Here is a 144,179-nt window from a genome sequence, read left to right as displayed (position 1 = left end):
AATACCTGTGGACCCCCACCAATCCATCTCCACCAATACGAAGCAAATGGATGCAGAGTGGTCCTGATCCACCACCTCCTCACACCACTAAATACTCATTATCTTGGGCACTGCCCCTTACTCCACTGATTGCTGGCAAACGGCCCTTTATTAAATATTTCTAAGCCGCAAGATACTTTTCAGCATGACCTCTCTTACGGTCCATGCTTGTTCATACCCCCCCTGTTACAAAGTAGCAAGACACGCTACTCCATGTTGCTTTTTTTTTTTCGCAAGTTTTTTTACCCTCTTTACCCTTCTCCCCCTCCTGCACCACCAGTCCATTGACTCAATCCACCTCTCAACTAAAACCTCCAACACAACAGGAAAAACATTGTCAGACCCAGCGACCGAATCAAAACTGTACCATTATACCTATGGAAGACCACTAACTACGACCACAGAAAACATACCTTCCTCAACAAGTTAAAAAAACAACTCTCCTACCCATCAAATCCAGTCAACAATCAACAAAATGATTAATATATCATCTCTAAATGTTCGTGGCCAAAACTTCCCCTTCAAGAGGTCCCTTCTCCTGAAAGAAACTCGCTCACTATACGCCAACGCATTTTTCTTACAGGAAACACACTTCGCATCAACCAAAGCTCCAAAAAATGGTGTCATTACAGCTATAAAGGACTCTCTCCGATTCCACCACATCTCAGAAACAGCAGACCCTCAAGGTTGCTATCATATCTTGATCTGCAGAATCAACAAAAATCTATATACCTTGGTCAATGTCTACGGCCCTAATACCAACCAACTAAAATTCTACAACAAACTTCAATCAATCATCTCCTCCCAAAAACAAGGCAGACTTCTCATCGGTGGAGATTTCAACATCATCGGCAACCCACTTCTGGACTCTTCCTCCAGCAAATGCTCCTCCAAACAAAACTTCAACCAATTTTTTCATAACAACGATCTCTATGAAATCTGGTGCTGCCAACACAGCACAAAAAAAGATTACACCTATTACTCCCCATCCCATCTGTCCTACTCCAGAATTGACTTCTTCGTCATAGACAAATGGACCCTACAACATATAACCTCCTCAAAAATTGGCACCATAACATGGTCAGACCACACTCCAATCCTTGACAACAATCAACCTTCTTCAAACCCTCTAATTTGGAGACTGAATTCGTCAATACTGAAGAACCCAGACGACAAAAAAATGCATACTGGATACGCACAACATGTTTTTTTAACTTAATGACACACCTGATATCTCTATACCCACATTATGGTCCACTTACAAAGCATACATGAGAGGTATCCTCATACAATTAAATTACCGCATCACCAAACAAAGAACCCAAAAATTGACCAACTTCTCACGTCAATTAAACTAAAAGAAGAAATGAGCAAAAAAACCCAAGTCCTTCCACATCTACTTCCCTCACCTCAGACAGAAATAAACTTCGATCCATTCTACTTTACCAATACGACCTTAATCTACAAAAAATGAAGGCAAAATTCTATTCTCTAGGCAATAAGGCAAATTCACTACTAACTAAAATAATCAAACAAAGACGCCTAAAATCCAAAATCAATAATTAATGTAAAGTGCAGCGCTAAACCTACAATCCCATATATAATGATGAATATAAAAATAAGTGCTAAAAATCTGTGCAAAATGTATACCTGTGCAATGAGTAATACACAATACAGCACTAAACATAAAATCCTATATATAATAATAAATATATAAATATGTGCAAAAAAGTGCAGATATAATAAAGTGCAATACGTGTATTCCCACCGGGAATATTAGAAGTGTTCAAAGTGATAGCAATAAATAATACAAAATCACTGCAAATATATGTTACTCAAAATAAGTCCATATAAGAAATAGTGTCCAAACAAACAAAAAAAACTCTCAATCTTCATGCATGTGATCACAAGTGTCCACACTGTGTGAATCCAAACAATGGCTGCAGTGGCCCCTCACCTCCTTGCATAGACCCCACAGGGTCAGCTTGCCTTAGGATAAAACACCACTCTGATGAATCTCCGGATCCTCCCCAGACTCATATACTCTCTCAGCAGCCTCCTCCTCGGTTCATATATAGACAAAAAACTCTCATAGTGTAAAGCTGTATTTTATTATATATATATATATATATATATATATATATATATATATATATACAGTATATATAATAAAAATGCCCACTCACATTAAAATCTTCAATCACTATACCAATCTTCAATCTTCAATCTTCTATACCTCATGCTATGAATTTCCTGCATGGGTATTTCAAATATGGCCGTCACCGCGCTCCCAGAATCCTCCTCGCGTACCAACCCAGATGCACCACAAATCTCCTAATACGCCCAACATCTAGAGGAGGAGCAGGCCTCCCACACCTAAAATCGTACTACAATGCAATTCTTCTTGACCAAATATACTTTTGGTGGCACCCAACAAAAGAAAAAAATTTGGTCCACAATGGAAACACTCCCATTTCTCCCGCTCATACCATGAAACCTACTCTTAATACCGCCGACATCCCACACCTAAAACACCCATGTACCCAAGCCTCCCTACAAGCCTGGTATGATCTCTTAACTACTAAATTCGCTGATACTAAACATATCCCCACCCCAATTAACATACTACACTTCATTACGCCCTCAGATTTATTACAATGGGAAAATTGCGGCCTAACAAAGAAGACCTCTACACAGACCACAAGACAAAAGTCTTTCCAGATTCTTGAAAACAAATTTAATCTGCCCACCACTGAATACTTCACCTACATGAGAATAGCTCACTGCTTACAAACAAACGAAAAATATACCTCACTTCACAAAAATTCCTACCACTGCATACCATTTCTTTAACAAACCACAATACCCGGGTAAAGGTATTTCCACCTTCTACACATACACAATAAATTCACAATTTATCCTACAAACTACATCCCTAACTAACTGGGGGAAAATCCTCTCACAACCAATAACAACACAATCATGGGAAAAAGCCTTAAGCATCACCCATAAATCTTCTTGATGTAGCTCTCATTGGGAATCGTACGTAAAAATTTTACATCAATGATACCTAACACCCGCTAAACTCTCCCTATACTACCCACAACATTCCTCCTCTTGATGGAGACAATGCAGAGAAATAGGTTCAACACTTCATACAATATGGGCATGCAAATCACTCAGATCCTTCTGGAATAGTGTCTTCCAATTGATTGCACTCCTTCACATCGGAATTGACAACTTCCCTCCGTGACTTCCGTACCATCATTATCCACACATTATCTGCAGAGAAAATCAATATCACTAAGCTATGGAATACTACTAAGATCCCTTCCCTCACATCATTGATAATAGACCTCAATTTTCAATGTGACATGGAAAGAAGATCCGCCCTTAACAACTCCACCCACGATACATTTATTCTCCAATGGTCTCACTGGCTACAAAATCCAAATTGCTCTGTAAAATACTGATAACCTAATTGTAAACTATCTTGACCACTATGTTCAGACCCACTCTTCCCCTCCCTATCCTCCCCTTCATCCCCTCTCTCTCCTTGTTCTCCATCCCTTCCCGATCACCTACACATCTCAACAGGGTTCAGATTATGCCGAGAATACCTCTCATGTTAATGCCATATACACCACTATCAGTCCCAGCCAATTGATGGGGAATATACTTAATACTATGTTGTATTCCCATATTTGCTGATGAACCGTATATGCCTACTATGTTATGTCATAAAACCTTTCAATAAAAATTATTGAAATTAAAAATAAAACATTGAAAAGACTAAAATACTTAATATATAGATTTTATGTTTCTTTAAATTCTAATTAAATGTAAACAGCAATTACACCCCTATAGAAAAGTGAGTAAATACAACTAAAGTGGTTGTAAAGGTTAAAGTGGTTCTAAAGGCAGAAGGTTTCTTTTTACCTTAATGCATTCTCTGCATTAACGTAAAAACCTTTTGCATTCAGATTCCCAGCCCCCCTTATACTTGCCTGATCCCAATCTCGATCCAGAGATGCACATAAGAGCAGCGGTTCTCGCCACACTTGCATTGGCTCAGAGACACAGCCAGTGAGGAGGGAGATGGGGTGGGGCCAAACTGTGCTCTCTGTTTCAATGGGAATACAGAGCTGGCTTGATGGGCATACAGAGCTGGCTGTCAATCACAGCCAGTGAACCAATGAGGAGAGAGGGGACAGGGCTGAACCATGGCTCTGTGTGTGAATGGATACACAGAGCAGAGTCTTGGGAATGAGCATATTGGAGGCCCATTGAGAAAGCTGCTTGCTCTGGAGGCACTTAGCTGGAGGGAGGTGCCAGGATTGGGGTCCCAGAAGAGGAGGATTGGGTCTTCTCTGTGCAAAACCACTGCACACAGCATTGCATGATATTTTTTTTTAATTTCATTTAATATCACTTTAATGCATTAATGCCTGTATTATGGTAAAAAACCTTTATTGTGCAGCTCACCCCCCTGCCATAATTCTTACCCGGGCCCGATCTCAATCCAGCGTTGTGTACAGGAGCATGATGGATGCTCTTTCTCTCCTCACTCCTCCTACTCACTCAGAAACAGCAACAGGAGCCACTGGCTACTACTGTTGTCAAATAGTCTATGAGGAGGGAACAGGGTAGGGGCCGAATCGTACTATATGTGTTTGAGTGCCCCCATAGCAAGTGGCAAATGACTAAGAGGAGAGAGGAGCCAGGGCTCCCAGCAGTTGACCCAAGAAAAGGAGGATTAGGGCTGCTCTGTGCAAAATCAGAAGCTGAATTTGTGCTCCCCTCATCCCTCCCTTTAGTCTTCTGGGGCATGTGACAGGTCCCAGAAAACTACGGGAAAATTCACAAGGCTTGACACTACTCACGCATGCACAGTGGCTATCAGACTGTGAAGCCACAAGCTTAAGATGCCGGCGCTGGGGAGTGAGGACAACTGATAAAACCGGCTGCAGTGAGTACACCGCTGGATCGAGGGACAGGTGAGTGGGTGTTTTTTTAAAAGTGAATAGCTACAGTTTTTGTAGCTGCTGACTTTTTTCTTTTGTTTTGTTTGACTTGAGCTTTAAGCCTTTGTGGTGACTCTGAGAAAGGGAAAGAGCATGAAATATGTTGGTGGTGCTACTTTTTAAGTATGGCATCTGCTTCTGTGTATATTTTTTTATATATACATGAGAATTGAAACTGTGTCCAGTGAAACCACATCTTACGGAGTTCTCTTTGATTCTTTAAAAACATTGGTCAGATCTTCCATTTTCATTAAATTATTTAATGAATACCGTAATCAGTCATTGCCCTACTGTCAGGGGAAAATAATTTTTCCATTTTACTGGAAACAGGCCCTTGCAGCGTCAATCAAACAAAACAGTTTGTCATCAAGCTACTCATCTTGCACAGGTATTGGACTGTTGCAAAGAGGAAAGTCCTTACAGCCTTTATGTTTTTGGTAGGCTGAAAGTGTCAGCTTTGATTCTTGGTAAGCAATCTGCCCACAGAAACTGGGAGATTTATTTTCACTCTGTGAGAAAATGGGGAGACAGAAAGTGTTTGATAAAAGTGCAACAGTCAGAGCATTGCATTTATCTTCAGAATGATGATCCTCTTCAACCATATGTGTATGAGACATTTCCACTTTTGCATATCTCCTCAAAGTGTCAGTAGTGTGGGGGGATTTTTCTTAAAGACATTTTCAAACTATGGGGTGAGATAAACCCCTCAAGTACTTGAGTTTCACTTTTGCACACCTTGAAAGGGAAGTTACAGTAGCTTCTAAAGCCTAGTATATACAATCAGAAAACTGGCCGAAAAATTGATCACTCAGTTTTTGAGAACTGACCATGCCATTTCATGTAAAATTTTCCGAAGTTACATACGCAAAAACTTTTCTCGTACGATACCAGAATGTACAATTTTTGTTTAATCAGTACAGTATTTTTCCCAAAAAATTGAGAAGACCAAGACCATGCATGCTCAGAAACCGAAGAATACAATACAATACAAAACATCACTTCCGAAGTTGTATTCTATTCTATGAGAATTTTCATAACTTTAGTAACCACTTCATTTTCAATATGAGACTACCTTGCAAGAAAAAAAAAAAACAGATGATCATTTGTCTGATATTAAGACTTCTCATTTAGATCGATCATGTGATTTTAAAGTTTGGAATAGACATGAAGCTTATGCAAAACTTTAGGGACATATGTTTCAGGTCTAGAAATGAAGAAAAACAAATTGTCCATGTATGCAGCTACCTTATGAGCCACTCATATCCACACCTACTCTGTCCAGTGTGGAAGAATGCATGGTCAGTGCCCTACAGGTATTATCCATGACCTCATTTCAGGGTATAAACTTAACTTGATTGTGATATTATGCATGATAAATGAGGGAAAGAGAGTTATGATTTTAGCAAAACATGTTTTAGATAGGTATTTAGAAGAGATATTGGTCTATAGCTGGTACAGATAGATGGATCCTTATCCTCTTTAGCTACTTCATTTATATGGGCACATACTGTATTCCTAGGCAAATGGTGGCCTTGTAGAATTATAGGCCTTAATAAGCAATAGAGAAAGGCTTCCATTGGAAGAGTGAGTCTATCTGGCCCAGGAGCTTTCTCAGTGGCCAGCAAACATTCATCTGCAGTTATCAGATCCTCTGTGGAGTCCCATTCCTGGGATGTTAATTTAGATAGTCCTGCCTCTGTGAGATATTGGTCTATTAGGTCATACTATAATTGGAAGGAGAGTGGTGATATGGATCAAGAAAATTAAAGAGAGATAGAATAGAGCATGCAGGTACACATAAGGGTTTTGAATTCTCTATAATGATCCACTATATCAGCTGACTGTACATTTAGAGTCTTGAGCTGTAACAATTTGAGGTATAAATATCCGAGTCTACGTGTCGCTAAGAGATTGCACTGGCAATCAGCCCAAAATGTTGCTGAACTTGTTAAATCCACATCTCAAGAGAGCAACATTTTTGCGTAAACCTCTTTTAAAGGTAGGCTATTAACCTGGTCTCGAACTAAGTGAAGCTCTACTGCATTTGCCACTGCCGGGGATTGTTTGTGAGTAGCTTCCAATAACTGTATGTGAGATATTAAGATAGAAAGTTTGTCTAAACGTTCTTTCTTATGTTTGGCTCCAATTTGGATTAGTGTGCCCTATTACCACACTTCTCAGATCCCCAAAAGCTCATAGGCGAGAAGTAAGCCATTGAATTGATAGAAAAAAAAGAAGAAAATAAATTTCAAGTTTGGCTGTCAACCCCTCGTCCTGTCTCATTGAGTCATCATTGTCAAGGTTTATGCAAGGTGTGTCCTATCATGATGGTAATTGCCATTGGGCATGATGCAAGAGGAACATGATTCTTGATATGATTGCCCTTAGAGAAACATGAGGGATGAGGAAATCAATTCTAGAGTATGACTGATGCGCTGATGAATAAAATGTATAGTCTCTGACATGGTTATGTTGAAAGCTCCATACCTCAATCAATCTTTCCTCAAAAAAGATTATTCTTAAAGAGTCTAAGAAAAAAGTATGCCAGTTGTCAGGCTCCCAGTGAGACATCTAAAATCACCTCCCAGTATCATAAAACCTTTACAAAAGTTTGAAAAGTTGGTTAGACATTAATCTAGAAATTCCTATTGATATATATTAGGAAGGTACGCATTTGCCAAAGTACAGGTTTGCCCATAGATCTTACCCCTCAGATTCAGGTATCCGCTTAATGCATCCTCCATCTGATCTTCATAAGGTATGAATCTGGAAAACAATTACAGAGATGCCACAAGACTTTGAGTTAGTAGAGTAACTGCAATATAAGAGAGGAAATCTAAGATCACCTAATTTCAAGGGTTTTTCTCCATTAAAGTGTGTCTCCTGAAGACATTCAGATTGCACCCTCATTCTCCAGAGCTCTTGTTTAAAGATGGGACCTATTTCCTGGGTCGTGTGAGAGATGGCAATTTCATGGGGCTCATTTTCTACATATAGAGGTAGCAGCGAGAAAGATTTAAGGGGAATTATTGAAGTATGTATCAGAGAAAAAAAAGGATGCAAGTAAAACAAAAAAATGGCTAAATTTAGCCAAATATCCACATCTCTATACTCTCACTGAAGGTGTGCAGTGTGGATTGTCCTATGAGGGGAAGATGGTAGACCAAAGGCAGTCAAGGAGTTAAGAGCCAAGCCTACATGCATCAATGGTCAAATCTCATGATAAGAAAATCTAGTTTCAGTAGTATCTTACATTACATAGTTACATAGTCTGGCTGAAAAAAGACAAAAGTCCATCCAGTTCAACCATATAAAAAAAAAAAAGTTATAATCCACAACCACAGTTGATCCAGAGGACGGCAAAAAAAACAGCAAAGCATTTGCTCCTGCAGCGGAAAAAAAAATCCTTCCTGATCCCCCGAGAGGCAATCGGATATTCCCTGGATCAACTTTACCTATAAATGTTAGTATCCAGTTATATTCTGTGTATCTAAGCAATAATCCAGGCCTTTTTTGAAGCAATCCACTGAGTTGGCCAGAACTAACTCTTGAGGGAGTCTATTCCACATTTTCACTCTCACTGTTAAGAAACCTTTCCGTGTTTGGTGATTCAATTTCTTTTGCTCCAGACTCAAAGAGTGCCTCCTTGTCCTCTGTGATGACCTCAGGGTGAATAACTCTACACTGAGTTCAACATATGAACCACTGATGTATTTATACATGTTGATCATATCCCCCCTTAATCTCCTCTTCTCAAGAGAGAATAAATTCAGTTCCTCCAATCTTTCCTCATAGCTGAGCTCCTCCATGCTTCTTATCAGTTTGGTTGCCCTTCTCTGTACTTTCTCCAGTTCCCCAATGTTCTTTTTGTGAATTGGTGCCCAAAACTGAACTACATATTCCAGATGAGGTCTTACTAATGATTTGTACAGGGGTAATATGATATCTCTCTCTCTCTGGAGTCTATACCTCTTTTAATACAAGAGAGGATTTTGCGCGCTTTAAAAACTGCAGCTTGGCATTGCATGCCATTATTAAGCTTGTGATCCAGCAGATCTCCCAGATCCTTCTCCACAATTGATTCCCCCAGTTGTACTCCCCCTAGTATGTATGATGCATGCATATTCTTAACCCCCAAGTGCATAACCTTAGATATATCAACATTAAACCTCATTTGCCACATAGTTGCCCAATTAAACAGCGCATTGAGGTCGGCTTGTAAATTGAAGACATTCTGTAAGGATGTTATTCCACTGCACAGCTTGGTGTCATCTGCAAAGACTGAAATGGGATTTTTAATCCCAGACCCTATATCATTTATAAATATATTAAAAAGTAAGGGTCCTAACACTGAACCTTGGGGTACACCACTGACAACCCTAGACCATTCAGAGTATGAATCATTAACCACTACTCTCTGAATATGATCTTTTCTATTTATTTACATACAGATTTTTCCAGGCCTGTAAACTTTACCTTACACATTAGCCATGTGTGGGGAACTGTGTCAAACACTTTTGCAAAATCCAAGTATACCACGTCCACTGCCACCCCACTGTCCAAAGTTTTGCTCACCTCCTCATAAAAAGAAATCAGACTTGTTTGACAACTTCTGTCTTTCATGAATCCATGCTGTCTGTTGCTTAAAATATTATTTTCCAGCAAGAACTCATCTATGTGGTCTTTTATTAAACTCTCCAGTATCTTCCCAACTATAGATGTTAAACTAACAGGTCTATAATTACTTACCCCTTTTTAACCACTAGGGGACCGCCCACAATACATATACTGCTACAAGGCGGCCCTTGTATGCAAAATCATGTATATAAACGTGATCCTGCATTCTGGGGTAGGGGCATGTGACCGCCCTACCCGAAGCACCGATCGCGGCCACGGGTGTCAGTCACCAGGTCCCGGATGGTGATTACCATCCGGAGCCCAGCGATTGCCAGCAAGCACTGACGGGGAGGAAGGCTGCATTGTTTTCAATGGAGCTCTCCTCCCTGTCAGCTTTCAGCACACTGTTCCGGGAGTTCAGCCTTCCGGAACAGTGTGTAACAGAGAGGTACACCCCCCCGCCCCCTAGTAAAACACTCCCCTCACACAGTTAACCCTTTGATTGTCTCCAAAATTAACCCCTTCCTCACCAGTGCCATTATTATAGTGTCAGTGTTTTTTTTTTTTTGCACTGATCACTGTATTGGTGTCACTGGGGATGTCAGTGATCCTAAGTCAGTTCCCCCACAGTGTCAGAATGTCCGCTGCAGTCCCGCCATAAGTCGCTGATCACCACTAATATTAGTATAAAAAATAAATAAATAATCCAGTATTTATACTGCCATTTGTAAACGCATTAACTTTCACATAAACTAATTAATTTACACATATTGGGAATTTTTTTAGCAAAGACATGTCACAAAATACATTTTGGCCTAAATTTATGACGAAATTTAGTTTTTAAATTTTTTTACTTGACATGTTTTATAGCAAAAAGTCCAAAATATTTTTTTTTCTCAAAATTATCGGTCTTTTTTTTATAGCGCAAACAATAAAAACCGCACAGGAAATCAAATACCACCAAAAGAAAGCCCAATTTGTGGGGAATAAAAGGATGTAAATTTCATTTTGGTGCAGTGTTGCATGACCACGCAATTGTCAATTAAAATAACGCAGTGCCGTAACACAAATCGAATATGTAACCGCTTTGTGACCTCCCTATAGCAGACATACTGCTACAGGGTGGCACAGGTGAGCAAAATCACATACAGTGGGGATCGAAAGTTTGGGCACCCCAGCTAAAAATTTGTATTAATGTGCATAAAGAAGCCAAGGAAAGATGGAAAAATCTCCAAAAGGCATCAAATTACAGATTAGACATTCTTATAATATGTCAACAAAAGTTAGATTGTATTTCCATCATTTACACTTTCAAAATAACAGAAAACAAAAAAATGGCATCTGCAAAAGTTTGGGCACCCTGCAGAATTTATAGCATGCACTGCCCCCTTTGCAAAGCTGAGACCTGCCAGTGTCATGGATTGTTCTCAATCATCGTCTGGGAAGACCGGGTTATGTCAATCTCAAAGGTTTTAAATGCCCAGACTCATCTGACCTTGCCCCAACAATCAGCACCATGGGTTCTTCTAAGCAGTTGTCTAGAAAACTGAAACTGAAAATAGTTATTATTATTATTATTATTATTATTACTACGAGTTTATATAGCGCCAAAGGGTTTGCTCAGCGCTGTACAATAGGGGGGACAATACTTGGCACAGTACAACAACAACAAACAATGTACGAGGGGTAAGAGGGCCCTACTCTTACGAGCTTACAATCTAGGAGGGAGGGGGTAAAAGGTACAGTAGGAAGTGGCTGAGGGGGATGAAGTGGTGGGAGGAATGAGGGAGGATGGCCGTTAGGTGAGGGTGGGGTAGGCTTCCCTGAAGAGATGGGTTTTGAGGGAGCGCCTGAATGTGAATAGGGAAGGCGACAGTCTGATGGATTGGGGCAGTGAGTTCCAGAGGATGGGGGAGGACCTGGAGAAGTCCTGCAGTCGTGCATGGGAGGAGGAGACCAGGGAGCAGGATAGAAGGAGGTCCTGTGAGGAGCGAAGGGTACGGGTAGGGTGGTACTTGGTGATAAGGTTGGTGAGGTAGTCAGGGGCAGTGTTGTGAACGACTTTGTAGGTCAGGGTAAGGAGTTTAAATTTGATGCGTTGGGCAATCGGGAGCCAGTGGAGGGAGAGGCAGAGGGGGGTGGCAGAGGTGGAGCGGGTGGTGAGGTGGATGAGTCTGGCAGCTGAGTTCAGGATGGTCTGGAGCGGGGAGAGCCTGCACTTGGGTAGGCCAGTGAGGAGGGAGTTGCAGTAGTCAAGGCGTGAGATGATGAGGGAGTGTACTAGAAGTTTGGTGGTGTCTGGGGTGAGGAAGGAGCGTATCTTGGCAATGTTGCGAAGATGGAGCCTGCATGTGTTTGTGAGTGATTTGACATGCGGTTGGAGGGAGAGGTTCGCGTCAAGAATGACGCCAAGGACTTTGGCTTGCGGGGCGGAAGTGATAGTGGAGTTGTTGGTGATGATGGATAGGATGGGGGGGGGGGGTGTTGGCAGGGGGAAAGACGAGAAGCTCGGTTTTGGAGAGGTTGAGCTTGAGGAAGTGTAGCGACATCCAGTCTGAGATGTCATTTAGGAGGTGAGTGATGCAGGCGGAGATAGTGGGGGTGAGGTGAGGGGTGGAGAGGTAGATTTGGGTGTCGTCAGCATAGAGGTGATAGTTGAAGCCGTGAGATTGTATGAGTTTGCCCAGGGAGGAGGTGTAGATGGAGAAGAGAAGGGGTCCAAGGACAGAGCCTTGGGGGACCCCAACAGAGAGGGGGAGGGAGGGGGAGGTGGCACCATTGTAGGTGACACTGAAGGAGCGTCGGGATAGGTAGGATGAGAACCAAGAGAGAGCAGTATCTCCGATGCCAAGGGATAGTTGACGATCACAAAGCTGGAGAAAGCTATAAGAAGATAGCAAAGCGTTTTCAGATGTCAATATCCTCTGTTCGGAATGTAATTAAGAAATGGCAGTCATCAGGAACAGTGGAAGCTAAAGCAAGATCTGGAAGACCAAGAAAAATATCAGACAGAACAGCTCGCAGGATTGTGAGAAAAACAATTCAAAACCCACATTTGACTGCACGATCCCTCCAGAAAGATCTGGCAGACACTGGAGTTGTGGTACACTATTCCACTATAAAGAGATACTTGTAAAAATATGGTCTTCATGGAAGAGTCATCAGAAGAAAACCTCTTCTACGTCCTCACCACAAAAATCATCGTTTGAACTTTGCAAATGAACATATAGACAAGCCTGATTCATTTTGGAAACAAGTTCTGTGGAGCGATGAGGTTAAAATTGAACTTTTTGGCCAGAATGAGCAAAGGTACGTTTGGAGAAGAAGGGGCACAGAATTTAATGAAAAGAACCTCTGTCCAACTGTTAAGCATGGGGTTGGATCATTCAAGCTTTGGGGTTGTGTTGCAGCCACTGACACAGGGAACATCTCACGAGTAGAAGGAAAAATGGATTCAATAAAATTTCAGCAAATTTTGGATGGTAACTTAATGCCATCTGTGAAAAAGCTGAAGTTAAAGAGAGGATGGCTTCTACAAATGGATAATGATCCTAAACACACCTCGAAATCCACGGGGGATTACATCAAGAGGCGTAAACTGAAGGTTTTGCCATGGCCTTCACAATCTCCTGACCTCAACATAATTGAAAATCTATGGATAGACCTTAAAAGAGCAGTGCGTGACAGACAGCCCAGAAATCTCAAAGAATTGGAAGACTTTTGTAAGGAAGAATGGGCAAAGATACCTCAAACAAGAATTGAAAGACTCTTGGCTGGCTACAAAAGCGTTTACAAGCTGTGATACTTGCCAAAGGGGGCAGTACAAGATATTAACTCTGCAGGGTGCCCAAACTTTTGCAGACGCCATTTTTTTGTTTTCTGTTATTTTGAAAGTGTAAATGATGGAAATAAAATCTAACTTTTGTTGACATATTATAAGAATGTCTAATCTGTAATTTGATGCCTTTTGGAGATTTTTCCATCTTTCCTTGGCTTCTTTATGCACATTAATACAAATTTTTAGCTGGGGTGCCCAAACGTTCGATCCCCACTGTATATATATATATATATATGTATATATATACGTGAATCGCCCTCAGGTGGTTTTCACACCCCTCCCAGATGGCTTCAGATTGCCCATCAGTACACCAGTAATCACATTTAACCCCTTGATTTCCAGGAAGACTCTCATACACAATAAACCTCTATTGCTAGTATAGTGTCAGAACGGATTGATATCTTTGATCAGTTCAGCACTATACCAGCGTTCACATTAGTATAGCATCCCCAAAAATGCAGCATTAGCGGGATCAGCCCCGGCACCTGCTCGCACCTGTGTTTAGCCCTACGCTTACCTCCCCCCCCTTCTCCCCCAGGAAGTGCAGTGCCAGTAGGTCACTGTCACTTGATATATTGCACACAAAACCGCAGTGTTCGCAGAATCAGGCCTGATCTGTTAGCACTCGCCGGTAAATTTTGATGACTCTCATATGCAGCAGAGTGCCAGTACTAGTGCCGCGCTACCTTTTGGTGAACTGGTGAGCAGTCAGTGGTCTAGTACATCCTGGTCTTTCACATACCTCTTAGATTGTAAGCTCCCAGGATCAGGCCCTCCTAACCCTCTAGTATTGAACTGTATTGTTGCTGTATTGTGTCCCGTTATATTGTACAGCGATGAGCAAACTGTTGACGCTATATAAATCCTGTATAATAATAATAATAATATTAATAATACCAGAACTACAGTATCACTTGGTGACGTGGCAAGTCCCATAAGTGCAGTACAAGCTGGTACGGTGGCAAGCACAAGTATTGTCCCACAACCACCAAGAATTTGCACACAGGCCCGTAGAGCCCCTAGTATCCTTCCGGATGTGCGTGCAAATCCCGATTAGCAGCCCACAAATTTTGCAGCACCTGTACTTCCCCCATTCACTGCCCAACCCGGAATTCAGGTGGAAATAGCAAATTTAACTCCTTCCCTTGATTTTTTGGAGCTGTTTTTCACGGAAGATCTGTATGCATTGATTGTGGATCAAAGCATTTTATATGCACAACAATGTATCGCCGTCAACCCAAATTCAAACCTTGCCAGACCATTTGCATGGAAACTCATTACGGTTCCGAATTTATATTTTTTTTGGGCCTAACCCTCAACATGGGCATTACTAAAAAAAATGAATTGCGGTTGTATTGGTCCACAGACCTGATTCATTATATTCCTGTGTTCTCTGCTGCCATAGTCAGGCATAGATATGAGAGTATAATGTGTTTTATGCATTTCAACAATACACTCTGTCGTCCTCGAGGTGACCCTAAATTTGACCAGCTCCACAAAATTCAGCCCCTCACAAATTACCTTAACCAAAAATGTGCAGATGTCTATACTCCCCAGCAAAAACTCTGCGTTGATGAGTCCCTCATTAATTTTTCTGGCCGCCTTGCATTCAAACAATTTCTCCCCAGCAAGCGTGCCAGATATGGGGTCAAGATGTAGAAGACCTGTGAGAGGACAATAGGCTATACTTATAAGTTTTGGATTTGCGAGAGAAAAGATAGTCACGTGGAGCCCCCCGGATGCCCAGTCTACATGTGGAGTAGTGGCAAGATAGTTTGGGGCTTGGTGTCATCCTTTTTCCATATGAACTACCACTTTGTGGAAATTTTTATTCAAGCGCGCCACTATTTAGACATTTGTACAATCTTGGAACTGGTGCATGTGGCACTGTGTAACCTAATGTGTGCCCACCATTAGAAGTGGGTGGATACAGGGTGGTATATTCTAATGGTGGGCATACCACACACTTTTTATGGCAGAGATTTCTTCTCTTTTTTTCATTCAGTCCACAGGCTGCATACAAAAAGAAACAGAACATAGCATATATACCCAACAAGGGCCAGCGAGGTACTGGTACATCACTGGACTTTGAATGGTTATATCAGGATGATGCCTACAGCTGCAGGCATCATCCTGGTATCATTTTTTTCAGCTGACAATCGGCTTTCATGTAAAAGCAATCCTAGTGGCTAATTAGCTGCAGGATTGCTTTTACGAGCAGTGGGAGACAATTTCCCCCCTCTCCACCGCTGCCTTCCACGGCCTTCTTGGGCAATCCCGTGCCATCAGGGGAACTTGAGAATGCAGCCGGTGTTTTTGCCAGCTGACCATAGAACTGATTGGAGACCGAAATGGTACCAATCATCTCTATACTCTAAGAAATCGGAAGCTAAGAGCATTTCATCACTTCAGTTTCGCAGGATATAAACAGCGAAATTTGTAAATTGGGAAAGCATCTGATCACACCAATTTTGGTTTGATTGGATAATGTAAGGGCAGAGGAGATATCTAAAGTCTGATAGACCCCAGATTTCTCAAAACAGATTATATGACAATGCCCATTGAAGTTATAGGAGATATTTGCATTCCCTGTGATAGCATTAAAAGTGATAAAAAAAATTAAAGGGATAATGTAAAAATAATAAAATAAATCAAAATAACTTTAAAAAGAAAAAGTACCCTTGCCACCCGTGCACATGCGCACCTGCGTTCGTGAGGTTGACCCTGTGCCAGTATGGAAACAGCAGTTGCACCATGCATGTGAGGTATTGCCACAAATGTCAGATCAAGGGCAGTAATTCTTATACTAGACCTCCTCTGTAAATCTAAAATGGTGGCTTGTAAAGGCTTTTAAAACGTTGCCTATGGATATTAAAAATGTATACAGTTTGTCACCATTGCGCGAGGCATGCACAGTTTTAAAGCATGTCATGTTTGGTATCTATTTACTCAACATACCATCATCTTTTATATTTCACCAAATAATTGGCCAATATATTGTGTTTTTGTGCAGTAAAAGTAAAAAAAGTGTAATTTTGTTTAAAAAATTGCGTTTGAAAAATCACTGCGTGAGTACTATGTGACTTAAAAAATTGCGGCACCCACCATTTTATTCACTAGGGTGTTTTCTTTAAAAAAGTATATAATGTTTGAGGGTTTAAATTAATTTCCTAGCAAAAAATACCATTTTTTTTTCATGTGAACAAAAAGTGTCAGAAAAGACATGGTCTTGAGGTGGTTTTAAGAGTGAGTGATGTGTGGCATAAACTTCTAATGCTGGGCATAAAATGCCCCCACCCCCCAAAACAACCCCTTTTTGGAAAGTAGACACCCCAAACTATTTTCTGAGAGGCATGTTGAATCAATAGAAGAATTTATTTTTTTACCATAAGTAATTGGAAAATGACAAACAAATATTTTTTTTTTTTACATGAAATTGTCAATTAAATGATTTATTGCTTACACATGCCATGGGTATATGTGGAATTACTTCCAAAATAAATTCTACTACTTCTTCTGAGTATGGGGGTACCACATATGAGAGACTTTTTGGCAGTCTAGCCAAGTACAGGACCCCAAAATCCAAGAAGCACCTTCAGGCTTTTAAAGGGCTTTATTTCCTCATTACACTTGCTGACTACCTATCACAGTTTCATGGCAAAGCGCAGCTAAGCAGCAAGAAAGCTGCAGGTGCACTGTGCTGCAACAGCAGTGTGGGTAAACCACAGTGCATCAGTGTGAAAGCAGCCTTATTGGGGGCTCAGGACAGTAAGACTTTGTCTGCATTTAGGGGTTTGGGGGTAGTAAGACTCCATAGTTGAGATGTGTTTTTACCACACACCCCAACCACTGATGTGGTGTCAGGGATTGCAATGGCTACCTAACCCCATGTTCCAGGGGGCCCATATGGCCTCCCTGTCACATTCTGTTTTACACTTGGACAGGAGTGGTGGGGGTGGCATATACAGGAGCCAATCCCCCCCCCCCCCATTTTCTTCCTGTAACTACTGAAAACCTGATTCTCCTCCTCTCCCTCCTGCCATTCAGTGACTGCAAAAGGAAAATGTTCATTATGCTATTCAAAATATAAAATTCCAAGTTCTGAACCATTTCATATGATTGTGGCCCATCTGTGGTTATTAAATCACTCTTCAAAATGTTCAGCACCCTTGCTATAAGGGTTGAAATGAAAGAGATAAAAGAGTCCCTTCACTGTCTAAATGCAAGAGTAGATACTATGGAAGCTGAGTATGCCAATATGTAAAAGTGCCTGTCTGCACTACAGTGTGCATGTGAGCAACAAGATCAGCAATAAGATCAGCAACAAGACCATTTGCTCTCTTTTTGCTATTACATCAAAATGATCTCAGGAATAGAAGTAAATGAAATAACAAAAAAATTGGGGGGTTCCTGAAGCATAGCATACAGTGTATCTATAGTGTTCAGTGCAAGTAATTCTTAATACAGTTCTAAACTGTGACATATCTACAAAAAAAGTTGGATGGGATACAACATGTATCAGCCCCCCTTGTAGTGCAGAAATGTCAAGGGCTAGAGACATTTCTACATTATTATATGCTTAAAAAGGAAATCTTGAGTGAGGCCTGTGTGAGAGGCGCTATTGAATACAAGGACACCAATATACAGATTTTCTCAGATGTATCGAAGTGTACATTACATTTGGAAGTTATGCTAGCTTTGGGAGCGAGTTATCGATGGGGTTTTCCATTTCATCTACAAATTCAAGAAGGGAACCATACTTTTTTTCTTCAGACACCACAACACTTACCCGACCTTTTCAATTTTCTAGAGGTTCCTCTGCTGTTGATTCCAGACTGGATGATGTTTGATCTCCCAGCCCCTCCTTCATTTTGACCTTAAACATCTCTACCACCTCAACAATAGATGGTCTATTATGTTGCATAAAGGCCTGGCAGTGAAATAACTGTCTTAGTGGCTAGGGACATTCACTAGTTTCAGGAAATTCACACGACAGTTGTTTTTTGTGTTTTCTCTTTTTTCCTACTCCCCCTGTGCTGGCACCCTACAGTATATAGTGCTTATGTGGAACTGGTTGCAATATATGTGACATAGGATTTGGTCTAACACTTACAATAGCATGGTATATATCAATGGGTAAGTGGTGTGTTTTTGTTCTGTTTTTCTTTTTTGTCCTTTTCCTCCCATTTAGTTTCTGCAGTATGTTATCTACTGACTGTTTTGTACAATAAGAAAAAATATTAATATCAATTATATAGCAAAACAAAGTGTTCAATAATTTGCCTTGGATTCAATTAAGTGAAATAAGTATTTGTTTATAGAATTCTAAATTAAACTAAATTGCACTGCTTTGTTTATTTAAAAATATTACCTACAACACAAACATATTGAATAAAATAATCCTTTTCTCTGTGTTGGAAATATACTGACAAGGAATTAAATATTTACAGGACATGCATGAATGTACCATTAAATTGAAGAATGCATGATCATTACAAAAACACAATTAGATAAAATAATCAGAATTGGATAGGGTTACAATTCAACCATTGCAGGCGAAGTTAAAAAATTGGATCTTTAAGTTGTGTTTTTCTAGGAGGATGACTGTGGTATTAGAGTAATAAAAGCAGTGCAAAATAAGATTGAGTAAACCACCGGTTCAATTAACTATCCATGTTTAAGAAAACATGAAAAGTGCTGAAACATAACAAAAGGACTTGTAATTAGTTTTACAGAAGAATGGTTTAATTAAACTTCAAAATACATTTATGTTATTAGTAAGAGCAATTTTCCAAGGGTCATTAGAATTAGTTTTATTACGGCCTTTTATTTCAATTCTATCTTTATACAACATATGGCACATGCTCATTTATTTCTCAGGTAGTTTTATGAATTCTATCAAGAACTATCTTTAAAATATAGGTTTTTTTAATATTTTATTTTACTTGGGTTCAGAATTAAAAAAAAATCCATATACATTTGAAGCACTGAAGCATTGCATGTAAATATAATGGCATTTCCAGCCAACAGGTGGTGCTCTAGATTTCATATAATTTATTTACCTTTCTAAGCTGTTATACAAAAAGTCTATGTTTACAAAACAAGCAAAGTATCTAAAATTCTACTGTTCAAATCATATAAGGGTATACCAACATCTCCTATGCATATCAAGAAGAAATCCACAAGATAAAAACAGGATTTTTAAGGTATACATAAATTACCTATATATACAGTGTGTAATATATACACAGTATCTCACAGAAGTGAGTATACCCCTCACATTTGTGTAAATATTTTATTATATTTTTTCATGTGACAACACTGAAAAAATGACACTTTGCTACAATGTAAAGTAGTTAGTGTAAATTTTCTGTCCCCTCAAAATAATGCAACACACAGCCATTAATGTCTAAACCGCTGGCAACAAAAGTGAGTACACACCTAAGTGAAAATGTCCAAATTGGGCCCAAGTGTCAATATTTTGTGTGGCCACCATTATTTTCCAGCACTGCCTTAACCCTCTTTAGCATGGAGTTCACCAGAGCTTCAGAGGTTGCCACTGGAGTCCTCTTCCACTCTTCCATGACTACATCATGGAGCTGGTGGATGTTAGAGACCTTGCGCTCCTCCACCTTTCATTTGAGGTTTCCCCACAGATACTCAATAGGGATTAGGTCTGGAGACATGCTTGACCAGTCCATTACCTTAGCTTTCACTTTAGCAAGGCAGTGGTTGTCTTGGAGGTGTGTTTGCGATCATTATCATGTTGGAATACTGCCCTGCGGCCCAGTCTCCGAAAGGAGAGGATTATGCTCTGCTTCAGTATATCACAGTACATGTTGGCATTCATGGTTCCCTCAATGAACTGTAGCTCCTCAGTGCCGGCAGCACTCATGTAGCCCCAGACCATGACACTCCCACCACCATGCTTGACTATAGGCAAGACACACCTGTCTTTGTACTCTTCACCTGGTTGCCGCCACACACGCTTCACACCATCTCAACCAAATAAGTTTATTTTGGTCTCATCAGACCAAAGGACATGGTTCCTCTACTATGGGGGCTCTTAAAATTAGAGAGTTAGGAACTACAGAACAGTGGGGTGCTGTGACGAGGCTCTGTAACTTATGCATGTATTTGCAAATGTGTGCTAACTAAACCCCTGTTTTTAACGCATACTGTTAGGTTAATTCAGTTTGTTTGCAGGCTGGATGGCAAGTTAGAGCTTGGAATTTTTCTTGTTTTTTGTTGGTTGACATGCATCACCCTTCCACGTGCTCCTTGCTGTGAAGGCCAGTTATAGACTGGGGCAGTGGCCATTTTTTGTACTGTTCTGAATGGAACCTATTCTGTTAAACCACTGTATGGTCTTGACCACCGTGCTGCAGCTCAGTTTCAGGGTCTTGACAATCTTCTTATAGCCTAGACCATCTTTACGTAGAACAACAATTCTTTTTTTCAGATCCTCAGAGAGTTCTTTGCCATGAGGTGCCATGTTGAACCTCCAGTGACCAGTATGAGAGAGTGAGAGCAACAACATCAAATGTAACACACCTGCTCCCCATTCACACCTGAGACCTTGGAACACTAACGAGTCACATGACACCGGGGAGGGAAAATGGCTACTTGGACCCAATTGGGACATTTTCACTTAGGGGTGTAACCACTTTTGTTGCCAGTGGTTTAGACATTAATGGCTGTGTGTTGAGTTATTTTTAGCGGACAGCAAATTTATACTGTTATACCAGCTGTACACCCACTACTTTACATTGTAGCAAAAGTGTCATCTCTTCAGTGTTGTCACATGAAAAGATAGAATCAAATATTTACAAAAATGTGAGGGGTATACTCACTTCTGTGTGATACTGTATATACACAGTATATATACAGTTGCAAGAAAAAGTATGTGAACCCCTTGGGATTACGTGGAGTTTTGCATGAATTGGGCATAAAATGTGCTCTGAACGTCATCTAAGTCACAACAATAGAAGAGCACAGTCTGCTGAACATAATACTACACAAATATTAGATGTTGCCATGGTTTAATTGCACATAACATGTAAACATTCACAGTGCAGGGAGGAAAAAGTATGTGAACCTTTGGACTTGATAACTGGTTGACCCTCCTTTGGCAGCAATAACCTCAACCAAACGTTTCCTGTAGTTGCAGATCAGACCTGCACAACGATCTGGAGTAATTTTGGACCACTCCTCTTCACAAAACTGTTTCAGTGTAGCAATATTCTTGGGATGTCTGGTGTGAATCGCTCTCTTAAGGTCATGCCACAGCATTTCAATCGGGTTGAGGTCAGGACTCTGACTGGGCCACTCCAGAAGGCGTATTCTGTGCTGTTGCAGCCATTGTTTTGTTGAATTACTTGTATGCTTTGGGTCATTGTCTTGTTGCATCACCCATCCTCTTCGGAGCTTCAGTTGGCGGACAGATGGTCGTACGTTTTCCTGCAAAATGTCTTGATAAACTCTGGAATTCATTTTCCCATCAATGACAACAATCTGTCCAGGCCTTGAGGCAGCAAAGCAGCCCCAAACCATGATGCTCCCTCCGCCATGTTTTACAGTGAGGATGAGGTTATGATGTTGGTGTGCTGTGCCTTTTTTTCTCCACACATAGTGTTGTGTGTTCTTCCCAAACAACTCAATCTTGGTTTCATCTGTCCACAGTATATTTTGCCAGTAGTGCTGTGGAACATCCAGGTGCTCTTTTGCAAACTCCAAATGTGCTGCAATATTCTTTTTGGACAGCAATGGCTTCCTCCGTGGTGTCCTCCCATGTACTCCATTCTTGTTTAATGTTTTCCTTATTGTAGATGTGTCAACAAAATGTTAGCATGTGCCAGAGGTTTCTGTAGGTCTTTATCTGACACTCTGGGATTGTTCTTTACCTCATGCAGCATTCTGCGCTGTGCTCTTGCAGTCATTTTTACAGGACGACCACGCCTAGGGAGAGTAGCAACAGTGCTAAACTTTCTCCATTTGTAGACAGTCTGTCTTACCGTGGACACATGAACATCAAGGCTTTTGGAGATACTTTTGTAACCCTTTCCAGCTTCATGCAAGTCAACAATTCTTGATCGTAGGTCTTCTGAGAGCTCTTTTCTGCGAGGCATGGTTCACATCAGACAGTGCTTCTTGAAACCAGTAAACCCAAAACAGGTGTGTGTTTTTTAAGGGGCAGGACAGCTGTCAGCAACGCATCCAATATCATCACACTGATTGGAGTCAAGGTTGGCTCACTCCTGGCTCCAATTAGCTCTGGGAGAAGTCATTAAGCTAGGGCCTCACATACTTTTTCCTCCCTGCACTGTGAATGTTTACATGTTATGTGCAATTAAACCATGGCAACATCTAATGTTTGTGTAGTATTATGTTCAGCAGACCGTGTTCTTCTATTGTTGTGACTTAGATGACGTTCAGAGCACATTTTATGCCCAATTCATGCAAAACTCCACGTAATCCCAAGGGGTTCACATACCTTTTCTTGCAACTGTATATATATATATATATATATATATATATACACACACACACATTGCGTGTAAATATATATACACATACAGGTGCATCTCAGTAAATTAGAATATCATCAAAAAGTTAATTTATTTCAGTAATTCAATTCAAGCATTTCTTTCTTTTGATTTTGATGATTGTGGCTTACAGCTAGTGAAAACCCAAAATTCAGTATCTCAAAAAATTAGAATATTACAAAAGGCTATTAAAACAAGGATTTTTTTATACAGAAATGTTGGCTTACTGGAACGTATGTCCATGTGCAGTATAGCATGCTCTCAATACTTGGTCGGGACTTTTTTTGCATGAATTATTACATGTTAATTGTGGTATGGCATGGAGGTGATCAGCCAGCCTGTGGCACTGCTGAGGTGTTATGGAAGCCCTGGTTGCTTTGATAGTGACCTTCAGCTCATCTTCATTGTTGAGTCTGGTGTGTCTCATCTTCCTCTTGACAATACCCCACAGATTCTCTATGGGGTTTAGGTTAGGCGGGTTTGCTGGCCAATCAAGCACAGTGATACCATGATCATTAAACCAGGTATAGGTACTTTTGAGAGTATGGGGAAGTGCTGCTGGAAAATGAAATTGGCATCTCCTAAAGCTGGTCAGCAGAGGGAAGCATGAAATGCTCTAAAATTTCCTGGAAGAGGGCTGCATTGACTTTGGACTTGATAAAACACAGTGGACCAACACCAGCAGATGACATGATCCTCAAGTCATCACTGACTTGAAACTTCGCACTGGACCTCATGCAACTTGGGTTCTGTGCCTCTCCACTCTTCCTTCAGACTCTGGGACCTTGATTTCCAAATTAAATGCAAAATTTACTTTGGACCACTGAGCAACAGTCCTGTCTTGTTTCTCTTTAGCCCAGGTAAGATGCTTCTGACATTGCCTTTGGTTCAGGAGTGGCTTGACACAAGGAATGTGATAGTTGTAGCCTATGTCCTGGATACATCTGTGTGCGGTAGCTCTTGAAGCACTGACACCAGCCGTAGTCCACTCCTTGTGAATCTCTCCCAAATTCTTGAATGGCCTTTGCTTCACAATCCTCTCAGGGCTGCAGTTATCCCTTTTGCTTGTGCACCTTTTTATACCACACTTTTTCCTTCCACTCAACCTTCCATTAATATGCTTGGATACAGCACTCTGTGAACAGCCAGATAGCAGTGACATCACTGACCATATAGTTATATAGTTAGTCTGGCTGAAAAAAGACAAACGTCCATCCAGTTCCACCATTAAAGAAATAAAAAAGTTATACAGTTGCAAGAAAAAGTATGTGAACCCCTTGGGATTACGTGGAGTTTTGCATGAATTGGGCATAAAATGTGCTCTGAACGTCATCTAAGTCACAACAATAGAAGAACACAGTCTGCTGCACATAATACTACACAAACATTAGATGTTGCCATGGTTTAATTGCACATAACATGTAGACATTCACAGTGCAGGGAGGAAAAAGTATGTGAGGCCCTAGCTTAATGACTTCTCCCAGAGCTAATTGGAGCCAGGAGTGAGCCAACCTCGACTCCAATCAGTGTGATGATATTGGATGTGTTGCTGACAGCTGTCCTGCCCTTAAAAAACACACACCTGTTTTGGGTTTACTGGTTTCAAGAAGCACTGTCTGATGTGAACCACGCCTCGCAGAAAAGAGCTCTCAGAAGACCTACGATCAAGAATTGTTGACTTGCATGAAGCTGGAAAGGGTTACAAAAGTATCTCCAAAAGCCTTGATGTTCATGTGTCCACGGTAAGACAGACAGTCTACAAATGGAGAAAGTTTAGCACTGTTGCTACTCTCCCTAGGCGTGGTCGTCCTGTAAAAATGACTGCAAGAGCACAGCGCAGAATGCTGCCTGAGGTAAAGAAGAATCCCAGAGTGTCAGCTAAAGACCTACAGAAATCTCTGGCACATGCTAACATTTTTGTTGACACATCTACAATAAGGAAAACATTAAACAAGAATGGAGTACATAGGAGGACACCACGGAGGAAGCCATTGCTGTCCAAAAAGAATATTGCAGCACGTTTGAAGTTTGCAAAAGAGCACCTGGATGTTCCACAGCACTACTGGCAAAATATACTGTGGAGAGATGAAACCAAGATTGAGTTGTTTGGGAAGAACACACAACACTATGTGTGGAGAAAAAAAGACACAGCACACCAACATCAAAACCTCATCCCCACTGTAAAACATGGCGGAGGGAGCATCATGGTTTGGGGCTGCTTTGCTGCCTCAGGGCCTGGACGGATTGTTGTTATTGATGGCAAAATGAATTCCAGAGTTTATCAAGACATTTTGCAGGAAAACGTACGACCATCTGTCCGCCAACTGAAGCTCTGCAGAGGATGGGTGATGCAACAGGACAATGACCCAAAGCATACAAGTAATTCAACAAAACAATGGCTGCAACAGCACAGAATATGCCTTCTGGAGTGGCCCAGTCAGAGTCCTGACCTCAACCCGATTGAAATGCTGTGGCATGACCTTAAGAGAGCGATTCACACCAGACATCCCAAGAATATTGCTACACTGAAACAGTTTTGTGAAGAGGAGTGGTCCAAAATTACTCCAGATCGTTGTGCAGGTCTGATCTGCAACTACAGGAAATGTTTGGCTGAGGTTATTGCTGCCAAAGGAGGGTCAACCAGTTATTAAGTCCAAAGGTTCACATACTTTTTCCTCCCTTCACTGTGAATGTTTACATGTTATGTGCAATTAAACCATTGCAACATCTAATGTTTGTGTAGTATTATGTTCAGCAGACTGTGTTCTTCTATTGTTGTGACTTAGATGACGTTCAGAGCACATTTTATGCCCAATTCATGCAAAACTCCACGTAATCCCAAGGGGTTCACATACTTTTTCTTGCAACTGTAATCCTATACCCACAGTTGATCCAGAGGAAGGCAAAAAAAAAAACAGCAAAGCATGATCCAATTTGCTCCTCCAGGGAAAAAAATTCCTTCCTGATCCCCGAGAGGCAATTGGATATTCCCTGGATCAACTTTACCTATAAATGTTAATATCCGGTTATATTCTGTGTATCTAGGAAAGAATCCAGGCCTTTTTTAAAGCAATCCACTGAGCTTTTTTTTTTTTTTTTAAATAAGTAGTGGTATTATATACCCTATACTCATTCATGTAGGGGCCATATCTGGGGGCCCTGTTATTAAAATTATTATAAAGGGGGCTTCCAGATTCTGATAAGCGCCCCTGCCCACAGAATCCCACAACTACTGGTCAGGATAGTGGAGATGAGGCTCTTGTCCTCATCAACATGGAGAAAAGGCAACCCTCCCCCATGTTGAGGGCATGGTTCAGGATGGGGGGCTGCATGCTTGACCCACCCTTACATGGCCAGCCAGGCTGCATGCTTAAATTATTATTATTTTTTTTTATTTTTTAAAAAGGGAGAGTGCACAAACCTATTTGAAGGTCCCACAAAATACAAAGAAGACCCTTGGAGAGGGTTTTTTTTAAATAAAGAAGAAGTCAATGATGTTGCTGGTATTTTTAAAACCTCTATAAATATAAGTTTTGCTGCAGCATCACAGATATGTGTCCCTTTACAGGCAGGATTAAGGCATGCCCAACATGCATGCTATTTAAAGGAATTTTGATATTTTTAATGTTTCACTTTGAGCATTTAAAAAAAATCTATGCTCCTGTCTGAATGGATTTCTTTTATATTTTTTTTATTATAAATATATGTTCCCCAGGGCAGTGCCCACCCCCTGCTCCTCCCATGCTATTTTTTGACCCCCCCTTGTCTATTAATCTAGAAAATGGGCATTTTTTTAATATTGATTTGGTACCCATTGATTTCAGTTTACTATCTGAACTTCTTTGAAGTTCACCAAACCCTGTTTGAACCGATCCCCGAGCATTTCACCTCATGAATAATGTTCACTTTGCAAGGACGTTTTTCCACAAAGCTTAGTGAATAAGATGAAGTGCTACTAAGCTCTGAGGCAAATTCTGTTGCAAAGTAAAACCTTCAATACAATGTAAACATCCTTTTTGCCTTTAGTAAATATCCCACAGTCTAAAGGTAAATGGCATCTTGCCAGAGATTGGCAACATTTTGTAGTATTCAGTTTGCTGTCACTAGGGTGTGTAATCCTGATTTCCTTGAACTTATCCTGTTCTCATTTCTAACTTTGTTATCTTTGTTCCTAGATTCCGTGGCATTGTCAGTTTCCTTTTCCTGTACTCTTGTTCTGTCTCCTGGTTCTTGTCTGTTCTCAGTTTGTCTAGATTTCCTTACCTTTCTTTTCCTGATATCCTAGATACTGCAATTACTAGCTTTGACCTGTTGAAATACTTAGATCTGATCATTTTCCTGACAAGACCTTACTAAAATTTCACCTGCCCTGACTTCTGCTTTAGTATTGACAAAGTTCCTGCTCAACCCTTTGGCTTACTTAGATGCTTGACTCTGATCACTCATATCAATGACATTAGGCTACTCCACAGTATGGTAGGGGGTGCAGGCTGATGAGGAGGACTGCAGGTGTAACTTGGCAGCTGTAAGCTCTAACATGTTGAGATCAGTAGTTCCACAGCACATATTGCGTAAATAGCCTATATTAACTGTCAGAAATTACCATTCTTTAGTCTACCTTGTGAAATAGGGATTGGTTAGCTCAGTAGTAGATGCACTTAAAGTGAGTCTACATCTGTCCAAACGGCATGGAACCCCACTTATATGTAATCAAAAAGCAAAGTAAAGGTTCCAACAAATATTCCCATGCAGGGGATTTTCCAGCTTCAGTAAAACAACCGTTTACAGAAAAAGCTGAGCCACCTGGCGCTCTTGTAAGCAGCACCTCTGCTGTCTTTACACTACTCCCTCAGACCAGCTCATTCAGCTCTCGTGACTCACTCAGCCTTGGTTACAGCATGTTGCTGCACAGGCCCACCCCTGGCTTTTAGATAGGGGTTCTCCTGACACCCCAGGCTCTTTCACTCCTCTGAGACATACAGATTCCTTCAGCTTCCTGGAATCTCTCCTAGTTGCCTCAGCTCTCTTAGTCTTCCACACTCTTGGAGTCTCTCAAACTCTCTTGGCTATTTCAACTCTCTCAGTCTAATGGGCATTGAATCTCTCCCACATGGAGTGCTGTCTCTCAAGTAGATCGTCTGTTTTCAGATGAGAGTACACCTACCTCCTGACTGGAGACTTTAACTATTCCCAGTTTTTCATTATAAGAGTCATGTGCACTTGGACACTAACCCTGCTGGTCTTCAACAAAATCCCACTACTGGGTTGCGGATTTCTTCCCTCCCAATGCACTTTAAAATATCTAAACTTCGAATTCTAATCCAGTAATGCCAAAATCTAGAGAAAGCTGTAAAAACAGTTTTCTCCACTCAAAATTGATACTCCAGAGTCCCACACTCTGCTCACATGCAGACCCTGTGTCCTTTTTCCACTGGCAGGGCCTTGCACTGTCACAACCTTTAATGATCTTCCAAGAGCTGTTCTCATTTAGTCATTCATGCAGTCACTGTTTATGCTGGATTATTTAGGTAACTGACTTTGAGAGTCTGTACCTCATACATATCAACAGAATCCAACTCCTTAAAAAAAAAAGAAAAAAAAACACGTTTGCAGTGCCCTCCCCCTCCTACATTCCAAGAATGAATCGCTTATTATGTGCAGGGAATCTCAAAACAAGCAGTATTACTTACCTATCTCCCTGCTCTGGCCAGCTCCAGCTACCTTCTCCCCCTCCCAAAGCTCCACTTTATGAGCAGAGCCTCATCGGCACCAATACAGGGACATTAACCCTATATTGTACATTTTGGAGGCTGAAATGGGAGTGAAGCCAGTTGCAACTTACATAGGGAGGCAGGACACTGGTGGAAAGTGCTAGAGGCACCCTGCTGGAGCAAGAGTGAGGGAAAGTATTTTCTCCTTAATATTCTGTCCTAGTCATAACCAGCAATTAACCTGAGAAGTGCTAGGGGCCCTTTTTAGAGAGTTGGGTGTTAAGAATAATTTTTGCATTTAGGATTCCTATATCCACGTATTACAGGCATCAGTACCATTGTTGCAGTTATTATTGCATTTGTGTAAGAATTGACTACTATCTTTGACTAATAGTTATGTGTGACAGACATGTTCCTTGGGAGTATTTTTTAAATATTTTAGCTGTACACCTTGGGGGAAATTTTTTCTAGGAGACTAGACAACAGCGCATGATATTTTTATATGAAATCTTTTTTTTTAATGTTTCCTGTGCTTCATATTTTAGTCTTTAGGGAGGCAGAATGAAAAGATAGCATGGATATCTTTTCCATATTTAGATTTCAGCTCTAAACCCAAAGAGGCATATTACCTGCACTAGCCTACAACCAAGATGAAGGTCTGAATGTATATTTTCTTTTTCAACAACTCTGTATGAACACACATAAATCTTCTGCTAATCCTGTTTTTCTAATAAAGAATCTCTATCAGCAGATCAGCTGTAGAAATGTTTCTTTGAAGAGGAACTCAGAAGGAGGCATGAAACATTCAAGTAGAAATGCAATGTGTATTTCATCTAGTTAATCACAAGCTGCAAGCATGAAAGCAAATACATCTGAAAAAGCTATGCACACCAGCCAGTCTATGTATATTAAGTCCATATAGAATACAAAACTAAGCTCCCATGTTTTATTAAACTACAGCCCAATAGCCAGGACACATGAATATGTAAATTTTTATTCACATCAGCTACACAAAGTCCCAGGGTAGTTCTCTCTATAAACATTAGAACAGTAAGGATTTATTTGACCAACCTGAGAAGATATTAGATCAACAAGCCACATAATTTATTTCCATCTTAGCAGCTTTCTCTGTTTAATGTCCATGAAGAATTTATGAATGAAACTTTTACTGCCTTTTACACCTAGAAGCAGCGCCTTCTTTAAATATCTTATGTTTGTATAGCCATGGTTGAGCTAATGCTCTAAGTAAACCATTATGTCTGAACTAAGACCAGAATTACCTTAAAACCCCTCTGTCGCTAAACAAGAAAAATGAAACCAAAGCCAGTCTGTAAAGGAAGATGAATAATATTTACCTGACAATTTTTCTCTTGCTCTGTTGCAGAGCTATGGCTGTGCAGGTAAATGACACTTCCTGATGTGTCAGTTGTTATAACTCCTGCTGTGTGGTGTGGTTGTTAAAGAATATGTAAATCTAATATGTGAAATCTTTGGTGTTCTTGTTCTAGTCCCTCTGCTTTCCTATTAAAAACTAGCCACACTAGGTATGAGAGCCCAGTATGGTCAGTTTTCTGGCTGTACTGAGAACTCAGCCTGCTGTCCTCCAATGCTAAAATTTGTGCTCACACACCCTACCTTATCCTGCACATCAATTCACTGGGAAGATCAGTATGCTACTGTTTCTTCTCAGCTCTCTAAGCTCTGTATGTAGATGAGAACTGAGTGTATGTGATTACATTTTAAACTGAATGGGTTATTTTACAAGGTTCACATATACTTTAACTGCTGGTCACTACATCACTAAAGGACACAGCCTAACCAAGGCCACACAGCTGCTTTAACACTTGGCCTTTTAATTGTGTAGAGAACTAAACAGCATCACATTATATTTTTGGTTAAAAATATGTTTCATATACTTTCTCTATTTGCACAGTACACATACTGCAAATCCTTTGAACAAAGTCCTATGGACTTGTGTGAGCCCCAGTAGTGGCAAAACATTAAAGTTTTGCTGTGGTCTCTACAGCAGAATGTGCTAGTGCACTGTGTGTTGGTACACCAGCGTGTAGTCCACACCTAAGAAAGGATGCCTATATCCCAGCTGGGTTTGGTAAGCGTTGTTATCCCATTAAAAAAAGTTCCAGTCAATGCACCTTGCTGATAGGATCACCAAGTGTTATTTAAATGAACAGAGACTATATTTAAAAAAAAAAATATCACCATTGATGTGAGATCAGAGAACTGAACAGATCGGGATACAGTGTTGGTGATTTACTAAAACCTGGAGAGTACAAAATCTGGTGCAGATGTGCATGGTAGCTAATCAACTTCTAACTTCAGCTTGTTCAATTAAGCTTTGACAAAAAACTGGAAGATGATTAGTTTCTATGTAGAGCTGTACCAGGTTTTGCAATCTCCAAGTGCGTGGGGTTCCCTCTAAAAGCCTTACCAGGCATTATAGGCCTGGTAGGACTTTTAAGGGGAACCCTACCTTTCAAAAATGGACGGGAAAGGTGCATGGGGTTCTCCCTAAAAGCCATACCAGGCCCTTGGTCTGAGCACAGCCCTGGCAGGGCAGGAAAGGGGGGACCTGATCGAGCACCCCCCTCCCTGTGGCTTATCAGGCCACGTGCCCTCAGCATTGGGGCAGTGTCCCCATGCCAATGGGGATGAGGGCCTCTTCCCCACAACCCTGGCCCGGTGGTTGTGGGAGTCTGCTGGCAAGGGGTCTCTTTAGCATCAGGGTAACCCTTTAAATAAGGGGACACCTTGATGCTACCCCCCTCCCCTTGTGAATAAGTAAGGGGTACTTGTATCCCTACCAATTCACTAAAAGGTACATTTAGAAAAAATAAAGCTGCCAGATTTTTTAAAAATTCCTCTAATTGAACAAAATCAAAACAACAGTTTTTGACGAGTCCTTTAATTTAAAAAAAAGCCAAAAAAAAAGAAAAGGTTCCCTCTATGTAATCCATGGTCAATCATGGCATCCAACATTGTCCCAATGGCACCAACTCACTGAAATAAAAAAATAAAATGAAGCCCGCTGACCATCGGCACTCAACGCAGTATTACGGGTCTACCAGTTGCCGATCATATGTAGACAAATGAGTGGAGCTAGCAGTGACGTCAGCGGTGACAACATGATTGATGATGGATTACATCGATGAAACCTTTTTTTTTTTTTACTTTTTTTATTTAAAGGATTTTTTCAAAAGTCTGGCATCTTTATTTTTTCTAAATTTAAATGTAATCTCTACGCGCCCAAAAATTAGAAGTCAAAATTTTATCGCCATCTGGTCTAGAGGAAATATACATTTTAAAAGAAAGCGCTAATTTTAGCTTGGGATTTCAACATAGTACTGTCAGTAGAATTTTAAGAGACTTAAAGGACCACATTCTAAAAAAAAGGCTAAACATCAGGATGCAACTGGATCAGTTTCATCCTCATCCTCTTACACCTGTACATTCCCTATGGACTAGAGCAATTTTTACATTTATGCTGTGGACTTGTTTGTTCAGCAATAACTTAGGATAACAAAGTAATACATCCAGTATATTGTGTTTTAAGGACAACTGAGGATTTCTCTTCATAATAATGTCTTGCAAAAATGATTTATTTATGAAAATCCTACTACAACAAAGTACCAAAACTAAAAAAAAAAACCCTTTCTTTTCTTACCAATGTTAGTATAAAAATGAACCATGTTATTGTAGATACAAATATATACATTTTATTCTGTAATTTGTCTTGTATAAAACTACCTTAAAATTATAATTCTGGTACAAATTGAACACATTATTTAAATATATGAAATAGTGTTTTTTTTTTCTTTCAAATTTGCACTTTTTTAAAAGGTAACACTAAAAAAAATAACAAACAGAACAAAAAAAGTTTAATTATTACTGAATAGAAATGAACAAAAAAATAAGCAGGAAAATAATAGTTGAAGGGAGTAAGGTAAGAAGGAGTTATTATGGCTGATTAATATAAACTAAGAGTTAATAATGGGTTAAAAAAACAAAATTTATTTTTTAAAAAAATGTATTTTTTTCCAGTTTGTCAGGTTGCTTTAACTGGCAGCATCTGCATTTCAAAGTTTATCCCTTTGATCTGTGATGAAAGAAACAGTAGATACAAAAGTAATAATGTTACTTTGTATGTTTCTATTCCATATCTGATTGATAAACACTAAGACAGACAGCCATTTTTAAATCAGCAGCTGCAAGAGTTGCTTTATGTACACAGTAGCTCCAGGCTTTGATTAGTCAAAGAGTGAATTTCTGGAGGTGGGAGGGGGTCTTGGCAGCAGGGCAGAAAGACTGGATCTGCTACACACCTCCTGTGTACAATGATGATTTTTGTTAGGCACTTGTAGCACATCCAGTATTCTAGTTAAAGTGGAGTTACTCTCAAAATTGGAGGCTGCACTTATTTGCTTACCCCCTCCTCCACTGCCATATTTGGCACCCTTTAGGGGGAGCGGGCATCTGGTTTTAACAGGTACTCACTCCCACTATCGGCTCAGTTTGTTGTAGCGAAGTGAGATGGAAGTTCTGCCCCCTCCTCCCTCCAGCAGTTTCCTGGGAACTTTCACAGGTCCCAGGCGACTGCTGGACCAAGTAGGAGGCTCAGCGCGACTCGCACATGCGCAGTGGGCACCAGGCTGTGAGGCCACAAGCAGTTTGGTGCCCACAGTTGAGATTCGGGCACTGTGGAGGAGAGAAGGGGAGAAGGGACAGCGCAGGTGAGAACATCACTGGACTCTGGGAAAGGCAAGTGTGTGTTTATTAAATGTCAGCAGCTACAGTTTTTGGAGATGCTGACTTTTAATAAACACAAAAATGTCTGGAACTCCACTTTAAAAGAATCACCACTAAAATGCACAATATGATTTATAGTGATTATGCCCCAATAGTTATGTCACTTGTTTTTAAAGAAGAGGGAAAGTGAACAAGTGAAGGTTCTCATTACATTTAAAATGAAATTCATTGTTTAGACAGTTTATGAGCACTAAAATACAAGGGTTTTTTTAAGGAAAATGAGACCCATTTACCCTATTTTCACGTGTATGCGGATTTCAGTGCATTTTCCAGTTTGTAGAAACACACTACAGTCCATTTAACATGATTTCCTATGGATCTAGTGCACATATGTGCGTTTTGAGCCGCTGTGGATTTCTGAAAGGGTGAGAGACTTTTTTCCCGTCGCAGATTACGTTTTGCGTGTAATAGATGTCAATGGAACTGCAGCAAAAATTCATGCAAAACACATGTACATGCATTTTTGATGTGTTTCCTGCATGAAAACAGACACCTCCTCCCAGTAGCATTAAACACATCCCAAAAAGTGCAAAGCACTTTAAAAAATGCATTAAAAACAAAAATGCGTGTGAAAAAAATGCAAAATGCATTCGGAAAATGCATGGACCACAACCAGTATATGTGTGAACCTAACCTCCGACAACCCTTCAATGTTTCAGCACACAGTATGTTCTCAGACTGTAGTATTGCTTTTGTAAAAAAATAAACAGGATTATTGAAACAGTATTAATGGAATTCTATGAAAACCTTTATAAATTTAATCTTCCTGATAATTTTAATCGAAACACACTATGAACGGAGCGCTTAACCAAACTGACAATAAAAGGAAGCACTCAGACTAATCAAGAAGGGTAAAGACAAACATAGCATCCCACATCATTTTTTCTCTGTCATGGTAAGAACATCATGGACCTTTCAGTAACAGCGATAGAGCACATCACAAAAGGGTCCCTCACAGACAATGAAAGATTTTTGTGGTTGTGTAGCAGGCAGACCTTTTAGATATATACACTTGGTACCCTTTCTCCTCATGGGTTGAAGGAGAAAATTGATGTCCACGCTACTGTATGAATCAGTGTATCCTTTCTCTTTTTTTCTTTTTGTTCCATTTCTTTGTTATTTTCAGTAGGATTTGTATTGCATATTATTATGGTAAATATAATTTTTATCTGTGCTCCTTTTATTTGTTTGAGTACATGCATTTTTTTTAATCCTTGTTTACTCCTGGATGGTCAAATGTATTTTTTCCCAATGGGGTTGTGCAAATTCATACTGGGGCCTTTAGCATATGTAATGCTATTGTTATCAGGAACATTTGATTTTCATCCAGGGTTTTTTTTTAGGGGTGGTAACAATGGATGACTCAAACCCTGGGTTCTACCTATTTAAACTCCCTTCCTGCTGGCTTTCATCACCCTTACGAAGGGGTGTGCTCGAAACATGTAGTCTATTGGTCTCAGCAAACCAGCAAATGTATTTTTTTGGCTTCCAGCAAGCTCTGGATTTGTGGGAATATACTCAATGCATGTCCACACCAGTGGAGTCTGTGAGAACCCTGCTGCCAGTACTTTGATGCCACTTCTAGTTTCCCAAAAATGTCACTTCTGGTCCGTGGCATAGCCACTTCTGGGACCCTGGTGGCTGCTGGATACACTTGCCTTTCCCCACACACCTGGATGTCACCTGGCTTCTCAATCTGCCTAATCATTGGTGCCAATGAGTCATCTATCCAGGACCAGTGCTGCCTACCCACCTGTTCCATCCAATGTGTTTGACTTCTGGGCATCTGCACCGTCTGCAGCTAAACCCTACTGAACTGGATCCTTTGCATGTAAGCCATTGCTTTTAAGTATTCAATAAAACAGTGACTGTTTTATTTTCAACTCATCTTTATTGGTTTTAGGTTAACAAGGAAAACAAGTAACAGGGACATCCACAGGTCCATATTGGTACATACATTGATATTGTAGGTGTTGTTAAAAGAGGCAGAGAAAAAATAAACATATAGTACAGTATAAACCGTGGGGGGGGGGGAAACACAGATAGTACATAATAACAAAACATAACAAAGTACCAGTCATATCTGCAATATTATTTTTCCATCTGAATTATTATATTCCAATAGAGTAAGAGCCATCAGATTTTAACTGTGCATTTAGGATGCCGTGCCCATAGGTGCCAGGTTTTATGAAATTTGTGGTAAGATAGATGGGATAGAGAGAATCTCTTTTCCATTTCACGTTGAAAATTGCGACCACTATTGTTAAGGATGGGCACTCTATGGTTTTCCATAGGGTTGTTATACTATTTTTGGCTGCATAGAAGGCTTTTTATGTCCTTTTCCATCTTTATAAAGTTCCATTACCTTGTTACGCCGGACTTTTGACCGTTCTTTTCTGATCCCCATGGCTCAGTATATAGCCTAGTCAGTGCTTCCACGTAAAAGCTAACAAACTCATTGACCATTTATACACTGACACAAATTGCAATTTAAAAAGCCACAGGTGTGGGACATTAACCTCTAATTGGCATTTTAACCCATGTGTGTCACTTTGTGTGTCTGTACCGAGGCCAAACATTTCAGGGTATGTAAACTTTTGATTATGGCCATTTGGGTGATTTCTGTTATCATTATGATTTAAAAGGAGCAAAACAACTATTTTGATAATAAATGGCTTCATATGATCATCATCCTTCAATCAAAGAGCATTTTTTGGCATGATCACTCATATTTTCAATATCAATGCCAAAATTTCAGAATTTCTGCCAGGGTATGCAAACTTTTGAGCACAACTGTATCTAGGCATTTAGAGAGGGGTTTGTTAGAGCTAGGGTGATGGATTAATCTGATCTTGTTTTTGTTTCGTTGTTGCTTAACTGCCCTGGCTACAAGAGAGGTTGCTTTATTGTTTAAGGAGTAGTATATAGCTTTAATTTTTCTTAAGTTTAGGTCATACTTGTACATGAGGAGGGATCAGAGTTTCTCCCTTTCTTTGAGTAAGGCATCTGAAGATTGTTGTGTAGGATTTCTTTTGTTGGTTAGTTCCTTTGTTTCAATGGAATTTAAGAGTTCTTCAATTTGTTGTCTTCTGTGAGTAGAAACTTGGGAAGCGATTTTAATGAGCACTCTGTGCATGAAAGCTTTGTATGTCACCCATAATGTGCTATTAAAGATTTCTGGGGTGGCATTTGTCTGAGAGAAGAGGTCATGAGCCACAGCAATTGTCTTCTCATGATTAGGGTCCACCAGGAGTGAGGAGTTAAATCTCCATGGTTTAGAGAGTGCTGTTTTATTATGGACGTACAGGCAGATGTGGATTGGAGTGTGGTCCAACCAGGTGATAGATCCTATCGAAGATGTTGATACACATTGCAGGGTCCATTTATCTCTTAGAAAAAAAGTCTATTCTGGAGCAAGATAGTTGAGAAGGAGAATAGTATGTGTAGTCCGTTTCTGCGCCGTGTTGGCATCTCCAGATGTCGAATAGGTCGTGTTCATGGAGGAATTGATTGAGACTTTGATTTTGGGGATCTTTTGGTCGAGGTGGTATGCATTTGACTGTTTCCCACTATGTTAAAGTCTCCTCCTAACCAAACTGGCTTCTATGAAACAAGGCCAAGTACTGACAGTAATGCCTTAAGGAAACTATGTTGATCAGAGTTAGGACCATATACATTAACCAGTGTGAGGGATATGACTTCAAATTTACCTACGAGGATATGGAAACGACCACTGGGGTCAGCATATTCCGCAGAGTGTTTGAGAGAGTCTTTGATGAGTGTCTTCACCCCATTTGTTTTTTTGTCATGAGATGCAAGGAATTTTCGTAAGAAGTGTTTAGGGTTGTACGTTGGAGTTTTGGATGTTGTGAAGTGAGTCTCTTGGACAAAGATGATGTTGGCTCACTGTGCCATCATTTCTTTGGTTAGGAGAGATATTTTAAAGGGGGAATTAAGACTCCTGGCATTAATATTATTATTATACAGTATTTATATAGCGCCGACAGTTTGCTCAGCGCTTTACATTATGGTGGAAGACAGTACACGAGACAGTACAGTAACAATACGATTCAATAAAGAGGGGTTCGAGAGCCCTGCTCCTTGGAGCTTGCAATCTAGGAGGGAGGGGATAGTGGTACAGGAGGAAATAACTGTGGGGGATGGAGTGGTTGGAAGAGTAGAGGAGTTCAGTATTAGCTGAGGGCGGGGTAGGCTTCCCTGAAGAGAGAGGTTTTCAGAGTGCGCCTAAAGGTGAGCAGAGTAGGTGATAGTCTGATGGATTGGGATAGGGAGTTCCAGAGGATGGGGGAAGCCCTGGAGAAGTCCTGGAGACGAGCATGGGAGGAGGAGACAAGGTAGCTAGAGAGTAGGAGGTCTTGTGAGGAGCAGAGAGTACGGTTTGGGTGATATTTGGAGACAAGATTGGTGATGAAGTTTGGGGCAGTGTTATGAATGGCTTTATACATCAGTGTTAGCATTTTGAATTTTATCCGTTGGGCAATTGGAAGCCAGTGGAGAGATTGGTAGAGGGTGGTGGCAGATACGGAATGGTTAGTAAGGTGGATGAGTTTGGCCGCAATATTCATGATAGACTGAAGAGGGGATAGCCTGCAGTGAGGCAGGCCAATGAGGAGGGAGTTACAGTAGTGGAGGTGTGATAGAATAAGGGAGTCAATGAGTTGCTTAGTGGTTTCCGAAGTTAGGAATGGTCGTATTTTGGAGATGTTGCGGAGGTGAAGTCTACATGAGTTTGTCAGCGATTGGACCTGGGGCTGGAAGGACAGATTGGAGTCTAGGATGACACCTAGTACTCTGGCTTGAGGGGTGGGACTGATGATAGTGTTGTTGGTCTTGATGGAGAAGTCAGGGGGGGGGGGCGAGGGCTGGAGGGAAAACTAGGAGCTTGGTTTTGAAAAGATTTAGTTTGAGGAAGTGGAGTGACATCCAATCCGACTCCTGCTGACTACTACCTCTTGTTCTAGTGTCTATTAATTCCCAGCAAGAGATGACATGTCCAATACACTATATACAAAATAATACAATTGGGCGCATGGCTTGCTGATGGCAGGATAGGTCATGTCTTCTCCAGTTCCATCACTACATCAGCCCTTCCAGCACCATACAATAACTTTTATGACGCTTCCCCTGGGCAAAATGAGAAGGAGGAAACTATCAAGGTCCTACCTTTCCTCAGGTCTTGTGCTGCTCCATGTGCTGGCATCCATCTTAGGTCTGCAAAGCATTGTGGGATACTTTATGCTTTCAGTCCTCTGCGGCTCCTCCCAGGAGGTGGCGGCTTAAGTATGCTGTTTGCAGCTGTCCATTGCATTTGTGTCCTGTCTGTTGCACAGCAGCAAGCTCCTGTTCAGTTAACTCTTTCTCTCCTGGATACCGACTCGGCTTTGGCTAAGACTCCTCCTGGCTTCTGACCCCGACTCTGGTGACCATTCTTCCTGGCTTCTGACCCCGGCTCTGGCGACCATTCTTCCTGGCTTCTGACCCCCGGCTTTGGCTTCAATTCCCGCTGGTTCTCGACTTGATTATCCTGGAAGATGACCTCGGCAGGAGTACTTCTGTCCTACCAAGTCATCCGCTGTTGCTGTCAGGCTTGCATAGACTCTTGCCTTGTTTCTGTGTAAATAAACCTACCTTTAATTGCACCTCCTTGTGTGTCTGGCTCCTCGCTCCCTGACAGAAACCCACAGACACCTCAGATAGGCCAACTAATCAAAATGACAGCAGGATATGCACTCTCTTCTGACAGAGCAGAGAAGAGAGAATAATGGTGGCAGCGGCCTCTCTCAAGGGTCCTCCACACACAAGACACCTGCTGGCTGACCACTCTACTCCCAGAGCCTCTAAGTTCTTGCTGTGCCCCAGAACTGGGATTAAACATTGCAGCTACTGCCTGGTCATTCTGCCTCCAACTCTGGGCACTCTGCAGCCACTTCTCCCTCTGACACAAGGAACCACACTCTGCTGTAGCAAGGGACTTTGGATCCAGCCCTCCTCTCACTCTCAGCTGCCTCCTCTTCTCAGAGACCATCTGAAAGAGAGACAGTATATCCAAGGTATGAGACTCCCCATCTCTCAGAATGCACAGAAAGGGTTTGACCTCCCCCTTTATTCACACTCCCTCCACGTGCTGCTCTGGTACAGTTGTTGACAGTCTAAGCCCCTTTACCAACACAGAGCCGTTCACCCAGCTCCTATGGCAATGCCAGATCTTTGACATTGGCATTAGATGTGGAAGATTACTTAAAAGCCTATATATGGTCACTGCCGGCTAGATTGGGTTTGATTTACTACAAGAAAATAGACTTTGCACTTTGCAAACTGCAGGTGCACTTTGCAAGTGCTCCAGATCTTAGTAAATGAGGCAAAGCTTCACTTTTCAAAAAATAACCAATCACATGCAAGGAAGAGAAAAATAATCAGCATTTTTACTTGCACATGATTGGATGGTAGAAGTCAGCAGAGATTCCCCTCATTTAGTAAGCTCTGGAGCAACTTCATTTGCAGAATGTACGGTCTATTTGTCTTTAGTAGATCAGCCTCTTAGATTCCCAGACCTGACACCACTTACAAATGGGAGGTGAGACTGATGAAAACGGATCTTAACAGAGTTGATGCTAAAGTTATATAATTGACCTCTACTGTTCTATTCTTTCAAAATACAGTCACACTACATAACTAGGTGCTCCATGAACACACTGTGCAACACCAGATTCTCATCTACCACATTGATGATTTCAAAACTTGGAGCAGAAGAATTTGATATCTATGTCAGGGGGCTCCTTGACACTGTGCTCCTGAAAGATTTTCCCTCTGCCCTTAGTTCCATCTTTAACCAAATGATGCAGAAACATCAGGACTCTGCTTTGGAACTTATTAGAGCACACTGCACTTATAACCCTGGACCCAAAGATGCCACCGGTCTGAAATATGCATGTGCCGGGTCTATTATTTCAAAGTGAAGGAAGTTATCATAGTTGTTACCAGGTCACAAGACAATATTGTGTTTAACAGAATGCCTATCCTGTTGCTACATGATCTCTTACGACACATGCTGAGCATGGGGGTAGTGGCATATAATTTTTATATTTATTCTACAGTATGTGCTGACCTTGGCAATTAAGAATACTCTAACTGTAAATTCTAGACCTTTTTTATGAGAGTTTGGAACAGGACAAGGTTTCTGTGTTATATCCCTAGGCCTCCCTCTTCCCCCAACAGGCTTTTTAAGTTGTTTAGTAAGGTATTTTTTAGAATTTTTGCCCTATTGCGCTTAACTACAGTGTATTTCTCTCCTTGTGAAAGATCCCATATCATTATACCTCACTTTACCTAGGTACTCCCCTGTTAGGCTTCTACCCCTAGTAGTTCCCCTAGTCTCTACCCTGTCAGGGCTCATCTTATTATATGTCCATTTAATGGAAACTGCTTTAATGTTACCAAAAAATTCTCAAAGATTTTTATATGAATCACACAAGAATTGAGTTGATTTGAAAACTCATACAGAGGCTCTACTTTTCCTACCTTTTGCAATAAATACTATACTCAGTGAGTCCATTTGGAAATTACGCTACTTAGCCTTGGCTTTTTATAAAAATCTTGCGTATATAATCTTAGAAACTCAAGGTGATTGCTTAGGGAGAAGCCTTTTTGTTACGTTTTCCTCGTATAATTTGATTTATATGATTGCAATCCTCTACTTTCCTAATCAGGGCCAAGAAGTTTCTGGATTATTGTCTCTCTCCGGACTCCAGACTTCTGCCACAGGAAGTGTCCAAACTGATAAGAGGCATGGAGGAACCAAACTGATAAGAGGCATGAGGTGCTCAGCTATGAGGAGAGATTAAAGGAACTGAGGAGATAAAGGGAGGATTTGATCAACAGGTATAAATACATAATACATATAACAACAAAACAGGGAGAGAAAGAAAATTTATTGAAGCAGTCCAACATTAATCTGTACATGACACCGAATTGTGGGGGTACAAACCAAAAATCTGTAAAATCTAGTACAGTGCATACCCGAAAGAAAAATCTCCTCCACATGTAAACAGCGAACAGAACATTGATGGATAAAAATTTGCAGCTTATATGGAGACCGCCAGCTTGAAACATGGCCAATCTGGCATGAGCAGCTATGTGCTGCACCAATCGCCTGCAATGCCAGCTCCCAAGCAATCCCCGATTGTCAAGGTCCTACCTTTTCCCTGAGGTTATGTTACTCCATGTGCTGGCGTCCATCTTGGATTCTGCTGTGCATGATGGGAATCCTTTTTATGCCTTCAGGTCTCTGAGGTCCACCCCCCAGAGGGGCGTGGCTGATGACATATAAGCCTGTGGCCCGCACATGCTCTTTGCACTTGTGTCTTGTGTCTTGTGTCTTTGTGTTACTATTACTCTGTTCTGACTCTCGTGACTCTCCTGGTATTCTGATTCGGCTTGTGACTTGACTATTCTTTGTATTCTCCTTTGATCTGACCCTCTGTTGCTGAACCCGGCTTGTGACCTGTGATTCTCGTCTGCTGTCCTGTACTGGTTTGTCCTGTTGTTGTTGACCCCGGCTTGTCTGACTACTCTTTTGTTTCTTCCACCAGCTACACGCCATTGGCGGCGGCCATTACCGCAGCTGAGGTGTCTCGGGGGCCGCGACCTGGTTCCTGGCTGCATCAAGTCCATTCCCACCATCAGGGGCCCTGGTGAAGGGCAGCATGGGACTTATACTCCGCGCCCTGAGGGACTTCGGACTGTGGGTGGTGGTTGTCGTCAGCCAGTGCGTTACATTGTTAGGCCTGCCTGTCCGTTCCTCGGCTCCTGCCCTGACACCGATGCACAACATCAGTCTGGGACAAACATGGGATGAAAGAGAGGCTTGGTAAACAACCAAACCTCATCTTGGATGGTGTATACTCGCACATGAGCCAATAGAAGGGCCCACCTAGGCAATAGAAAAAGCCAAGGGGAGGACCCTATGTGTGCCAGGTGGAAAGGGGAAAGACCAAAACATCAGGGACAACCCTCAGGAACACACCCACAAATAATAACAGAAGCACGCAATAAAACTCCAAATATATACATATGTATCATCAAAAAAATTGTCAAACAAAAAATAATGAAACATCTGTAAATGGCATACATATAGCAAAAGTCAAATACTAACAAGAATAATTGCTAGGGAGCATGGTCTGGACATGGCTGAATAGAGACGTGCCACATCTGAGCTCTCTGCATCTCTCTGGCTTTTCTCCTCTTATCTATGGCCATCTTTAGCAGCATGCTCTCATCTAAGACGCGAAGGGCAAAGACACCTCCCAAAACTCCCCGGGGGACCGGATCTAAGGTGGAAATTCAGCACTTTTTTGAAAATGGCAGTTCTGGTAAAGCTCAAAACAATAGGAGTTCTACCTGAACTTTACCACAAAGCTGCTCTATTGAATAGAATCCCAGACTGTTTTTCATGCATCAGACAAACGTGTGGTCCATATGGAACAAGATCTCTCCCCACTGGAACTTCACGAACTTGGATAACTCCTTAACTCCTTCCCAAGAACCTGCTCTTTCCACTCTTCCTTTCCTAGTTCAACCTCTTCATTACCTCTGACTCAAATTCACCAACCCTCAAGAATTCTTTCATTGTAAAAGGCCCTCTGACACCAATATTTGACAATCCTTGCTTCAGACCTGATCTGCAAATGACTGTATTAGCGACCTTGTCCTGGAAATACTGTCCCCAAATGCTCCATTTTCTTCCTGATTACACCATAGCTAGGGCTCTGGCTGTCTTCCCTTTATCCTCTTTATCTAGTCACAACTTGTTATCCCTCTCGCAGATCACATGCATTCCCAATAGACTTAAACCGGATACCCTGTTGCAGGGGCGGACTGACAACTCATGGGGCCCCCGGGCAATAGGGGATCATGGGGCTCCTGTGTCCTTGCCCAAACTCAAAAAAGCCTATGAAAAAGGTACCAGGGACATCTCATGGGGCCCCCTACTGACCCAGGGCCTTCGGGCAGTGCCCGAGTTTCCAAATGGTCAGTCCGCCCCTGCCCTGTTGGTGTCCGACTCCACTTCTATTCTCAATCCACCACCCCTGACCATACAGTTTCTTGGTTGTACGGCATGTTTAGAGAGGGGACCTCCAAGGAGGATCATTTGTTCATCTCTAAATTGGAAACATGTCTGAATTTCATGTTTTCTATTGATGACTGGAGAAAATGTTTTATCTTCACACACAAATTTTCAATGTCCTTATAATATCTTGAATCTCTTCTGATATTACATCTATGGTACAGGACTCCAGTTGACTTACATGCATGTTTCCTTTGTACATAATTGATGGGGCTGCCGCCTTATTTCCCTGTTTTGGCAAAGTATTTACCTCCTAAAATTCCATGTGTGTCTCTGATGTTCAAGCCTCTCATAAGGTTAACAAATAAACACAGCGCCTCTAAGTGTGTACTATAAGGGTATTTAGTAGAAAAAGTAGTAACTCACATCTTAGAATTTAAAAACAGGCTCATGGGTAAGAGGGTGAGATGTCTGTAGCCAGATGTTGTTGTTTGTCTGATCCAGAGAGGAGATCGATTGAGTTCGTCAGCAGGTGGTGCTGTGCATGTGCAACATGGATGGTAAGCCTGGTGGAATCTCCAAGGTGTCTGCGAACAGATGGAGCTGTGCATCTGCAGCATGGATGGTGGAGCCTGGCAGAGTCTCCAAGATGTCCGGAATCAGCACATGTGGCGACTGACGTCATCAAAATGTGAAGCATTTCTGAGCATGTGCAGGACAAAATGAGTCCAGGCTCGCTCTTTCATAAGGCTGCCCATTTGTCAATGTTTCCTGGGTCCTTCTCTAAAATCAAAAAAGGCATTTTGAGACATTGCCTGTTGACTGCTTGTGTTGCCATCTCTCGCCACTGGAAAATTACTTCTCCTTTACAATGTTTTGGAGTGAGCTCAGATATTCAACATCATGGCAGCAGAAGACAGCAATGACCCGGAAGAAGTCTGTAGTACATAGACTTGTTGGCGGCATACTGTATAGTGATAATTTTTGAGCCTTGGTTACGCAGTTAATTACACTTTTCCCATTTCTATCTTTGAGAGTTTCTGGGAATTTTGAAATTCCCAGACCATTTCTTTAATTTAGTGCCAGGGTAGATCCTCCATTTTGTTTCTGATTATCCCTTCACCCTGGTTCTATGCCTGGTTCTCCTTGCCATCTATTCCCCCCCCCCCTTTTTTTTGGCTAGGTACCTATTTACGATTTTCCTCATGGCCTGCATTTGCCTGTAGAAGGTCTTCAGCCTATAAACCCAGCTAAACTATTTTCAATATATTTGTCTTGTATTTCTTTATTCTATACAATTGTTTTGTGCATCGCACAGAATTTTATATTGATACCTTGACATTCTTTGACTAAAGAGTTATTTGACCAAAATAATGCAATTGTTAGAAGCCCTAATAGTCACTTTCAGAATACTAAGCTCTTCTTTTTTAACTGCAGACTAATTAGCAGATGTTATCTGATGCAGATGTGTACTGCAAAGTACATGGTGATTCCATATTATATTGATCAGAACTGAGTGATTCCATATTTTTTCCTCTGCTTGATCTGCAAAAACAGTTGCAACTGACAACAGTTTTCTTTCTTTTTTAAGTGTTTTTTATTTTTTTTTTTTTTAATTTAGTCATTTATTAAATTTTTCATGTTAATACAAAAACCCAGAAAGGGAAATAATTCTCATACGAATAAACATTTATAACATTTCTACCTTTCCCTTACTAAAAACTCTTTTCTTTCCCATCCCACTATTCCCCCTTCCCACCCCTCATCCCCCCTCCTCCCCCTCTGCAGACTCTAACCCATTCTAATCTCTTGAGGCTTGTTAATTTCTTTGCTAACATCCTAGTTCATATTTTCCTATATTTCTCTTTCAATCCTGCTCTTTCCCACTTTTCCCATCTCCTAAAATAAACTCTCATCCTATCTTCCTGCATATGGTATGATTTTTCCATTCTACCTATCTGGTTTACTCTATTAATCCAGTCTTCCTCCTTCGGTACCTCAGCTTTCCGCCAAAACTTGGGTATCAACCCTTTCGCCGCATTCAAGAAGTACCAGATACCTGAATCTTTATATTTATTTACAGATGTCTCCACATTGTGTAGGAGGCACGTCGTTGGGTCTAACCCTATGTCAATTTCAGTTATTTCTTTAATCAATTTGACTATTAACTTCCAAAAAACCTGGATTTTCGGACATTCCCACCATATGTGAAACATCGTGCCCATCTCTCCGCATCCTCTCCAACACATATTTAAATTTTCCCCATTCATCTTGTGCTCTACACTTGGTGTAATGTGCCATCGTGTGACACACTTATAATTAACCTCAACCTCTCTCATACTAACATTATCGTGTATCAATCTAAACATCTTTCTCTGTCTATCTTCATCAAACCCAACTCCCATATCCCTTTCCCATTTTGTGATAAAAATTAACTTTGTGTTTGTGTCTAATTCTGTGAGTATTCTATACACTTTAGAAATACCGTGCTTCCCATCCCTACGTGTCTCTAACAACCTTTCAAACATATTCCACTCCTGTTTTATTCTCAGGGGTTTCGGTAGATTTCCAATAAAACATTTCAATTGATGATATTTCCACTCGTCTATTCTAATAAAAATATCTCCCTTCTTCTCTATTAAATCTTTAAGTGGTCTCAATTCCCCCTCCACCAAAACATCTCTCAGTTGGGTGTCCTCCTTTCTAAACCATCTCCCTGATATCTTATTCTTTCCCGGGGGAAAGTACTCAGTATTTGTGAGAGGCATTAATATAGAGTTAAATTCCCATTTCATATTTTTGTGTAAATTGTCCCATACCCTAAAAACATTTAAAGTATAGGTACTTGTGCTTTCTTTAATTCCCCTGAACTGTGGTGGAACCCATATCATCTGACTCAGTCTAATGCCACTAAGATCATTTTCAATTGTTACCCAACTTTTCCCCTTATAGTTAAATGTCCAGTCATATATTCTAGCTAAAACCACTGCTTTATAATATCTCTTGACATCTGGGAGACCCAATCCCCCTTTCTCTTTAGTCCTACTCAAAGTTTCATATGCTATTCTAGGTTTTTTATTCTTCCATATGTATCTTGTTAACATTTTTTTCATTATCTTAAAGAAGGCTTCTGGGATTTTAATTGGTACCATTTGAAATCTATATAGTATTTTGGGCATAATTACCATTTTGACTAGGTTTATACGTCCTATCCAAGATGGATTTCCTCCTTCTAGTCTTTTTAAGTCTTCCCTGATCTCATTTATCAAAGAGATATAGTTTAATCTATACAAATGCTTAGATGAGGCAGTGAGTTTTATCCCTAAGTATTTTATTTCTTTTTCTTTCCATATAAAGGGGAAATCTTTTTGTAATTTTTCTTTTTCACTCTTTGGTATATTAATATTCAGGATCTCTGTTTTCGATGGATTAATTTTTAAATTTGATAGTTCACCGTACTCTTTCAGAATCTTCATTATATTGGGGAGAGTTATTCGGGGATTCCCCACATAGAACAGTAAGTCGTCTGCAAAAGCCGCTACTCTATGTTCTATGGATTCTATCTGAATTCCCTTTATCGATCCACTATTTCTTATTATTGACAGCAGGGGTTCGAGTGATAATACATATAGCAGAGGGGACAGTGGGCAGCCTTGTCTTGTACCATTAGACATTCCAATGGGTTCTGATCTCTCCCCATTTACCGTGATGATTGCAGTAGGCTCTCTATATAATTTACTTATCCATTCCCGCATTCTATCACCTATCCCCAGCGCTTTTAAGTTGTCCATCATAAAGCCCCAGTCCACTCTATCAAATGCCTTTTCTGCATCGATTGACAAGAGCACCACCGGGGCTTTCCCTTTTCTACTTTTCTGAATAAGCATCAGGGTTCTCAAGCCGTTATCTCTACCTTCTCTCCCCGGTACAAAGCCCACCTGGTCTCCGTGGATCCATTCAGGCATCAGATCCTTCAACCTGTTTGCTAACACCTTTGCATACAGTTTAGTGTCAGTATTCAATAATGAGATAGGTCTATAGCTGGAGCACTGAGATGGATCCTTTCCCTCCTTGTGAATAAGTACCACATGGGCCTGTAGGGATTCTCTCCTCACTTCCATCTCACCTCCTAGAGCATTCATATATTTCTCCAACTTGGGTAACAGTACTTTACTAAATTTCTTATAATACTTAACTGTATAGCCATCCGGGCCTGGGCTTTTTCCTCCCCCTGTGCTTTTTAATGCTATTTTAATTTCTTCCTGGGAAATTTCTGCGTCTAGGAAGTTCAGCTGTGCTTCACTTAGTTTTGGTAATCCCGCATTTTTTAAGTATGTCATCTTTTTTTCATTAATTCCCTCTTGAGCTTCTTTTAGGGGGGCTTGGGGGCTAATATTATATAACTTTTTGTAATACTCCGTAAACACTTTAATAATCTCTTTATTTGAATGGACCAACTGCCCCTTTGAACTTTTTATCTTTTCTATATAGTTCCTATTTTTCTTTTTATTCAAAGCTCTCATTAGATATCTTCCTGGTCTGTCTCCCCATCTATATCTCTCATTCAAAACCCTGTTGTATACTCTTCTCTTCTCCTCATCCATCAACCTCTCTAGCTCATCTTTTTTATCCAGTAACTTCTGTCTCGTATCTTTTGTTATTTTCTTCTTATGGATCTGCTCCAAGTCCGATATTTCTTTTAATAGCCCACTGACCCTCTCTCTTCTCTCCTTTTTCTTCCTTGCTCCTGTCGCAATCAGGATTCCTCTTATAAATACCTTATGGCTTTCCCAGACTGTAGCTATCGATACTTCCTCTGTTTCGTTCTCCTTAAAGTATGCCTTAATCTCTTTCTCAATTTTCTGAACTACATCCTCATCCAGAAGAAGAGCCTCATTTAATCTCCACCCCAATCCTCCAGTCCACCTTCTTCCCCATCCCATTTTCATTACGACCGGAGCATGATCCGAGAACGTCCTTGTCTCTATGTCAATTTTAACCAGATGATCTATAAGTTGGTGGTCTATTAAGATGTAATCTAATCTCGAGTATATCTCGTGTGCATTAGAGAAGAAAGTATAGTCTCTGTCTTTCATATGCGTTATTCTCCAGGTGTCCACTAGTTGATATTCATGCATCACTTTTTTCAAAGCTCTCAGAGATCTACTCCCCTCTCTTTGCACAGAAGAGGTATTATCCTTTTGTGGGTCCATACAGAAATTTAGGTCTCCAGCTACTATCAAACGCCCTTTTTTAAATTCCATTAATTTTTTCAACAGGCCCTTCATATACATCTCCGGGTTTTTATTAGGGCAGTATATATTGGCTAAAGTGCACTCAATCCCCTGAAGTCTACCCTTTAAGAATAAAAACCTCCCCTCCGGGTCGGTTCTTCTATCCTCCAGCTCAAATCTCATATTCTTTGCCAGACCTATTGCAACCCCTTTTGCTCTTTTAATTGGAGAATCTGCATAGTACCATATTGGGTAGTGTTTGGATTTCAATTTCACATTTGCCTCTATCTCAAAATGCGTCTCCTGTAAAAATACCACTGATGTCGCCCTATGATGTAACTCATTAAACAACCTAAATCTCTTCCCTGGACAACTCAGCCCGTTCACATTATACGTTATAAACTGTATTTCTTCCATCATTCCCAATTAACTCCATCTCTCTTCCAGATTGCCTCTTCCTCTTTATCCCTTCTGTCCTGCAGAGTATTAACCCAATACCTCCTCCCCTCCCTCCCACCCAAATCCCGTCTCTTCCCCCCTCCCTCCCAGACCACCCCCCCGCCCCACCCCCCCACCCCACCCCCTTTTAGGCCTTCTACCTGCCTTTCAATCATTTGTGGTGAAGATACCACCTTTGATTTTTTGTTTAAACCTTGGGGTTGAACTCCTCCCATGTACGACTTACCCACCCTCCAACCACCACCAATTCCCTCGCTTCCTTAAAATTTTTTAACCTTAACGGGACACTTTGGGGAGAAAGTTAGGGGACAAGAGAAAAAAAAAAAAAAAAAAAAAAAAAAAAAAAAATACTCACTCTATCCCAACTAACTCCTCACTACCTCCCCCCTACCTACTTCCTGCCATACTTCTTTTCCCCCAATACCTATTTCAATCTCTGTTTCCCACCCACTAATCCTCATTCTCTGCAATTCCAGTCTGTCACAGAAGTCTCTTAAGTCCTCGGGAAATCTCATGTATGCTGTAACACCGTTCTTCCATCCGATCAGACACTCTGGGTTACCCCATCTATAATGGACATTTCTTGCTCTCATCTGCTCTAACAGGGGCCTCAATGCTCTTCTTCTCCACAAAGTCTCGTACGATAGATCCGCAAAAATCTGGATATTTATATCTCCATAATTAATAGAAGTTCTTCCTTTAATCCTTCTCCAAATCTCTTGCTTATCTCCATGATTTTGCAGCTGAACAATCAAATCTCTTGATTTTTCCTTCCCGATACCTTGTTGGGGCTTTCCTGATCTAAAGACTCCATCCAGTTTAATTACCTCTGTTTCAGGTCTATCCATAATATAGTTTAACATTTTACAGACTTTTTCTTGCAGTTCTCCCCCTTTCAGGATATCAGGGAATCCTCTTATCCTCAAGTTGTTTCTCCTAGACCTGTTCTCATGTACTTCTATTTTATACTGCAGTTGTTTTTGCATATTCCTCATCAAAGCGGACCTTTTTCCTAAGTCTGAAATGATATGGGTATGTTTGTTGATATTTCCCTCTATTTCTTCCGTTCTCTTTAGCAGATGCCCTAGATCCTGACGTATATTTGTCATTTCTTGCTTAATAGTTTTTTCCAAGTCCTTGAACATTACAGTCATCTCTCTTTTGTTCGGCACTTGCAAATCTTTTTCAAGATCTTTCCTCGCTAAGTTTTCTGTCCATTGTTGGCTACTACTATCCAGACCTATTGACAATCTGGGGCTATTCTTCAAGGTAGTTTCCATTTCCCCCTTTTCATTTCCACTATAGGCCCTTTCTGGAGTCGCATTACCCTGGGAAGTAAATTTTTTAATTGAGCCCGTCTGTGACCCTTTAAGCCCACTTCCTTTAGCGCTTTTATTCTTCATATCTTCTGCACTTAGTATAGCTCTTAAAACAGCAGGAGGCTTTAGGCAGTATATTGGGGTATTAATATTAAACAGTCTCTGCCACTTTAACACTTCATTTTCTTATTTCTTTTCCCAGGTCTCTTCTGTAGCCACTTAGTAATTTCTCTTTCCCTTTTCAATTCTGTTTTCACTTTTCCAATCCCCTGGGAATCCCCTTTCTCTCTTTGTTGGTGGTTAGCAGTCCTTCCCACAGTTCAACACAGTTACACAATTATATGTGGGATCATACATATGGACTCACCCTCCTTCACTTGTTCCCTCACCCAGTGAGTCGACTCAGATCTTCAGCCGTCCACTCACCGCACTCATCCAATGTCTCTGGGGGATTCCTGCAGGGTCTTCTGTAGATTTATGTGCTCTGTCGCCTTCCACTCCTGTGCTGCTGATGATTTTATAGATTTACAGCCGGCATCTCTGTTCTCCTGTCAGGGAGCCGGCGTTTGTCAGGGAACCGGCCGGCGCCTCTGTTTCCCAGTGCGGCTTTGCGGCTAGCCAGCGTGGTCACGCCGCTCTGCTCCGTCTCCCCGGCAACCCGACAGCTGGTCCCAGGTCTCCGCGATACAAACACCGCCCGGAGCTCCGCATCCGCACTCGCCGTCTTCTCCCCTCAGCACGCCGGCACCCTCTCCCCCTGGGGACCTCCTCGCTCAGGTAGGGCTTCGGGCATTAAAATGCTCTCGTGGTGGTGGTCTCCTCGTGGGTTATCGGAGAGCACTCACATCGTGCTCTCCGACGCCGCCATGTTTAGGCTCCTCCCCTGTATGAAAGTGGTTTTATACTCTGGTTTATTTATACTCTGGTTTCTCTTCAGATCGTATAAATCTTTCGCCTTTTAAGTGTTTTTTAAAGCCAGAAACTTTGTATGTTAAATTAAAATAGTTTTGAGGCATGATGTGATTAGTTTTGTTCTACACAATTATACAGTTGAATGAACATTTTAAAAGAGTGGTGATTCCATACTTTTTGCCACGGGTTGTATTTTAGCAAGCATTTAGAGATGCCGCACATTCAGCATATATGTTTAACATAAATATGCACCTATGTGTCTTTCATGCCAGGACATGCATCCATATACCCTATATTCTAGTCCATTTTATTCATCATCCTCTCCTTTTAGCAGTTAAATCTTCCATCTGATATACATTTTTCCTTGTTTACTGAGATGTAGTGGAAGCTGATTGGTTGACTAAACACTTTTGATCTTGTTAAAAAATATTCAGATTTTCCTTTGAAATGCCTTCACTTCACACTTCCTGCAATTATTGATAATAATAAGGCCAACTGTAGTGTTTCAGCACACAATTGCCAATTATTCATTTTACCAATTAACATAAGACTTGGATGTTTAAATACTACAGTTGGTATTTTATTTTGAATAGAATTAGCAGAGGAAGAATCTGCCAATTCTATCAGTCTCAAAGAATTTCCTTTTAACTCCTTCCCTCCGGTTGCACTCACACATGAGGACTCTATTTATATGCACTACTGTGCAAAATTTTTAGGCAGTTGTAAAAATGTTGTAAATTAAGAATGCTTTCAGAAATAGAAGTGTTTTTTTCCAGTAGCAGTTTTAATAGTTTATTTTTTACCAATTGACTAAATGAAAAGTAAAAGAAAAGAAACCAAATCAAATCAATATTTGGACTGACCACCCTTTGCCTTCAAAATAACATCAATTATTCAAATCTTCTAGGTACACATGCATACAGTTTTTGAAAGAATGGCAGGTAGGTTGTTTCATCTTCGAGTACTAACCGCAGATCTTTTGTGGGTGCAGGCTGCCTCAAATCCTTCTCTCTCTTCATGTACTCCCAGACAGACTTGATGATGTTGAGATCATGGATCTCTGGGGGCCAAACTATCACTTCCAGGACTCCTTGTTCTTCTTTACACTGAAGTTAGTTCTTAATGACATTGGCTGTATGTTCAGGGTTGTTTTCCTGCTGCAGAATAAACTTGGCATCTTCCTGATGGATAAGTGCTGCCTGTATTTCTCAGCATTTTTTTGAGGACATCATTGATCCTGACCAAATCTTTAACTTTATTTGCAGAAATGCAGCCCCAAATTTGCAAGGAACCTCCACCATGATTCACTGTTGCCTGCAGACACTCATTATTATACTGCTGTCCAACCATTCAGCAAACAAACTGACTCCTGCAACACCAAAATATTTAAAATTTTGACTCATCAATCCAGAGCACTTGCTGCTATTTTTCTGCACCCCAGCTACTGTGTTTTTGTGCATAGCTGAATTGCTTAACCCTGTCTTCATGCTGGAGGTATGGCTGTTTGGACGCAATTCTTCCATGAAGACCACTTCTGCCCAAACATCTCTGGACAGTAGATGGGTGTACCTGGGCCCCACCTGTGCTGATGGCACTGCTGGACATCTTCCGATGTCAAAGGGAAGTAAGCAAGATATATCTTTCATCTGTTGCCTTAAAGTGGAGTTTCAGTGAAAATAAAAAAAAATAAAAGTCAGCAGCTACAAAAACTGTATTTGCTGACTTTTAAAAAAACAGACACTTACCTGTCCCTCAATCCCACGGTGTCCCCCCGCAGCCTGTTTCACTGGCCGCCCTGTGTTCCTGGCACTGACATCTTCAGTGCGGGCACTCGACTGTGATAGCTTGCGGCTTCACAGCAGGGTGCCCACTGCGCATGTGGTGCGAGTAGTGCTGCGCTTTGTGAATGGTCCCATAGTCTTTTGGGACCTGTCACATGTCCCAGAAGACTACGGGGAGTGAGGGGGAGAAGACAACTTCTGCTTTCCATCACCTAGGTGATCACAGTGGAAGTGGGAGCGGGTACCTGTCAATTTTGGGTACTCACTCCCCAAAGGTACCAATCCTTAACGGGGTTTGGTGAACCAGTCCTTAAAATGGAACTTTTGGGTGGAGCTCTGCTTTAAATTTCCTCAGTGGATAACTGCTTCCACGGATTTAAACATTGCCCTTTTTTTGTGCCTCTTCAAAAGAGCTTGAACAGCATATCTTGAAATCCCAGTTTGCTTTAAAATGTTAGCTTGGGAGAGACCTTACTGATGCAATGTCTACTTGCTGTGGTCAGTCTTGCCATGGCGTATGACCTGTGACATGAAACTGTCTTCCACAAGCTCACATTAGTAGCAGATTTTGGCTGTTTCTCACCCAGTTTTAGGTTTCCTGCACAACTGTTTCTGTTTCATTTAACCACTTGAGCTCCAGAAGATGTAACCCCATTCATGACCAGGCTATTTTTTGCAATACGGCTCTGCATTACTTTAACTGAGAAATGTGCAGTCATACAACTCTGAACATAAATGAAATTTATGTCATTTTTTTTCCCACAAAAATAACTTTCTTTTAGTGATATTTTATCACCTGTTCTTTTTTTTGCGCTATAAATGAAAAAACACTGACATTAAAAAAAACACTTTTACTTTCTGCTTAAAACATTTCCAATATAAAAATGTAAAAACTAAATTTCTTCATAAATTTAGGCCAAAATGTATTCTGCTACATATTTTTGGTAAAAAAAATCCCAATAAGCTTATATGGATTGATTTGCACAAAAGTTATAGCGTTTACAAATGGTGGTATATATACTAGAATTTTTTTTTCTAATACAAGTAATGGTGGCGATCAGTGACTTATAGTGGGACTTCAATTTTGCACCGGACAGTCTGACACTAACTGACACTTTGTGGGAACCAGTGACACTAATACAGTGATCAGTGCTAAACATATACACATATGTCACTGTATTAATGACACTGGCTAGAAAGGGGTTAAACATCTAGGGCAATCAAAGGATTAATTGTGTTCCTAGCCAGTGTTTATGTATTTACTATGTGCTGTTTTTGATAGGCAATCTGCTAGATTTTATACCCTGAATAAAATCTAGCAGATCATTGTTGACATAATACATCTCTGCCTTGTTTACATAGGCAGGAGCTGTGTTATGTTAGTCTCCTTGGCGATCAACAGGTGTTGGCACTCATCCATTGGCCGGCAACTGTTGATCAGCTTCTGCTGTGTCAAATCACAGCAGAAACGACTCTCCAGCAGCAGGCACGTGTCCCCCAGTGGCAGGAGTGCAAAATCAAGTTTATATATGTGATTTAGCACAGAACATCCGCCTTGTAGCAGTAAATCTGCTATAGGGCAGACGGCAAGTGGTTAATGACTGTATTTCAACCTAAATATGAAATTGGTGATCATTAGCACCTGCTTGGTATAATTGGTTAACTGTACATCTGCCACTGACTTTCTACAAGCGTACAAAGTGTGCAAGTGTAAGAATTGATTCTGCTTTGCAGCCAAATGGTAGTCACACCAAATATTGATTTGAGTTAGATTTTTCTTTTCACTCACTCTGCAATTTCTAATTATTTAAAATTAAAACTAAAGAAAACGCTTCCTCACCTATGAGGAGGTTGGATCACTTACTGCCCTGCACAGATTCCCATTCTAGGCATACCTGCAAATTAGACATTTTTTGAACCCACTGGGTCGCTCAACCCCGTGGACTAGACCCCTCACCTCATTAGAGACGTTCTGCAACAGCAAGAACCCACAACATCATGTGATCTCGACAATACATTCTTCATTATTCTCATACCAATCTGAATTTACTAGGTCCTCCTGTCGAGCATGTGAGAGGGACTTGGATATGCACTTCTCGACGGAGGAGTGGGAAATAATCTGTACAATACAGCAGCTCAAGAAAATGGGTTTAAAATTTTAACTCGATGTTACAGAACTCCTTCCCTCTTTTGCAAGTTTTACCCTTCATTTTTCAATTTACGCAGGGGATGTAACGAGGAGGAATCACAATATCTGGTGGACAAGCCAAGATTCAAATTTTCTGGTGGAAAATCCACGAGATTATTGTAGCTGTTGCTATGGATACTTTGGACTACTACCTTGCATTGTACCACCGCCACCATACATCTTTTTCAAAAAAATCTTACTTAAAGTCACTTGCTATGTTTATGGAACGAAGCAGATCTCAAGAATAGGAAGCCTGCCAGACAGTGTATACCATTTCACTGGCGCACAGTTCAGATCCCGACAATAAAGGGATGGTTTCACAAGCTCAGTCATATATAGGACATTGAAAAGCTCGCTATCCCTATCTACTGATTTTCCATCTTAGTGGAGACCAAAACTGGGTTTGCTTTTCTGTAGTAAGGGGGGGCAGGGAGTGGAATGAGAGAGCAGGCTTCCTGTTTTTGAGATCTACTGTCTTTGTTTCCCCCTCCTCCCTAGTTTACTTCTCTAGTCCCTCCTTCTCCCTTCCTTCTTTACCCCACACCTAACCCTCCCCTCTTTTTCATTTCCTCTTCTATGAGATTGCTCCTCATGGTATCCCACTACAACCTCCCAATGTGAAGCGCCATGCTCTATATCCCACCCTTCATTCTGTGAAACTTAATTACTTTATCGTTCTATTGTTTACCTTTATATGTGACAGTTGCACTTTCTATTGTGTATATGAATGTCATCTGTTATTTCTCTATTTTGCTTAATAAAGATTATTACGTAAATAAAAAATAAACAGTTAAAATATATATTTTTAAAACATTCTTACTTTACAGTATTTCTTCACACTTGCCTAAAACTTTTACACAGTACTAAATAAAGGGAAAACAGGTGGCGCACACACCTAGTGCATTATCCAAGGTTTATTGTAAAGAGTAAAAAATAATAAAAACATACTCACAAATGAAGCATGTATCTAAAAAGCATAGAAAAATGACGATGGCCACAACGGCAGGCAAGGTGTCCTCACTGTCAGTGCGGTCAAATGGCTGATGCGTTTCGGGGACAAATCCCTTTCCTCAGAGCTAATGACCAGCCAATCATTAGATGTGGTGACAGCTTTAGTTTTCTTTTCTTGGGCTTTTTTCCCTTTGTTTTCAGCTGGTGATTTGAACAGTAACACACCTCAGGTATGAGAGGGCCCAATCATTAGATGTGGTGACAGCTTTAGTTTTCTTTTCTTGGGCTTTTTTCCTTCTCGAGGGGCTGTGGGGCTAGAGATCTAATGATTGGCTGGTCATTAGCTCTGAGGAAAGGGATGCGTCCCTGAAACGCGTCAGCCATTTGACCGCACTGACAGTGAGGACACCTTGCCTGCCGTTGTGGCCATCGTCATTTTTCTATGCTTTTTAGATACATGCTTCGTTTGTGAGTATGTTTTTATTATTTTTTACTCTTTACAATAAACCTTGGATAATGAATTAGGTGTGTGTGCCACCTGTTTTCTCTTTATCCAGTGGCTGATTTCCTCGTCTGAGGAGGGCTGCACCCCTGAAGCATTTCCTTTGGTTTTCGCTGTCCTGATACCCTTGGCTTCCCTTTTGGCTGTGCATATCCTGAGGCGCTGGAGAGTACATACGATATCCGGTTTTGCACAGTACTGTTTATATACCTTACTCATGCACACACCTCTTACCTGTTAAACTCCTTGGATCTGATCTCTTTCTTGACCCGACCTTAGTACACTGCCTTTCTTTGACATTGGCTGTGTTTTCTATTACATCCCTGTCCACCCTCTGCTTTTGATGCTTGGATCTTGTTGCCCCTGGATATGACCTTTGGCTACACCCCTTAATTTGTACAAGGTCCCTAGCTCCTCTTCATGTTGTAACAGACTCCTGTTTACACCACGTAATCTGGTGCTTAAATTTCTGAGGGAATTCAAATATGTTAACACATGGAAAGTGTCCTAGAAAGGTGGATGCTAAAGGTAAAGCATATTGTAACAGTGGTTGTCTGCACTTTACCAGACCCATAAGCTGGCCATACATGGATTGAAATTCAGCCTGTTCAGTAGGATCAAGTTTAATTTTGATTCATGTGTGACCATTCCCGTTTATGAGAAGTCAATCTATTGATTGATTTTTCATGTAAGGACTTGTTGGAAAATTTGCGCTCTATCAGTGCATACAGCCAGATCTAGCACTGATCAGTGTATTCTGATAGCAGAGGAGTCCCACTTTCAGAATACGACGACACAGCAGGGAGGATTTTTCCATCCACCTTGAATGTGTGGATGGGGAAATCCGCTCAGTTTTTTGTGTTCAGCTGGCTGGTCAAACTAAAAAAGGTGAGACATAGATGGCCAGCTCTACACAAATCATTAAAGTATTTGTAAAAAGAGAATAATACTTTGCTAAAATTAAAGTAAGTGACTTATACATTTATATTAGGTTCAGGACTATGACTCAGAATTGATAATGGTCAAATATCTAGATCCAAAACCTTGCCCTCAGTGGGATTTTAAAGTTATTGATTAAAGAAAAACCTTACAAAAATGAATAATAAAATCTACTTCCTACAAGCACAGCGTATATCTCAGAAAGTATTTCCTAACATTTTGCCTGCAGAAAAATAAATCACCTCTGTCGGCTTATATGTTCATTAATTTAGTTAACTATGGACAGAAAGAAAAGGTTGTATGCATTTTAGCCAATTTAATTTACATTCTATTCTCCTTGTTAAATGTATCTCAGGAACTGGAAATCTGACAATAAAATGTTCTAAAGCAGCGGTTCTCAACCTGGGGGTCGAACAACCATTTCCCAGGGGTCGCCTAAGACCATCGGAAAACACATATTTCCGATGGTCTTAGGAACCGAGACGCCGCTCCTGTCTCCGGCGATGTGTGGGCGTGATGATATGCTGCCCCTGTCACCGCCTCCTCGCTGCTGATTGGCCACCGGAACTGTAGCTCAGGAGAGGCACACAGGCGGCCAATCACCGGCGAGAAGGTGGAGCTTGGAGAGGAGGAGCCGAGCGGCAGCGCGCGGAGATCGAAGAAGATCGCGGGAGCTGCAGGAACGAGTGAAGAGAGAGGCCAGAGAAGGAAGACAGCTGACAGGTAAGTGCAAATTTTGCTGCTGCAGCCAGGTATGCAGAATGTAGATGGGAGAGGGAGAGAGCGAGCCCAGGCTGGAGCAGGAGTCAGCAAGGTAAGTATCATTGGTGTCAGTGGGAGGGATAGTGCCCCATCATTTGTGTCACTAATACCAACGATGGGGCACTATTCCTCCCCCCACTGACACCAACGATGGTGCACTATTCCTCCCCCCACTGACACCAACGATAGGGCACTATTCCTCCCCCCACTGACACCAACGATGGGGCACTATTCCTCCCCCCACTGACACCAACGATGGGGCACTATTCCTCCCCCCACTGACACCAACGATGGGGCACTATTCCTCCCCCCACTGACACCAATGATGGGGCACTATTCCTCCCCCCACTGACACCAACGATGGGGCACTATTCCTCCCCCCACTGAGACCAACGATGGGGCACTATTCCTCCCCCCACTGACACCAACGATGGGGCACTATTCCTCCCCCCACTGACACCAACGATGGGGCACTATTCCTCCCACTGACACCCACAATGGGGCACTATTCCTCCCACTGACACCCACAATGGGGCACTATTCCTCCCACTGACACCAATGATGGGGCACTATTCCTCCCACTGACACCAATGATGGAGCACTATTCCTCCCACTGACACCAATGATGGGGCACTATTCCTCCCACTGACACCAATGATGGGGCACTATTCCTCCCACTGATACTAATGATGGGGCACTATTCCTCCCACTGACACCAATGATGGGGCACTATTCCTCCCACTGACACCAATGATGGGGCACTATTCCTCCCACTGACACCAATGATGGGACACTATTCCTCCCACTGATACCAATGATGGGACACTATTCCTCCCACTGACAACAATGATGGGGCACTATTCCTCCCACTGACACCAATGATGGGACACTATTCCTCCCACTGACACCAATGATGGGACACTATTCCTCCCACTGATACCAACGATGGGACGCTATTCATCCCACTGACATCAGTGATGGGGCGCTAGTCCTCCCACTGACACCAATGATGGGACACTATTCCTCCCACTGACGCCAATGATGGGGCACTATTCCTCCCACTGACGCCAATGATGGGACACTATTCCTCCCACTGACGCCAATGACTGGGCACTATTCCTCCCACTGACACCAATGATGGGGCACTATTCCTCCCACTGACGCCAATGATGGGACACTATTCCTCCCACTGACACCAATGATGGAACACTATTCCTTCCACTGACACCAATGATGGGGCACTATTCCTCCCACTGACACCAATGATGGGACACTATTCCTCCCACTGACACCAATGATGGGACACTATTCCTCCCACTGATACCAATGATGGGACACTATTCCTCCCACTGACAACAATGATGGGGCACTATTCCTCCCACTGACACCAATGATGGGACACTATTCCTCCCACTGATACCAATGATGGGGCACTATTCCTCCCACTGACAACAATGATGGGGCACTATTCCTCCCACTGACACCAATGATGGGACACTATTCCTCCCACTGACACCAATGATGGGACACTATTCCTCCCACTGACACCAATGATGGGGCACTATTCCTCCCACTGATACCAACGATGGGACACTATTCATCCCACTGACATCAGTGATGGGGCGCTAGTCCTCCCACTGCAAAATTACAGTTATGAAGTAGCAACGAAAATAATTTTATGGTTGGGGGTCACCACAACATGAGGAACTGTATTAAGGGGTCGCGGCATTAGAAAGGTTCAGAACCACTGTTCTAAAGGCTTATTAAGCTCAACCTGCTTTATGTTTGGCAGCTGATGAAAGCTAGTTACTATTAAACAAACACAGGGAAAATAACTTGTAAATGCTTTTCCATATCACCTTCTGTTTATTTATATATTTTAATTTTTTTTTTTACTTTTCTATTCCCATTGTTCATGATATTGGCTGATTTTTATGGGCTTTAGTCAGTGAATAGGGGCCTGTTCTTTATTTTATGTGAATCTAGAAATTTAGGTGTTGTTTTTGTGGACTTATGTTGAAGGTTATTTGGCCATCATCCTGGGCCTGAAAGTTAGAACTTCCACCCTTATACATGTACATATAACTTATACATGTTATACATGTTTCAGTTCAGTGGCTTTCAGTTCAGTGGCTTTCTAAGTAGCAAAGCAAGTCAACAATAGCAGCTGATATATTTCTATCCTCACCAGTATCCTTTCTATGTTCTGAAAATTTGTCCCAGAGCACATACTGTACTACACTAAATGTTAGTACCACTCAATGCACCATCCAGTCCCCCTCCAGCCACAGCAGTTGCACCCTCCCATAGAGTTTTACAGGCTGCCAGCAGTGGGGCTAGATGGAACACCTGTGCATTCTTCCCACACCTAAATGTTGATGTCTTGTGCACCATGGTTAAATTCGAAGTGTGAACGACAGTGTTATTTTGTCGACTAAATTAAAACAATTTTAGTCAACTAAAATATGACTAAAACCAACACAATTCAGATGACTAAAATGACATTTTAGCCAAAAGACTATGACTAGAATTAAATGGAAATTTGACATAAAAATGAACAGAGCATTACCACATTGGAATACGTAGAGGTCATATACTAAGCTGCTGAAAGAAAGAAAAAAGAAAAAGCCTTTTATTATATTTTGTAATAACATTTAATATCAGTAATATATTCAGGTAATATGTGCAATGATATTACAGCTAATAGAATTTACAGGGATTTTTTGTTTTTTTGTTTTTTTTATTATTGTTGCACTTCTGTTTGTCAAAAAGCAATATTTTTGTTTGTTTATGAAACTTGGTTTTATTTATAAAGATGTTATACTGTATATCACAACAGCTAAAATCTGTGTCTGTAGTGCATGTTCAAACCTTAATTCCATAAAAAATAGCATGTTATTAGATTTTTACTCCAGGAATTTACACTATATTGCTAAAGTATTGGGACACCCCTCCAAATCATTGGATTCAGGTGATCCAATCACTTCCATGGCCACAGGTGTATAAAATCAAGCACCTAGGCATGCAGACTGATTCTACAAACATTTGCAAAAGAATGGGCCGCTCTCAAGAGCTCAGTGAATTCAAGCCTGGTACCGTGATAGGTTGCCACCTGTGCAATAAGTCCATCCGTGAAATTTCCTTGCTACTAAATATTCCACGATCAACTGTTAGTGGTATTACAACAAAGCAACTGGGAAAAACAGCAACACAGTCACGAAGTGGTAGGCCACGTAACATGATAGAGTGGGCTCAGCGCATACTGAAGCACACAGTGCACAGAAGTTGCCAACTGTCTGCAGAATCAATAGCTAAAGACCTCCAAACTTTGTGTGGCCTTCAGATTAGCACAACAACAGTGCATAGAGAGCTTCATGGAATGGGTTTCCATGACCGAGCAGCTGCATCCAAGCCTTACATCACTAAGTGCATGTAAAAATGGCAACATGATTCTGATAGTACCACCAGCCGAATTACTGCTCCCCGAGCTCTCATAAGCTATATAAGACAAGGGTTAGGGTTAGTGGTGACATAATTGACCAAATATGGCCAGTGATGTCACAGTTATCCCCTGTCCTTTGTTTAAAAAGAGCAAAGATTCCTCATGATATCAGTTGTTCCCTGAGATGGGAAGAGGGCCCCGTGACAATGAATCAAAATAATATTGATTTGATTTTGAAAAAAAATTACAATGAAACTTTTTAAAATTGTTTGCAAAAGCTAAAAAAAAAATAATCAGCTGAGAAAAATGAAAATGTTATATTAAAGAATATTGCATTATTGCAATGTACCCAATAACAAGTGGTAGTAAAGTTATGTTTTAAATTTTAACCGAATGTTATTAAATACCGTATTTTCCAGCGTATAAGATGACTGGGCGTATAAGACGACCCCCTAATTTTCCTGTTAAAATATAGGGTTTGGGCTATACTCGCCATATAAGACTACCCCTCTTCCAACGTACACCAATTAAAAAACATCAGATTTGATTTCAATATGGTATGGTATTTCAGTATAGTATTCCAATGATGGGGTGCTATTCCTCCCACTGACACCAATGATGGGGCACGATTCCTCGCTCTGACACCAATGATGGGGCACTATTCCTCCCACTGATACCAATGATGGGACACTATTCCTCCCACTGACACCAATGATGGTGCCCCACATGTATGTATTTCTTTATATTCAAGAACATTGTAACAAAAAATGACAACTTCATAAAACTCTCCATGCCTCTTATTTAATGCCTCAGACTGTCTACTTTGCAAATAGGGGTCATTTGGAGGGAACTTGTACTGTCCTGGCATTTTAGGGCCTCAAGAAATTAAATAGGTGTCAGTACATCAGAAATGATCCATATTCAAATATAAATACCATACTTTGTAGACTCTGTAACTTTCATGCAACCAAGTAATATACACTTATTGAGATTGTTTTTTTACCAAAGGCATGTAGCAAAATACATTTTTGCCTAAATTTATGATAAAATTCGATTTTATTGTACATGTTTTATAACAGAAAGTAGAAATTTTTTTTTAATTTTCTGTCTTTTTTTCATGTATAATGCAAAAAATAAAAAAACCCAGTTGTGATCAAATACCACCAAAAGAAAGCTCTATTTATGTGAAAAAATGATAAAAATGTAATGTGTGTACAGTATTGCATGACCATGCAATTGACAGTTAAATTAGGACAGTGTTGAATAGCAAAAAATGGCCTGGCTATGAAGGGAGTAAAATCTTCCGCAGCTCAAGATTTTAACAAACCAAGAAAAAACATGAAATGTGTGCATTTTATTATTTGCATGCTTCATAGAAAGCACATTGCCTCCCTAGACTATAATGTAAAAATAACTATAAAATGTGAATGATGATATTTTCGTTTCAAACAATATTGTTCACAGTAATTTAATGTGTTTCAAAAGTTATTCTATATGCCGTTGTAAGTAAAAGACTGTGAGCATGTAACTATATATTATTAATTTGTATTGTTTAATTCAATGTTCTACCAAACTTAAATAATCACATAATAATGAAATAGTGAGTTAGTTTCTGGTTTGGCCATTTAACTTGTGCTGTTGTTATAATCAACTTTCTGTAAAGGGAGATTAGAGTGGTAATGAAATACTATTCAGATAATTAGTGCATTTCCTCCCAAACCAATTGGCTTTCTTTGACCGGAATACCCGGTGTGGTTCAGGTCATGGTGGGTTCTTTGTTTCTGCTTAACTATAATCACTTTGATAAGCTCTATTGTTCCTCTGAATTTCTCAATGTAATTATATATAATTTCCAATGCAAAGGGTAAGTTACTAGAAGTGTTAATTTAGCTTCTAATTTGTGTTCAAAAGGAAACCAGACTTGACTCTGCAAAACTGTAATTGTATATGTGTTATGCCTCTTTAGACACAACTAACCTTTGATCTCCTTAAATAGAGGAATTAAAACAAAACATACAATATACAGAAAGTCACTAGAGCACTTCTATGACTGTGGAACCCTCTGAATGCAAAGTGCTGAGCCATTATGTGAACAACATTTTGATTCTGTTCCCAACACATTTTCTGATATGGCAATACAATTGCATTACAGGACAAAAAGTCTTATGAATAATAGCTTTGGACAGAGTAGAGAATGGTTAGAGCTCCTGTTAATTTTTTGTTGCCATCTGTGTTCCCACTAAGTAGATTCACCCTCTCTGTTTGTCCTTGTGACCATTATCATGTTCTGGCAACAATTGTACATCTTTCATTTTAAAGAGGCTTCTCACTTTCTTTTGTGTTTGCAGAATAGAAAGAGAAGTGAAATCCCACCAAAGGGATATAGACAGAAAAAATATAAACTGACAGGCGTTTTAACCCTTCTCTATTCTATCCCAAAAAGTTTGCCAATATGTACACCTTAAAATGCAAGCAATTAGCACATGCTCTCCATGTCCAACAGACTTTATTCCTGAACTTCTTGATGAGGCTCAACACAAGGTCCATGTGACTGAAAAGATAGAGTCTTTCAGAGATACTATGAATTACTTTTTAAATTGCCCCGAGCTGGCCTCGTCTGCGGCTGACAGACATCCAGGCATAACTACAAGACTCGGGACTATCCCGCTTATCAGACAACACCATCACCTCATTAGAGGCTCTCCTCTCTGCCGAGGAATTCACTATAGATTTGTCTCAAATGCAGTTTGGTAAGGCATCGGGCCTAGGCAGATAATCTCTCCTATAATATAAGACCTTCGGGGCCTTCTCACTCCACATTTCCTGGCAGCCTACAATAATGTGGGCACTGGAGTTGATTTCCTGAAGGATGTGCTTCAAGCTTATAACACGGTGATCACAAAGGATGGGAAGGACAAGGCATGGGTTCAGCTAACAGGAATTCTCAGTCTGTGCATAACTATGCGCCTGGGCACATTAAGCCTTTCCCGACACTGGCTAACAGGAATTCTTCTACGCATAACTATGTGCCTGGGCACATTTTGCCTTTCCTGACAGTGTTATACAAACCTCCCTGACACTCTCTTCACTGTTGGAAAAACTTGACGAGTCTGCTCTAAAGTGTTTTGAACTTCCTCTCTCCGGTCCCCTTGCCACTCACTTCTATAGTTGGAAACCCCGCCTTTAGCCCTGGCCTACTTGACTGAAGATTTCAAACCATGAAAACGAACAGCCTTTTCCAGGCAAGACATTTGGTTTCGGCTGGACGTTGGGTTCCAAGACAGAGAATTCTTGATGACTCAGCATACTCAGGGCTTTCTTTTTGGCAGAAGCTCTAGCTGGTGCACTTCCTTGGCTCCTTGACCCCTGTCGAATCTTTTTGCCAACTCCTGACTCCGTTTGAACATCTGTGCCCGGACAGCTCCCTGTTGCGCCGTACGGTTTCTCAGACTTAGTGCATGCTTATATCTCTGCCCCCAACCTACCGGTTACATTACATCTCAAAATGGTTATGAGATCTGGGGCTGAGCCTCAGAGACAAACAGGTGGAGAGGATTCTCCTGTTCACCTACAAAACATCCATCAGCTTCAGGTACCAAGAACCAGGACTCAAGCTGTTAATAAGCTGGCATTTCATGCCCATCAGGATCCAGAAGATGTTTCCCCAGTGTCCCAATGTATGCTGGCATTGTGGAGAAGAAACTGTCTCTCTTCTTCACATCTTTTGGTCCTGTCATTCTCTGCATACCTATTGGTCGGTGGTTCACTGCATTACTCAGAAGTTCACTGATTATGTAATACAGTGGGACCCAGCATTCTTTCTCCTGCATCATCACCATATCTCTGAGAAAACCTACAGATGCTCCATTTTACCATTACTGCTCTCTGCAGTGATAAGCTGCATCCCACTTTTCTAGAAGCAGACACAGGCACAGTCAATCACTGTCTGGTTTAAAAAGATTTGTGGCCACAGAGAGGGGCCATCGAGAAAAAGTCCTCAAAAAGTGGTTTTACTGGAATGACTTTACTTACTCAGAGGAATATCCATCCCTGATCGGCTAAAGTGTCATCTTGTTGCATTTATAGGCTATTTTGCTTGCAGACAGAGCAGCGGATAAAGACTCTATCCCTTTCCATACTCTCCCCACTTTTTCTCCTTTTTTCCCTCTTTCCCCGTCTTTCCCCCTTTCCCCATTCTGCCTTCCATGCTCTCTTCTTGTTACTTGAGTTTAAAATGAAAAACATAGGGTACAGAGACAACCAACCGCCTAGTCCCAAGGGGTACTTTCGCATACACTATTTATCATTATCCGTTTGGTTATCGCTGCTCTGATGGACATTGTGTTGAATTGTAACTTGACTATGTTGGAACTTGGTTCTCTCTCTGAACCCCTGGATGGACATGTTGCTATGCCTGATATTTATGCTATACGTTCTCGGTATTGATGTTTTGTGTTGAAAATAAAGAATTGGAAAAAAACTGAGCATCTGAGAAAACATATGAAATAGCCAACACAAAGGGATTAAAAGCTATTTGTACTCAACATCCAGGCAAAACTATTCATGGACACCAAAATGCAATATATTAGCTGATTTTCGTCCAGAATAATCCCAATTTTAAGCTCTTTTTATTAGCTCTTTTTCAACTATTATTGTGGAAAATGTCTTGGATTTCATTAACAAAAAGATATAATGGTTTGTGAGCTGGAAGCCCTCCTCTTAATGATTTATAAATAAATTGGTACTCTAGTGGACCTGATTAGGGGTGTAACCAAGTCAGGCATGTGAATGGACCTGCTTCACAGAGCTCCCAGGTTTGATCCTTACGGCACCACTACTGCAGGATTACTCTCAGCTCTAGCTTTCTATTGATACCTGATATCACATGGCTAAGCCCTTATGATGACTTGAAATTTTAGGGAAGAAGCGACAGCTGTGGAAGTCCAAAATGGTGTCTCTGCACTCCTGCGGAGAACACCATAGAGTTCTAAGAAGCCTAAAGATTCTGCAAGTAAATCAGGCCGGACTGTTCACCCGTCTGGTAAGGATAGCAACATTCTTTGTTATACACAAAAGCTGAATGGTGTGTAGGCACAAGCTGAGACTGATCTGAGGGCTAAGGAAGGCTGCTCTGAGTTGTGTGTGGATAGGGCCTCCACTGTTCCTAGCCTAGATTTTGCGGGCATTCAGGAAGCTGCGAAGGACTCTGCTGATGATTATACTGACTCCCCAAAAGGGGAAGAACAGCTTACACTGTGCAAAATCTTGGGGGCTGTGAATAAATGCACAGCCTCTGTGCAGTCCATGAAAGAGCAATTGGGTGGCTGGAAAGAGAAGGTATCTTTTTTGAGACAAGATTTTAAAAAAACTTAGGGAGCCTACAAAAGCCACAGAAAGCCTCACTGGTGACCTGGAAGACCAGATACCAACATTAATGCAGTCATGGATAAAACAGATGATATTGAAAATAGACTGCGATATAATGTGTGCATAGTCAGATTGCCTGAACGTGCTGAGGGGAAAGATCCTACGAATTTTATAGAAAAATGATCACTGGAAGTTTTTGGCAAGGATTCTTTCACACTGCTGTTCACTGTAGAAAGAGCGCACCAAACACTTACCAGAGATATACCGGGAAATTGTCTAGACCCTAGCGCATGTTACATTACTGAGAATGGGAGATTATTTTCCAATCGGTGAGAGAAAAGTGCCCCATACAGCATAATGGAGCCCAAGTGTCTTTTTACACAGAGTTTTCTGCAGAAGTGCAACACCAGCAGGCCAAATTTGCTGATATTAGTGAATGGCTTTGACACTAATGCTATGCTATACCTCACTCACCTGAAGATCACAGCGCAGAGCCAGGATCATTTCTTCGGGATGGCGGGTGAAGCAGCACAGTGGTTGGATGTAAATGAGGCTTCATTCAGAACACTGTGCCAGGAAGCTGTAGATTTACCATATCTCTCCTTTCCAGCGTTATCTTTATCCTTTTATTCACCATCCACCTGATGATGTTCAGGTGCTCTCCAGTTTGCTTAGTTTTAGCTTCCTTGCCAAGGAAAATGTTGATAATTTTGTTCATGAAGATGGACTCTTTCTTGGATAACCCATGTTTGGTGAAGATGGTTTTTCTTCTGCCTTTTATGTTTTGATACTTCCAGCTCATGCAGCATTGCAGAGTAGGCTGGTTATTCTGTGAGTGGCTCATGTGGGCCTCACCTGGCTACTTGTGTAGTGTTTTGATGATATGAGAATCTTCCACATATATGAATATGCTGATATTATCAGGTTTATATACTGGCTAATGTACCAATTTTGTCTTAGACTGTTTGGGGTTGCATGATCCTTTAAAACACTTCATGATCAGTATGCCTTTACTAAAGTATCACCCAGGGATATATGGGTTGCAGGAGATGCATCTGACCAGGTACTGTATATGCTAAGGTGCATTAATTATGCTTGCTACTCACAGCTGCTTGGGCTGTACTGTAGGGCTAGAATTCAGTAGGGGGGAATTGATGGGAGATCAATGGGAGGAAGCTATGGAGGCAATGTGTTTCAGCTCCTTAAATGTGTCACAATGCTTATCCAAATTGTATATATTACTTACAACATTTCATTATACTCCTCTCAAAATTCATAAAATGGGCTTATTGCCGAACTCTTTTTGCCCTAGGTGCGGAAGGGACCATGGGAACCCTATTAATACAGATACTGGGACACCATCCTTTATATAATTAAGCAGGCTTATCATTTAAATTGATTTGAAGACCCTTTGCCTTGTATACTTGGTATCTTTGTAGCTTTGATCTTGTGGTTCTGGACGCCTGCATCCTGTCACCCAAGATTCTTATAGTCATGGTTAGATTGACAACTTCATTACCCCTTTATTGTTTTTTGGTGATCATGTCTTTAATTATATGACTCAAGTATTTATTAAATTTTTTTCTTTGTTGTATAGACCTTGTCGTTAGTGGTTGCCTGCCTCAGCTGACCACTTTAGCTAGGCCAACTAGTGCCAAGGAGGCCTGTCCTGTCTTTAAATAAGCTGTAAACTTCTAACCTTTTTTTTTCACAAGATAAATAGGAGGCCTAACCATGTATGTATTGACAAAATTAAATTAGGGTCCAACTACTGTAAAACTAAAATGCTTCCCTTGCTGTGGGGCTGCATCCACACTGCAAGGTTTGACTGATTGTAACTGCCTAGGGAGCAGTGAAAGCATTTTATTTACCTGGTCCTCCCCTCCTCCAGCAGATAGTTCTCCCTCATGCTCCAGAGATGTACTGTCTTTCGGCTGTAAGATGAAGCTCTCTCTACATGGTCATAAACTCTGTTTCATCAGATGCATGGCTGAGGCTATTCTAAAATAAAATATAATAAGGTCTATACATTGTAAATCCAGAGATTTACATAATATAAACACAATATTCATTCATTTCAAAACCTACATTTATGGCTGCAAACCTTGAACAATACCACCGCTAAGATCAGAGATGTAACTGTAACCTTCAGGGTCCCGGTGCAAGAAACCATGAAGGGCCCCCCTGACCTGAGCTCAGGCCTTTCTCACTGATCCTGGGGTCCTTTACTCCCATCATAGGGCCCATTATTACGGTCCCACATTGGGACTCTTTCACATGTTCTGCAGCAGGCCCCCTTCCTGCCATCTTGGATAGGGTTGCCACCTTTTCTTCAAGCCAAACCCAAAAACCTTAGCAGCGCATTGCTATTTTTTTTGTAGTATACACTATACATATATTTTGTAATTAATTAACATTTTTAATCATATGTATTTAATTACAAGAGTTCCCTCTTACATCAGAGTCCGCAGAGTTCTCCCTTCACATCTGAATCAGGGGCGGACTTACAACTCATGGGGCCCCCGGGCAATAGGGGATCATGGGGCCCCTGTGTCCTGGCCCACACTCAAAAAAAGCCTATAAAAAGGTACCAGGGGCATTTCATGGGGCCCCCCTATTGACCCCGGGCCCTCGAGCAGTGCCCGAGTTCTTAAATGGTCAGTCCGCCCCTGATCTGAATATGCAGATTTTCCCATTTACGTCTAAATCCACAGAGTTCCCCTTTACATCTGGCATGGAGGAGCTCAGCTATGAGGAAAGATTAGGGGAACTGACTTTATTCTCTCTTGAGGAAAGGAGATTAAGGAGAGATTTAATCAACATGTATAAATAAATCAGTGGTTCATATAGTGAACTCGAAGTAGAGTTATTCACCTTGAGGTCATCACAGATGATCGGATATTCCCTGGATCAACTTTACCTATACATGTTAGTAACCGGTTATATTCTGTGTATCCAAGAAAGAATCCAGGCCTTTTTTAAAGCAATCCACAGAGCTGGCCAGAACCAACTCTTTAGGAAGTCTATTCCATATTTTCACAGCTCTTACTGTGAAGAAACCTTTCTGTGTTTGAAGATTACATTTCTTTTCTTCCAGATCCCCTTGTCCTCTGTGATGACCTCAGGATGAATAACTCTACACCGAGTTCACTATATTAACCACTGATGTATTTATACATGTTGATCATATTCCCCCTTCATCTCCTCTTCTCAAGAGAGAATAAATTCAGTTCATCTAATCTTTCCTCATAGCTGAGCTTCTCCATGCCTCTTATCAGTTTGGTTGCTCTTCTCTGTACTTTCTCCAGTTCCCCAATGTTCTTTTTGTGAATTGGTGCCCAAATCTGAACTGCATATTCCAGATGAGGTATTACTAATGATTTGTACCGGGGTAAAATAATATCTCTCTCTCTGGAGTCTATACCTCTTTTAATACAAGAGAGGATTTTGCTCGCTTTAGAAACCGTAGCTTGGCATTGCATGCCATTATTAAGCTTGTGATCTACCAGAACTCCCAGATCCTTCTCCACCATTGATTCCCCCGTTTGTAACATCTGAACTTGCAGAGTTCACCTTTACATCTGAACTTGCAGCATTTCACTTTACATCTAAACCTGCAGCGTTTCCCTTTAAATCTGAATCTGCAGAGCTCCCCTTTACACCTGAACTCACAGAGTTCCCCCTTACATCTGAACTCGCAGAGTTCCACTTTAAATCTGAATCTTCATCATTTCCCTTTACATCTGAACTCACTGTAAGGGGGGGAGTATGTAGACTCTGATGTAAGGGAGAACTCTGGGGATGAGGAAGAACACTATAAAATGCTGATGTTAGGGGGAACAATGCAGACTGTGGTGTAAAAGGTAACTCTGATGTAGGGAGTCCCCACCTCTGACCTCTGATGTAAGGGGTGCTCTGGGAACCCTGATTTAAGGGGGGCTCTGATGTAAAAGGGAATGCTGTGGACTTTGGAGTACAGGGGAACTCTGATGTAAGGGGGTCTCTGCTCACCAAAGCCTCCCTTAAATCAGAGTCCACAGAGCACCTCTTATATCTGAGTCCCTCTTTACATTACAGTCCACAAAGTCTCCCTTACATTAGTGTACTCCGAGGCAGGAGAAAAGGGAGAGAGGGAGGGGGGACACTTCAAACACCATGGGTGGTAAGTTCACTGACTCCTGGAGGGAGGCTGCCCATCCCCTCCATGATCTAGTTCTTGGTTTCTGGGCTTTCCAAATCCCGCCCACTCATCCCACTTGTGATGCACAGTGCTGCTGGGATTGGAATGTGTGCGGGGCCATGGGCATACACAGGAAGAGAAGGGCAGGAGGAAGAGGAGCTCATCCAGCTCTCTCTCTCCTCTCCCGTTCATGTGAAGGGGGTCAGGGAGTCAGTACTGGGTTTGGGCAGTGTGAGAGAGAGTATAATAGAATCCCTCTGCTCACAACTGCAGCAAGCAACCCTGCCGTGGAGCCCTTTGCGACCCTAGTAGTTCCACCACTGGCTAAGTCTATCCTGGGGGTGAGCACAGGGATATCAGAGTGTGGAATGTCAGAATCCCAGGATCCTCTACTGAGTGCCACACTTCTAGAATTATTTAATTTGAATATTATATGCATTTATATATCCCTAGTTTCAGGGGAAAATTCCTTGGCATGTTATAAATACTGCCTTAACTTAGGGTTCAACTTTCACCAAATATATTCCTATGACTGAATCCAAATATGCCAGGGTTACTAGTGTGATTCATCATTCCAGAGAACACGTCTCCACTGCTCTAGTGTCAAGTGGCAGTGTGCTTTACACCACTGAATCCATCACTTTGCATTGCACTTGGTGATGTAAGGCTTGAATGCAGCTGCTGGGCCATGAAGACCCATTCCATGAGGTTGTCTACGCACTGTTGTACTAATCTGAAGGCAACACGAAATTTAGATGTCTTTAGCTATGGACTCTGCAGACAGTTGGCGACTTCAGCATTCTCTGACCCTTTTCTGTCATTTTACGTGGCCTACCACTTCATGACTGAGTTGCTGATGTTCCCAGTTGCTAACACTTTATTATAATACCACCAACAGTTGATCGTAGAATATTTAGTAGAAAGGAAATTTCACGGATGGACTTATTCCACAGGTGGCAACCTATCATGATACCACACTTGAATTCACTGAGCTCCTAAGAGCGACCCATTCTTTCACAAATGTTTGTAGAAGCAGTCTGCATGCCCAGGTTCTTGATTTTATACACCTGTGGCCATGGAGGTGATTGGAACACCTGAATCCAGTGATTTAGTAGGGTGTCCCAAAACTTTGGCAATATAGTGTATATTCCTGGAGTAAAAATCTAATAATGTTATTTATAGAATTAAGGTTTGAACATGCATTACAGACACAGATTTAGCTGCTGTGAGATACAGTATAACATCTTTATAAATAAAACCAAGTTTCATAAACAAATATATTGCTTTTTGAAAAACAGAAGTTCAACAATATAAAAAAAAAAAAAAACTGTAAACTCTGTTGGTTGTAATGTCATTGCACATATTACCTGAATATATTACCAATATGAAATGTTAATAAAAAATATAAGAAAAGCCTTTTTCTTTCTTTTTTTCTTTTAGCAGTTGCTTCCACTTTATTATAATACCACTAACAGTTGACCGTGGAATATTTAGTAGCAAGGACATTTCATGGTTGAACTTATTGCACAGGTGGCAACCTATCAAGGTATCACGCTTGAATTCACTGAGCTCCTAAGAGTGACTCATTATTTCACAAATATTTGTAGAAGCAATCTGCATGCCAAAGTGCTTGATTTTATACACATGTGGCCATGGAGGTGTTTTGAACACCTGAATCCAATGATTTGAAGGGGTGTCCCAATACTTTTGGCAATACTGTATAGTGTATCATGTTTGCAGGATAGTACAAAATAGGGGTGAAACCATCTTGACAACTTACATTTTATGTAACAGTAAAATATGTATAAACCACCAAATAATGCTGGTGCTAGAGGGTACTGCTGCACACTATGTTCTGAGTACAGGAAAAAAATAAAATAAAAAATAAAAAGAGTGAGCAAAACCTCTGACCATAAAAATTACAATGAATTGTTTTTATTGTGATTTTTATGGTCAGAGATTTTGTGCACTCTTTTTGTTTATTCACAGTATAATATGTGTTATGTGAATACTTTAAAAGCAGTTCCTTTAAGGAATTTGATCTCTAACGAATAGCCATCCTGTTGCTACATTAAGTACTATAGTGCTGGAAACAATTTATTATTCACACTACATTTTCAACTTTCCACTATAGTGGTGGACCCTCTTACAACACATAGTCTTTACAACATGTAAGGATTTACTGTATTCAATGAATCAGGGATTACTATAAGGGAAGCGTATACAATTTGCACCTATTTAAAAGTGACATTTAGTGAAAACATCTGCATTGAAGGAAACCATGTTTTTAATATGACAGCTGTTCTTTTAATAGAATCGTGCCAATTTTAATTTCAACTCTTGTCGCTGTAAAGCCTATTCCCTATGGACATCTATGTTTTCAATAAGCCATAAACATGTTCTGCAGCTCAAAATCCCATGCAAAGTCTTATAGAGATTTTCTTTAGCGCTGTGATTTCACTCCTTTGTCAGAAAGCATTTCATTATTCAAAACATTTGTGCGCAGAACAATCTGGATGGAATTTTCCCCAGTCATTTCCATTTCTCTCACCGCCAGAAAAGATTTCATTTTCTTTAATCTGATTACTGCAAATCCATTATAGCATTAAATATTTCATTTGTGCCATATAAACATAAAATATTGATGATAACGATCCTAAACATTATACTGCAATGTTTAATGTTTTTCAGTGCAAACAGTATTAGGAATACTTGACCAAGAAAAAGTTAATTTGAAAAGGAAAAGAACATTAATATTATCTTTTATTTTCTTTGTTTCTTACCAGTTTTCAGAATAATAATATATTGCATAGGTATTTGTTCAAAGTTTTATTAAAGTATTAAAGTTTAAATAGGAAATATTTAGAATAATTATCTTAGTAAACTGTAGGGCAACAGATATCTCAGAAGGCAATGAAATGCAGTGTCTAAAAGGTTTAAGCAAGTACTCTGGCAGGATAGAGAGCACATTTTTAGCAGAAACCAAAAACATCAACCTAGTAAAATTGTGGGTTTATATATATTGCAGTGCACCACAATGCAAGGCATAGTTGCCCACAGTGCAGGTTTGTTGCCCTTTAAGGTAGTTGTGCCTTGGTGTGCCAGAAGATTTTTCTTTCCAGACCTCCACTATATTGAAGAGGGAGCTTCATGTAACATGATTGCCACCGTTGAAAAGCTTGGCATTGTGCAGCCGAATTCTCCACCGAATCACCATGCCTTTTTGGATACAAAGAGACCTGTAAATCCTGTTCATGAACAGATAGAATATGCAATCTATGACGATTGAGTCACTGCCCCCCTTAAATCTTTGCTGAACTCTATCCAAAAGGGAGCATACAAAAAAGTGAACTATTTCTGTAGTTGATCCTGCCATCCCTGTCCTAAACAAACATGTCTTTGTACCCATTGAAGATGTTCCTTCTTTCAAAGATTCTGCAGATGGAAAATTTGAGGTGCTCCTGAAGGCTCTTTTTTTACTCTTGCAGCGTCATCCCTGCAACCAGCTCTCACTGTCATTTCAGTATGTCAAACAGCAGCTAACTGGACAAGGGCAATGAACAACCAACAGGGCACTATATTACAGAATAGTGCTGTTACGGAGTAGTTTTAGCTAGTGCCTTCTGCTCTGCCTTTTTGTGTGGATGCCCTAAAACACGGCATGAAACACATTCCCAGAATGGCTCTAATCTCTTTTTACATGTGCAGAATCTTATGGCTAAAAGTGTGGCCAGCTGGAACCGCCTTCACAAAGGCCCCTCACATGTATGCATTTCCAAGGCAGCTATCTGTTTGGTGAGGCACTTGACCAATTCATCAAAAAGGTCAAAAGCGGGTAGGTTTTACTTCCACAGTGGAAAATTCCACCCCACTCCCCTCCTCAGGGGCCCCTGGCACCTCTAAACAAAGAGTACCTCACCAGGCTTCAATTTCAAAACCTAAGTTTAGCCCTCCCTTTTGGTGCAAGGCTTGGATCACAAAGGCCACAAAGGATTTCCCAAAGCTATCTTTACAATAAAGGGCCACCGTCGCTCCTAAGAGAGGGGGGACATCAGTGGATTACGTTGGTAGCTTCTTCTTTTAAATTAACCAAAACTGCCCAGGGACAGTTAGATTTGCAGAATGCTGTGAATCATCTCATTCCCCAGGGAGTAATTGTGCCAGTTCCACCAAAAGACAGGTCCAAAGGATTTTACTTAAACCTGCCATCATCTAGATTTAGAGTAATGGGCCTTTCCTCCAGACGTCTTCAATCTGATATGCAAAAATTAGAGATTCTGGATGTAGACATCCTAGTCTCCCAGCCTCCAAATTCAACATCAAAGTACATCTGTCTGATGTCAGAACTAGGGATCCTCTAGCTCTAGCCTCAGATGCCCTAATAATCCTCTGGTCTCAGTTCAGGCTAATTTACACCTTCCCTCCAGTGCAAATTCTGCCTTGTCTGCTCAAAAAAATAGATCGATAGGAAACCGTGATTCTTTTTGCACCGAGCTGGCCCAAAAGAACCTGGTACACAGACATACCCAGGCTTCTAGCAGAAAACCCCTTCCCTCTTCCCAACAAGCCAGATCTGCTATCACAAGGCCCTGTATTATGTTGTACTCCTAAGTCTGGCTTTGATGGCATGGCTATTGAAACCCATGTCCTAATGGATAGAGTAAATTTTAAGACTGTTTGTCACAGTCAGGGGCAAGGCTCTGAAAACAGTAGTTATAGCAGTAGAGGGGTCCACAAGAACCAGCAGGATAAGTACACAAGCGGGTCACCCTGGTGGATGATGTAGGCTCACCTGAGGCATGGGGTCTAAGCACTATTCAGTCTTCATCAGAGCTTCTAATGGTGGAGAGCAGTATTGCTGCGTGCTAGTGCCAGGTTTCAATCCTCAAGATCGCCTGACCAGTAGATGAGCCACTGGGGGTCCAATAACAGTTGTAGCAAATAGGGATCAAGCAAAAATATAGTCAGTAAACAAGCCAAAGGTTGGCAACAAGTGTTTGGAAGTTGGGATCAAGTGGAAGCATAGTCAAGGAACAAGCCAAAGGTCAGCAACAAATGATAGTGAAGATAAGGACAGCTACAGGTACACAAGAACAAAGATATCGGATGGAGAGAGCACAATAATCTGGCAAACAAGAAGTGCAGAGACATGGCTGAAATCTGGAAGTTCATGGGAGGAGCAAAGAGTTCAATGTTCACCACTAACAAGAGATAGGGCAAGACTGCCCAAGGGAGCAAAAAGGGAGCTATCCAGCATTTCAGGTGACACAGCGAGAACAGCTACAGCAAGACATTTCACATGTCCCAGGTTCAGATCCAGATTCTGGAAGTAGTCCCCCCTCCCAAGATGGCTCCTGGATGTCTTCTGGCCAGGTTAGTGAGGAAACATCTGATGAAACTCTTTGTCAATCTAGGAGCATGAATGGTCTCAGATTCCCAAGAATTGTCCTTGGGTCCATATTCTTCCCATTGAGCTAGATATTGTAATTTTTTCCCTAAAGATTCTGGAATCAAACATTATTTCAACCACAACATTTTCTTCACCATGTACCTCAACAGGTGGAGAAGGTGGAAGAATTCTTCCAGAAAAATGATATTCATGAAATGGTTTGATTACTGATATGTGAAAAACAGAATGAAACTTTATAGTGTCAGAAAGGTTTAAGAAAAAGGTGACCAGGTTGATTTTAGCAGAGATCTAGAAAACTCCCACAAACTTTTGACCCAGTATAGCAGATGGAATATAAACGTGCAGGTTTTTGATAGATAACCAAGCTTTGTCTCCCACATGGAAAGTAGGGAGAAATCTGTGATGTCTGTTAGTGGCCTTCATGTATTATTCTTTTAAAGTATCAATCAATTTCTGCTGAATCTCCTGTAATACAGTTTATCTGTTGGTAACAGCAGGAATTGAAGTTGAGCTAGGGACCTACTGCTCCCCAGGGCCTCACTTATCTCCACCTGGCACTCTACGGGTTGCCCTCTGTGGACAACATTGGAGGTGGGGGGGGGCGACTGTCCCGGTTTGGATGGGTCTAGTCTCCCTTTCTCTTAGTTCTGGCATCTTGCTGGGCTGTTGATGTGTGTGCCAGTGAGTCTGCTCACGTGTGATGTCATCCTGCCCCATCCTGCAGGGAGGTGTCGTGCACACATGACCTAGGGGGTCGCCATGACATCTGCGGCCAGACATGCGTGGTCGATTTCGGGTACTGCACATGCACACAACACCATCTTATTTGATACTTGTTATAAATCCTCCTGCGCTTCTATGGACCCCACCCCCCTACCTTTCAGCTGCTTACACTCAAACTGATACCAAAACAGTGCACAAATGAATATTAAACTAGTGTAGCGCTAGTAAACTCAATCATAAAAAGCAAATTCAAATCAATCTTTATGTGAAGAGTGAAACTAAAAAATATATATAAACCTTGTGATAGATCTCACAGTGCCCTAATCCTCTTAGTGCCCTACACACGTGCCACTTAATTCATAAATAATATTTATAAAACATATATCATGATAGTGCTATTTCATATTTTGCTACTAAACATAAATCCTGTGATAGTGTCACTTCAAAAACATGTACCATGTGATCATGCCACTTCAATTTAAGCTAATCCATAGTCCAATATTTAAATAATAAAAGATATAAAGCAATATAATTCAGGTGATGCTTATATACACATGCAGTGTGTCATTAGTGCCACTCGTGTATGTAACACTCTTCCACTCCAGCTGCAGTGCCTCCTCACCTCCTTTCAGCGACCCCTAAGGGCCTACAAGCCTTTAGGATCACCGTGGATCCTCAACAATCCTGGTTGGTAACTCATAGGCTGTCCTCCTATTTGGCCTCCTCCACACCTTCACCTTTAAGACTTATAGGGTCCTCTACAACGATCCTCTGCAAATTCTCACTGACATGATAGTGAGCCAAAAGAAAAAAGATCTTCCATAGTGTAGTAATTCAAATTTAGCAAAGTTTTTATTTAAAAACAACAAGAAGCAACTCACATTTGTGTACAGCGTCTTCCTCTCCCCTGCATGGGTAAACTGCACTCATGTGTTACTTCCTGGGAGTTTGAAAAATGACGTCCCGTACCGGAAGTGCGTCACTCCGGGGTATCCAGAGGAAGTCACGAGACCACGTGATGTAACGTGTAGGCATGCTGATACGTAGCTTCCGGTTTCCGGAGTGATGCACTTCCGGTACGGGACGCCATTTTTCAAACTCCCAGGAAGTAACCAAGAAGCCAAGAAGAAAAAAACTTTCTAGCAATATACACCAAACAGAGCATGTTCAGCTTGCCCCCAAGGTTCTGTTCTATCAGCAGATGGATTGGGGACAGTAGAAGAAGGGGAGGATTGGAGAAGACTGGATCAAACAGCTTTTTTACACAATGTGGAGGTTTAACCCCTTAGGTTCCACAATGAGTATAACCAGCATGCGTTACTGATTTTGCAGACTGATTTTGCTGTTGTCAGTTTAGTAACACTTTAATTGCCAACTCCTATCCAATGTTATAACTCTATGTGGCTGAAGACTTTAACCAACAGAAATAAACACAAGGATGAAAATACATAATATTATACATAATATAAAATAATATTTTCTCCAATTCACTGAGAAATGATAGCTCTCATAGCAGAATCAAAAGCATAAACTTCCTTGGTGCAATAGTGAAAATAGTCTTTAGTTGACTAAAAGAAGCCTGTGCTTCAGGTGAACATTAGTTGCATAATTGGTGCAATGACCATAGAGAAATTCCTCATAAATCTTCTGTAAGAGTTGGCAAATCCAACTAATCGCTGTATTTCCTTAACGCCAGAACAATCCTCCCACTGCTTTTATATTCTCTAGAGCCTTCTGAAAATGTAATGTATCCCAAGAACAGGATCTAGGTTCATAGTTACATAGTTAGTCTGGCTAAAAAAAGACAAAAGTCCATCCAGTTCAAACATTAAAAAAAAAAAGTTATCCTATACCCACAGTTGATCCAGAGGAAGGCAAAAAAAAACCCAGCAAAGCATGATCCAATTTACTCCTGCAGGGAAAAATGTCCTTCCTGATCCCCCGAAAGGCAGTCAGATAATCCCTGGATCAACTTTACCTATCCAGTATCCAGTTATATTCTGTGTATCTAGGAAAAAATCCAGGCCTTTTTTAAAGCAATCCACTGAGCTGGCCAGAACCAACTCTTGAAAGAGTCTATTCCACATTTTCACAGCTCTTACTGTGAAGAAACCTTTCCGTGTTTGGAGATTACATTTCTTTCCACCAGATGCAAAAAGTGCCCCCTTGTCCTCTGTGGTGACCTAAGGGTGAATAACTACACCAAGTTCACTATATGAACCACTGATGTATTTATATATGTTGATCATATCCCCCCTTAATCTCCTCTTCTCAAGAGAGAATAATTTCAGTTCCTCTAATCTTTCCTCATAGCTGAGCTCTCATAGCCATGCCTCATATCAGTTTGGTTGCCCTTCTCTGTACTTTCTCCAGTTCCCCAATGTTCTTTTTTGTGAATTGGTGCCCAAAACTGAACTGCATATTCCAGATGAGGTATTACTAATGATTTGTATCGGGGTAATATGATATCTCTCTCTCTGGAGTCTATACCTCTTTTAATACAAGAGAGGATTTTGCTCGCTTTAGAAATTGTAGCTTGGCATTGCATGCCATTATTAAGCTTGTGATCTACCAGAACACCCAGATCCTTCTCCACCATTGATTCCCCCAGTTGTACCCCCCCTAGTATGTATGATGCATGCATATTCTTAGCCCCCAAGTGCAGAACCTTACATTTATCAACATTAAACCTCATTTGCCACATAGTTGCCCAATTAAACAGTGCATTGAGGTCAGCTTGTAAATTGAAGACATCCTGTAAGGACGTTATTCCACTGCACAGCTTGGTGTCATCTGCAAAGACTGAAATGGGATTTTTAATCCTAGACCCTATATTGTTTATAAATATAAACAAAACTCACATTTTTCCAGCTTGATTTAAAGTTGATTCTTAATCTTTCGAAGACAGTGCAAACATGATTGTGATGCTCATTCTGCTTAACAGAAAAGATTAGAATATAATCCAGATATGCACAATATCACAAACCGGTCCAACACATCTCACAAAACATCATTGATGAAGTGTTATAAAGTTGTGGGAGTATTGCAAAGACCAAAAGGCATAACCAGAGACCCGAAATGCCCAAAAGCAGTTTTTCATTCATTTCCAGGATGAATAAAGACAATGTTATATGTCCCCCTGTAAATATAAATTTGAGAAACTTCACACTCTCAATAAAAATGTACTATTATTAATCTGTATGCAGCTAGCATTAGTAAATACTGTATATAGGAAAGTATATCACAGGTTCCATGCATACTAGCTTAAAAATAAGCTCCTAGCAGCTACTTATGAGCTTTTATTTCTGTTCCTAGAAGCAAATAGTATTACCCTTTGTGTCCATACACACTATTGTAGTCTAGAGGCATTTTTGAAGCTTCAGCTTCTAGAAGCAGAAAAAAAAAACACTTTCTTTTTGCATTTTTGTACTGTAAATGTGGACATCTCCGCAACAAAGATAATTAATTAATTATGTAGCTGCAGTCATTAAACTCACTGTGGAGTGTGCAAAGAAACAAATATGTGTATGACCACGCTCAAAATCTCAAGTGTTAAATCTAAAACAAGAAAGAATGTTAAAATAATGCTATATAAAACGTATCAACAAAATATGCACATTAAAAATATTGTGCAACTTGTTCATTATCCATAATAAATTATAATTGAATCCAAATAAACAAAGTTCTTAATGTCCATCATCAGGTGAAATATGTGCAAAGAAAAAAAAAAGAAATACAGTACCTTGAAAAAGTATTTACACCCCTTGAAATTTTCCACATTTTGTCACGTTACAACAAAAAACGTAAATGTATTTTATTGGGATTTCATGTGATAGACCAACACAAAGTGGCACATAATTGTGAAGTTAAAGGAAAATGATAAATGGTTTTCAACATTTTTTACAAATAAATATCTGAAAAGTATGGAATACATTTGTATTCAGCCCCCCTGAGTCAACACTTTGTAGAACCACCTTTCTCTGCAATTACAGCTGCAGGTCTTTTGGGGGATGTCTCTACCAGCTTTGCCCATCTAGAGAGTGACATTTCTGCCCATTCTTCTTTGCAAAATAGATCAAGCTCTGTCAGATTGGATGGAGAGTGTCTGTGAACAGCAATTTTTAAGTCTTGCCACAGATTCTCAATTGGATTTAGATCTGGACTTTGATTGGGCAATTCTAACACATGAATATGCTTTGATCTAAACCATTCCATTGTAGCTCTGGCTGTATGTTTAGGGTCATTGTCCTTCTGGAAGGTGAATATCTGCCCCAGTCTCAAATCTTTTGCAGACTCTAACAGGTTTTCTTCTAAGAATGCCCAGTATTTGGCTACATGCATCTTCCCATCAACTCTGACCAGCTTCCCTGTCCCTGCTGAAGAAAAGCATTCCCACAACACGATGCTGCCACCACCATGTTTTACGGTGGGGATGGTGTGTTCAGGGTGATGTGCAATATTAGTTTTCTACCACACATAGAATTTTGCTTTTAGGCCAAAAAGTTCAATTTGGTCTCATATGACCAGAGCACCTTCTTCCACATGTTTGCTGTGTCCCCCACATGGCTTCTCGCAAATTGCAAACAGGACTTCTTTCAACAATGCCTTTCTTCTTTCCACTCTTCCATAAATACCAGATTTGTGGAGTGCATGACTAATAGTTGTCCTGTGGACAGATTCTCCCACCTGAGCTGTGGATCTCTGCAGCTCCTCCAGAGTTACCATGGGCCTCTTGGCTGCTTCTCTGAATAATTCTCTCCTTGCCCGACCAGTCAGTTTAGGTGGACCACCACGTCTGGTAGATTTGCAGTTGTGCCATACTCTTTCCATTTTCAGATGATGGATTGAACAGTGCTCTGTGAGATGTTCAAAGCTACGTTTTTTTTTTGTATAACCTAACCCTGCTTTAAACTTCTCCACAGCTTTATCCCTGACCTGTCTGGTGTGTTCCTTGGCCTTCATGATGCTGTTTGTTCACTAATGTTCTCTAACAAACCTCTGAGGGCTTCAAAGAACAGCTGTATTTATACTGAGATTAAATTACACACAGGTGGACTCTATTTACTAATTAGGTGACTTCTGAAGGCAATTGGTTCCACTAGATTTTAGTTAGGGGTATCAGAGTAAAGGGGGTCGAATACAAGCGCACGCCACACTCTTCAAATATTTATTTGTAAAATATTTTGAAAACCATTTATCATTTTCCTTCCACTTCACAATTATGTGCCATAAAATCCCAATAAAATACATTTACATTTCAGGTTGTAACATGAAAAAATGTGGAAAATTTCAAGGCACTGTATATGAAAAAATAAAAAAAATCACTTTACATAAAAATATGATGTCTAAGCACCCAGTGTTCTTCACCTCTTCAAGTAAATGGCTCACCTCTTTCAGCACAACTTAAAATACAAAGTGAAAATGTGTTCCTTTAAAAGGTATCATACACTTGTTGGAGCACTATGCAATTTTTAACAGCCAACGATGGGTTAACAGATCCAGACCATTTGCCAACGTGTCAAAAAACAGAAGGGAAGGCTTCATAGCAGAAAACAATGTATTATTAATGAAAACCATCATAGGTCCACTCATGCCTGACACTAAGGAGGTATGCATATGTACAAGTAAAGCTGCCGGCTCCAGTCACAAACACAGGCTGAGAGTCAAAGCGGACTCAGTGTGTGGAGCTTCACTCAGAGAGTGGCTCTGCCTAATGTTTCAACATGTGCCATCATCAGAGGCATTTGGGAGAGATTTGCCACCAGAAAAAAACACTAAATGCTCCTAAACACTGCTAACTGCTGCTAAGAGCCGGTTTCCAGCATGTATTTTTCTTAGTGGCGGCCACCGTGTCCTTAACAACCAGTGAATAGCTGGTCACCCTGCCTTAACAACGAATGATCATTAGCTGTCAGAAGGGTTCCCTGCCGACAGCTGAATGTAAATAAAAGACTTGCTGGCAGTTGAAATTTGAGAAAAAAAGGTCCTTGAGGTCTGGTATGCATTTTAAGGGGAACCGCATGCAAATATTTTAAAAACAATGGTGTGGGGGTCCTCTCCAAAATCCTAACAAGACCCTTATATGAGCATACAGCTTGGCAGGCCAGGAAAGTGGGGAGATGATCAAGTGCCCCCCCCCCCCTCCTGAACCATACCAGGACACATGCCCTCAACATGTGGGTATAGCAGCTCAAGTGGCATAGCGAGAAGAGCCACAACCAGACACAGCAGAGGTCCCGGGTTAAGATCCAGACTCTGACACTGCAATTCCTACTTTTTTAAAAAGCAACAAAAGCCTCTTCCAGGAAGATCTGTTATTGTAGCTAGAAATCTTTTTTTGCCTAGTGTGAACACAGGTACTTCAATCCTAAAGATTACCTGTGCCTTACATTCTGGCCCTCTTATAAACAATTTTTGAACAGAGCTTGGCCTTAAGCACTCTCACAAGCTCTCATAGCAGCACTCTAACATTGTGTCTTCTGACCCTGGTTGTTTGGGCCTATTGGCACAGTTATGTTTGCCTCATTGTTGCCCACTCATTGCTTGGGGACATCCCATCGTGTACAAATACTCTGTGTCCTGTATTGTACAATTAAGATAAGAAGAAACTGACTTGGACATTAGTGGACATAGGCCACCCTCCCTTTCATTTCTTGATTTACTTTGCATTGCTTACTACAACATTGTGAAATAATGGAGTGGGGTAAGGTAGAAAAGGTGCCAAGGAGGCATGTCCTCTAAAGATTTGTCAGTGTCCAATCACCTGAAAGTACATGTTCTGCATTGTACTTTAAGATATTAAATTTACGGGTAAGTCACAGTTCCTCTTTTCTATTTCTTAGAACAGTCTATTAAGGTCTAACTGCTTATTCCCTATGGCTACCTAGCAACAGTATTCAGATTGTTTATTTACCTTTGGGACCATACCAGACCTCTATCCCTGCCCCCCCCCTATTTTTTGCCCAATTTAAAGGTTTAATTTTAAACTTATTCACAGACCCAAAAACAATTGGGGGCATCTGCCCAATACTGAACTTGAAATCTCTAAACAGATTTCTTTATGTACTAAAATTCTGGATGGAATTAACAAGTTCTGTCAATGCTTCTCTCAGACAAAGGGAATTTCTGTTATCAGTATACATACAATATTTATATCTATACATTCCCATCTTGGCATCTTGTCAATGCCTTCTGCATTTAGCTGTGGTAGACCAATGTTTCCAATTTGTATGACAACTATTTGGGCTCTCCTTTGCACCCAGAGTGTTCACAAAGGTTGGCACCTCTTTTCTGGCTCTTCTGCACATAGAGCATTCATGTCACAGGTTACCTTCCCCTGAAGGAATCCTCAGCCGCAACCTAGTCTTTCAACTAACAAAGAATGATTCAGTTAGTTCAAACCTTTTTCTGGATTATAACAAAGGCCAACACATATTTTGGTGCCTCAAATGTTAGACCTGTTCCTGGGTATACCTGGCCTACTGATTCAAAAAAATGGCACCAAAATTTCCCTATCAGCTTTAGTTTTTGAGATACAGCATGAATGCCATATACCACTCTTCACTGTATCTAACGATTAAAAAAGGAAGCTTCCTGGGCTTGAAAGGAGAGCTATAGACAAGACAGAAAATTATTAATAAATACACTATAGGAATATATAATTTTGCCCAATTTAATACCCCCGCTTTATGAAGGAAAACGTACCAGAAATATCAGTTAATTAAGTACAGGAATTTTAAATATATATATACAGTATATATATTATAGTATAATAAATGTTAACTTTAATGGAGCTCTGCTTTGAGATCCACAAATACATCTCTGACTAAGAACATCACCAAAAGCACTTTGCTTTAGTTAAAACTATTCACTGTATTCTCAAGAGTATTAAATGTTTGCAATATTGATATAATTTCATAATTTTGCATTTTACAAAACACAAAAGGTTATCTCTTCTACACAATTAATCTGTAAGTAGTGAAAAGAAAGGTCTTCAAAATCAATTATACATCATCAGGACTATATAAATAAGTAAAAGGGCAATTCTGAACATACATTAAAGTTTCACAATGGCACCGTTTTACAGATGAATGAAAAAGCCTCAAAACAGAAGTTGATGAATGGAAAGCTTATGACATGCTGGAGTTTTAGGAGTCCCATGATGCTTCTGAATCTCAAGTTTAAATTAGGGCAATATCTTACATTGTTGGCACAGTCCTTGTCAAAAAATAAATCTACAGAGCATTTATTTTAATCTACAATGTATTTAAATTTTATGTCTATACTGTTTCTTTTATTTTGCAGCCATAACAAATATACTAGTGAAAAGATAAAGTGTAAAGTGCAGTAACAATAGTATTGGAGTCCATTTTTTAGCGGTATTGGCTCTCACTAAATAAAATCAGAGAGTTTACTATAATTGGGGGGTTACATTATTAGATAAGCCAGATAATATTCTATTGGTGTCGATCCAAATTTTATGGAAGCTCTCAACAATCTTTGAAATGCATATTTTTTCTGTTAAATTATAACTGTATAATGGAAGGGAAAGAAGGAGTTAAGAGTTAATTAATATTATAAGGGTTTACTAAGATTTCAAATACAGATTTTAAGGTCAAAAACAAATTAGGGTTAACTACAATTTTTTTCTGCAATTTGTTCCTTTAACAGAATCTCTGTTTCTAGAGTTAATTAGGGTTCACTAAGGGTTACGGTGTTACTAAACCCACAACAGTACAATCAGTCTGTATATGCAGTAATGCATGCTTGTTATACTCACTGTGGAACCTAAGGGGTTAATCAGCATTGTGTAAAAGTTGATTCTGTGATTCTGTCTTCTCTGATCCTCTCCTTCTTCCACTGTTCCCAATCTGATGATAGTACAGAGTCCTAGGAGACACTCTGCACATGCTCAGTTTGGTGTGAATTGCTAGAGCGTTTTTTTTTGGATGGAGCATGTGATTGGCAAAGGGCAGATTGTTAGGGGTTATGCAGCCTCATAGGGTAGTCAGAGCAGAATGAAAACTACTCCTATAAGTGTTAACCAACGTTCAGCTGGACACTGATAGAATTCACAAGACTGCTATATACTGCTGATGAGTAAAGCTATTTAGATGTTTATATTTAATTGCATGTTCATGTTGTGTGTACTGTGGGAGACAAGTCATAGTGAACGCAGGGTCCTGGGTTTAGTAACACTTTATTAAAGGGCTTTATTTTTTTCTTTATTCTTGGATAAGAATAATTTGTGAATGAAAGCTGCAATAGTAGTTTCCATTCATAATTTATTGCAGTGCAGGACCTGAGCTTCCAAACTGATAGCTCAATCCTGCAAATTATAAAGGAAGAATGACGTTCACCCTTTGTTTTCTGCATAGGTTTTTGGTGGGTGCTGGGCTCTGCATAATTCAAGTGAATCTTCCTGGTGCTTGTGTTTTAGGTGACAGTGATCCCCCAGCTTCCCCTTAAAGGGTAGCTCCACTTTTATGGGAAAAAAAATTACCAATTAAAAAAAAAATAATATAGCTTCTACAATTGCGACACAAGTCATATTGTAATCGAGTGTTATTAAAAATGATCTTTCCCTTTCAATCTGCAGCTCTGTAATTTTCTGTAAAATGCAATGCATTATGGCTACCTGGAGGTGTTCTGTACACAGAAGGTAATTTCCTGCTGTGTGATTGGCTTACTGATTTTCCCCGAAGTCTGTACTAAGATACAAGTCAGATATTTAGCATCCCGTGCAACAAAAATTTAATTTTTGGTGAGATACTTCCAAAGGAAAATCAAGCCTAAACAGATAGGGACACTGCCATTTTCCTCATTTGAACCCTGTAGGTGCAGCAGCTCATTGATAATTATAAAAATCCTCCCATACAGATTCACTAAGCACATGGACACAGACAAACAGCTATTTCTTCAGAATAACAAAAGGTAGGACTCTGCAACAAAGTTTATTAAAACCCTTGCAATGTACACAGATCGCCCAGAGGGGAATATTTTTTCTCAACAAATGTGAAGTTACTCTTTAACCACTTGCCCTCAAGAGGATTTACCTCCCTTTCCTGACCAGGCCATTTTTTGCGTTACGGCGCTGTGTTACTTTAACTGACAATTGAGGGGTCATACAGGGGCGGACTGACCATTTAGAAACTTGGGCACTGCTCGAGGGCCCAGGGTCAGTAGGGGGCCCCATGAGATGCCCCTGGTACCTTTTTCATGGGCTTTTTTAGTTTGGGCAAGGACACAGGGGCCCCATGATCCCCTATTGCCCGGGGGCCCCATGAGTTGTCAGTCCACCCCTTGGTCATACAATGCTGCACCCAAATTAAATTTTGTTCTTTTTTTCCTTATAAATGGAGCTTTCTTTTGGTGCTATTTGATCGCCTCTTCATTTTCTATTTTTTTGGGCTATAAAAAAAAAAAAGACAATTTTGAAAAAAAAAAATTTTTTTAGTTTTTGCTATAAAACATATCCTGTAAAAATAATCAAATTTCGTCATAAATTTAAGCCAAAATGTATTCTGCTACATGTATTTGCTAAAAAAAATTTTCAATACATGTAAATTAATTGGTTTATGGGAAAGTTATAACGTCTACAAATGGTGGTATATATACTGGAATATTTTTTTCATACTAGTAATGGCGGCGATCAGCGACTTTTAGCGGGACTGTGGCGGGCATTCTGACACTGGGGGAAACTTACTAACTGCCACTGACATCCCCAGTGACACTAACACAGTGATCAATTCCAATAAAAAGCACTAACACTGTACTAATGACACTGGGCAGGAAGAGGTTAGCATCTGGGGTGATCAAAAGGTTAACTGTGTGCTGTTTTACTATGTGTGCTGTGTGTGTTTTACTATGTAAGCATGCTGCTATGTATTGCTTTGCTATGCAGAGCAATACAAAGCAGTGTGCTAGTGCTGATAGGGAGAGATCTGTGTTGTTTACATACAGACCTCTCCCCTGTCAGTATTCCTCGGCGATCTCCGGATGCCAGTGGGGAATCTCCGGCCGGGATCCAGTGATTGACAGCTGTAGCCGCCAATGGCGGTGCAGGTAGGGCAGCGCATGTGCCCCCTACCCAGAAATGCAAAATCACATATATGATTTTGAGCAGCCCTGTAGCAATAGTTCAGCTATAGGGCGGTCAGGAAGCCATTAACTTGCCTTAAAACTGTCCCCTCCCTCCTTCTAGCTCCTATGCTAATTAACCTGTGTATGAAAGATATCTATACTTACCTATTTTCAGGCTGCTTTGGGCCCCTCATGTGATTCGCCTCCCAAGAGCAGCTTCAGGGGAGAGGATGGAGCGCTGAAAATGGATGGGCCACTGGGGGGACATCTGCAAAAGATTTATTAGCTGTTGTTGGAGCGCTCTTTCTTCTCCCCAGCCATGGCCACTGGCTGACACAGGGGAGGTCAGGTGACCAGACCAGAATGGCCTGAAAATAGGTGAGTATATAGAGTTGTGTTCAAAATAATAGCAGTCAGACATCACTAACCTCATCAGATCACTGTTTTTGGTAGAAATGATATTTCTACATGGCAAATAATTTACTAGCAGGTGTAGTAGAGTAATAGAAATCCAACAGACCCAACAGTCATGACATGCATGCTGCTGATTCTGTGTAATTGAATCACTAATTGAAAGGGGCATGTTCAAAATAATAGCAATGTGGAGTTCTATTAGTGAGGTCATTCATTCTTTGAAAAACAGGTGGCAATTATTGCCCTTATTTAAGGAAGGAAGGCAGCAAATGTTGTACATGCTGGTTACAGTGCATTTCTCTCTGAAATTCTGAGGAAAATGGGTCGTTCCAGACATTGTTCAGAAGAACAGCGTACCTTGATTAAAAAGTTGATTGGAGAGGGGAAAACATACAAAGAAGTGCAGAAAATGATAGGCTGCTCAGCTAAAATGATCGCAAATGCTTTAAAATGGCAACCAAAACCTGAAAGACATGAAAGAAAGGGAAAACTACCATTCGAATGGATAGAAGAATAGCCAAAATGGCAAGGACTCAGCCAACAATCAGTTCCAGGAAGATCAAAGAAGGTCTAAAGTTACCTGTGAGTACTGTTACAATTAGAAGACGCCTATGTGAAGCCAAGCTATCTGCAAGAAGCCCCCGCAAAGTCCCACTGTTGAAAAAAAGACATGTGCTGAAGAGGTTACAATTTGCCAAAGAGCACATTGACTGGCCTAAAGAGAAATGGTGCAACATTTTGTGGACTGATGAAAATAAGATTGTTCGTTTTGGGTCTAGTGGCCAGAGACAGTTTGTCAGACGATCCCCAAACACTGAATTCAAGCCACAGTACACTGTGAAGACAGTGAAGCATGGTTGCGCAAGCATCATGATATGGGGATGTTTCTCATACTACGGTGTTGGGCCTATTTATCGCATACCAGGGATCATGGATGAGTTTGAATACATCAGAATACTTGAAGAGGTCATGCTGCCTTATGCTGAAAAGGAAATGCCCTTGAAATGGGTGTTCCAACAAGACAACGACCCCAAACACACCAGTAAAAGTGTAACATCTTGATTCCAGACCAACAAGATTGACGTTATGGAGTGGCCAGCCCAATCCCCGGATCTTAATTCAACAGAAAACTTGTGGGGTGACATTAAAAATGCAGTTTCTGAGGTAAAACCAAGAAATAGAGAAGAACTGTGGAATGTCTTCCAATCATCCTGGGTTTTATATCTGTCCACAGGTGCCAGAAGTTGGTTGACTCCATGCAACACAGATGTACAGCAGTTCTCAGAAACAGTGCTTATACAACAAAATATTAATTAAGTGATTCAAAGGAAAGTAAAATCTTCAAACATTTTTCAGTTTATATAATGAATGTTTGAGTTTGTAAAGAAGAATTCAAACACTGCTATTTTTTTGAACAGTCTAATATTCACTTTTCTTCATTTTTTTTAGCGGAACAACACAAATTTGATATATTTTTCTTCATGTTTTGATTTGGAATAGAATGTGTAGTGTTCCCAATGCATTTGTGTGTATGGAAATAAAAGCTATTAGAAGGATTTTGAGCTTCATTCACTTTTTTCAACACACTGCTATTATTCTGAACACAACTGTACATCTTTCATACATAAGTTAGTTAGCATAGGTATTAGGAGGAGAAGGGAACAGTTTTAAAGCTAGAGAGGGAGAAGATGGAATTCCACTTCAACAAAGAGTTTTGTGCAAGCCCAATGCTTGTACTACTCTCCTAAACTTAGAACATGGAACAGATGCTGCTCCAAATTAACAAAAGGGGTACATCTACTTTGTCACTTAGGAGTGCTCAGTTACCAGTTCTGTGGCTGTGACAGGCACGGACAACACACAGCACAGAGAACAGGAGAGCAAGAGCTGCAAGCTCTGATCTAGCCCGTCCCCACCCATGGCTTCACTCCAGTGGAGGATGGAGGAGGTGTTAACACTGTGCAGTGTCTGCTTGTGTAGTCTAATCACTGCACAGGCACAGAGAGTTCTGGGCTTTCTACTGCCCACATCATGTACAACAAGGTCACAACTGGTGAGAATCTGCCACGGTTTTCTATAAGGAAAACTGCTGTATTCTCCCTGTTAATTAGCTGCACACCTTTCGCAGGTTTTTATTTTACTCTGAAATAGAAACAACATAGGTGTCATGAATGGACCTGAAACAGGCTCATCTACTTGGTTAATGTGGTGCATGCCACTTCTGACAGTTCCCTGCACTATTATAATGGCACACGATGCATAGTTTAATCCCCAAATTGTCTCATGACAGATAATTCACTTTGAATGGGCTGCTAATGAATCTTAAAGAGAATAAATTGAACCTGCACTATTTGTAGAAACACGGTGCAGAGGTTTTCTGTACTGCATTTGTGCATTGGTTCTTGCTCCAACCCCCTGACAATTCTCTGTGGTAGTGAAACGTATAGGGACTAATCACACCCACAGATTGACGAAAGTGTGGTGTTTCTATGTGTTTTTCTGTACTTGCTATGCAAGTACCTGTCTGCTGCTGAATGAAGCAATCCATTTGGCAGTTTTACATTATGTTGGCTCCTGCTTTTTGTTATTTTGGAGGATAATTTCAGTTCAGTCTGTGGTGTGCATCTAGTATAAACATATACAGTGTACTGCAATGCAAGAATGAAAATATTCTTGTGCTTTGTGTTGCGTGTTTAATAACCCCACTGCAGCTTTTTTTGTGCATTGAGGTGCATTGGCAGCCCATTACATATAATGAGGCTGCCTAATCCGATGTGCCTGCATTGAAATACATTGCTTTTTTTGGTGTAGCTAGTTATGTCTCCTTACTTTTCATGCTGGGTTTTGGACATGTAATAGACATAGACTTTAGAAAACAACTTAACTTCAGTTTACTGTATCATGATCAGTGAAGAAAGTCTGCATGAAGTTGCTTCTTCATATTGCTCTTGATTTGTAAATAGGTTTAGGTCATTTAGACAGATTCACTGGTGTGGGTGTTTCATTTGAAGACACCAATATCCCAACCTTCAAATCAGAATCTCTGTGTATCCCCAAAGAAAAGTAAATCTTTCACCCTTGAAAGTGCAAATGTCATAAACCTTTTCTGCAATCCTTCCCCAAAGCTCAAATTCTACCCCACATTTCCAAAATAAATCCAAAAATGTCCACAATGCAAAGTCCAAAATGTCCACACTATCCAATCTTCCAACTGTGATAAATATCCAATTTGTCACTCCAATCCAAGATACCTCAAAAAAATTTAAACTGAATATAGTGCATTATGTTTCAAATGATATAATATTATGTGATATCATGCAAAAACACTAGTGACACAAGAAAAAAAAAATTATTATATATTTGTAAAATAAATGAAAACAAAAATTAAAATTATACAATACTATAAACCCCACACGTGAAGTTCAATAAATCCACACAACTCAACTAGTGATATGGTGAGTTAATCACTCCAACAAGTGAAATACAACAAATCCAAAATTTGTAGCTAGTGATAAAGTGCACTAGTCCAAAACGCAGAGTGGTGGCATCTATTTGGACTAGTGCACTTTATCACTAGCTACAAATTTTGGATTTGTTGTATTTCACTTGTTGGAGTGATTAACTCACCATATCACTAGTTGAGGTGTGTGGATTTATTGAACTTCACGTGTGGGGTTTATAATATTGTATAATTTTAATTTTTGTTTTCATTTATTTTACAAATATATAATAATTTTTTTTTTCTGGTGTCACTAGTGTTTTTGCATGATATCACATAATATTATATCATTTGAAACATAAAGCACTATATTCAGTTTAAATTTTTTTTTGAGGTATCTTGGATTGGAGTGACGAATTGGATATTTATCACAGTTGGAAGATTGGATAGTGTGGACATTTTGGACTTTGCATTGTGGACATTTTTGGATTTATTTTGGAAATGTGGGGTAGGATTTGAGCTTTGGGGAAGGATTTCAGAAAAGGTTTATGACAATATCCCAACCTTCACAACTAAATCATATACATATTTTTTTTTAATGGATCTGCTCAAAGCTACAGCTGGGTATTGCCAGGCACTGAGTAGCTCCATACTAACACTGACCTCCAGGAACATAGTGTGGGAAAAAGGTGATTTTCATCAAGTTTGAAATACTGAAATTGCTTGCAGTTAATCAGCGTAAACGTAAGTACAATTTAATATGAAGAGATCTGTCATAATACCAGTATGTTATATAGAAAGAGCCTTCTTTTACAGTCAAATGAAAATTGATTGCCCTGTGAGGTGTTAGTCCAAGGCTGTACAATTTTATAGGTTTAGTTTTTTTATTGCAGAAATTAATCATTTTTGAAGTTTCACTAAAAAAGGCATTCAGACTGCTGACAGAAATTTAATTTTCTGAAAGTATAATTGGCTCTCTGTTTTTCTCGGTCCGCACATCTTTTTTTTTTTTCAGGCATCACCTGCAATAGGAGTTTTATTTTTTGGTGAAATGCTCTCTTTTCCATCCTTACTTAAAAGTATGCCGACATGCAGTTTTTTTTTCTGATTGGAACACTGAAATTGCACCAGGCAGTTATAATGAAGGCAGATCACTCCAGTCAAAAAGCAGTCTAAATAGGTTGATGGCAAAGCAAACACCTATTTCTTAAGAACACAAGGTGTGAATCTGCACAATCTTCAAAACATATATAGAATTGTTTCTCAATAAACAGGAGCAACACTGCAAAATGTGCTTTACACAGGACCTGTCCTTTTTCAATGCTATTAAATTCAAATATGTATGTAAGTAATTTTACAATTGAAAAGACAGTTGTAGATGCTAGGTAAAGCAAAATAACTTAAGGACTAGCAAAATAAAATATAAAGATCAGACTGGCAGAGGATTTAGGTTTTGCTTTAGCCCCTGCATTCACATAGTTGCAACACAAAGTTGAAGTCCCTCAAGCGCCTAATGTTATCCCTTTCTTGAACAAAGATCATTCCAGCCTAGATGCCCTGCCAAATTTAGTAAAGTCAGATAACTTATCAATAACTTTTTGACAAATTGCATGCCTAAATCATTTTTGTATATTTAGAAGAAAAACATACATGGTTTTGATTGGAATCGCATTGAATGCACTGCCCTAAATGGCAAAGGAATGAGACAGGAACTTGGGGCGTGTTCCTCTGTGATTCTGATGTGAATTGGCACTTAAGGCTTCTCTCTACACTTATATTTCACTTTTGCAAAGACCCTGACTGTGGAATTTGTTCCAAGGTCCCAGCTCTGCCCATCTGCTGCAGTCATGTTGATGTTATGGAGAATGCAGCAAGAGGAGTGAGAATCTGTGGTAGGAAGGCAGAGCATGGAACCCAGGTGGGTAATTCTGCCTGGCATCTTCTCTATAACTGGAAAAATAGTCTGGGGTGTGGAGTGACTGTTTAAATGCATTAGACTTTAAAAGCACATAATAATAACAACCTTAATGCCAGCATTTTTCTTCATTTCCAATCCTTCTGATTATGATGTCACAAATAATGGAAGCACACCCTGCAATAAGAAACTCTGCAAGCTGTGCAACCAAATCAATCCATCAAAAAGTGTCAGACACTCAAAAGGGATCTTCAATATTTCCGGATCATACAGCTGCACCTCCAGTAATGTTGTGTACCTTATCCAGTGCAGAAACTGCAGCAAAGGATCTTATGTTGGTGAAACAGGACAGAAGTTGCAAACAAGGATGAATTTGCACAGACATACCATCAAAGAACATAAAGAAGATGACCTCTGCACACCTGTAGGACACCATTTCACACAACCAGACCACACAATGGGAGACCTCAATGTTTTAGTTCTGAAAGGAAAATTCAAATCCATTCAGGAAAGAAAAACTTTTGAACTAAGAATGATAATTCTATTTGACACAAGAGATAACGGCCTTAACTTGAACATGGGATTCCTCCATCATTATCCGACAGTTTTATGACTATTAGCTGAAGCTTGACTCCCTCTATGTGAGTGTAGTATCCCCCCTCCCCCCCTCGCTTTTGCTGTATCTTATCTGTAGCCTTTTTTTTTTCATCCCTTCTAACATTCTGATTAAACTTTGTGATTTGTAATAGTACTGCTTGGACTTTGAAGAAGAAGACATACCCCGAAAGCTTGTCCTCAAAACTGTATGTTAGTGCAAATAAAAAAAGTATCACGGACAGTACTCAATTGTTCATTTCCAAACAAATTGTGAAAAGATTACTTTGGGGTGCCTGGTTTGCAAAAAGGGGGACATTTGTTCAGGTGTTTGTACTGTCCTGGCATGTATATATTAACAGAAAGTAACTGATTTTTTTTCTGATATAGTTTATAGTAAAAATTAAATAAAAACAGTAGTTTCCACCAAAAGACAGCACTATTTGTCTCATAAAATTATATAAAATCCAATTCAAAGGTACAGTATTGCATGATCAAGTAATTGTCATTCAAACTATTATAAAACTGAAAATTGCCCTGGAAATGAAGGGGATACATACAGGCTAGTAACAAAGTGGTTAAAGTAAGTCAATAATAATAATAATAATAATATAATCTATATAATATCATCTGAAGTCCTATTATGTTGAGCAATGGGTACACGCTTCATGCATCAAGCTTCTTATTCTCCATGATCCTGGGATCTAGCAATATACAGTGTGTTTTAGAACAGCTGCCCTTTAAAAGCTCTCTAAACCTAATGCAACCAAGTGTCCAATGAATGGGGCAAACAATAGATCACAGCTCCAAGTTGCACAGGGCATATTTATTTAAAACAAACATTCACTGGCAGCAAATCAGTTATATTCATTTAACCGCTTCCATACCGAGCACTTTTACCCCCTTCCTGCTCAGGCCATTTTTCAGGTTTCAGAGCTCTCACACTTTGAATGACAATTGCGCGGTCATACCACACTGTACCCAAATTAAAATTTTATCATTTTCTTCACACAAATAGAGCTTTCTTTTGGTGGTATTTAATCAACACTGGGGTTTTTATTTTTTGCTAAATTAACAAAAAAAGTTTGGAAAAAAAACATGTTTTTCTTTGTTTCTGTTATAAAAGTTTGCAAATAAATAATTATTCTTCATAAATTATTTGTTAGTTTGTAGGAAAGTTATAGAGTTCACAAACTATGGGATATATCTGAATATTGATCAGTCCTGAAGTATTGACAGCCAATCTAATTTCTTGAGGTCCAAGAATGTCAGAACAGTACAGATATCCCCCAAATGACCCCTTTTTGCAAAGTAGACAGTCCAACGTACTTCATAAGAGGCATGGCGAGTTATTTGAAGTTGTATTTTTTTGTCATAACTTTTCGGAAAATGAAAAAATTCAAAAAATTATTTTCACTATTTGTTTTTACATACTGTCACCAGTGTAGTACAGTGTCATCATATAACTGGCATGGTGGTGATCAGGAACACTGACTGGTGACAGTATGAAAAAAAAAATTATAGTTTGTTTAATTTTTTTTACATTTTTTAATATTTTTAATTTTTTATTACATTTTTTTCTTTTTTTAAGATTTTTTTTTATATTTCACTATGACCAAAGTAGTACAATGTTACCAAAGTAACATTGTACTACTTTGGGGAAGTGATCAGTATTTTCTTTTTACACAATTTGCTTATAGCAAAGAATCACTTTGCTATAAGCAAGCATTTACCTGAATGACATTGAGTCATTCAGGGTTTTTTTTACATTTTTTTTTAATTTTTTGTGCTTAGCTGTTATTTGACTATGGCTAGTCACATGACACAGATGGGCTGTGATTGGCCCAGCTTGTGCATGTGATCGCTGTGACCATACACAGCTAGACACACTAGTATACACTAGATGGCATGAATGAAGCCATCCATTGTATACAACTGTGATTGGTCACAGCAGGTCACATGGTACCGGCAATGGGGCCGGTACTCAGATCTGTCATCAGCCATGTCCAAGGTACACGGCCGGTGACAGATCGCTCCACTTCGCGGCTCTGCGGGCATGCAAACTGTGCATGCCCGAAAGGACGCCATATGGTATCCACCCGGAGGAACAGGGGGTTTTGCAGGCCGCCATTTGGCTATAGGCCAGGCGGGAACCTGTTAAACCACATGCACCTGGAAGAATTACTGGCAGTGAATGTCTGTTGAACACCAGATTTACTGCTTTCTAAATATATCCCCATATATAGATATGGCAGTGTTGTAATATGTCTTCTCCAACACTGCGTTATCATATGCTACAGTCCTTGTTGTCTCCTAACCCTTCAGGCATGACAGAGTATGGGCAAAAATGGCACACAACCCATATGGAAGAAAGATATATTTGAAATATATTTTAAAAATATTATTCCTAAATATATTGACATATATTTGAAATGCTACAATTTTGGGCATATTCAATATATTTCAATATATATATTTCAATATAGAATGCTGTAATGCATTTTTATTACAAAATATATTAATAGTATTTTTAGCAATACATTTCAAATATACTGTATGTCTTTAAAAATACATATCTACATTTTGGAATGCATTTACAAATATATGTAAAAATATATGTTAAAATGACTTTTTTATATGTTAATAGAAATCTGAAGAATATATTTGAAAATATATTTTTTTATCATATAAAAAAGTTATTTTAACCCCTTGACGCTGACGTAACACAAATATGCGGCCCCTGGGGGGAACTGGGGGGGGGGCGCATATTTGCGTATCTGTCTTTCTGCCGGGAGCGTGCCGCACAGCACGCTCCTTGCAGAAAGACCGCGGTGTCACTGAGAGCACTGCTGTGATAGCCTCTGATTGGATACCACAGTGATCAGTCACTGTACAGCCCGGCCCCTTGTGTTTTTCCCTCTCTATGAATGGAGGAGAGAGATGCATTGTATCTTTCTAACTCCTGGCATAGAGGGAAAAAAAATGTTTGTAAAAAAAATAAATATTAAAAAATAAAGAAAAAATACCTAGATCAAGGTTTGATCTAGTTCAGTGCCAAGGTTAGTGTTTGTGTCAATAGGTCAATGTCAAAAGGTCAAGGTTTTTTAAAAAAAAAAATTGGTGTCAGTGTGTTTTAGGTAAAAATAAAACAAAACAAAATGCGCACTATTGTTTCTGGGCTGTACTATGGGTACAAACATGTACGGTGTACAAATATGTACGGTTTATGTATGTTTATTTACAAGTTTGTACACTGTGTGGGGTATTATCATCACAGGAGTTTATCACCTAGAGATAGCGCAGCACCAATTAGTCTTCAATTTGTCATTTCCATCAGGTATATCGTAAGGTGCTAGCAGCTTTTTAGTATAAATTAATAGGGGACCTAGAGTGCAGGAGGACCATACAGATAAAACTAAAAGGGCGTCTCCTTTTTGCTGGCCTGAGAATCACCAGTAAAGACCCCAAAAGACACAAACCTCAGGGTGGGAGGAAGGCTGTCCAGATTCCTCCCGCAATGGGGGAAGATTTCTGAGAGCCTGTACATTCTGCAGTTAAGGGAGGGGTATCAATTGGAATTCACCTCACCCCCCCCCCCCATTTAAACTTTTCTTTTAACCCATGTTCTCAGGGACAAGCAGAGAGTGGAGGGTCTCCTAGGAGGTGTCAAGGAACTGACGGAACAAGAGGGAATAGTCCTGGTCCCAGCGGATCAGCTTTGCCGGGGATTTTATTCCCACAATTTTTGTGGTCTCCAAACCCTCTGGAAAATTTCACTTGATTATAAGTCTGCAAAAAGCTAAACAAGTTCCTGTGGTACAAATACAAAAAGTTCCGCATGGAAAGTATTTACAGTGTGTGGAAGCATCTGCTCAAAGGTGTCTTCATGGTCATGGTAGACCTCAGGAATGCTTACCTCTATGTTCCCATCACCCCAGAACACCAAGCCTTCTCACATTTCACCATCCTCACAAAACAAGGGATCAAACAGTGGCAGTTTTGGGCCCTTCCTTTTGGGCTGGCAACCAGTCCGAGAATTTTTAAGTTCTGGCAGAGGTTGTTGCTCACTTTCATCATCAGGGGGTTTCCAGGAGATCCTGGATGACCTGTTGATTTATGGCCACTCAGAACTTCAAGTTTCGGGAGACTTGGAAAAGGTGGTTTTCACCCTGGAGTCTCTAGGGTGGATTGTCAATCGAGAAAAATCCTTGTTGATACTGTCCCAGGCTAAGGTTTTCCTAGGGTATCTGGTGGAATCCAGAGTCCATGTGCTCTTCTTACCCTAACAAAAGATTCAGAAGGTATTGGGAGCACATCATGAGAGTCCTAGGGCTCATGACAGTCTGTATGCTGGCCATAGAGTGAGCACAATTGCATTCCAGGGAACTTCAGTTCTTCCTGTTCTCCTTTTGGGACAGGGAATCTCTGGACAGAAAGGTATACCTCCTGGAGACTGTAATAACTTCTCTGGAATGGTGGCTCGGACTAGAGAGGTTGGCAGAAGGGCAACATTGGACCCAGTCAGGGTAACCACCGATGCAAGTGCTTGCGGCTGAGGGGCCCACCTAGAGGACTGGCAAGCCCAGGGCTCGTGGGATCTGAGCCAGAGGGGGACCTCTTTCAATTACAGGCAGGTTCTGGCTGTGGGGCAGGCTCTGAAGGTCTTTGAGGACAGGATTCTGTGAAGGGAAGTCCAGGCCCTTTTAGACAATATATCGACGGTGGCATACCTGAATCATCTGGGGGCACCAGGTCCCCAGAAGCTCCTGGGCCTCACCTAGGAAGTTCCTGGTTGGTCAGAAAGCAGGATACTCTCAAATGTTCATGGTAAAAACAAACACCCCTCCCCCCAAACAAAACCCAAACGGGCAGACTCGATGGACCACTCGGTCTTTTTTTTACTGTCACTGTTTAATGTTTCTGTGTTTCGGTAGTCTACATAAATGGGTCTACCAACAAAGAAGCAGACTTTCTCAGCTGAAATGCACAGTGCGCCGAAGTCTCCAACTGTCTGCAGAATCAATAGCTAAAGACCTCCAAACTTCATGTGGCCTTCAGATTAGTACAACAGTTTGTAGAGAGGGATGGGTTTCCATGGCCAAGCAGCTGCATCCAAGCCTTACATCAACAAGTGCAGTGCAAAATGTTGGATGCATTGGTGTAAAGCACGCCAGCATTGGACTCTAGAGCAGTGGAGAAGTGTTCTTTGGAGTGCCAAATCATGCTTCTCTGTCTAGCTTATCTGACTGACGTGTCTGGGGTTGCCAAGAGAACGATACTTGCCTGACTGCATTGTGCCAAGTGTAAAGTTTGGTGTAGGGGAGGCTTATGGTGTGGGGTTGCTTTTCAGGGGTCAAGCTTGGTTCCTTAGTTCAAGTGAAGGGAATTCCTAAGGCGTCAGCATACCAAGACATTTTGGACAATTTCATGCTCCCAACTTTGAGGGTACAGTTTGGGGATGGCCCCTTCCTGTTCCAACATGATGCACATCAGTGCATAAAACAAGGTCCATAAAGACATGGATGAATGAGTCTGGGGTGAAGGAACTTGACTGACCTGACCTTAACCCAATAGAGCACCATTGGGATGAATTAGAGGGGAGACTGCAAGGCAACCCTTCTAGTTCTACATCAGTGCCTGACCTCACAAATGCGCTTCTGGAAGAATGGTCACACATTCCCATAGACACACTCTTAAACCTTGTGGACAGTAGAAGAATTGAACCTGTGGTAGCTGCAAAGGGTGGGCCATCTCAATAATGAACCCTACGGACTAAGATTAGGATGCCATTAAAGTTTGTGTGTGTGTGTGTGTGTGTGTGTGTGTGTGTGTGTGTGTGTGTGTGTACACACTTCAATTTTACTCAAATTATTTGATGCAAAAATGAATACACCCCACAACAAAAACTACTACATCTAGTATGTTGTATGACCTCCATGATTTGTAAGAACAGCAAAAAAGGCTTCTAGGCATGGAATTAACAACTTGGCGCCATATTGCAACATCTATCTTTTTCCATTGTTCAAGAATTGCCTCTTTTAGAGGCAGGATGGAGAGTGTTGCTTAGCTTGTCTCTTCAGAATTCCCCATAGGTGTTCGACTGGGTTCAGATCAGGAGACATACTTGGCCACTGAATCACTTTTACCCTGTTCTTCAGAAATGCAACAGTGGCCTTAGATGTGCATTTTGGATCATTGTCATGTTTCTAAAAGTGAACGACTACCAAAAGCACAGAGTGATTGTAGCATCTTCTTTGAATATAGAGCATTACATCTGTGAATTCATGATACCATCAATGAAATGCAGCTCCCTGACACCAGCAGCACTCATGCAGCCCCACAGAAGGACGCTGTCACCATCATGTTTCACTGTAGGCACCATGCATTTTTCTTTGTATTCCTCACCATTGTGATGCCATACACTTTTGAAGCCATCAGTTCCAAAAACATTTCTCTTGGTCTCATCACTCCAGAGTACAGAGTCCCAGTAGTCTTCTTCTTTTTCAGCATGGGCCCTGGCAAATACTAGGTGGGATTTTTTGTGCATGGGCTTTAGGAGAGGCTTTCTTTGTGGATGACACCCATGCATTCCATTTCTCTGCAGTGTATGCTGCATTGTGTCACGGGAAACAATCACCCCAGTTTGGCCTTCTACTTCTTTAGATAACTGCGGTGAACTTACATGGCAAATTTCTTCAACCCTTCTCGTCAGAAGACGCTCCTGTCGAGGTGTTAATTCCATGGATGACCTGAATATCTCTGTGAGATGGTTGCAGTTCCATCTTTATTACATTTTTGTATCACTTTTCCTACAGTATTCTGACTGATAAGTAAAGCTTTGCTTATCTTCTTGTTGCCGTCACCTTTCTTTTGTAAAGAAATTTTCTTTCTCAGGTCTTGAGACATTTCTCTTCCATGTGGTGTCATTGCTGACAGCATGAAATGGGGAGGGGTTTTCTTTAAGTAACACCCTTTTAAAATCAACTGTCTGCTGGACACCTGTTTAATAAATAACTAGACTCACCTGTAGGTGAATTCTTGTTCATTTAGGATTTTGTTGTCTAAGATTTAGCTTTGCTCCTAAGACTTTCATTGGGGTGTATTAATTTTTGCAACATGGTCTTGAATGAGTTTGTTAGGAAAAATAGGTTTTTGTGTGTGCAAAGTAACAAATCTTGTTTGCAATCAATGGCCCATGTAACGGAAGCGTAGGCAGGACAGAGCACACGGAGAAGATGGGGAACACACAAAGCTTTTTTGAAGCAACAAAATGACAGACACTCAATGGGGAAATGGCAGGGAGGGTGAAGTGTGTGCAAACCAGGGTCGATTCCAGGCACGGGGGGTCTACGATGACAGGCAGGCAATCTCCCTCCTAGGCTTGGGGCCTCAGCCGAGCTCCCTCCGTGACTGGACAGCGGATTGGAGACTCGGGCAACAGGTGGCAACCTACCACTAGGCAGGGACCTTGGGCAACAGGCGGCAATCTACCCCTGGGCAGTGGTCTCGGGCAACAGGTGGCAACCGACCACTGGGCAGGGGCCTCGGGCAACAGGCGGCAATCTACCCCTGGGCAGGGGCCTCGGGCAACAGGCGGCAACTTACCACTGGGCAGGGGCCTTGGGCAACAGGCGGCAACCTACCACTGGGCAGGGACCTCGGGCAACGGGCGGCAATCTACCATTGGGCAGGGGTCTCAGGGACTCAACGGGACTCTAGCTGTGGAGTCTGGCTTCAACACAGCTCCCACCCAGCTTTCTAGGGACATTGGGTTCACGGGGACTCAACGGGTAGCGATGGCTCAAGCACTCAGGGGCACCACAGGTAGCTATACTCCGGGCATGCCATGGGGCGGTTCAAGTAAGGGTAGTCTAGGTGTGTAGTAGGGCAGTGCATAACCCAGATGGTCTGTGAGCACAACAGGGACAGTTCAGGACACGGGTGGTCAGTGCACACAGCAGGCAGTTCGGAACACGGGTGGTCGGTGCACACAGCGGGGACATCTCAGGACACGAGTGGTCGGTGCACACAGCAGCCACAGTTCAGGACACAGGTGGTCAGTACGCACAACAGGGACAGTACAGGGCACAGGTGGTCGGTGCCCACAGCGGGGACAGTTCAGGACACTCACGGTAAGCAGCTTGCAGACCCTCAGCGGCAGGCGGTTCCAGACAGGGATGACCAGCGGTCAGCATTCCAGGGACAATCAGCAGGCAGCAGATGGCTTTCAGGGACACGCAGCCACGGACAGTGTGCAGGGTCCCTCAGCAGCAGTTCCCAGGGCACTCAGCAGCAGACAGGGTGCAAAGGTGCTCAGTAGACAGGCTTACAGACTTGCAGGGTCTGGCAGAGTCTCAGCTGTGGGGTCTGACCTTTGAGGAGAAGGCTCATGCAGAGCTGTGGAGACTCCCAATCCTGGGGTATTGCAGAGGGCTACAGTCCTGACCTTTTGGGGGGTCTGCAGAGTGCGCAGGGGGGATGGCTGGGGAGGCTCGGTCCCCCTCACCCAAGCCTCCCAGCATCTTTCTGGGACCAAGATGATTCCAGCAGCATGGACAGGAACAAAGAGAAGAGGGCTGCTTCCTGTGCGAGTCTTTTGAAAACCATGTGGGATGCGGCTAGGTTGCCTCGGCAATGGCCGGCCCAGCCCTGTCCATGGAAGCTCCACAGACATCGGAATGTGCAAGGGGGAAGGGAGGGGTGGAGGGATATGGCGGGGGATGGGAGAGGCACTGGCAGTCCGTGACAGCCCACATTTGTGGGAGTATTTTGTAGTATAGTGTTCCATAGAAAATGTTGATTCTGAAAGGAAAGGTTTTCTGAAAAATCTGTTGGGCCCATAACTTGTTGGAGGTTCTGTATATAGCCTTACAGAACAGACTGTACATGTATTTTACCTGCTGCTTAACCAGATGCAGCCAAGTGTCGCCACCATACAGTTCAGGAAAACTTACAGGAGGAACTATGAGTGAGCCTTTTTCCCCCCTAGAGCCCAGCACTGGGACAGCTTCATGATGTTCAGTTAGCAGAGTAGAGCTACTTCTCCTGGGCAGCTGAGGATCTTGGGACCTGTAGTCCTTCAGCCAACGCATACTGTATTCCTGATTGCTGACTGAACTACACATACTAGAGAGCTGGTGAATCAGAAGGATTCTGGGAGAGCAGATATATTCGACTGCAAGTAGTTGGCTAGCTCTCTTGGCCTGGGATTTGCAGCTGGACATAGGGAGACTGCCATTCTCCTTAAGAGACTGTGGGTCTGCTGCTTCAGGACTTTGGGCAGATCTACATTGCTGGGGTGCCGATCACCATCCCAGGATCACATTGGTTCTTTTATGCACCTGGACTGCCACTGTCCGACCCCACTCAGCCATCACTGTTTGCTGTGTTACTCTACACATCTCTGCAGACATTCAAGAAACTGATCAAGAACTCTGTTTCTAGGAGGTTGTGCTAGCAACAGGATTGTTGAGCAGGCGGATGCCCAACTTTTGTCTGTCATCACTTTAGAGACACTGCATGCAGACATCTTTAGTTAACATGAAACCTTTGATTTAGGCCCCACCACTGCTAACAGAAGACACCACCATATTAGGAGCTTTCAGCAGGACTCAAGCTGAAGTTTCTAGTTAAAGGGACTTCTATCTCTCTAATGCCATTGTTACTCAAACAAGGATACCTACATATATGTATACAGGAGTATTCATTTATATAGGATTTTCCTCATGTCCCCTTGTAAGGTGGCCCAGAGGGAGCTGGCAGGCCAACAAGTCTCTTCTCCCTCTTACTGCGGGGGTTGCATTTAGGTGGTTAATGTTTACTGCACATAACTGTATAAATCTGTTAAACACTTGTAATTGTTGTACTAGTGTTTGAGCCTTCATGTTTTAATTTGGGTTGTGCATACTCATCCAAATATCGCTTTGGTCTATTCCTTTTAAGTAAACTGTAATATAGTGGTGTTACTTTGTGTCTCTTGCATTATTTTCTATTGTTCAAGTACGTCTGAACCCAGAATGCCAGAGGTGTTGGGAGGCTTGCAAGGTCAAGGCAACCACTGGGAACAAGTATCACTGAGTGGCCCCTATGGGGGGGGGGGTAGTGCTGCACATAGATGCTGCTAAAAACTTATAAACACTGTCATCTACTGGTTGAAGAATATCCCTACTGCATAGTTAGTTGTTGCACAAAATACATGAGCAATCTATTTTAACAAGGGCATCCAAGATAGGTTGACAGGCAGGGACAAATTAGGTGTTTCATGGCTAGTCAGGGCAGGTAGTGGGCAGATGAAATTCAGCTTGCCCAGGGAGGCATGTCCCAAGGTCAGGGAAAGCAGTGGTCAAATGCAATCCAGTAAAAAGTCCAAGGTCAGGGCAAGTAGCCGGCAAATGTAACCCAGTAAACATTCCGAAGTCAAGGCTGGCAGCAATCCTAAAGAAGAATCCAAGCTAGAGGTTATCTACAAGGGCATCCAAGACAGGTTGAAAAGTAGGGTTAAATGAGGCACTACTGGTAGGGAGCCCAAAAGGGAATCTTAGATGCTTGCCCAGAGAATCCTTGGCAGGCTGTGAGAGAAGGGTGGCCCTGGCTGCAAAGGTGCCACAGCTCTCCTAATAATACATTTTATTAATTTTTAATGCAGTTTTGCAGAGTTTAGCAATTGTCTGTATTTCAGTTATGATCAGCACCCTTGCTAAATATATGCTGAGAGAACCAGAAAGGTTACATGTCGAGGTGTGCAGACTGATAGATTTGCATTCTGATAGATTTACATTGAAAAAATGGAAGCTGAAGTGATTGAATTAGAACAAAGCATACGTTTACTACATTTCTCAACAGCTTCCAGAGATAAACTGACATAAGCAGCATTCCACAATTGAATTGCTGTTGCCTTTATGAATAGATCCTTTCGCAGCCATAAAACGTTGCATTTGTCTGTTGAAATGGAATAAAAGCTCTAGTTTTGCATTTTTAGAGTGTTGGTGATATTAGTTTCTTTAGAAACTCTATGTAACTGAGACATACATTTACCAAGTTGCTTTAGCACCCACCATTATTTTCACTGTATGCAGTGCACCAGATATTTCTGTCACCTTGCATTTTTTAATAGGTTACATGGCACTTATATTTAACTAGTTGCCAACCACAGATAGCCGAATGACGGCTGCACTGCAGCTGGCCAGTTCTGGGAGGGCGTCATATGACATCCTCCCCCGTGGGCACGCACCTGGCGATCTCCATGATCGCTGTGCCCCACCCACCTGTGCCCAGCAGTGCAGCCCAGCAGTGGCGCCAGTTTGTGCCGCCAGTCAGTGCCCAGCAGTTGCACCAGTCAGTGCCGCCTATCCATGCCACATCATCAGTAGTGCCCATCAGTGCAGCCTCATAAACGCACATCACTGAAGGAGAAAAATTTACCTATTTGCTAAATTTTATAATCGAAACAAAGAAACTTTTTTTTTTCAAAGTTTTTTTGTTTATAGCGCAAAAAGTAAAATGCCCAGCGGCAAGTAAATACCACCAAAAGAAAGCTCTATTTGTGAGAAACAAATGATAAAAAGTTCATATGGGTACAATTTTTCATGACAGCGCAAGTGTCATTCAAAGTGCGACAGTGCTGTAAGCTGAAAATTGGCCTGGTAAGGAAGGGGTATAAGCGCCTGGTAGGCAAGTGGTTAATGGGCAGCTAGGTCTTACCCCATATACAAACTGCAGAAAGTAACATGTGAAAAAAGTAAGCTTATTTTCAAGTCAATGTTCCAATTTATACAAATCTTTTAAAAAATATATACTAAATAATGCCGACTTGAGTAACTGACATATTTTAAATCGGCATTAAACCCATCAATGTAATGGTTTACTAAAACATTCATGCAAGCCATGAATGACTGTCACAGTTGCTTGTGCTATCTATCAAGCCATCAAATTGTCCGGTGTCATAACTGATCACATGTGCAACACCATGGTAACTTCAGATCAAGCAGAAGCTAAGATGGCAGCTTCCTTGGCTGTAAAGGATAGGAGGGTTTATTTCTGTTTTTAAGTGACAGTTGGAACTCGTACAACTCTATATGTCATCATAGATAAAGAAAATATTGCATGAAGTGACAAAAAGAATCTTAGCATTGCCAGACAGACATAAATGCAAATCCATCCTCGTCCTTGTATTTGCAAGCCTGATTTTTTTTTTCTACTTTTATTTATTGCAGAATCCTAAGTGCCTTCAGAGAAATGATGAACTAACTACCAATAATAAGGTAAGAAATGCACTGCCAGGATATTTTAGGCTCATACTAGGGAGTCTTATTTAGAATCATTTTCTTGTTTCCTTATGGCAGAGGGATTGGAGCAGAGTTTACACACCTCAGGACCCCAGGCATCAGCAATATTGCTTCTGCTCCTGGTAATTGGTCCCACATCCAGATGGGTCCAGAATAAAGGCCTCTAAGCAGTTAGGTAAACAATACAGCTATATTAAGGGACATACAAATGTAAAAGCTGTCGTATGCCCTAAATAACACAAAATCCTGGAAATCATGTAACTTAATAATTACAATTACTGAAATTTTTTTTTCTTTAAAGCATGTGGTGCCATAAATTCAGTGCTGAACAGTTGCATGAATAATAAAAACTGAAATATAGACTGGCTGCAAGAACTTGCATCAAAGCCTGCTACCTCTCTACCTCCCAGGCCTGCTATGCATTGAGATTGCAGGAAGCTAATATAAAGATAGTTAAGTCTTTGTATAGTGTGTTTAATCAGTTAGTTTATACAAAACTTAATTGATGGATGGAGGAAAGTTATATCACTTGTATCTCTCGGGAACCACCTTCTAAAAAGTTGTAGATGTTATATGAACATGTGCTTCTAAACTTAAAGGCTAAGTTCACCATAGAAAAAAAAATATAGATGCACATTTTTTTGCAGATAAAAAATGTTCATATAATTAAAGCATAGCACCTACGATCAGCAGATCACTGGTGCAATGTCAAGCACTTGTAGACCCATATGGGCAGGCAGTTACTGAAGTCCAGGAAGGTCAATGAACTATGAGAGTGCTCACCAGTTCTCTCATAGTTTGAGAACTACAAGGTGTCTGGCCCAATGGCTGGCAGTACTTGTAGTTCATTCATTCACAGATATCTGGGAATGAATGACGCAGATGTGTGAGTGCAGAACAACAGTGCTCTAACTGAATTGTGACAGTGGGTACAGGGAGATCCCCTGCCTGCTGTCACACTGAGAGCTCAGGTCGGGGTGCCGGCAGCAGGAGCGGACTGACAACTCATGAAGCCCCTAGGCAATAGGGGATCATGGGGCCCCTGTGTCCTCTCCCAAAGTGAAAAAAGCCTATGAAAAAGCCAATGAAAGGTACTAGGGGCATCTCAATAGCAAGCCAGGGTCAGTACCAGGAGATCAGGCAAAGATTAGTCTAAGGCAAGCCAAGGTCAGCATCCTGGATCCACAGAGCAAGGTCAGGAGCAAGCCAGGTCATCAACGGAAGATCAGTCACTACAAACAGGAACACGGGTCACAGGAAGCTGAAGAACATCCAGCGATTTAGTACACAGCTGAATCTCCTTTAAATAGGTAGATTGGCGGGAAGACCCACATGCTGGATATCAGCTTGGGCTTGTCTGTGTGCTGGCACACGTGAATAAGCATTAGCTGCATGGGAATTGGCATTCGCTGAAGCGGAATTCACATGTGTTGCAGAAAAAGTGGCATTAGCTGCACTAGTTTCCTGACAGTAACTTTGTTGCTCTTCTCTGGACTCTCTATCAAACTTTATTTGTCATGTAGTTGCCCACCCATTTATTTTATTGAGATCTTGTAAAATTTCTATATCTTGTTATGAAATTATTACCCATGCTTAGTTTTGTATTGTCAGCAAACACTGAGACTGAACTGTTGTTACATTTGATATATACACCATATTTCCAAAAGTATTGGGATGCCTGCCTTTACACATACATGAACTTTAACAGCATCCCAGTCTTAGTCCATAGGGTTTAATATTGAGTTGACCCACCCTCTGCAGTTATAACAGCTTCAACTCTTCTGGGAAGCCTGTCTACAAGGTTTAGGAGCGTGTCTATGGGAATGTTTGACCATTCTTCCAGAAGCGCATTTGTGAGGTCAAGCACTGATGTCAGACGAGAAGGCCTGGCTCGCAGTCTCCGCTCTAATTCATCCCAAACGTCTACTATTGGGTTAAAGTCAGGACCAAAACGGCTCTATATAGTTTTTGGCTAGATGCCACTTTTTTTGTCAGGGGCTCTGTTTCTTGTGGCAATTCTCCCTTTTGGGAATCAACGGGATTCAAATCCTAACATTGACTAGGACAGCCCATAAACCTCAGTTTTTGAACCATTCTTTAGTGGATTTGCTAGTGTGCTTCAGATCATCATCATGTTTAAAGATCAATTTCTGGGCCAACTTCAACTTTTGAACAAATAGCCTTACATTCGCATATGCTAAAAAAACCTAATGTTTTGTTTGTTTTTTTTAAATCAGACTCGTAGACACATCTTTCTGTCTGAGGGCCATACTAGTACTCCTTTTTTTTTCTTTTTTTTCTTCTTTTTTTTTTTTTTGCCTTGGCATAACACCACACAACTTAAATATCTAATGTTTAAATAAGACTAGTTCCACCTACACATCAATTCAATGTATAAGGTTCTAACCAAAGATGTTTGATCTAGAAAGCTGCATTCTAATTTCATAGATCTGAGGTGGTGGTAACTGTAGGAATACTTTTTCCACACAGAGTTCTGCATGAATACACAGTAAATTTTATGTGTAATTAGCTCACATATATCACTTTTGTCTGTATAAACTGTTTAAATAAAGCTCTAATTTATGCCTGTGCAAACATATTGATATTGTAAACAATTTTTACCGTTTTACTGCCACCACGATAGAAACGAATGCGGTGGCTTTAGGGGGTGTTACACACATTTATGGAGGCTGTAGCCACTAGGAGTGTGTGTAAATTGGCAAGCCCACTTTTGGTTGTCAAGTGGAAGTAATCAGCAGTTGTCCACTGCCACATCCCCACTATTCTCATGTCCCCCCCCCCCCGCAATTGCTGATCTCCCCTTCTTGCTACTGACCCATCAATGCAACCTCATCTTTTATATTTTACCCATCAAAAAGGAGGTAATTATTTGTATTTGAGTGCCCTAAAATTAACTTTAGTGTGTTTTTTTTTTTAAATTTTGCTTTTCCTGAACCTCTGTGCTAATATCATGTAACATAAAAAAATTGGAACTACCATTATTTTCTTCTCTAGGGTGTGTGCTTTCAGAAAATATAATGTCTTGTGGTTTAATGTAATATTGAGACCTAAAATGATATTTAAACGTGTGCAAAAATGGGATATTTTTATATGACTGTATGTTATTTATAGATGTAAAAAAAGAGAATTAAATTAAAACTTAAGAAAAAAGCCAGTGTGGGATCTCCCTATCCATACCAAGCCCTTCAGGTCTGGTATAGATTTTTAGGGCAACCCCCACACCAAAATAACATAAAAAATGGCATTTGGTCCCCCCAAAATCCGTGCCAGACACTTATCCGAGCATGCAGCCTGGCAGGTCAGGAAAGGGGAGGGGGGGCAAATGAGCACCCTCGCTCTCCTGAACCATGCCAATGGTCCCTGGTGTAGGTCCATTGTCAGTCACAATGCCTGCTGCCACCACCGACCTGCAAAAAAAATGGCCTCACTTTTGATGAAGGCTCCGTCCTTCTGATAGTTCCACCACTTAACAGTTCTTAAATAACTAAGGGGCATCCCGAGTTGATGATGTCACAAGGGGGCAGGGTCACCCAGAACTGGGTGGCCCTGCCCCTTATTTAAGAACTGTGAGGCAGTGGAGCTGTCAGATGGCCGGATCCTTCATCGCAAGTGGGGCCTTTTTTTTATTCCCTGGGTCGGTGGTGGTGGCGGGCATTGTAATTGATGATGGACCAGGGGCCATTTTTTTCTATTTTTGTCAGATGGTTGGAGCCTTCGTCAGGAGAGCTTTTTTTTTTTTCTTCTTCCTTGTTCGGGTAGGCTGTGGCGGCGACAGATCTTGATAAGTACCCACAGACCCCCACAACCACTGGCCAGGGTTGTGTGGAAAATGCCCTTGTTCCCATCAACATGCCCCCCCTGCCCCAAAGCACCCCCCATGTTGAGCTCATGTGGCTTGGTATGGTTCAGGAGGGTGGGTGCTCACTTGTCCCCACCCTTTTCTAACCTGATGGACTGCATGCTTGGATAAGAGTCTGGTATGGATTTTGGGGGGACCCAAAGGCTTTTTTTTTTTTTTTTGGCATTGGGATTCCCCTCAATCTATTCCAGACTCAAAGGGCTTGGTATGGATGAGGGGACCCCATGCTGTTTTTTTTTTCTTAATTATTATGAGGAATTTATTTATTTCTTTAAGTTGTCAGCAGGAAACCCCGCTGACAACTGATGGCTCACCAATTAAGGGTGCAGTGGTCATCTGCTCCTTAACAACCATGACAGGTACTGGTTGTTAAGGATGCTGGAAACCACTGCTCCTTAACCATTTCCCGTCTGCTCTGTAGCAGATATACTGCTACAGGATGGTACAGATGCGCAAAATCGTGTGTGTGTGTATATAAGTGATTTTGCATTTCCTGGTAGGGGGCGTGCACGCCCTCCCCGCACCGCAATTCGCGGTCGCAGCTGTCAATCATCGGGTCCCCGCTGGTGATTACTTGCTGGCGCCCTGTGATTGCCGAGGATCTCTGATGGGGGGAGAGAACTGTATGTAAAAAAAACAGTTCTCCTCCCTGTCAGCTTGTGCACAATGCTTTGCATGGCTGTGCACAGCACAGCCATGCAAAGCAGTGTGCTTAAAGTGAAGCACATAGACACAGCCCCATAGTAAAACACACCCAGCACACAGTTAACCCTTTTTATCACTCCAGATGTTAACCCCCTCCTGTCCAGTGCCATTAGTACAGTGTTAGTGCTTGTTATTAGTACTGATCACTGTATTGGTGTCACTGGGGATGTCAGTGATGCCAAGTCAGTTCCCCCCAGTGTCAGAATGCCTGCTGCAGTCCCTGCTATAAGTTGCTGATCGCCGCCATTACTAGTAAAAATTAAAGAAAAAAAATCCCAGTGCATATATACCGCCATTTTTAAACTCTATAGCTTTCACGTAAACCAATTAATTGACATGTATTAGAATTTTGTTTAGCAAAGACATGTAGCAGAATACATTTTTGGCCTAAATTTATGAGGAAATTTGATTTTTAATTTTTTTTTTCACTGGACATGTTTAATAGCAAAAAGTCAAAAATATAGATTTTTTTTTTTTTTTAATCTCAAAATTGTCCCCCCCAAAAAACAATCACAGGCGATCAAATACCGCCCAAAGAAAGGTTTATTTGTGGGGGAAAAAAGGACACAAATTTCATGTAGGTGCAGCGTTGCATACTGCACAATTGTCAGTTAAAGTAACACAGCGCCATAAAAAATGGCCTGGTCAGGAAGGGAGGTAAATCCTCTGGAGGGTAAGTGCTTAACAACCAGTACATACCGGATGCCTTGACCATTAGTTACCACATGCCTTTTTTATTTATTTCCTCTTGTGAATTGACTTCCTATGCAGTATTTACAGAGCGTTTTTGCTATTTGCAGTAAATACCGCATACTAGCAATAGTGAAATGACATTCAGCATTGCATGCGATATATGGTCATTTGACTGACATAACACATGCCATAACCTTTAGTGAATTTTCTGCATTGTCTTGTGTATTGTTACTTGATGTGCTTTGAGTCTTTCTTCCATATCTGTGCAGTAATCCAGTGCGAAACTGTACTTCTGTGCAGGACCTTCCTGTAAAAGAATGGACTCTGCTGCTCTCTTCTGCAGGGTAGCTGGTCTTGTATCCTCTTTTCCCTTTTGTAATTTCCTGCAGACAGCCTGTAGTAGGTAGACTTATTGGGTTCATCTTTCAGCTCTGCACAAGTTATGTTCAGCACAGTGATAATGTCTTTGCTAAATTTTCATGGTACTATTTAGATTTACAAATCCATTTGGGGAACACAAAGTGGATTTATCTTCTGTAAAGCTTTTGAGAAATAAATTACATATAAAGGTTTTGTGCTAGGGGTTCAGCTTTAACCACTTGCTGCCCACCCTTAGTAGTTTTACTGCAAACGGGCAGCACCTACAGACACATGCACGCTCAGGACCTCTGGGTCCACTGGACACAGCAGATTGCAACTCCTGGTACACAATGTAAATACAACTGTTATGGATGGGTTTCATTCATAACAGCTGTGATTAGCATTGTGATGCTTTGATTTGCTCACAGCCATCACATGGTACCTGGGTCAATCACAACACCCTGTATCATATGATAGCTGTTGGCCAATCACAATATCACAATAGTAAGCACAGCTGTTATAACTGAAACCCATCAGTTCAAAACATTGCTGTTACAGTGATAATCGCTGTGGTTTGTGTTCTGATCAGCTGGGGATCCACTCACTCACAGATTCCTTTCTGTAGAAACTGAGTGGACACAGACCTGTCATTTGCCGGCTCTGCTTGATCAGAGTGGGCATGAACAGAGCCCATTGTGCTCTATGGGCGACCTGGATTAAACAGTCTACTGTCCATTTACACCCGGCTGTCTGCAATCCAGTCGGCTCAAACGGAAAAGGCCACAGTCCTCCCTTATATATTTTTTTTTTGTGTGGGCCTGTTTGGACCCAGAAGTAGGTGATTGTAAATGGACATGATTTACACCCCCAGTACATAGGAATGCATGGATCTTCCAATCAGGTCTGCCTTTTTTTTTTTTTTCTTTTTTTGATTGCTTGTGTACTGTCACTATACAAACGTTGTTACTTTTGTACTAAACAAATCGAATGTTTTATTAAACCAATGGGTGCAAACTCATCCACCTAGTGCTGTCATTACCTTCTGCTCTCATGTTTTCATGCTGTAAATGTATTTATAAAATGTTACTTTATGGAACCGCAAGGAGGTCTGGTCATTTAGTTATTTACTAAAACTGGAAAGTGCAACATCTGATGCAACTCTGCATAGAAACCAATCAGCTTCCAGGTTTTATTTTGTATTTATCATATATATCAAACCTCAACCAAACGGCAAGAAGGGTTAAATGTTTTTTTTGTAGAGCTCTGCCACTTATGTAATGATTTTAGTAAAAACTGATACTATTATACACAATTGGATGCAGCATGTTTGCTTTATATATAGAATTATTTTACAACTGTGCAGACAACCAAGTTTAGGAATCTACTGCCCTCTATTATCTGTATTTGTAAATACCTGTAAAATCCGGTAAACATATTATGTATGTACTTCCTGTCTCTGGGTTGTTGGGTAGAAAACCCCAAATGAAGGACATGGGAGGGGGGGGATGGGGGGGTTTGAGTCTGAGACACATGTCCTATCCGTGAAAAAGTTACTGCTATTGGACATTTTTTTGTTTTCAGACCATTCTTTGTAAACCCCTAGAGATGGTTGTGCAAGTGAATGCTTATAGATTAGCAGTTTTTGAAATACTCAAACCAGCCCATCTGGCATCAACAACCATGCCACGTTCAAAGTCACTTAAATCCCCTTTCTTCACCATTCTGATGCTTGGTCTGAACTTCATGTTTTCTTCACCACGTCTAGATTCCTAAATGCATTGAGTTGCTTCCATGTGATTGACTGATTAGCAATTTGTGTTACCAAGCAATTGAAAAGGTGTACCTAATAAAGTGGCCAGTGTTTAATAGTTCAACTGCAGCTGCTCATAGCTTCTTGACTGTGTATCTAAATCCCTGTGACAGACTTATTTATGTCCTATTGCTATCACACATGCACATTGCAAGATAAATAGGTCTGTGCTATTGTATGTGTATAATGATCACCTTTCAGTTTATTAGTAGGTGAACCAGGGGCAGACTGACCATTCGAGCACTGGGTCAGTAGGGGGACCCATTAAATGCCCCTGGTACACTTTTTTTAATTTTTTTTGTGTGCTTTGAGTGTGGGCAAGGACACGGGCCCCATGATCCCCTATTGCCCGGGGGCCCCATGAGTTGTCATTCCAACCCTGAGGTGAACCTGTTTATTGCAACTGTACAGCTTTTGTGTTTAGTTAACCGTGCCCCTTCTGGTCTGGAATTCCAAAGATAGTTTTAGCTTAGGGCTAAAATACCAGCATAGGCTCAAGCCAGGTTAGGCATCTTGTTGTGTTGGTGCAGTGTGGTTTGGCAGCAGTAAACACAGAGAGGCCAGGGATGCAGCAACCAATGTTTTGCAGATCAATTAAACAGTATAACAGCCCAGCAGGAAAGGTCATCCGATTGGGAACTTACAACAATTGGAGTGGAGAGTCCACGATGAGTAGGCCCAATCTGAATATAACTCCTGTCAAGGAGGGCCAAATGTGGCCCGGCCAGTCCAACACAATGTGAAATGTTCCAATAATAAAGAAGCAGGCTCTAAGCTTTCTCTACTCCTCTGAAACTTCTCCCTGTCACTAGTGCTGTCCCCGACATCTCAGTATGCTGTCCCTATACTAGCCACTTCACAAAAGCGTTCCAAAATCTGGGGGGGCAGGGACTTAAAAAGACGGTGTGTTCCAAGATGGCTACCAGGGTCATCTGGATCCAGCATAGCCAACCAGAAAGCTGCCCCAGGAGAATGGAGACTGCACCTGCCCACAATCTGACAGTCATTTCTGGCAGTTGGAGGTCTGGTTACTTGACAGATTGGATTCTACTAGGGCAGGGGTAGGTAACCTGCGGCTCTCCAGCTGTTGCAGGACTACAAGTTCCATCATGCCTCTGCAAGTCATAGCTGTAACTGTCAATTTTGCAATGTCTCATGGGAAATTTAGTTCCACAACAGCTAGAGAGCCGCAGGTTGCCTACCCCTGTACTAGGGACTAAGTAACTAGTAGGCTGATTCTGAGTTCCAGTGCCAAGCCATGGTTTCAGATGAAAAGCTGTGTCCTAGGCTGTTAGGACAACAGCTGGAGGGTCTCCTCATCACTGCAGATTTTGAATTCAGGTCTCTAACACCAAGATGAACACTGCATCATGATCATCTTCATTGGCCCCTGCAACTGGACTCTACTGCAACATTCATCTGGCGGTATCCCTGTTAATAACTATACATATCCATGTGTATGTGCACAGTACCACCAGGACTCTTGTTGGGCCCTTTGCTGATAATACCTGTTTATTATTTATTTCAGATGCTTATATAGCGCAGTGTGGGAGGAAACCGGAGTACCCGGAGGAAACCCGCACAGGGAGAACATGCAAACTCCAGGCAGGTGGTGCCATGATTGGGATTTGAACCAATGACCCTAGTACTGCCAGGCAGAAGTGCTAACCACTTAGCCACTGTGCTGCCCTGTTTGTATTGTATTGTTTGTACATTGGATGTATGTACTATTATCAATATTTTCAAATATAAAGCTTGTATTTCCATACTGGCATGCATCTATATATTTATGGCTAATGGTATATGCTGGTTGCAGTAGTTTGGACTGGTTATTTTGCCAGGAAGAGAATTCCCTCTGTTCAGAAGCCCTACCACTCTTCCGTTTTAGCAAAGATTCTGGTACTCTTACTTCCCTAATAAGTTTAGCGCAATATCCTGTTTAGGGAGTGCCATTTGTCAATCCCCCCCAAAAAAAGAGGACTGCACAAGCATGAGAGAGAAAAGATGGTTTCATGTTTCTTTAAATATATACAGTCTTCTAACTCCTCTTGACATACCTTGCACCACTCCCACAACTCTCTTGCAGAATTTAGCCCCAAACTTTTAAAATTAAAAAAAAGGCTTTGTAACAACCACTGTTTCTGTTAGTATTATTTACATAGATATGAAAACCGTAGCTAATCTCTAGCCATTTGTGGTTTCTATAAATATGTAAAACTTTGAAGCATGGATTGCCTCTGCATTTGATTCCTATTCCCACTTTGACCTGCACAGATACTGACTTCATGCTCAACACCACTTGTTACTTTATATGCTTTGCTGCTCCTGTTTGCATATGAAATAAATCATATATGAGAAGAATAGAAATTAGATGGGTGGAAAGAATTGAACTTTGTGTACCATTTAGCTTGCAGAAAAGATGTGGTGATTGTCAGATGGCAATTTTCAAGCACTGAATAGCTAAAGAACATTTATAGACGGGACCTTCATAAAACCAATGTGTAGTAAGGTCCCTGAGCCATTTTTAGGTTTCAGCTTTTTACAAGACCAGACAAAATGACTATTATTGGGTTGTAATATTTGATGTCTTATAATCAATAGATATACATAGACTTTAAATATAATATTTGATAGTTTGATTTAAAAAAATAATAGTGTATTTACAGACTTTTTTTTTTCTATACAATGAGGTAAGCTTAGAACCCTAGTCAGGTTTTCTGGCTATACATTAGATAGATTTTCCTTTATGTCCTGTTCTCCTGTTCTGAGACAACCTTGTACCAGACAGAAGGGCAGGTAAAACAGATGAGAATAAAAACTGACGAGGGTTATAGCATTTTCCTATTATGAAGCATACAACTACTTTGCTAACACCTTACAAAACCGTCCACTTTTGGTTTTTCAAACTTGAACCTGGGCATTAGCAGTGGCAGAGACCACCAGTTTGGCCCTCTTCCCATTCAAAAGTAAACGAGTTGCTTAAATACATTCCAATTTTAGAGTCTCTACATTGCTGCCATCTATGTGAACATGCTGCCGTATGTTTCAGGGTGTGTACAGAGGACTGTGCCTGGCACTACTACCTTAGTTTAATACTGAATGGCACAAGAAGTGGGTAATAAATATATATACACACCCTTCATTCTTAAAAATTGGTAAAAAAATATTACTAGAAGGTATTTGGTGAGCATCTGCATGGATTTATTTATGTATTCACCATTAACCATGCAATGTATTCCAGCAATACAGGCATTTATTCTGCTACCAGTTTTTTGTTTACAGCTGTCAAAGACAATAGCCAGTCAGAGTTACAACTTACCTTCTTTACAGAAGAGCCTCTTTGCATTTGTGGGTTGTGGGAAAAGTGCCTCCTTGCATTTTTGAGTAAGTAGGAGAAGTGCCCTATTGCATTGATGGGTCAGATAGAAATGTGCTTGCTTGCATTTGCAAGTTAATGGGAGAAGTGCTGGCTTGTATTGGTTAATTGATGGTAAAAGTGCCACCTTACATTGTTGGGTTGGGAGGAAATTTTCAGGTTGCTTGGCGGGTCAGTGGGAGAAGTTCCATCCAATGCAGTTGTTTGGGGAGGGCCCAAGGTAGCTGGCCTAGGGAAAAAAAAAGTTTAAATTTGGTCTTGTTCCAGACCAGTTATACTGATTGCTGAATACTACGTTTACTGATCCTTTTGTAAAAGTAAAGCCAGACATATACGGATTGAAATTCGGCCGATTCAGCAGGAACTGGATGAATTTTGATCCATGTATGGGCACCCTGTACAGAAGTCTATCTATCAAACTACTTCTGTACAACCACCCTGTCGAGCTTTTTCTGAATGAGTGTGCCACCAGCTCTAACTGGCAACACTGATCATTGTGTTCTGATGGAGGGGCATCAGATTTTGCAATGTCCAATTTTTGTAAATCAACCCCATTGTATGTGCTGCAAGCACTTTTCCTAATATTTTGCAAGTGACACATTAGGATGCCTAGAATGAGTACATAAGCTAAATATAGCATGACACTAGCTACTGTACATCCATTTGTAAATGCAAAAAGAACTGATGCCAGGTGGTCCTTGTGACCAACCCACATGCTTGCTTCACCCCCCAGCATTCAGTGGAGGATGGCGAAACTTCCTGTTCCGGACCTGCCACCAGCGCCTTGCCCCCCAGCTTTCCCATAACTGCTGGCTGCAATGTGGTGGAACTGAGCGGACTGCAGTAATGTAAAGAGAGTAAGAAAACTTGAGAAACTGGTTCAGTATTTAGGGGGATCCTGATGTAAGGAAGGAGGGTTCTGAGAATACTGATGTAAGGAAGAAGGGCTCTGAGGACCCTGATGTAAACCAACTCTGTCACCTAATGTAAGAGAAGGTGACCGATGTAAGGTCAGGTTGCTCTGGGACATTAGTAAAACCAAATCTGGAATATGCAGTTCAGTTTTAAGCACCAATTCACAAAAAGAAGAGAAGGGCAACCAAACTGATAAGAGGCATGGAGGAGCTCAGCTTTGAGGAAAGATTAGAGGAACTGAGTTTATTCTCTCTTGAGAAGAGGAGATTAAGGGGGGATATGATCAACATGTATAAATACATCATTGGTTCATATAGTGAACTCAGTGTAGAGCTATTCACCCTGAGGTCATCACAGAGGACAAGGGGGCACTCTTTACGTCTGGAGGAAAAGAGATTTAATCTCCAAATATGGAAAGGTTTCTTCACAGTAAGGGCTGTTAAAATGTGGAATAGACTCCAAGAGTTCTGGCCAGCACAGTAGATTGCTTTAAAAAGGCCTGGATTCTTTCCTAGATACACAGCATATAACTGGTTACTAACATTTATAGGTAAAGTTGATCCAGGGAATATCCGATTGCCTCTCAGGGGATCAGGAAGGATTTTTTTTCCCCCTGCATGAGCAAATTCCATGCTTTGCTGGTTTTTTGCCTTCCTCTGGATCAACTTTGGGTATAGGATTATTATTTTTTTCTCTTCCCTTTTTATGGTTGAAATAGATGGACTTTTTTTTTTGGGGGGGGGGGAACTTAGATGTAGGGAGGTGGTTCTAGGGACCCTGATTTAAGGAGGGGGGCTTTGAGAGAACCCTGATGTAAAAGGGTGACTTTAGGAACTCTTATGTAAGGCAGGAGCTCTGGGGACCCTGAAGTGAGAAGGACATAATCTGGGGACCCTGATGTAAGTGGAGGGACTCTAGGGACCCTGATGGGGGGGATCTGGGGTCCCTGATGAAATGGGGAGGGGGAAGAGGGACTATGGGAACCCTGATGTAGGTGGTGGACTCTGAGGACCTTGATGTAAGTTGAGGACTCTGGGGATCCTTATGTAAAGGGGGGACTCTGGGAACCCTGGTGTAAGAGAGGGCGACTCTGGAGACCCTTGCTCAAGGTGGGTGACTCTAGGTACCCTCATGTTATGGGGGATTCTGGAGACCCTGATGTAAGGGGGGTAACTCTGGGGACCCTGATGTAGGGGGAGGACTCTGTTTGAGGGGGAACTTTGATAGGAGTTTTTGATGTAAGTGGTGAATATGATGTAAACAAGTGGGCTCATCCTGATGCTGCACTCTATATGATGTTTTGTATGTTATTTATTCCGGACCCCTGCACTCTAAACAATATGTTGTACATCACATCAGTCTGACCAAAGTGTTCATTGTCAAAACAGTTGTTGGTTTTAATGGCGTTCTTCTGTAAGGTAGGTTCAAACAAAGTGTTCACTTTTTTGTGTGAAGAAAAGCATATGTGATGAAAACCTTTACATTTTTAAAAATGATCCTTTGTTCTGAGGTTTTTGTGTGAGATTATCACTTATGACATAGTAAGGAGAAGTATTTTGTGGGTACAAGGACTGTGGTATATAGTATATGTGCAGTGTACACAGCGGCCAGGCACAGATTCTGTTTAATCATCCCCTTTAAGTCCTTCCCACTGTTCGGCAAAATCTGTTCTCTGTGTCACTTACCACTGACCTTATGTAGAACTCTGCCTCACCTACTACCAGGGGCGGACTGACCACTCATGGGGCCCCCGGGCAATAGGGGATCATGGGGCCCCTGTGTCCTTGCTCACTTTCAAACCACACCCAAAAAAGCCTATGAAAGGTACCAGGAGCATCTCATGGGGCCCCCTACTGACCCCAGGCCCTCGGGCAGTGCCTGAGTTCTCGAATGGTCAGTCCGCCCCTGCCTACTACTGACCTCTGAATTCTGCTTCACTTACTACTGGCCTTGCGCTCTCTGCTGACCCCATACACTGCCCTTCTGACCCTTGTCTTGAATCTTGTACACTGCCCTACAAAATAATGACCTCTGTAAACTGCAATACAAACTGCTGCCTATCCCCTGCCCTGCTGACTTTTTTTACTGCGCCCCCACATCACACACACAAAATCCAGTCCTGCTATAACAAGCCCACAGTTCTGAGCTTATGATGGTTTTAAATAAAGTGACACAGCACCGTCAGCAAATCTGAGAGGGGCTAGGCAATTGGAGCCCACTGCAAAACAACTAGGAACCCCCCCAAGGTGAGTGGCTTCATCACAGTGCTCTGGATGTTCTTAATATTACCCCATATCCCCAAGAATGAACCTCCAGGCACAAAGAAGCATGCTTACTGGGATGCAGGCAATGAAAACTCTTTACTAGTCAGCAGTCTTCTAGGCAAAACCTCTCCCAGTGGATTAGGTACTGAAGCAAATTCTGAATGTTTATAGATTCTAAGATTTCCTCTCCATCAAACTCCTGACCAATGAAAATAAATGGATGTTTAGAGGAGACCATAATATCTGGATTGACTGGTTTCAGCTGGAAATCATGGAAAGACTTGGCGGGAGGAAGATTCAGATGTAAACAAACAAAGTTGATTTGTTTTCTCCTCAAAAGGTCCAATACATATTGATACTATTTTCTTAGAATGGACCGTGAGAGTATTTATGGTTGGTGTACAATGATGCCAAATCACTAAAGCTAGCCAATTGCAAGTATTAGCAGAGCCTTTTTAGGAGGTTGAGGCATGCACAAGGTTATTATTCACAGATTTACAAATAGAAAAAAAAAGTCTGCAAACTTGTTCACCTCTGAAAGATTAAAACTATGAGAAGAAAAGGGGCAGGTCATAAACAAAAAATTAAAAGTGAAAGCTCAAATGAGCAGTGCATCCAAATGTTGAATGCAAATTTTGGCCACAGAAGGAAATAGGCCCATTTGATTTGCTTGTCAGAGATGAAGTGGGGGAAGCGTTCTACGGACTGATTAATGCACTCAATTTTCTTTAGATCACAGCTGTTATGCAGAATAGACAGCTCAGTTGAGAACAGAGAACCTTCCAAAGATGAGAAATGAGTTTAGAACATCAATCTGAAAGAATGTTTACTGACAATTTCTTGAATGAAAAGAATGAACAGTTTTTTAAGTCAGCTTGGGTAATGCCACAAAAGTGGCCATACTCCTAAAACACTGTACTGTCACCCAGATGAGTCTTCCCTCTTGAAATTGAACTTGGAGAAAGAGTGGACTCCCTGTAATTTTCTGAATAGCTTTGTGAGCAGAGAGAGTGGGTATTCCTTGTAAATGGTAATACAATTCAGCCCTTGATACTTGATGCATGGTCTGAGAATGCCATCCTTTTCTTCACAAAAAAAAGAAACCTGCAACAGCAGGACAAATGAACCACTTTTGTAGATTTTCCTCAATATAGGTCTTCATGGCCCCATATTCATGTTATGAGAGGGAGTAAACTCACCCCTTGAACAGCGAGGTGCCAGGGAGAAATTCAATTGGGAAGGTGGGGGTAGCTCAGAAGCGCATCAGGCACTGAAGATCTCTGAGTATTCTTGATAGCAGTCAAGAATGGTTACTAGCAAGAGATTCTTGAAGTACAGTAGTGCTTTATTGATCAGTGAAAAAGTTGCCCAAATCACAAACTTCTGAGTAGCCCAATTATTACTGGGGTTGTGTGCACTTTGGCAAGAATGCCACCTGAAAGGGTGTCCTCTGACAGCCAATAGGAAAGAAGAGACCAAAGGAGTGGCTGTAAGAACAGGAGGCATAGTGACTGGAAGGGGTGAGAGCTCATTCGATGCTAACAGGCACTCAACTATTTTCACAGGAAAAGGTGCTTCATAATTGAAAATTTCCCATTTTAAACTAAAACTGAGTTCAAACATTTCTAACAAGTAGCTGAAGCAAACCCAAGTTTTGGTGCCTGCAAGTGCTCTTGGTCTTTAAAACAATCCTAAGACTGCATTCATATGTTCACACAGCATTTTTGGAGCACTTTGCATGTAATGTTGCACAGGGCCAGTCCTATGTGCCTTTTTCTCCCGAAAATAAGCTAATGCTGCTTTTCAGAGAACAAGCTTAGCGTGATTTTGAAAGGAGCAATTTGCCACACAGCAAAATTGCATCGTGTTTGGGGTACCATTAAGAGATAATGACACCAAAATGCACAATGTGCATCAATCACTATGCAATTTGGAATCATGGATAATTTCAGTAATTATGCAATTCCAAATCACAAAGTGTGATTGGGATCCGATTTACTAGTTACAGGCTGTAAATTGACTTTGACATCTTCCCAAATCTGTATTAAGTCCCACACCTTCAAGTGCTTGGTCCCAACCCTTGTCATTCAACAGTTATAGTAAAAGCAAGAACATTATTGGACAGTGAAGGCACATGACAAGTAAATGAAAGAAGTGTGGCTTGAGGTAGGGATGGACAAGGTTAGGATTCATTTTAAAATAATCCAGGCATCTAGAGGCACTGAAGGTGGACATACCGCTGTTAACATATGGACATTTTAGGGAATGCCAGATTCACTTTGAAAAGAAAAAAAAAAAAGTGCAAACTCTTTGTGGGTTTTTGGCTATATAAAATTAACACGTTTGAAACCCAGGACACAGCTCAAGCACCAACGCTTATCTGCTACAATAAAGTTCCTAGCTTATTGCTGCAGCATTCAACTGGGAAAGAGTAGGGTGATCTTGACTGAAGTAGGCAATGGTGTGTGAATTAAAAGGATTCATAGTGGTGAACCTAGAGCACTAAGGGTAACAAGGGGGAAATTTTGACAGGCTGGTATGATGGCATGATATCTGGACCTGCAGAGTATAATAATCACATAACTCTCAATTCTTCAGAGTACATTTTTTAATATGTGGCAAGGCTTCCTTCCTGTGTTCTTCAGGTTTTGTTTTAAATGCCTATTTTATGTCCGTGGATCCTTTTAGGATCTGAAAAATCTTTTTAATTTGATGTAGCAAATTACATGGTTTTACTATAAATTTAGACTGCCTCATGGTGTACCTTCAAAATCTGACTTTGTGGAGTAACATTTGTGTTTGAGTCTATATAAGGATGTGGTCCAGTTGTGGGTAGATCATACCTTTCCCATTGACTCCTATGCATTTTACTGTTATGACCCAAGTGCAAACTATTATTTTTGCTTATCCTTGCATTATGCACAAGCACAGAGAATGATTTTATAGTTTCTCTTAATTGTTCTATCCACCCTCACATAAAAAAACAGTTCTTATAAATAAGGAGTACCAGGTGTAAATTTAGCACCAGAAACCACTTGACAACAAAACTGTCATTTGGTCACAGTTTTCACTTACTGTATAAACCAAATGTAATTCAGAGAACCAAGCCTACCTGCATTTCTGTCGCTCTATATACCTGCACACTTAAAATTCCTTGTTGAACCAACTGTGGATTCCTTGCAGCACATCTATCTCACACAGCCAGTCCATGGACCATCACTGCAATGGAAACATTTCTTTCACATAAAACAAGCAGCCTCAGTCTGGGATAATGCAAATTATTAGCCCTTAGTGTTAGTTTTTTACCTTTTTTCAGGCTAAGATTTTCAGAAACACCTTATGAGCTTGCCAGAAATAAAGTATCTTTGTCACTTTATTGTGGGTTTAAAATAAAGCACAAATAATTGTATTGTGATAACCATCTACCACCAGAGATACAATGGAGGAGTAAAGTGTTATTTGCTGGGTTACCAGTTGAAAATAAATGAAAGGACAGGAAAAAATGAAAGTAATTAAGTCATTAGTCAAGGACTGGTGAACTGCAATATATTTTGTTTTTGGGCTTAGATACACTTTTTTTTTTTTTTAAGGTAGTTCAATGGGAATGTGCATGGCACAGTTACACCTACCAACCAATCTGATTTCAGTTTAATGTGTTTGGTCAAATAAGAAGTGGTTACTGGAAAAAAAAAAGTGGTTACTGATGGGTTGCAAATGGTTACTGCACTTTCCACATTGTTATTGCTCTTTGCACTACTTCACTGTCTGTTTTATCTAAATGCTTTCCAGACACTTGCTACGAAAATGATTTAATATTTATTGTATTCAATTCTTTGAAATTGTCTTTATAATTGCTTTTTATAGTCTGCTTTCCCTCTACTTATACATTCAGGCAACCACAGAATGTCTAATTCTCCAGGTTTAACCATTTGTACCCTTATTCTGAGTCCAGAGTATTCTGGATCAGAACAGCCTAGCACAATAGACCTTATTGTAAGGGTTCCCAAGAGATAAGCCAGCTAATTCTAAAGGATCAAAGGCTGCCTCAATAATGAAAAGGCAAACACAGAGTCATTTAACTGGCTGTCAGTCTTGTTAGATTATTTTATGCATTGCTCGCAGCCTTGCATTACTCTGTTTTCGAATGACATGGCAACTTGTGATTAGATAGTAAATTTACTGTTTGAATAGCAGGAGCCTCAAAAAAAGCCATCAAGAGCGTAGATTCCAATATAGAGCAGCACGCTTGACTGCCTATGTGAACATCACTGTACTTAAGCTTTCACCTTGCACACAAAAGGTAAAGTCCTAGAGAGAAGGAAAGACTCCAACCAAACATTACTCTTTGATATTTGGAAAAAGGTATATTATTTGCACAATATGTAAAGATTTGCATATTCATTCTACATCAACTGATAAGAAATAGTTTTTTTTTTTATCTTATGATTTTTTTACATTTCGGAAAGTAATGGGTTGACATCGTTTGCTTTTAAAACTTTTTTTGGAATATGTATGCAGTCTCCTGCAATATGTGACTATGTGAAATAGGACCAGGGGCGGACTGACAACTCATGGGGCCCTGGGCAATAGGAGATCATGGGGCCCCTGTGTCCTTGCCCAAACTCAAAAAAGCCTATGAAAAAGGTACCAGGGACATCTCATGGGGCCCCCTACTAACCCCGGGCCCTCGGGCAGTGCCCGAGTTTCCAAATGGTCAGTCCGCCCCTGAATAGGACATACACGGTTTCTAGACCATAGAAACACCTAGTACATGGATGAAAGACCTGTGGTATTTGTCCTAAAAATTATACTTTTTTTCCCAAGCAAACAGGTCCACGCAGAGAAACATTAAAAAGGAATTTCACCCAAAAGGGGAAGTTCTGCTTTTCTTCCTCCTCCCCAGCCCCCAACATTTCGGGACACATAACAGGTTCCAGAAGGCTGTGGGTCCATTCACAATGTGCAGCACAATTCGTGAATGTGTCGTGGGGAGCCAGCCGTGAAGCTGCAAGGAGTCATAGCTGGCTTCCCACAGTTAAGATGCCTGAAGTCCGGTAAAGAACCGACCTGGGCAAGGACCATGCTAGATCCCTGCACAGCTGAGTGTCGGTTTATTAAAAGTCAACAGCTATAATTTTTGTAGCTGCTGACAATTTTTGAAAACATAACTGAAGAACTGCTTTAAAATTGATAGGGGCTGTAACAAGCAGACTATTCACATTTATTTTAAAATGGCACAGTGTAAAGTATATTTTTAGTATTTGCATGTATTGACCCATTTGGCTCAATACATTTCTTATAGATTACTGTGAAGTCAATGGTAGATATCAAGATTCCTTGACGAGTGCTTCCTTTTTGGTACTCCTTTACACAAGTGTCACATACTAGGCTTAGAGATGGACCTATGAGGGTTTATATACTAAAGTTGGAGAGTGTAAAATCATGCTAACTTCTGCAGAGAAAGCAATGCACTTCTAATCTCAGCTTGTTCAATTAAGCTCTGGCAATAAAACCAGGAAGCTGATTGGTTTCTATGAAGAAGTGAGCCTGATTTTGCAATCTCCAGTGTTGGTAAATAAACCCCATGATATCTTTCACAGATGGTACAAACTTACCTGGGGACAAGGGAACCAAAGGAAGTTCTATCAGGAACAGGATGGAGGACAAGGCTGGCGGCAGGCAAACACAATTGATAATTACAAATAAGCAGGGTAGCAGGAATCTAGAGCAAATACAGTATATCAGGAGCAGAGTACTAGACACATGATGAAGGAACATGGTAATGGAAGCTGGAACAGGATACAGTAAACACCAGGGCTAAAGAATGCTGATGATTTATTCAGGCATCTCACTAAATCTGGGCACTTGAGTTTATGGGCTCATGTAAATGGGCACCTGGGGCAGTAAACAATACAATTTGGCTGTATTCCCCTTTCTGACAGCCACCCATTGTAATCAATTACAGGATGTGACCTTACGGGGGGGGGGGTATCTATATCCAGAGGAATACATCTGTATGTGTGCTCTTGCAAGTACTATTGCATACCTTTTTACAGTCACATCCTGTATTTGATATCTGTGGATGGATGTGTGCTTCTGGATGGGGATGTGAGAAGTACAACTGAATTTGACATCATACAGCTGCAGGTGCCAGCCTGCATGAGGTCTACAGCATTTAGAGATCTTGTCCACATGTGCACATGGGAAGCTCCAAGTTAAAGGTATTAACAAAAACCAATGCTGGCGCATGCCTGTGGAACACTCGAGATAGAAGCCTGTGAGATGAAATTGCACAGAGAGAGGAAGTTCAGGGGAGACTTTAGGATTTTAGGTGCAAACAAAAGCCATGACACTGAGGCTTCAAATAGAATTGCAGTGGGAGTAAGGGAAAGTACTTGGAATAATGTGCAAGTATGCTGAGCTTCTGGGTTTGTCTAATTTTATTAATGACAGGTCCATGCTCCCCCCTTGCTGCTCCATAACTGCTTGTATTATCTTCACTGGAGCTTTCCCGACCAATGGATATTTTATCCTTCATTAATAAGGAACATGTGATGATTCAGCTTGCAAGCACATATGATTAAATTGTATCACCCCATTTTAGGCTTCACTCTTAGGCAATGAAAACCTATGGCAGAGTGGTGCTACCAGCTGCTTGATGCTCTACCATTGTAGGAAAAATAGGCAGAAGGTCCATTGGATCAATAATGCCCTTTCCCACATTACTATTTTGTTCTTGCATATCTGCTCATTGTGTTGTCTGCCTCTCTGCGTAAGTACCCGCATAGAAGTAATATGTTAGCCCTGTGTAGACCCCATATGCAGAGCAGAGTCACATGACACAGAGCTGAGGGGAATCCTGGGAGGACTTCCTCTCAAACCACAGCAGCCGCTGCTCTCTGAGGTCTGGTAAGTTATTTTGCATAGAGGTAGAAGGGAGATCCATACTGGGAAAAATTCTTGCTGGTAGGAGGGTGGGAATTTTTTTTTTTTTAACGTTTGCTTTTGATCCCCCATATTATACCATTTTTGTTGCATGCATGTTGTCATGTTTGCCCATTAGCTGCCCACATGTCACACTTGCCTGTTTATTGCTTGAATAGTGTATATGATTGCCCAGTTTTACCCATTGAGTTGTCAGGACTGCCATTTTTGCCTAAATATTGTAAAAACAATATAGCTGCAATTCATCTGTCAATATCAAACTGTTCATTATTATACGCATGTTTTGCCATAGTGCTTTGTGTAGAGCTATTATTGTAGAACTAAAGGCAAAACGTTTATTGTAAGTTTGGATACAGTATGGAAGGTTTATAAATCTTGCCAGGTTTCTCTTGCCTTCTTTGTCTCTGATTTCCCTTCACTTTCTTTCCCTTCACTTTCTTTCCCATATCTAAAGCAAGAAATTAGAGGAAATCCCCCCCCCCCCCAAATTAAGGGAATCCCTGGTTGTCACCATGGTCATTAGAACTAGATTTCTTCTTTATTACTGTACTGGGGACCACCAAAAAGTTGGGATTTTCTTTCACTTTCAGTGATGATATCAAATATGGCAAATAAAGAAGATGCTCAAAACTAATATGTGGTACATGTGTGCTTGGGTGAACTTTAAAAAACAAATATTACACAAGCTGCTAGCAATTAAAATGTGATACCCAATATAGAAAAAAAAAAACTAAACCAGACCAGTGCTAAAGTATAACAAAACAAAAACAAAGTAAGAAAATAATATATATCACTTTATTAATGCTATCAACAACTAAACAATTGTAACGTATAAATATGGTTTCTTTTTTTAACTTTAATAAAAATGTATTGATATAAAATGATTCAAGTTAACACAAGGTACAAAGGAGTATAGAAAACATATACAAGGAGTAGAGAGAACATATCATTTTCATCAAATTATCCATATATCAGTGTAAGGGCCACAGGGAACCACACATAGATGCGTAGAGATGCAAACAATCCAGAGTGCAATGAAAGCTTTCAAGTATTAATCCATATATATATACCATGATTTCCATATCGTTAAACTTGGCCCTAATGATAGCATTTTTTCATACTCATAAATAATCTTAACAGAAGCTACATTGTCAGACAAATTTGGAGCTAAGTCTTTCCGCCAGTGTCTGGGTATAATTAATTTAATTTCTAGTAGTATATGAGTGACTAAGTCAGTAGTTAGCCGGGAAATTTTCATTTCTCAGACTAAGTATGGTTTGGGCTGGGTTAGGTTTTTTCTAGATACCAGTAACAGAGGATATGAGATGAAATACTTGATTCCAGAGACTTGTAAGGCTTTTGCATAACCAGAGAATGTGATATTGATTGTCGGTTTGTCCACAGTTACTCCAGCACAGAGGGGATAGAGAAGGGTAGAAGTTTGATCATTGGAGGGATATGAGATACTATTTGGCTGTAATTTTTTGTGAGGGCTCCCAGTGGTTGACACAATGGGAAATGCCATGTGTGCACTGGAAAGCATGTAGCCACTGTGTTATGGTATTGGAGCTTTGAACATCATCCTCCCATTTCAGTAGGGGGCAGACTTAGAGAAGGTTAGCTTGTTGTGAAGAATGTTGTAAAATGAATGGTGATTTGTAATGACTCCATACCATAGTAGAGAGACAAGAAGTTGTATACTATATGGTCTAGTCAAATCATAAAAGGGTTTAGGTATGGTGTTATCCATTATGTCTTCTACTCAATGTATGCCCTGGTCCATCCATTTCCTAATGGATAGGAAAGGTATATGGATTTCCAGTACCACGATTAGCATGCTTTTACGGTGGTTTTGGTAGATATGCCTGACCAGGGGCGGACTGACCATTTGGAAGCTTGCCATGCTAGCAGTGCAGACTGAACAGTCACAGGTAAACTACCTTGCTTTCTAGTTGTTTCCCGAGATCTGCTAAAAAAAGGGTGGGAGATACTGAACCTTTACCACTGCAGATTCTATGTGTGCACAGAACCTCATCCGAGAGCTGGAACCAGTGTTTGATATTGGTCAGTTGTGTCGCTAAGTAGTAGTCTTGCAGGTCAACCATTCCAAAGCCCCCTACTCTCTCGTGTTTCACCATATGGGAAATAAAGCACTGTGGAAATTTGGAGAGCCAAATCTATTGAGGAAAGATATGACTTGGGACAGTACTGGAATGGGACTGTGTGTGAACGATGTATAAAATCTGTGGTAAAACTACAATTTTATATTCTGCTAATCTGCCTGCCATGATAGTTCCTGATGTGAAAAGTGAAACAACTCTTGCTGGAATTTTGCAAAAAGGGGTTGGTAGTTGGCTGTTGCTAGAGAGGTTATAGAGGATATCAGGGTAATACCAAGATATAGGATACCATCAGTGGTCCAGGTATATAGGAAGTTTTGCGATAGATGCCTCTTAGTGTGTTTTTGTACTCCTAAGTTTAGGATCAATGACTTTGTGAAGTTCACTTTACAGTATGATATAGCACCAAATGACGTCAGTATTTGATTGGTCAGAGAGAGAATAACATCGTTCGCGAAGAGACTAATGGTGTGAGATCTATTGTAAAACTTAAATCCTGTAATATGGGTGAGTTTGTATGGTTTCAAGGAATGTCTTTGAGAAAACGCCTGAGGTGAAGACTTGGGCTGAGGGCATGGAATATAAAACTAAAATTGTTAACAGTATTGGTCCTTTGAAGCCAAATTTTTGAAGTACGAAGGACATAGAGCCAGTGTACCCTGTTGAATGCCTTCTCTACATCAATAAAAAATACAAATCTTGTCTCCACACTGCCAAACAGACCTACAGTATTTTATCACTCTCATTAACACCCTCTTACGCAATCCCCGACAACTCTTTTCTACCTTTAGCAAGTCATCCTTCTCTACCTCTACACACTAGCTCACTCGCTGCCCTGGAGATTGCTAATCACAAAAATAAGATTGATACAATTCATGCCAAGATCTCCACTGTACACCCTACACTCACCCTACACTCCTCCTCCACCTGCACAATCTATACTTCCCTTGTTTAACCCAGCTACTATAGAGGAGGTTGGTAAACTGTTCTCTAAAGCCCACCTAACCACCTGCCCCCTGGACCCTGTTCCCTTGCAAATACTACGGTCACCTTCTGGCTCTATCCTTCATTCTTTAACTCATATCTTAAATCTCTCCCTTTCTACTGGCATCTTCCCCAACTCTCTAAAACATGCACTAGTCACCCTCATACTTAAAAAAGCCTCACTGGACCCCGTCCAATCTTGGCAACCTAAGACCCATCTCCTTAATCCCTTTTGCCTCTAGTCTACAACCAGCTGAGCTGCCACCTTATTGAACATAACCTTCTTGATCCCCTTCAGTCTGGATTTCACCCACAACACTCCACAGAAACTGTTCTCCTAAAACTTACAAACAACTTACTAACTGCTAAAACCAATGGTCACTGTTCTGTACTCTTGCTCTTGGACCTCTCTGCTGCCTTTGACACAGTTGACCACCCCCTCCTCCTCAAAAACTCTCCATTAGTTCGAATCTTACCTATCTCACCGCACCTTCAGTGTCACTTCCAGTCCCCCAAGGTCCTGTCCTTGGACCTCTTCTATTCTCGTTCTACACTTCTTCCTTGGGTCAGCTGATAGCTTCCCTTGGTTTCCAAAACCAATTCTATACTGATGACACACAAATTTATCTCTCTACTCCTCCGCTCAACATATCCGTTTCCACACGTATCACCGATTTACTAACAGACCTATCAGACTGAATGTCACACCACTTCCTAAAACTCAATCTATCCAAAATTGAGCTTATAGCTCATAATATCCCCCCCCCCCCCCCACATTCCTCTTCCCCTGATTTCTCAGTCAGAATCACAGAATCAATAGCACCACTATCAACCCATCCCTGCATGCCAGGGTGCTAGGTGTAACCCTGGATTCTGAACTATCCTTTCAGGCCCACATCCAATCCCTGTCCAAATAATGCCGCCTCAACCTCCAACATCTCCAGAATACGCCCCTTTTTAACCAATGATACCACAGAACCATACGGCCATGACTGAGCCTGGAAGAGGACCATCCCCATTGGAGGATATTTGTCAACACCTGGCGGCTCTGACCCAAGCTGTCAAAACATTACAGGATGGATACACGCATCTTGAGAACCGCCTCCAAACATTAGCCTCACCAGCCGCAACGTCCCAGAACCCGGGTACACCTTCGGCTGCCGGAGAACCCTCACAGCCTGCCACCAGAGCAGTGGTCTCGTTACCCCCCACCGGAACCCCGCGTGCCATTGCCGGATCGTTTCAATGGGGATCGAGGGAAGTTCCGGGCCTTTTCGTAACGCGTGTCAGCTCTACTTCAGTCTGCAACTGCGAACCTTCTCCTCCGAGGCTGTGAAAGTGGGGTTCATCGTCTCGCTACTACAAGATGAGCCCCAGGGCTGGGCCCACCAATTGATGGAGATCCATGACCCTCATTTGGAGACGGTGACAGAGTTCTTTGATGCAATGGTAGTCTTATATGATGACCCACAGCGGGCAGCTTCAGCCGAAATGGCCTTGTATTCGCCCAGACAGCGTCGTCGGGCAGCGGAGGAGTATGCGTCAGAGTTCAGACGTTGGATGGGAGACATATAATGGCACGACGCTGCTCTACGTCACCAATTCCGCATAGGCTTGTCCGAGCCCCTCAAGGACGAGTTAGCCAGAGTGGGCCTACCTGACTCTTTAGAGAACCTCATCACTCTGTCCATACAAATTGATCGCAGTCTGCGAGAATGCAGATTGGAGAGGTCCAGCCAGGGTCAGAAACCGACATGGGTACTCCCTCGTGCTCCGTTCCAGTCCGTACCAGTGGGAAGTTGGAATTCAGAGTCTGACGCGGTACCGGAACCCATGCAACTTGGATTGGCACATCCTTCATTGTCAGCCGAGGAACGCCAGAGACGTTGGGCGAACAACCTTTGTCAGAGAAGGTCATGTGGTGCATTCGTGTCCAGTGAAAATAAGTGTACTGCTGTTTTTTCCACTGTGTCCTCCAACCGGGTTAATCATTCAAACTACTTAGCCATACCCATTTCTTTCCAGCTCCCAGGAAGAACCGTGTCAGCAACAGCCATCGTTGATTCAGGGGCGTGTAGTTTTTTTGTGGACATAGATTTTGAAACCCAACAGAAAATTCCCCTCCAGACCAGGGAACATGGGTTAAACATCTTCCTAGCTGATGGGTCACACATCAAATCAGGGTTAGTGGACCGGGAGACCCCACCTATCTGCACTACAGTGGCTCGCCACCATCGAGAGTTCCTGTGTCTGGATGCCATTGCATCCCCTTTGTTTCCAATCATTCTGGGGCTCCCCTGGCTGCGGGCACACAATCCCCAGATTGATTTGAAAACCGGGTCTATCCAATTTCTATCACAATACTGCCAGGAACATTGTTTTTCCCAAACCTCCTTGGCTCCCCAGCCCCTGCTGTGTCTGGACGGGGACGCCGAGCTGGTTGAGGTCATTTCCTCGGCCTACCATGGCTTCCTTGACGTGTTTAGTAAACGGGGGGGCAGACATCCTGCCCCCACATCGGACATACGACTGCCCCATTGACCTGTTACCAGTTTGGACGAATATTCCCTCTATTGGAGCGGGAACTGGGGGTACTCAAGGAGTACATCGACGAAAACCTCCAAAAAGGGTTCATTCACCCCTCCACATCACCAGCCGAAGCTGGAATCTTTTTCGTCGAAAAAAGACAAGTTCCTAAGGCCCTGCATAGACTACCGGGAGTTGAATAAGATCATGGTAAAGAATCGCTATCCACTCCCTTTGGTCCCAGAGCTGTTCCAAAGGTTAAAATCTGCAGTAATGTTCACTAAGCTGGACTTGAGGGGTGCATATAACTTGGTCCGCATAAGGGAGGGGGATAAATGGAAAACCGCATTTCGCACTAGGTTCGGGCATTTTGAGTACCTGGTCATGCCCTTCGGACTCTGCAATGCCCCAGCCACATTTCAGCATTTCATAAATTATGTATTCAGGGACTATCTTGACATTTTCGTGGTCATCTACCTAGATGGTATTCTCATCTTCTCCCCTTCCTTGGAGGCCCATAGGGGTCATGTCAAGTGCGTGCTGGAGCGGTTACGTCAGTACAGACTATATGCTAAAGCAGACAAATGCTGCTTTGAGCAGCATAGCATTTCTTTTTTGGGGCTGATCATCTCCACCACGGGGGTTGTGATGGATCCCCAGAAAATATCCTCCATTCTGGAATGGCCAGTACCTACGGACAAAAAGGGAGTGCAACGCTTCATTGGGTTCGCTAACTTCTACAGGAAGTTCATTAAAAACTTCTCGAGTCTTGTATCTTCCATTACCCAGCTTACCAAGCAGGGGGTCCATTTCCGTTGGACACCCGAGGCTCAAGCCGCATTTGAGGCCTTAAGGAACTCTTTACTACAGCCCCCATTCTCAGCCACCCAGATTCCTCCCTGCCATACATTTTGGAAGTCGATGCTTCTGAGAACGCAGTAGGGGCAATCCTGTCCCAGAGGAAGGGTACCAAGGAGCTGATGCACCCCGTGGTGTTCTTTTCAAGAAAGCTTACATCGGCAGAAAGAAATTACGACATAGGGTAACCGGGAGCTCTTGGCTATCAAGACGGCGCTGGAAGAATGGAGGTATCTGCTAGAGGGGGCTACGCACCCCATCTTGATATTCACAGATCACAAAACCTAGAATACATGAGGACAGCCAAGCGCCTGAGACCACGCCAAGCCAGATGGGCACTTTTTTTTCTCCAGATTCGTGTTTCATATCACGTATAGACCTGGATCCAAGAACACAAAGCCCGACGCCCTTTTGCTCATGTTTGAGGATCCAGAAGAAGACCAGATACTATCCTGTCCTCAGGAAACTTCCTCGCCCTCCAAACTGAGCTATGGTCTAGGTTACAGACTGCATCCATTGTAATGTCAAACCCACCCGGGGTCTCTCTACAGAGCAAAGAGGGTCTCCTTTGGAAAGAAGGACAGATCGTGGTACCCGAGGAGGCCTGTACCTTAGTCCTGGGATACTGCCATGACCATCCACTGGCAGGTCATTTTGGAATCGCTAAGACTCAAGAATTGCTCCAGCGCACATTCTGGTGGCCAAGCATGATCAAAGATTGTGAACGATATGTGAAAACTTGTGCCACTTGTCAAAGGAACAAAGCCACCAGAAGCAAAGCCTGGGGTTTACTACGACCATTGCCGATACCGGACCTACCATGGCAGATGATTTCCATGGATTTTATAGTGGAACTCCAACCTTCACAATACCATTCAGCAGTCTTTGTCATTATAGATCACCTGTCAAAAATGGCCCACTTCTTACCATTGAGAGGCACGCCCTCGGCTCTGGAAACAGCACACATTTTTGTAAAGGAAGTAGTAAGGCTTCATGGGATCCCAGAAGACATTGTCTCAGACCGCATACCACCCTCAGACAAATGGGCAAACGGAAAGGACGAACCAGACGCTGGAACAGTACCTAAGATGCTATACATCTTTCTTTCAGGACGATTGGCTGGCGCTCCTATCACTAGCCGAATTTGCGTATAATAACGCAAATCATTCTGCGACGGGGCAATCCCCATTTTTTTCAAATTACGGGTTTCACCCCACGTTTTTGTCGGGCCTAATGTCAGAAAGCTCAGTTCCTGCTACACAGGATATGCTGGATTTTTTTCCTCTAACAACAAGTTGCTGCAAGAAGCAATTGCGAAGGCCAAGGAAGACAGTAAAAGGGTGTTCGACAAAAGAAGAAGAGGCAAACTGATCCTGCAACCGGGGATCAGGTCTGGTTAGCGACGACAAATTTGAAGATGTCATGCCCTTCTAAGAAACTGGGACTGAAGTTTGTGGGACCATTCCAGGTGAAACGGAAAATCAATGAAGTGGCATATGAACTCACACTCCCAGAAACTTTTAAGATTCACCCAGTTTTCCACGTGTCGCTACTAAAGCCAGCAACGCCAGATCCTTTCCCGGATCAGAGGTCCAGACCCCCGGAAGCAGTAACCATTGATGAACAAGAAGAATTTGAGGTGGAAGCAATCCTGGATTTCAGGAAGAGAGGTGGCCAGACACAGTTCCTGATTAAATGGAAGGGTTATGGTCCTGTGGAGAACTCATGGGAACCAGCCCAAAATGTTCATGCCCCCAGACTTGTCCGGGAGTTTTATTGCAACCACCCACGGAGGAGAGATCAGTTGGGCACCCAGAGGTTGCCCGTAGGGGGGGGCAATGTCAGGAGCCGCCGCGGCGTGTGGCTCAGCGCAGGCGCAGTGTGCCAATTCGCACTGGAGTGTGGGCACTAGGTATTGGGCAGCAGCGACGATGGCGGAACTCGTGCATGCGCACTCGGGACCGCGGGCACGCGCCTGGCACCAATGACAGTCCAGGGCACGGTATTTAAATCCGCTCTGCACTGACACTGGTTTCCGTATGGTCTTATCTGCTTGTTCATGCTCCTGTTACCTGTTGATTTATTGTTGCTGACCCTGATTGATCCTGACCATGCTGTCTTCTCCTGCCCTGACCCCTGGCTTGCCTGACCTCTCTTTGGATGCCCCCCATTGGATCGGACCTCCCGCTACTGACCCGGCGAGTGACCCAACTATTCTTTGCCTGCTGCCTTGTACTGCACTGTCCCCACAGTTATCGACCCGGCCTGTCTGACCACGCTCCTGCTCAACCATCCATCCGTCCAGCACTGACCCATCTGCCTCTTCACGTCAGGCTCTTATCCAGCAGATACCTCTGGCGGATCCCTCTACCACGGGTGGGTGTACTCAGGGGCCGCGACCTGGTCTCTGTCTGCTCCAAGTCCATCCCCACTATCAGGGGCCCTGGTGAACAAGCAGACTGGGACTTAGACTCCGCGCTCTGGGGAATATTATTCCATGGGTTGCTAGAGGTACCGCCAGGCGGTGCATTACACAAACTATAGAATCCCCCTTTTTATTGTAAGGTTTTTGTGCCTGGATCTGTTTTCCAAATCCCCAAGTTTATATTTGATCCAGGATAGATCCTCTGTGTGTGCATCATGAGCATCCACCATGATATTAAAGGACGTAGCATACTCAGACATTTAATTTTCTATTTGACTCACTCTGTTTCCCAGCTCCAGTTTTACTTCAGCTTTGCACTGGTGCAGGTCAGAAAGCAAATCAGACTGCAAAGATGTCCTTAGCAATATCAACATCTCTTTCAGGGTTGTGCCTGATATTGGTTGGCTGCTAATAAGGAAGGAGGCTATTTGGTCTGCAGTCACAACTTCCATACAATGAGTATCCTATAGATTGCTCACCTCCTGAGATCCCTCCTCATCACCGATTGCTGGGGACTTGTGCCTAGTCATGGACTTGACAGGACATTTGGTGGAAGGAGATGAGTGTCCTGAGTGAGAGGAGAAAGAGTCTGGGCAAGCTGAGGGGTGACCGCTGTGTATAGCAGCACTGCTGTTAGAGTACCACCAGCGGACTTAGCAATATGGGGCTAGCCACCATTTTGTTGTAGACCTTTGGAGAGTGTTTGGAAATAAAACCGAGATTGCTGTGGCTGGTCCCAATGTCTTCCAGGCATACCGGCAGGTGCAGTGGGGGATGAGGATAATGACAGGCTGCTCAGATCTGCCAAAATCCCTGTCGATCAACGGCAATTACTGGTCTTGGAGTGGAGCTCTGCTCTCACGTGGCCAAACAGATGAGTGATCACCACGCCCTTTGCTATATCACAACTTTTAAAGAATTGAGTGCATGATATAAGTCCAAGCAAAATCATCACACCTCCAGATTACGATACAGAATAAACACTTCACCACTTGCCAGAAATGATTGACCCTCTAATTATGAGTGGTCAAAAAGCTCTTGGTGTTAATTAAGCCATCCACGTGGACTTTCAGAGGGATAATTCCACATTATGATCTACCATAAAAATCCAGAAACCAAAAAATTGATATGTAAAACAAAATATCTTACATAGTGTAATATGAACACAAACCATACTCTGTATGAAACCGTTGTGATCATGCACATCAAAGTGTCACTGCAATAGGTGGATAAAATTTAGCCCACTCTGTGAGAAGAAATCTGTGCCAAAAGGATCATCTGCAGCAAGGAATAACACTAAAAATTTGCATAAATTATATAATAATATTGTGGCGTCTGGTGTCTGTGAGTAAAATAATAAGTTGCCTGCTATACGCCAGCTATGTGAATTATCAGCTGCCCCTACAAAGTGACATTACACTTAAAAGCAATCATGAATAGATAAGAGCTGTGCAACCACATAACAAGTAATCAACAAAATATCTCTGTAACTTATAGCATCTAATACAAAAATATGTGCTCATAAATATTCCCAATTGAATCTATACAACAGGGCACATATTACATTAGTGAACATGAGATGACATTCCCAATATTGGCAGTGACAGTCCCGTCAAAGTGTGTTTCTGTAAATCAAATCTTTGTGCGCTTTTACCTCGTGTGGATTAATTAAGTGAATTTCTCACTCGCCAGAGATATTTGACCCCGATTAAGGTGGTCAAAAATTGCATTGTTATATTATGCGTAGGAGGTCTGTCACTCTCAGGATAATCCTCCTGATCAATAGCAAATCTCAGATAATGGCCCCTGGTAGATAATCACTAGATACCAGCAATGTGTGGACTACCGATGTCAGTCCCTCCTTAACACTAAATAGGTGCTCCAAGTGGTTGAGCCTTGACTTCCTATGAAGAGGCCTCTTCATAGGAAGTCAAGGCTCAGTGGTTCTACCTAAAATTAAAAAAAAAAGTTTTTCTTTGTTTCTGTTGTAACATTTTGCAAGTAAATATTAAACAATTTCATGCTCCCAACTTTATGGGAACAGTTTGGGGATGGCCCCTTCCTGTTCCAACATGACTGCACACCAGTGCACATAGCAAGGTCCATAAAGGCATGGATGAGTGAGTTTGGGGTGGAGGAACCTGACTGGTCTGCACAGAGTCCTGACCTCAAGCCAATAGAACACCTGTCAGAGCCTGGGTCCAAACCTGGGCCTTCTGCGGTGAGTGGCAATGTTTCTTCTTGCTGAGCCACCTGGAATGCTGGACAGCTCCCTTGACAATTATTTGGATGATCCTACCCTGACCTTGTTTGTCATGAACCTTGAACCCCTTGCTCCTCCCGTGAACTTCCTGATATAAGCCATGTCTCTGCACTTCCTGTTTGCCAGATTATTGTGCTCTCCAGCCAGTATCTCACTCCTTGTCATCTCTGTTATTATCCATATTTTGCTACCACTCATTATCGACCCTCGGCTTGTTCTCGACTACGCTTCTGCCTGATCCCAACCTGCGACTGCTCATTACCAACCTTGGCTTGTTTACTGACCACGCTTTCGTTTAATCCTTACCTGCTTATACGCTACTGGACCTCTGCTTGATCACCTCCTGGTGGGGTGATTCTGAGGACTTAAACCTGGTGCTAACACGCAGCAAAATCCATCTCCACCATCAGGAGCTCTGGTGAACACCGGTTAGTACTTAGACTCCGCACCTCGGGTGATCCCACTCCTTCACCACAGTGACCTGCCTGTGTACCTATCCTGCTGGTTTCAGGTGAGCCTTTCCACTGCTATAGCAACTGGTCCTCGAGCCCGACCCCTAATCATGACAACATCTTTGGGATGAATTAGAGCAGAGACTGCGAGATAGGCCTTCTCATCTGAAATCAGTGTCTGACCTCACAAATGTGCTTCTGGAAGAATGGTCAAACATTCCCACAGACACTCCTAAACCTTGTGGACAGCCTTCCCAGAAGAGTTGAAGTGGTTATAGCTGCAAAGGGTGGGTCAACACAATATTGAACCCTATGGAATAAGACTGGGATGCCATTAAAGTTCATGTGCGTGTAAAGGCAGGCGTCCCAATACTTTTGTCAATGTGTGGTGTGTAGTTATTTATTTATTACAGGTACTTATAGAAGGCCGTCAATTTACTCAGCGCTTTACATACAGTATATATTGTACATTCACGTGTGTGTGTGTGTGTGTGTGTGTGTGTGTATATGTATGTGTGTGTGTGTGTATGTATATATATATTCTCCAAAGCTATTTTTTTGAGGGGAGATGTTTCAAAGTAGGATTCAAAATTGCACTTGCCAGTTTTTCAAGATATGTAAATACAGTTCCAAACACTAACTTTTGTGTGGACATGGGAATCTCAACTTGCATATCTGAGAGCAATATTAGCAGTAATTTTACATATATTAGCATTTTAGGTTAATTGTTTTCTACATAATATAAATTAGATGGAAAGACAGAAACCCCAGTAACGTTGGGGAATAACTTCAGGCTTGCCTTAAATTTTAGTAAAGTTACATGCAGACTCATGGGTTTTAAAAGTCAAACATTTTACAGCCCCTGGAGCTGACACCACTGTCCACTAAATCTACTTTAGGTTTTGGAATCTGTAACTGAAACTTCCCACAGTTCACTTTTTATTTACAAAAACATTTTATGAGCTTCAAAAATGTGTTCATATAAATTGGATTTTTTTGTGTGGATTCAGTTTGTATCATTAACACATTTTGCTCATCCACTGCTATCACTGCATTTTGATGCTTTATAACTGTTCTTCCCATTTCCTGTTTTTGGGTTTAATATGACTTTAATGTACATTCCATCTTCCTGCTTTTTTACTATTCTTTACAGTCCTTTTTTACATCTTCTTTTAGGTACCATTTCTTAAAATATATGTGAAGTCAAAATAAAAAATAATATAAAATATATATGCAATACGTGACATTTCCACGTTTTTATTTACTCTAACCACTTGCCAAACCGGTTAACAGTAATTTTCCTTTTCTTTTCAAAACGTTTGGTCATTTTTCCTGTCACTAACCGCACACACACACCACACACTTTTTCCTGTTTTTTTCAGTTGTTCCAGATAGCTTATTTGTACTCCTTACATTTTATCCCTAAATCATATTTTGACGGCACTCTTCTCCACCTGACAGGGGTAAGACTGCCTCTAACAGCCATCCATGGTTCAAAGCAAGGTAACATAGGCATTGCCATTCTAACATACAGTATCTGTATGATTAGCTCATGCTCCATATCCATGGGAATATTTCCTAATGGGTGGTATTTGCAAGTATGGTACGTGTGATAGGATTTTATATGCTGCCAGTCTTTTCACCTCCATTGCTTGTAGTGCAATTCTACTTCAAAATTTTATAACATAGTTACAATAAACACTGGTGATTAAATACCACCAAAAGAAAGGTCTATTTGTGTGAAAAAAAATATATAAATTTAATTTGGGAACAGTGTTGCATAACCAAGCAATTGCCAGTTAAAGTAACAATGCTGAATTGCAAAAACATGCCCTAGTCATTAAGGGGTAAAACCTTCTGGAAGTCAAGAGGTTAAAAACATTCAAGTAAAGAAAATGATCTGTTGATCTGGAAGAAATGCACCCGGCTCCTAATTTCCTATTGGCTGACTTTTTTTTTTTTGTGGACTAAGTGGTGACAGTTCTGCCCAGTTTCCTTTTGTTTAATTCTTCAACCACATCTCCAAAGCATAGGCTTCAATTGAAACCACATTCTAACATGAGACCTAGGAGGACTAAAAAGACTATTTGAGATAACACAGGCAGTAGGCATAGGGCAAAGAATAGCTCCTAATTTCCCACAAGAACAACAATTTTTTTTATATTTACTTATCAAACAGATACAGAAAAATGCTTTCAACTGTGTATTTAGCAGGCCAAAAGAAAGCAAAGCGAAGTTCATTGTTAGGAGTTTACAAACCTCCAAGGCCTGATAAATTCTTCTACCTTGACCTGTTGGTTGTGTTTCCGACAGCATCGTTACCTTGTTTGTGTACATAGCAGGCTTCCTGCTTGTAGGATTCAATAAAGTATGCAAGCAGCAGTAGACCGTTATTTTCTGGTAAACTAGACACTGCTCCAGCACTTCTGATGATGTATAAGCAAGCCCTTCTGGACATGGCAGAGTTGCACATCTTTTAATGTAGAATCAGCCTGTAACTTCCCATTGGTGCCAGATACAGTGTTCTGGTCATTACTCATTACATGTATAGGAATGATTAGACCATAATGCACTGTAATTTTACCAAAGCTAATTGGGCATTGACTTATTTTAAAAAATTACAGATTTTGCTTTCCGAATATTGGTCAAAGATGGAAATTATCAGAACTCTTACCACACAATGCACCTTCTCCAATCTGTGCACTTTTCTTCATGCCTACAGGCTTTGAGAGAATTGACCATTATTGATGATTATGGTTGAATCCGAAAATAGGTGTATGTTTGTAATTCGTTGATACTTTCTGGATCAGTCTTTTCAGAAAAAGGTTCAGTGGTTTTTTGCAAACAAAAAACTACTGATTATAAGCATCTATGTGAGCTCTCTTTCATAGGCATGAAGTTCATTTGATGAGTACTTGTAAGATTTTTTGGTAACGGAGAACTCAGTGGCCAGGGTTGCATGCTCGGCAGGCTGCCAACTACTGCTTGTAGGTGGCTCAAGGGCCTGTGTAAATGGATTTTTGCTTATGTCAGAACTACCTCTTCCCCAATGCATGTCAACAGCAAAGCTAAAGCAAGTTACTGCAGCTTAAGAAGTCCAATGCATATCAGAAGATGTAAACTCGGGGCAATTACAATTGTCATTGAACTGTGAATGAGCTCAGATTTCTCAAACTTATTTCAAATCTAGGCTGAATGCACCTGAAAGTAAGCTTCAATTGCCCATTGACACAAGTCCAAAGACTGTTGACATAAGCCCTTACGGTTAACATAGGCTAAAGTATGATTTAGATCCTTATAGCTTGAGCATTTTCTAAACTTCAGGATATGGTAAGAGAAAAAAAATGATTTTGTGAAATAAACACTCTGAAGTGTTTGCTATAACTTTAATTTAATTATAAGTAGTGTTCATCTGTCATACTGCCTATCAGTATATGCATTTATGTAGGATCTTTTCTATCCACGGCACTAAAGCCTAGTGCACATGATCAGAAAATCGTATTAAATACAGCTTTCAAAGAGATCGTATGATAATCTGACTGTTAGTACACAACTTTCATCTGAAATCATTTGAAGGGAGAAGCACAAGTTTTTCTCATATGATACCAGATCGCACGATTTTCATTTTAATCTTCTAATTTTTGTCCGAAAATACAATACAAATAAATTACATCACTTCCGAATTTTCTTTCTGTCATACAAGAATTTTCATATTTTTAGTAATCTCTTCACTTTAAATTTGAGACTAGCATGCAAAAAAAGACAATCATTCGTCTAATGTTCTCTTCGTGTGTACGGGGCTTAAACTATGATGGTTTGAATATATAAAAAAGTTAAACTCAAATCATGTTCTTGAACACAAAGAATGATTGACTGTTTCAGCTTTTTCGTTTTCACAAAAGAAAATACAGAACACGTTCATTAGATGTAGACAAGAACAAATTTTAGATGATGCTTTGATAAGTAAAAATAGGAATTTGTAGCTAAATGGATAGAGAGCCTATTCTTAAAGTAATTTGCACAA

The sequence above is a fragment of the Staurois parvus genome, unplaced genomic scaffold, assembly GCF_062004578.1.
Source record: "Staurois parvus isolate SC_StPar_1 unplaced genomic scaffold, SC_StPar_1.0 ptg000306l, whole genome shotgun sequence".
Taxonomy (NCBI): domain Eukaryota; kingdom Metazoa; phylum Chordata; class Amphibia; order Anura; family Ranidae; genus Staurois; species Staurois parvus.
This window is presented reverse-complemented; position numbering follows the sequence as displayed.